The sequence below is a fragment of the Mustelus asterias genome, chromosome 2, assembly GCF_964213995.1.
Source record: "Mustelus asterias chromosome 2, sMusAst1.hap1.1, whole genome shotgun sequence".
Lineage (NCBI taxonomy): Eukaryota > Metazoa > Chordata > Chondrichthyes > Carcharhiniformes > Triakidae > Mustelus > Mustelus asterias.
In genome coordinates, this window is record NC_135802.1 from 126,734,564 (window position 1) to 126,874,209 (window position 139,646).

Consider the following 139,646-nt stretch of genomic DNA (forward strand, 5'->3'; position numbering starts at 1 on the left):
TGAATGTCAAAGGCACTATGTAAATGAAAAGTGTTTATTTTTACTGGCGAGAAACTAAAAATAGCAGCCATTGTTTTTACCATTATAGTTGCAGCATTATCCGTTAACTTCAAAAAACCCGAGGCATTGCAATGTTACCAACTAAAGAATTTTATGAATGTAGATAAAATATTTGTTTATGCAGTCCATAACTATGCCAAATTTGATCAATTCTGGGAAAAAGCATAGAGTGGGATTAGTTTTGAATTACTCTAGAAGAGATCCAACTTGAACAGGACAAGCTGAATGGTGCTTTCTTTGTTTGAAACTATTGTAATGGGAAAGAGGAAAAGTTATGTATCATTAATGTCCTATCAGCCACACTTGCAGGTAGTTTAGGCAGAGATAAGACTATACCATATGATGAATTTCTGTTCTTTACAGTCTTCAAGCATGGCTTGATTGCACTGGAGGGGGTGCAGAGGAGATTCACCAGGACGCTGCCGGGATGGAACATTTAAGTTATGAAGAGAGGTTGGGTAGATTTGGGTTGTTCTCGTTGGAGCAGAGAAGACTGAGGGGTGACCTAATCGAGGTGTAGAAGATTATGAGGGACATGGACAGAGTGGATAGGGAGCAGCTGTTCCCCTTATTTGAAGGGCCAGTCACAAGGGAACATAAATTCAAGATGAGGGACAGGACGTTTAGGGGGGATGTGAGGAAAAACGTTTTTACCCAGAGGGGAATGATGGTCTGGAATGTGCTGCCTGGGAGGATAGTAGAGGCGGGTTGCCTCACATCCTTTAAAAAATACCTGGATGAGCACTTGGCACGTCATAACATTCAAGACTATAGGCTAAGTGCTGGTAAATGGGATTAGGTGGAAGCATGTTGGTGTAGACTCAATGGGCCAAATGGCTTCTTCTGCACTGTGTGTTTCAAAATGCGAATGTGACAGCACATGAATGTGACGTAGAGTGCTCAGAGTTGGGTAACTAAAGGACTTAGCAAAAGAGACGCTCTTTTGCTTTTTGCTTTCTAACTTTCTCAATGTTCAGGAAGTAGTCTTACTCTGTTACAGGGAAAAGAGCTAGTTATTTGATGAGTATCTGGTAATTATTTTATTCCTAAGGTTCAAAATAGTCTGGTGGTGGTAATAAAATATATAAAAGCAAAAGTTAAATATATTGTTGAATAAAATAATTAAATAGTCAATTAGAATACATTAAGGTTGGCAGGACAGGTGATGTCTCACAGCTGCAGCATGTGGGAGCTCCTGGATGTCAGTTTGATCCAGGGTAAACATGTCTGCAGTAAGTTAAGCAGCTTTGGCTTAGAGTTTATGAGATGGAAGCTGAACCACAGACACTGCAATGCATCAGGGAGGGGGAAAGTTACCTCGACTCTTTGCACCAAGAGGCAGTTACACCTCCATATATAGAAACAAGAGGCAGGAGTAGGCCATTCAGCCCTTCAAGCCTGCTCCGCCATTCCTTTTGATCATAACTGATCATCAAATTCAATATCCTGCTCCCCCCCTTTCCCTCATATCCCTTGATCCCTTTAGCCCCAAAAGCTATATCTAATTTCTTCTTGAAATCAGACAACATTTTGGCCTCAACTACATTCTGTGGTAGTAAATTCCACAGTAATAAATTCCACACATTCACCAACCTCTGGGTGAAGAAAATTCTCCATCTAATTTCTAAAAGGTTTACCCCTTATCCTCAAACTATGACCCAACTTCTGGACTCTCCCACAATTGGGAACATTCTTTCTGAATCTACCCTGTCTAACGCTGTTAGAATTTTATAAGTTTCTATGAGATCCCCTCTCACGCTTTTAAACTCCAATGAATATAATCCTAACCATTTAGGTCTCTTCTCATATGACAGACCTGTCATTCCAGGAATCAGCCTGGTAAACCTTCGCTGTATTCCCTCTATAGCAAGAACATCCTTCCTCAGATAAGGACACCAAAACTGCACACAGTACTCCAGATGTGGCCTCACCCTTGCTCTAAGCAACTGAAGCAAAACATCCCTATCTCTACACTCAAATCCTCTCGCTATGAAGGCCAACATACCATTTGCCTTCTTTATTGTCTGCTGTACCTGCACGCTTGCTTTCAGCGACTGATGCACGAGGACTCCAAGGTCTCATTGAGTATCCACCTCTCTCAATTTACACCCAAGTAATAATCTGTCTTCCTATTATTGCTACCGAAGTGGATAACCTCACGTTTATCCACATTATACTGCATCTGCCATGCAGATGCACACACACTTAGCCTGTCCAAATCATGCTGAAGCATTTCTGCATCCTCCTCACAGCTCACCCTCCCACCCAACTTTGTGTCATCTGAAAATTTGGAGATAATACATTTAGTTCCCTCTTCCAAATCATTAATACATAATATGAACAGTTGGGGTCCAAGCACAGATCCCTGCGGAACCCCACTACTCACTGACTGCAAACCAGAAAAAAAACCATTTATGCCAACCCTTTGTTTCCTATTTGTTAACCAGCTTTCTATCTATCTCAAGACATTACCTGTAATCCCATGTGCTTTAACTTTAAATAACAGCCTGTTATGTGAGACCTTGTTGAAAGCCTTCTGAAAGTCTAAATAAACCACATCCAATGGTCAACTCTACTAGTTACATCCTCAAAGAATTCCAAGATTCGTCAAGCATGATTTCTCCTTGTTGAATCCATGCCGACTTCGTCTGATTCTACCACTGCCTTCCAAATGCCGAGTTATGAAATCCTTGAGAATAGACTCCAACAACTTCCCCAGTACCGATGTTAGACTCACTGGTCTATAGTTCCCAGTTTTCTCTCTCCCTCCCTTTTTGAATAGCGGGCCTACATTAGCTACGCTCCAATCTGTAGGAACTATTCCAGAGCCCAAACAATTGTGGAAAATAACCACCAATGGATCTACTATTTCCAGGGCCACTTCCTTAAGTACCATGGGATGAAGATTATCAGGACCTGGAGATTTATCCACCTTCAATCCCATCAATTTCCCCAAAACCATTTCTCTACTAATGCTGATTTCCTTCAGCTCCTCACTGAAACATGTTTCTTTCAGCACTTCTGGCACATTATGCATGTCTTCCTTTGTGAAGACTGAAGCAAAGTACAAATTTAATTCCTCAGCTATTTCTTTGTTCCCCCATTATGAATTCTCCTATTTCTGACTGTAAGGGGCCTACATTCGTTTTTGTCAATCTTTTTCTCTGTACATACCTATAGAAACTTTTACAGTCAGTTTTAATGTTCCCTATTAGCTTATTTTCATACTCTATTTTTCCCTTCTTAATCAATCCCTTGGTCCTCCTTTGCTGAATTTTAAACTGCTCCCAATCCTCAGGCCTATTGCTTTTTCTTGCCAATTTGTATGCTTCTTCCTTGAATCTGATACTATCTCTAATTTCCCTTGTAAGCCATGGTTTGGCCACAATTCCCTTACCATGCTTGCACCAAACAGGAGTAAGCAACTTCTGGAGTTCACCTATTTGTTCTTTAAATGCCTGCCATTACCTGTCCACTGTCTTTCCTTTTAGTAATGTTTCCCAGTCCATCATGGCCAATTCATGCCTCATACCATCATAGTTACCTTTATTGAGATTCAGGACCTTGGTCTCAGAATCAACTACATCATCATCCATGTTGACAAAGAATTCTACCATATTATGGTCACTCGTCCTGAAGGGTTCTGTCACAACTAGGTTGCCAACTAATCCTTTCTCATTGCACAACACCCAGTCCAAGATGGCCTGCTCCCTTGTTGGTTCCTCAACGTATTGTTCCAGAAAACCATCCATATGCACCTCAAAAACAGGGTCTTCTGATTTGGTCAGGGACAAGAGAATGTGGCTGAAAGGGGGGCAAGAAAGTGGATTCAGAGTGCAGGAGCCTCAGCCTTTATAATTGTCCAACAAGTTTGAGGTTTTTTCAGCTTGTTTGGATGAGAATGGGGCTGCAGGATGAATGAGCTAATGGACCATGGCACTTGTGAGTGCCGTGTACAGGCCCCCTAACAGCAACCACATGGAACAGTGGAACATAAAAGAAGAAATAAATTCATCTTGTCAGAAAGACATGGTGATGATCGTGGGAGACTTTAATTTACATTGTTATGGTTCAGGTTAGAAACTCCAAGGTGTTTTATGGAGCCTGCCTGAATCATAAGTTTTACATCTTGAATTTGGCTGGGATAAGCATGATATGTTCCACTTCAGGTATGATTCAAATGACCCACTAGGGAGCTTTCATCAAACAAAGTTTATTTAAGAATATAGTTAACATGTATGGAAAGAAAATTGTCCTCAACCGGGTTATTGGGTTCATGTCACACTATTTGTAACCCCCACAGTTGCCTAGACCTGCAGAGTTTCACTGGCTGTCTTGTCTGGAGACAATACACATCTTTTTAGCCTGTCTTGATGCTCTCTCCACTCACATTGTTTTGTTTCTTAAAGACTTGATTAGTTGTAAGTATTCGCATTCCAACCATTATTCGTGTAAATTGAGTTTGTGTCTTTATATGCTCTGTTTGTGAACAGAATTCCCACTCACCTGAAGAAGGGGCTTAGAGCTCCGAAAGCTTGTGTGGCTTTTGCTACCAAATAAACCTGTTGGACTTTAACCTGGTGTTGTTAAACTTCTTACTGTGGAAAGAAAATTAGCAGTAGCTTTTATCAATCGCAAACAAAAAAACAACCACTATAATGTATAACCCTTAGCAAAGACATCTAATGTGTTCCAATCAAACCAAAACCCTTGCCATAGACAAAACCCTTTAAACAGATTCAATACAGCAAAGTCCACTGTTCATGTGATAATGGAAATTGAGTCCTTTGGTTGAAGTCTGCAGTTTTCTGGATTCACTCCAAACAATTTGAAGACAAGGCAGCCTCCCAAAGCACCAGAGAGACTATGGTCCAGCCCCGACAACAACAGATTTGCACACTTCAGGAAAACAAGAGAATTTCCAAAGAAAACAAACAGGGAGAGATGAAAACACTTCTTTTTAGCTTGCTGTCCCTTCTAAAATTAAAAACTCAAACCTGCAGCTCCAAATTGAAAATGAAAAAAAAACTGTCCAAAACACATGACCGTCCTAACAATGCAGGATTGTAAAACTAACCCCAAAGTAAACACAAACAACTCCACATAAGCCACTTAAGTGGCAATAAAAGGATATTTCCAGTTAAGCCGGCAAGAATGACAGGGAACAGACGATCACGCCTCTTCTACACAGCATCTAGCAGGTGCTCCTTGGTCTGCCTCCGAAAATCTAGAAGCCGGTTTACGAGCAGCCATCTTTGTGGTGTGCCTGGCTGTGTGTCCATTCCTGCAGCTTATACACAGCTTTGGCTTATTAGGGGAGTCAAGATAAATGCATAGTGGTCCATTTTGGCAGGTCAAATGGGATGAAGGAGTACAATATAAAGGGAAAGACTCTTAGTACTGTAGAGGATCAGAAGGACCTTGGGGTCCGGGTCAATAGGACTCTAAAATCGGCCCCGCACGTGGAGGAGGTGGTTAAGAAGGCGTATGGTGTGCTGGCCTTTATAGCCCACATCGAAATTAATGAACTGCCCTGCCCAGGCATACAGGGCATCTGTGACTTGCCGCACACATCTGTGCACGGAGACCTGGGAGATAGGTCGCCACTGGAAGCCTGGAATGACCTGGAGGCATAGAAATTGAGGGCTGCCATCATCTTCACGTCCACAGGGAGCGGGGTGGCTGCCGCTCCCCCGAGGTACCAGGTGTGAGAGCACCTCACAAATGTGACGCACCGTGGTCTTGGACAAGCACAGCCGGCGATGGCACATCTCCTCCGAGAGGGCCTCAAAAGGAATTGCGGGGCCTGTACCTCCTTGGCCTCGGCACCTTCTGTGCAGCCTCTTGGGAGCCTGTTCACCTACCTCCTGGCTCTCAGCGGAGCTCCCTGCATTCCTTCCTGAGGGTCTGGCGGTGGCTCCTTTTGCGGTGGTCTCTCCAAGCCCACCACCCCCTGAGCCGCCGCTTCCTCCTCCACCCCTGCTGCCACCAACATGGCCAGCTCCAGATCAAGCAAACCGAGATCCATCTGCACAGTGGGGTTTGGAAAGAGCATAGAATGATGGATCATTATCATTGACTGCTTAGACCCAGCACCACCGCAATCCCTCACTTGGACCAGCATCCCCACTTGTGGGAGCTGGCAACCTCACACAATCCATGGTGCCATGAGTGGCCCGATTAGGGTTGTGTGAGATTCCCATCATGACAAATGCTGGTCCAAGTGAGGGATTGCAGATCATGCAGATTATGCAGGTCGGTGTGCAGACATGGGCAATACGCACCCTTGAGCCATTGCTATGTGTGCAACTGCAGTATCTGTTACAGGCATGTGTTGCTGGTCCGTGTCACAGGGCAGGGACAGACTGCAAAGCAGCACCAGATGTGTGCCCTGTGACAGCAGATTCCATGCAGCCAAGTCTGAACCTCTGCAATCCGGCCTGGAGAAGCAGCTGCTTCATCTGGTTAGGCCTCAGTCAGCACGTGGTACACTCCTCCCCCACCCTGGAACACCAGCACTTCGTAGAGTCCCTGACCACAGCCCGCAGAAAGGCAATGACACTGCAAAGTGCTGTGGAGGGGGAGGGTGAGCAGTAGCCGTCGAGGCTGCTTCCAACAGTCAGTTTCAGCGCTGCTTGGAGAGGGTGTGGCGGGGGGAGCGGGAGCCCTCGAGGCTGCTTCCCACAGTAAGCTTCAGCTCTGCTTGGAGGGGGGGTCAGGGCAGGGAGCGGGACTCCCTGACAGAACCTCACCCAGGGAGCTATGAGGAAATGGAAGTCCCTGAACCCCCCCCCCCCCTCCCCCCGACACCCCCACAGATGTCACTCGTCAATGGGCCAAAACCTGAAGACAGCAGGAGGAAGGCCACCAAGCATCTCCAGGGCCTGCCTGCAACATCCCCTGCGCTCCGCTAGCAGCACTTACCTCCTCACGCCAGTTCAAGGCTGACACGCCAGGTTGCGACTTTTAAATACCTGTTCTGATTTGAGCCAAAATTACATCACGCCAAAGAGGTGGGAGATGCAAACGTGGGCGGAGATTGCCGTGTGGATTCCGATAATGGCACGCAAAGGTGTGTAAACTCATGCTAAACAGCGGCCCGCAGATTTTCAGCAGGTTCCCAGCGGCGCCATTTTTCTCCGGCTGGGAGTTACACGCGGGTCAAAAAACTTTTGAGGAACCCGCAAAATGGCCGACACACACATCTCCCGGCCAGACCCGCCAGAAAAGTGGCGGGCCGCAATGGGAGAATCACGGCCCATTTTTTAAAAACTTTCTTAAAGGTGTACTAGCATCACAACATTTAGACTGAAAAAGACAGATGGACAAAGATGACCTAGATGAGTTCATTGAATCTTTTCAGAATAGGTTCTTAGAACAACATGTTTTGGAGCCAACCAGAGAGCAGGCTATCCTAGACCTGGTATTGTGCAATCAGACAGGATTAATTCATGAACGCATACTAAAGGCGAGAATGTATGTTGTGAGGAAGATGTAAAGCAGCCACAGAGAATTTGAACAGACTTAGTGAGTGGGGAAGAACGTGGCAGATGGAATATAATGAAAAAAATGAGGTAACCCATTGTGATAGAAAGAACAGGTCTGCAGACTATTTTCTAAATGGTAAGAGAGTAGAAGCTGTGGACATCATGAGGGACCTCGGTGTCCTTGTCCACAAGCCACTGAAGGCTAGCCTGTAGGTGCAACAAGCTATTGGAAAGGCTAATGGAATGTTAGCATTTATCGTAAGAGGATTTGAGTACAGGAGTAGTGAGGTCATGCTTCAGTTGTATAGGAGCTTGGCTAGACCACATCTGGAGTACTGTGTGCAGTTTTGGTCCCTTTACCTCAGAAAATATATTATTGCCATCGAGGGACAAAGATTCAACAAACTTGGTCTGTATTCTCTAGAATTTTGAAGAATGAGAATGATCTCATTGAAACCTACAAAATACTTAGGGTAGATGCAGGTAAGGGCTGGGATTCTCCCAAAAAAGAACTAAGTGCCCAACAGGAGGGAAAACGGGAAATGTTCCCACCTATTTTTTGGGAGTACTTAGTTTCACAAATCTCTGGCACTCTGTGCATGCGCCTGTCAGTGGGGAGATCAGCGCACATCCACTGGACCCCCATCACCGGCCTCCAGATTGCTGGCCTACCAATTGTTTCCCAATGGCCCCCCCACCGATCTCCAGCCTACCCTCCCCCCACTCCCCCCCCCCCCCCCCCCCGCACCCCCAACCGGGCCAGCCCTGACAGCTCCCCATGGCCAGCCTCAATCTCGCCCCTGCCCATTGGCCAGCCCCGATCGCCCCCCCCCCTTCATATGGAGGCTCAATCGCTTCCTCCCTCCCTATCCCACCAATTCCATTGCAGAATGCACAGCGGGGAGTGCACAGCACGTCCCCACCAGCACCACCACCAATCGGATCCCAGCAGACCCTAGCATCTTCTGGCCCCACACCCTTGGCACTGCCTGTGCAGCATCAGGGTGCCTGGTGAGCAGTGCCAGGGTACCAAGCTGGCACTACCCAAAGGGCACCCCCCTTCCCCCAACCTCCAAGGGAAGCCTCAATGGCCTCTGTTCCCACCAATGGGATGATCATGCCGGGTCCCCCTTGATGAGACCAGTTGTAATCCCTGCTGTTGGGAACCTCTCCCAGCGGGCGGGGGGAGACACTAGCGGGCCCGGAGAATACCGTTCCGGGCTCACTAATGATATTGAAATAGTGATTTTAATATTTCCGGCGTGGGGCTGATTATGTCAGAAAACATTGTCTCAGAAACTCACGATCCGCCAGATTTTGGTTGCGAGTCCCGCTACAGGCTCACCGCTGGTGTCTCCCAGCCTCCTGCGCTACTCGAACAGCGAAGCGGACCGGGAGAATCGCCCCCAAGATGCTTCTCTTGTTTGGGGAATCTAGAACCAGGGAGCATAATTTCAAAATAAATGATATGCCCTTACAACCGAGATGAGGAGCAATTTCTTTACACAGAGGGTTGTGACTCTTTGGAATTCTCTATCCCAGAGAGCTGTGGAAGCTCAGCTGTTGGACCTTTCCACGTTCCGCCCCTTCCTGCTCCGATTCCCATGGCCGGCGGGGTGGTAAAATTCCAGCCATTGCGCATGTTTAAAGCAGATATTGATAGATTTCTGTTTAACAATAATGTTAAGTGTTATGGGGATAATGACTGAACGGGCGTTGGAGTGTCCAATCGCCATGGTCATATTAAATGGCAGAGCAGGCTCGAGGAGCTGAATGGCCTACTCCTGCTCCTATATTCCTATGTGCCCTTGGTTGCAGCGACCATAATATATTATATATTTAATGACTGTGCAGCCAAATTCCCCTTGAATTCAATTTTCAAGTTTGCTGATGACACCACCATAGTGGGTCGGATCTCAAACACTGACAAGGCAGAGTACAGGAATGAGATAGAGAATCTGGTGAACTGGTGCAGCAACAATAATCTCTCCCTCAATGTCAACAAAATGAAGGAGATTGTCATCGACTTCAGGAAGCGTAAAGGAGAACATGCCCCTGTCTACATCAATGGGGATGAAGTAGAAAGGATCGAGAGCTTCAAGTTTTTAGGTGTTCAGATCACCAACAACCTGTCCTGGTCCCCCCATACTGACACTATAGTTAAGAAAACCCCACCAATGCCTCTACTTTCTCAGAAGACTAAGGAAATTTGGAATGTCAGCTACAACTCTCACCAACGTTTACAGATACACCATAGAAAGCATTCTTTCTATCACAGCTTGGTATGGCTCCTGCTCTGCCCAAGACCGCAGGAAACTACAAAAGATCGTGAATGTAGCCCAATCCATCACACAAACCAGCCTCCCATCCATTGACTCTGTCTACACTTCCCGCTGCCTCGGCAAAGCAGCCAGCATAATTAAGGACCCCACGCACCCCGGACATTCTCTCTTCCACCTTCTTCCTTCGGGAAAAAGATACAAAAGTCTGAGGTCACGTACCAACCGACTCAAGAACAGCTTCTTCCCTGCTGCTGTCAGACGTTTGAACGGACTTACCTTGCGTTAAATTGATCTTTCTCTACACCCTAGCTATAACTGTAACACTACATTCTGCACTCTCTCATTTCCTTCTCTATGAACGGTATGTTTTGTCTGTATAGCGCGCAAGAAACAATATTTTTCACTGTATGTTAATACATGTGACAATAAATCAAATCAAATCAAAGGGTTTCAAGGTTGCTTAAAGAGCTGATCACACAATTTGATGGTGATGTCATTGGGGTGTGTGTTTAAGCTGCTGTTTTACTTTCAGTTTGTATTCTAATGCAGAGCAGAGAACAGCTTTCAATAAAACCTGATCTGTGTTAGTTCGAATCTACGTGTGCAAACTAAGTCTTTTTTTCTGTTAAACCCCACAACCTCTAACAAAGTAGGAACATTACAACACGATTGAATTTTGTATTCAGTTTGAGGGAGAGAGGAGTGGGTCTGAGACAGGTGACAGGCAGCTCAGTGGTCCCTGTCCCACTGACCAGAATGGCGGGATTCCACACCAGATCCTGCATTTGGAACCTCATTAATTATACACAGATGAATTACACTCCCGGTGGCCTGGCAACTGATTCATCTCCCAACTCTCAACTGGTCAATTCAAAGGTACTATATTTAAATGCTAGTCTAGCACACTGATATCAGTCTCTCCAGTTCACCTGTCTTCGCCAGAATATGCAGGATGTCAGCAACCCAGAGGCAAAAGGCTAGCAGCCTCAAGAAGAAATCTGTTCCTTGATTCAACCAACTCCTTACCCCCCAAGCCAACACAATGCTGTCCAGATAGACATTGGTGTGTAGCACCGGGAGGGAGAGAGACCCCTGTAGTCCCCAACCCCAGGCATAGTATTGAACCCAAATGGTGACACAGGAGGGTCCATGGGCCCATGAAGACCATCTTGACCTGGAGATAGAGGCAGGAACCAGTCTGCCCTGGCAGAGTGTTGTACAATGCATCAAGAGCAACGTAGCTCTATGGCAGAAAGGCTTTGTTTCACTCAGTTTGAAGTCTCTGGTGAACTGAGGACTGCTGTGTGCATGCCCCTCTTTAGCAATCAGGTTTGACACCAGCATGATTTCCTGCTGGCGTGATGCAAGATTGACACCAGTGGGCAGCATTCATGAGATACAAATGGAACTTGCCCTGGCTACCACGCTGATGACTGACCCACTATTATCCCACCATCGGGAGAATTGCAATGTGATTTTACGCTGGCGAGTGTCCAACTTTCTGGCACTTGCCAGATTCTTCATACCCACCTGCTGCCAAACCTGCCACTGGTGGGTTGGGAGAAATTCACCCTATGTTTTTAAATAAGGGGCATTGTGAGGGCAAGGAAGCTGACCTGGTTAAAGTAAATTGACAAATTGAGGGATACATCAAAAGAGATGAATTGGAAAATATTTAAGGAGATATTTCAGAATGCACAGAATAGATATGTTCCAATGAGAAAATGTTCAAGCAATGGACCCACCATCCATGGTTAATGGAAAGGTTAAAAACTTCAAGGAAAAGCACATAATCATGCAAAGACAGGTGGCAGGTCAGAGATTGGACAGAATATAAAGAACAGCAAAGGATGACTAAAAGATTAATAAGGAGGAAGGAATTAGGGTACGAGAGAAAGCTAACTGGAAATATAAAAACAGATAGTGAGAGTTTTATAAGTATTTTAAAAAGAGAAGAGTTAACAAAGTGAGCATTGGTCCAATAGAAAGTGAGTCTGGAGAATTGATAATGAAAAACAAGGAAAAGGTAGATGAATGGCTCAGGTATTTTGCATCAGTCTTCACTATGGAGGACACAAATAACATCCCAAAAGTAGCTTTAAACCAGGAAATAGAAGGGAGGGAGGGAGGAACTCAGGAAAATTACAATCACCAAAGAAGTGGTACTGAGGAAATTGTTGGAGCTGCGATCTGAAAAGAGCTCAGCCCCTGGTGGACTTTATCCCAGGGTCTTCAAAGAATTGTCTAATGATATAGTTGATGCATTCATTTTGGTTTTCCAAAACTCCCTAGATTGGAAAAGAGCACCTGTAACTCCATTCTTCAAAAAGGGAGGGGGTCAGAAAGGAGAAAACTATCGGCCTTATATGTTATTATAAGTCTTATAGGGCTTAACATCTGTCATAGGGAAATATAAGAAGTTATTATTTTAAAAAATACCAGTGCACTTAGATAAACTCAAGATAATCAAGCAGAGTCAATATGGTTTTGTGAAAGAGAAATCCTGTTTAATCAACTTATTCTTTGACGAAGTGGCATTGCTCCAGGGATCAGTGCTGGGACTTCAACTGTTTACAACTTATATAAATAACTTGGATGAAGGCATTGAAGGGTTGCCAAATTTGCTGATGACGCAAAGATAAGTAGGAAAGTAAGTTGTCAAGACGACATAAGAATGCTACAAAAGATTAAGCAAGTGGGCAAAGATCTGGCAAATGAAATATGTTATGGGAAACTGTGAAATTGTCCATTTTGGCAGGAAGAATAAAAAAAGTACATTATGTAAATGGTGAGAAATTGCAGAGCTCTGAGATGCAGAGGGATCTGGGTGCCCGCGTTCATGAATCATTAAAAGGCTAGTAAGAAGGTACAGCAAGTAATTAGGAAAGCCAATGAATGTTATTGTTTATTGCAAGGGGAATTAATTTAAAATAGGGAGGTTATGCTTTAGTTGTACAGGGCACAGGCGAGGCCACATCTGAAATACGGGGGGGGCGATACTCCCAAAAAGCGCTGAATAGGCGGGAAAACTGTTCTAGATCATGACTGTTTTGTCAGTCCAAATTTTCACACGAATCTCCCCACTCTGTGCACTGCAGAGGTCCCAATTGTGAATCTCATTAAAAACCCAGGGGGGGCGGGGCCTATTCGTGCCAGAGTCTGACAGTTCTGGAACTCTGCACATGTGCAGTGGTCCCGATCTGTGAGTCTCCCCATTTGTTGACCAGCTCAATCGCTGGCCAGCCCGGGACTCCCGTAGTGCTACCCCTCCAGCCTCCCAACGCCACCCCCCCCCCCCCCCCCCCCCCACAGCCCGATCGCAGCCCCCACAACAATTCCCGGGCAAGCCCTGACCCCTCGTCCCAGAGCGCCCCGATGTACAGCCCAACCCCCCCCCCCACCCCCGTCAGCAGTGGCGATACCCCCACCCCACCCCCCTCACCCCAGCAGACACGCGGCACGGTAGCACAGTGGTTAGCACTGCTGCTTCACAGCTCCAGGGACCTGGGTTCGATTCCCGGCTTGGGTCACTGTCTGTGTGGAGTTTGCACATTCTCCTCGTGTCTGCGTGGGTTTCCTCTGGGTGCTCCGGCTTCCTCCCACAGTCCAAAGATGTGGGGGTTAGGTTGATTGGCCATGCTAAAATTGCCCTTAGTGTCCTGAGATGTGTAGGTTAGAGGGATTAGTGGGCAAATATGTAGGGATATGGGGTTAGGGCCTGGGTGGGATTGTGGTCGGTGCAGACACGATGGGCCGAATGGTCTCCTCCTAGAGTCAGATCCTCCGAGAGGCAGCCCCCACCACCCCCCCCCGGCAGACCACCCTCCTCCCCGGTCTGCCCCAATCGCTGCCCTCCCTCCATCCCAGACCAATCGCCATGCAGAGTGGCAACAGGATCCCCCATCCCCACCGATCACCCTAGGCCCCGCCCACAATAGGCCCTCCCTCTTGGCACTGCCTAATGCCCAGTGGGCAGTGCCAAGGTGCCTCCTGGGAATGGGTACTTTGCCCCTTGGGCAGTGCCACGGGACACAGGCAGGCACTGCCAGGGTGCTTTTGCCCAGGGGGCACCCCCCGCCACCCGACCCCCTGGGGGGGCCCCGATTGCCGTCCCTTCATTCCGGCAGGGGTCTCTCACTAGTTCCCTGAACATGGGGAGCTACCCTAAACCCCGCCGGAATGAAATACTCCTGGCAGGGTAGGAGATTCAATCGGGACCGGTAAGTTCCTGATAATGACATTTAAAATACATTTAAAATGTATTAAAAAAAGATTCAAATGACTTACTTGTCTTCCGGCCAGTTTCCAGCCTCCGACTGTTCTCTGGTTGTAGGAGATGCACATGCGTTCCCGGCGCATGCGCAAATCCCAGCATCTCCCAGCCGGACCCGCCAGAAAAGTTGTCGGTCAGGATGGGAGAATCGCCCCCGTTGTGTGCAGTATTGGTCACCTTATTTAAGGAAGGATGTAAATGCATTGCAAGCAGTTTAAAGAAGGTTTACCAGAGTAATACCTGGAATGAGAGGGCTGTCTTATGAGGAAAGGCTGGCTTGTATCCATTGGAACTTAAAAGAGGTGACTTTATTGAAACATATAAGATCCTGAGGAATCTTGACAGGGTGGATGTGAAGGGGATGTTTCCTCACGGGAGAAACTAGAATGGGGTCATTGTTTAAAAATTAGGGTGATCCATTTAAAAATTGGTTGACACAAATAATTTCTTTCAGGCGTCGTGAGTTTTTGGAGCTCTCTTCCTGAAAAGGTGGTGTAAGCAGAGTCTTTGGATATTTTTAAGGCAGAGGTGGACAGATTCTTGGTAAGCAAGGGGGTGAAAGTTATTAGGGGTAGGCGGGATGCAAGTTTGAGATTACTATCAGATCAGCCATGATCTTATTGAATGCTGAAGCAGGCTTGAGGGCTTGAATGGCTCGCTCCAGCTCCTTGTCCATATAACTGAGATTATCCAATAATTTATTGTTCCCATGTGAATGCTCTTCATTTCCCACCAGCTTTTCTTGTTTCTTTAGGTTGTACATAATTGAAGAAACTGTTCGGAGAAATTTTCTTTCATTTGTTTTTTTAAAATAAATATTTGACGCCTTATTATCAGGAACTGGCAGCTCTTAACTCAATATAAAGGCAACTTCAGGCAGTCTGGGTCATTGCATTCATTTTGCTTGAATAGTTGATCCCTGATGATTATCATGTATCTTTAATAAAAAGTGCAAAAAATGTGCATTAAGTTAGAGATGTAATAACTACAGAAAAAAATGACTCAAGGATTGCCCATTAAATGATGAACAGTGATAAATATGAGGTGCAGAAGTACAAAACATAATCTAAACAGTGAATGGATTATGGCCTTTATCTCAAGAACTTTGGAATTCAGAAGTGGGGAAATTGTGCTTCAATTGTAAGAGACTTGAACTTACCCTATCTAGAGTTTTGTGTTCAGGTTTAATCATGGAACTCCAGTGGCCTTAGATTGGGTGCGGTGTCAAATTCACCAGATTGATTTCAGGGCTTAAAGAGTTAAGGGAAGGTTGTATAAACTTGGGTTGTATTCCCTTGGGGTTAGAAGGCTGAGGGGTGACCTGATTGAAGATTTTAAAATGACTAATGGATTTGATAGAAAAAATACAGAAAAACTATTTCCTCCGGTGCAGGCATTCAGAACAAGGATATAATCTTAAAATTAGAGTTAGGAATGAAATCAGGAAGCACTTCTTCACTCAAAGGCTAGTGCAAGTGTCGTTCACTCAAAGGTCTATGGATGCGGGATCAACTGAAATTTTCAATACTGAGATTAATAAATGTTTGTTAAATAAGGGTATCAGGGAACATGGAACATAGGCAGGTAAATAAATTTAAGAAACAGATCAGGCAAAATCTAATGAGCAGCAGAGCAGGTTGCCTTTTCATGTTGTGTTTTGTCCAGATGATACAAATACTGACACTGCATAAATTATTCACTGACTTAACAGTAGTGTATAAAGCCATGCAAATTCTTCTGTGAAATCGATAATAAGTGAAAGAATTGCTGATTCCCCCCACATCATTTTTAGGCACATTCAAATAATTTTAGCACAATGAAAATTTGCTAATGCATACATGATTCTGAGGGTTGGCCTTTAACTTCCTGGCACCTTTCTTGAAAAGTATTAAGAATGTGAACTGTTTAATACTTAGGGAAAATTGTTACAATACTCCGTGAGGTCAGATAGGAGTGACTGTAAGTCACAGACAAAATACAAGGACCTATTGATCTCATTCGAATTGCAGATGAGCTTCTAAACCTCCGAGATAGACTGCTCTGCTACCAAATCCATGTACCCTTCATGAAGAAAAGGCTGAGGTCATTTCATATGGAAAATGAAGCATAGAAAATATATGGCACAGAGGGAGAACATTCATAGAATCTACAGTGCAGAAGGAGGCCATTTGGCCCATCGAGCCTGCATCGACAACAATCCCACCCAGGTTCTATCCCCATAACCCCACGTTATGGGGTTACACTCCTAATCTCCCTGACACTAAGGGGCAATTTATCATGGCCAATCAACCTAACCCGCACATCTTTGGACTGTGGGAGGAAACCGGAGCACCCGGAGGAAACCCACGCAGACACGAGGAGAATGTGCAATCTCCACACAGACAGTGACCCAAGCCGGGAATCGAACCCAGGTCCCTGGAGCTGTGAAGCAGCAGTGCTAACCACTATGCTACCATTAGCTTACACTTCTCTACATGAATTCCATTTGCCACTATTCTAACCACCCAACAATCGATTGAAATCTTCCTGCAGTCTACAGACTTCTTCCTCACTTTCAACTGACTACACATTTTTTATTCATGTCCCTTACATTTATGTTTAACTCATTGAGATATATCACAGCAAGGAACCCAATACTCAGTCCAGTGGAACCTCACAGGAAACAGCCCTGCAATCACATAAACACCCATCAACCATATTTAGCTTCCGGCCACTGAACCAATTTTGAATCCAACTTGTCATTTTCTCTTGTATCGCATGAACTTAAAATTTTCTGATCAGTCTTCCATGTTGGACTTTGGCAAAAGCCTTGCTAAAATCTATGTTCACTACATGAAATGTGTTACAGTCATTGACCCTCCTTGTTATGTCCCCAAAAAATTAAATCAAGTTTGACAGACATGATTCTCCCTTAATAAATCCATGCTGACTGTTCATGATTAATTTATGCCTCTCCAAATAACAATTTATCTGTCCCTCAGAATTTTTTTCCAAAAATATGTCCATCACCGAGGTTAGGCTAATTGAATTGTAACTACTCGGCTATCTCTCCCTCTCTTATTAAACAACAGTATTAAGTTAGCAGTCCTCCAGCAACATGTCTGTAGCCAGTATATCAGGTCATAATCACTTTGCTGTTTGTGGGAGTTTACTGTGTGCAAATTGGTTGCCTGCATTGCAACTGTGACTACACTTCAAAAGTATTTAACTGGCTGTAAAGTGCTTTGAGTTCTCTGGTGATAATGAAAGGCACTTTTTAATCCAAGTTTTTTTCTTGGCATTTGGCATTTGACATACTTTTTTGCCTTATTTCACTCTGGATGATGTTTGACCTTCAGGAGCGGGGGGTGGGGGGGGGGGGGGGGGGGGGGGGGGCAGGGGCGCTGCGGTGGCGACTCTAGATTTGTGAGTTCTACCTCAATGTACTTCAATGCAAGGAGCGTAGCAGGTAAGACAGACGAACTTAGGGCCTTAATGCTCACGAGGAATTTGGATGTGGTTGCGGTGACAGAGACTTGGTTGAAAGAGGGACAGGACTGGCAACTGAATATTCCAGGGTACAACTGTTTTAGGCGAGACAGAGGAGGGGCCAAAAGAGGTGGGGGAGTAGCAGTATTAGTTGGAGAGCATATTACAGCGGTGCAAAGGGAGGACAATTCAGAAGGGTCGTGTAACAAGTCACTGTGGGTGGAGCTCAGAAACAAGAAGGGCGCAGTCACTATGTTGGGGGTATACTACAGGCCCCCCAACAGCCCAAGGGAAGTGGAAGAATGGATATGTCAGGAGATAATGGATAGGTGCAGGAAAAATAGGGTTGTTGTAGTGGGAGACTTCAATTTCCCTGGTATAGACTAGAAACCGCGTAGGGCTGGGAGTCTGAATGGAGAGGAATTTGTAAAATGCGTACAGAAAGGTTCTTTGGAACAATATGTAGATAGCCCGACTAGAGAGGGGGCTATACTGGACCTAGTACTGGGGAATGAGCCCGGTCAGGTCTTCAAAGTTTCGGTAGGGGAACATGTGGCAAATAGTGACCACAATTCTGTTGTGTTTAGGATAGTGATGGGAAAGGATGAGTGGTGTCCCAAGGGTAAGGTGTTGGATTGGGGGAAAGCTAACTTCAGTGGGATTAGGCAGAAATTGGCAGCTCTTGATTGGGAGAGGCTGTTTGAGGGTAAATCCACATCTGGCATGTGGGAGTCTTTTAAGGAACAGTTGTTAGGGCTGCAGGATAGGCATGTGCCTGTAAAAAAGGATAGGAAGGGTAGGATTCGAGAACCGTGGATAACCAGGGAAATTGAGGGGTTGGTCAAAAAGAAAAGAGAGACGTACGTTAGGTCCAGGCAGCTAAAAATGGAGGGAGCTCTGGAGGAATACAAAGAAAGTAGGAAAGAACTCAAACGAGGAATTAGAAGGGCAAAAAGGGGGTCACGAAATGTCCTTGGCAGACAGGATTAAGGAGAATCCCAAGGCATTTTATTCATACGTTAGGAACAAAAAGGTTGTCAGGGGGAAAAAATTCGGACCTCTCAGGGACAAAAGTGGGGAATTATGCTTAGAGCCCAAAGAAGTAGGGGAGATCCTAAATGAATACTTTGCGTCGGTATTCACAAAGGAGAGGGATGTGTTGACTGGGAGTGTCTCGGAGGGAATGTAGACCCATTAGAGAAAATCTCCATTACAAGGGAGGAAGTGTTAGGTTTTTTAGGGAATATGAAGACTGACAAATCCCCAGTGTTTGATGGAATCTATCCAAGGCTGCTCAGGGAGACGAGAGATGAAATCGCTGGGCCTCTGACACAAATCTTTGTCTCGTCACTGGACACAGGTGAGGTCCCAGAGGATTGGAGGATAGCTAATGTGGTCCCGTTATTTAAGAAGGGTAGGAAGGATAACCTGGGAAATTATAGGCCGGTGAGTTTGATGTCTGTGGTAGGGAAGTTGTTGGAGAGGATTCTTAGAGATAGGATGTATGCGCATTTAGAAAGGAATAAACTCATTAACAATAGTCAGCATGGTTTTGTGAGAGGGAGGTCATGCCTCACTAACCTGGTGGAGTTTTTTGAAGAACTGACTAGAATGATTGACGAGGGAAGGGCCATGGGTGTCGTCTATATGGACTTTAGTAAAGCGTTTGACAAAGTCTCTCATGGTAGGTTGGTGCAAAAGGTTGGATCTCATGGGATAAAGGGGGAGGTGGCTAGATGGGTGGAGAACTGGCTTGGTCACAGAAGACAGAGGGTGGTAGTGGAAGGGTCTTTTTCCGGCTGGATGCCTGTGACTAGTGGTGTTCCACAGGGCTCTGTATTGGGACCTCTGCCGTTTGTGATTTATATAAACGATCTGGAAGAAGGTGTAACTGGGGTGATCAGTAAGTTTGCGGACAACACGAAAATGGCTGGACTTGCAGATAGTAAGGAACATTGTCAGAGGCTACAGAGGATATAGATAGGCTGGAAATTTGGGCAAAGAAATGGCAGATGGAGTTCAATCCAGATAAATGCGAAGTGATGCATTTTGGTAGAACTAACGTAGGGGGAGCTATACGATAAATGGCAGAACCATAAAGGGTGTAGATACGCAGAGGGACCTGGGTGTGCAAGTCCACAGATCCTTGAAGACGTCACAGGTGGAGAAGGTAGTGAAGAAGGCAAATGGCATGCTTGCCTTTAAAGGACGGGGCATAGAGTATAAAAGTTGGGGTCTGATGTTGCAGTTGTATAGAACGTTGGTTTGGCCACATTTGGAATACTGCGCCCAGTTCTGGTCGCCACACTACCAGGAGAACGTGGAGGCTTTAGAGAGAGTGCAGAGGAGGTTTACCAGGATGTTGCCTGGTATGGAAGGGCTTAGTTATGAGGAGAGATTGGGTAAACTGGGGTTGTTCTCACTGGAAAGACGGAGGATGAGGGGTGACCTAATAGAGGTGTATAAAATTATGAAAGGCATAGATAGGAAGCTTTTTCCAAGGTCGATGGTGACGTTCACGAGGGGTCATAGGTTCAAGGTGAAGGGGGGGAGGTTTAACACGGATATCAGAAGAACGTATTTTACACAGAGGGTGGTGGGGGCCTGGAATGCGCTGCCAGGCAAGGTGGTGGAGGTGGACACACTGGGAATGTTTAAGGCTTATCTAGATAGCCACATGAACGGAGTGGGAATGAAGGGATACAAAAGAATGGTCTAGTTTGGACCAGGGAGCGGCGCGGGCTTGGAGGGCCGAAGGGCCTGTTCCTGTGCTGTATTGTAATTTGTTCTTTGTACCTCTTTTCCTTTGTGGCAGCATATTTACTTTGAGTCCATTTTAGCTCTCCTTGACTGAATCTCATAGCTCTGACATTGATTTATCCTCCATCAGCTTTTTCCAGTCCAGTTTTGCTAACTTACATCTCATCTTAGTAAAATTAACCTTTCCACAATTTAAAACATTTACTCTTGGACAATCTTTATCCTTTTCAATAACTACACTAAATCTGACGATATGGTGAACCCTTTTGTTAAATGCTCTCCCTCTGATTCTCATTACACCTGCCTTAATTACCCTTAAAAATAAACCAAGAACTGCCCCTTCTCTTGTTGAGTTTCTTACATACTGGCTAAAATCTTTCTCCAAAATGTATTTTAAGAATTCTGCATCTATTGTACTTTTTACATTGAATTCATCCCAGTTAATATGAGGGTAGTTGAAATCCCCTATGATTATTATCTTTTAGCTTCTGCACTTCTCAGCAATTTGCCAATATATTTGCTCTTCCATCTCATTCCACTGCTTCATGGTCTATAATCTACTTCCAGCAGTGTGATGTGTTTTTCTTCCTCAATTCAACCCCTTTGGTCTCATTGGATGCTCCTCTAACATATCACCCTTCCTCATTGGTTTCTTTAACCAATCTCCCCTGCTATTTTATCCCCCTCTCTAGCTTGTCTGAAATCCCTATAACCAGGAATGTTGAACTGTCATTCCTGCCCTTTAAGCTGCGTTTCAGTAATAGCGATAATCTCATAATGCGTGGTGTCCTCAAACCATCTGCCTTATTCAGGGAACACTTTGCAGTAAAGGAGTTCTTGCACCAAACAAATCCTTTGTTGTCTGTTTTCTAGCCTAGCTTTTGTTTCCACAATCTTCCATACACACTTACTAATTTAGAGCTTTCTATTTCCAGTTTTGCTTCTTTTTCTACCCTCCTGCCAAACATATTTAAATTCTTTCCAATGGTGCCAGCAAATCAGCCTGCGGAGATATTGGTCCTGGCCTCATTGAGGTGCAATTTATCAGCCTGCACAGGTTTCACCTTCCCAAAATTGGTCCTAAAATACACCTAAAATTTAAAGCCCTCTTTCTGTACACACTAGCATGTGGCATTGGGAGTAATCTAAGGATTACTGTCTTTGTGGTCCAACTTTCTAATTCCTTTCCTAATTCCCTGTAAGACATCATCCCTCTTTCCATCTTTGTAATTCGTACCAATATGGACATGACTCCATAGAATGTTCTGTGGACATTCAGTGACATTCTTGACCCTGGCACCAGGGAGGCAAAAACCATCCTGGAGTCACATCTGTGAATGCAGATATACCTACCTGCTCCCCTGCTATAGAATCCCTATCACTATTATTTTCCTGATCTTACTGCTCTCTTCTAGTACAGTTGGGCACTCATGGTGCCCTGGACTTGTCTGTGGCTGTACTCTCCGAGGAACAATCGCCTCATAAGTATTCAGAACTAAATATCGACTGGAGAGGAAGATGCATTGAAGGAATTCTTGTACCAGTTGGATAGCCCTGTTTGACTGTTTGGTGGTCCCTCATTCCCGACATACCCTTCAACTGTGAGATACCCTCTCCCAGAAATGTAGCTCTCAGCCTAGCAGATACATGGCACTGATGCCAGCTACTGCTGAAGATCTGAAATCCACAACTTGAACATCTCCAACTGATGACACTTGCTGCACTGTGGTTAACCAGAACATGAGATGCATCCTGGAGTTCCCACATTGTAACTGGATTTGCACGTCATGGAACTGAAATGCTCTGTCATGTCTTGATTTATTTATTAAACTTAACAGAAATAAACTAAAGACTTATTAAAGACTTATGACAAAAACCTCAGCAGCTACTCATCAATCAGCATAGTTCCAGAGCCTATGAGACTTGGGTTTTTTTAACCTCACCTCAACAGCTGTGTTTCTTCAGGGCTTGATGAGCTTTGACTCAGAGTCATTGAGCTGGAGGATGAGCTGCCGACACTGTATCGCATCAGGGAGCGGGAAAGTTACCAGGACACTTTGTACCAGGAGGAAGTCACACTCCTCGGAAAGGGTCTTCTAATTTGTTCAGGGATGGGAGGATGTGAATGAGGCAGGTGTGGGAACACAGGCGGTAGAAATGGAGTAGCCTCAGCATTTGCAATTGTCCAACAGATTTCAGGTTCCTGCAGCTTATATGGATAGAAGTGGTGACTGCAGTGTGAATGAGAAAACTGGCCATTGCACCAGAATACAGGAAGCAGGGGGAGAATTAAAAGAAATGCAGTGGCAGTTGGGGACAGTATAGTCAGGGGATAGACACGGTTCTATGTTGCCTGCCCCGTGCCAGGATTCAGGACATCTGCTCTGGGCTAGAGGGAAATTTGGAGTGGGAGGGGGAGGATCCAGTGGTCTACTCCAAGTAGGTACCAATGACTGAGGTAGAACTAGGAAAGAGGTTCTGCTGAGGGAATGTGAACTGCGAGGGACTAAATTTAAAAGCAAAACCTCATAAGTAATAATCTCTCGATTATTACCTGAGCCACAAACAAATGACTTAGGGGAAAGTAGATTAGAGGGTTAACTGCATGGTTGAAACATTGGTGTGGGAGAAATTGATTTCAATTCATGGGGCACTGGCACCAGTACTGAAGAAAGTGGATGCTGTACCATTGGGGTGGTCTTCCATTGAACTGTGCTGGGATGACTGTTCTGATGAGTTATAAAACTAAGGCAGGTAGCAAGAGCTTTAAAATAAATAGGGCAAGGGAACAAGTTTGGGAAGATGTGATAAATTAAATAGATGAGGCAAGAGACCAAGATAGGAATAAGAGAAATGATGATCAAAACCACTGTGGCATGGCTAAAGGGGAACCTGTGGTTATGCTATGCTTAAATTTCCAAAGCACATTTGACAAAGTGTCACATGAATGGTTACTACACAAGATAGGAGAAGATTGTGTAGCGGATAACGTATTAGCATGGATAGCAGACTAGTTAGCTAACAGGAAACAGAGAGTAGGCATATATGTATCATTTACAGATTGGCAAGTTGTGGTGAGTGGAGTGCCACAAGGGTCAGTGCTGAGGCCTTAATTATTTACAGTTTATATCAATAATATGAATGAAGAGACCAGAATGTATGGTTGCCAAATGTGTTGTTTATACAAAGATAAGTAAAGATAAGATAAGTAAGTTGTGAAGTAGACATAATGAGTTTTGGTCTTATTTAAGAAAGGATACAAATGCATTAGAAGCAGTTCAGAGAAGGTTCATTTGACTGATATTTGATTGGGGGGGTAGTTATCTCAAGGAAAGGTTGGACAGTCTGGGCCTGTATCGATTGGAGTTTAGAAGATTGAGAGGGGATCTTATTGAAACACACAATACCCTGAGGGGGCTTGACAGGATGTTTCCCTTTGTGGGAAAGACTAGACTAGGGGACACAGTTTAAAAATTAGGAATCTCCCTAATGAGGAGAATTTTTTTCTTTCCGTCATGAGTCTTTGGAACTTTCTTCCTCAGAGAGCAGCAAAGGCAGGATTAGTGAATATTTTTAAGGCAGAGGTAGATAGATTCTTGATTAACAAGGGAATCAAAAGTTATCGGGGGTAGACTGAATGTGGAGTTGAGGCCACAATTAGATCAGCCATGTTCTCATAGAATGGCAGAGTGAGCTCGAAGGGTTCAATGGCCAGCTCCTAATTCATATGTTTATATGTACTCTCGTTTACAAATCAGAATTGATAGAGAAGAAAAAATGATCTGTTCTCTGTATCCTCTAGGCGAGAGACAATGTAGTTTAACCAGTGGCTGATGGATGGGTGAAGTTTTCATCTCTGGAGAGGCCTAGTTGTGACCCTCAGTTGGTGCTACATTGATCATATTATTGGGTCAAGAACAAAGAACAAAGAAAATTACAGACAGGAACAGGCCCTTCGGCCCTCCAAGCCTGCACCGACCATGCTGCCTGACTTAACTAAAACCCCTGACGCTTCCGGGGACCATATCCCTCTATTCCCATCTCATTCATGTATTTGTCAAGACGCCCCTTAAAAGTCACTACCATATCCGCTTCCACTACCTCCCCCGGCAACGGGTTCCAGGCACTCACCACTCTGTGTAAAAAATCTGCCTCGTACATCTCTTTTAAAACTTGCCCCTCGCACCTTAAATCTATGCCCCCTTGTAATTGACTCTTCCACCCTGGGAAAAATCTTCTGACTATCCACTCTGTCCATGCCTCTCATAATCTTGTAGACTTCTATCAGGTCTCCCCTCAACCTCCGTCGCTCCAGTGAGAACAAACCAAATTTCTCCAACCTCTCCTCATAGCTAATGCCCTCCATACCAGGCAACATCCTGGTAAATCTTTTCTGTACCCTCTCCAAAGCCTCCACATCCTTCTGGTAATGTGGCGACCAGAATTGAACACTATATTCCAAGTGCGGCCTAACTAAGGTTCTATAAAGCGTCAACATGACTTGCCAATTTTTAAACTCAATACCCCGGCCGATGAAGGCAAGCATCGAAGGTCCAGCAGCCTGAGGAAGAGAAGGGGTATCTGATCATACGTATTTATTTCAATTTCTGCTGTTAATTCATCTATTTTTGTTAAGAACAAAGAACAATACAGCACAGGAACAGGCCCTTCGGCCCTCCAAGCCCGCGCCGCTCCCCGGTCCAGGATTGAATCCTGAATCCAGGATCCCCGCCCAATTTTCCAGCCTATCTACATCCTAATATCCTATCCACCGAGCTGTCCCTCACAGCTACGATGCTTTGTTCATCACAACCTATTAACTCACCCCCACCCCCCCATTCCAGACCATGTGATCTCCAGGGAGAGGCGAAAACCCAGAGTGAAAACCCCAGGGCCAATATGGGGAAAAAAAAAATCTGGGAAATTCATCTCCGACCCCCTGTGGCGATCGAAACGAGTCCAGGAGATCACACTGGCCCTGATCAGAAAATGCTTCCCAACCCTATTCATTTCCACTTCTGCTTTACGAACACCATCTGAATTCCCTGCCCCCGAGACAGGTTCCCAACTATCCGCAGTCTCGCTCTGTACTGGCACCAGCAAGATGATCATAGAATGAAGCCTTGAAACGAGAAACAAAGAACAATTAGCCCGCGCCGCTCCCTGGTCCAAACTAGACCACTCTTTTGTATCCCTCCATTCCCACTCCGTTCATATAGCTGTCTAGATAAGTCTTAAACGTTCCCAGTGTGTCCGCCTCCACCACCTTGCCCGGCAACACATTCCAGGCCCCCACGACCCTCTGTGTAAAATATGTCCTTCTGATATCTGTGTTAAACCTCCCCCCCTTCACCTTGAACCTATGACCCCTCGTGAACGTCACCACCGACCCGGGGAAAAGCTTCCCACCGTTCACCCTATCTATGCCTTTCATGATTTTATACACCTCTATTAAGTCTCCCCTCATCCTCCGTCTTTCCAAGGAGAACAACCCCAGTTTCCCCAATCTCTCCTCATAACCAAGCCCCTCCATACCAGGCAACATCCTGGTAAACCTCCTCTGTACTCTCTCCAAAGCCTCCACGTCCTTCTGGTAGTGTGGCGACCAGAACTGGACGCAGTATTCTAAATGCGGCCGAACTAACGTTCTATACATCTGCAACATCAGACCCCAACTTTTATACTCTATGCCCCGTCCTATAAAGGCAAGCATGCCATATGCCTTCTTCACCACCTTCTCCACCTGTGACGTCACCTTCAAAGATCTGTGGACTTGCACACCCAGGTCCCTCTGCGTCTCTACACCCTTTATGGTTCTTCCATTTATCGTGTAGCTCCTCCCTACATTATTCCCACCAAAATGCATCACTTCGCATTTGTCAGGATTGAACTCCATCTGCCATTTCTTTGCCCAAATTTCCAGCCTATCTATATCCTTCTGTAGCCTCTGACAATGTTCCTCACTATCTGCAAGTCCTGCCAGTTTTGTGTCGTCCGCAAACTTACTGATCACCCCAGTTACTCCTTCTTCCAGATCATTTATATAAATCACAAACAGCAGAGGTCCCAGTACAGAGCCCTGCGGAACACCACTAGTCACAGGCCTCCAGCCGGAAAAGACCCTTCCACTACCACCCTCTGTCTTCTATGACCAAGCCAGTTCTCCACCCATCTAGCCACCTCCCCCTTTATCCCGTGAGTTCCACCTTTTTCACTAGCCTACCATGAGGGACTTTGTCAAACGCTTTACTAAAGTCCATATAGACAACATTCACGGCCCTTCCTTCGTCAACCATTCTGGTCACTTCTTCAAAAAACACCACCAGGTTAGTGAGGCATGACCTCCCTCTCACAAAACCATGCTGACTATCGTTAATGAGTTTATTCCTTTCTAAATGCGCATACATCCTATCTCAAAGAATCTTCTCCAACAACTTCCCCACCACGGACGTCAAGCTCACCGGCCTATAATTACCCGGGTTATCCTTCCTACCCTTCTTAAATAACGGGACCACATTAGCTATCCTCCAATCCTCTGGGACCTCACCTGCGTCCAGTGACGAGACAAAGATTTGCGTCAGAGGCCCAACGATTTCACCTCTCGTCTCCCTGAGCAGCCTTGGATAGATTCCATCAGGCCCTGGGGATTTGTCAGTCTTTATATTCTCTAACAAACCTAACACTTCCTCCTTTGTAATGGAGATTTTCTCCAACGGTTCAACACTCCCCTCCGAGACACTCCCAGTCAACACATCCCTCTCCTTTGTGAATACCGACGCAAAGTATTCATTTAGGATCTCCCCTACTTCTTTGGGCTCCAAGCATAAGTCCCCACTTTTGTCCCTGAGAGGTCCGATTTTTTCCCTAACAACCCTTTTGTTCCTAACGTATGAATAAAATGCCTTGGGATTCTCCTTAATCCTGTCTGCCAAGAACATTTTGTAACCCCTTTTTGCTCTTCTAATTCCCCGTTTGAGTACTTTCCTACTTTCTTTGTACTCCTCCAGAGCTCCCTCCGTTTTTAGCTGCTTGGACCTAACATACGCCTCTCTTTTCTTTTTGACCAGTCCCTCAATTTCCCTGGTTATCCACGGTTCTCTAATCCTACCCTTCCTATCCTTCTTTTTTACAGGCACATGCTTGTCCTGTAGCCCTAACAACTGTTCCTTAAAAGACTGCCACATACCAGATGTGGATTTACCCTCAAACAGCCTCTCCCAATCAAGAGCTGCCAATTTCTGCCTAATCCCACTAAAGTTAGCCTTCCCCCAATCCAACACCTTACCCTTGGGACACCACTCATCCTTTTCCATCACTATCCTAAAGCTAACAGAATTGTGGTCACTATTTGCCACATGTTCCCCTACCAAAACTTTGAAGACCTGACCGGGCTCATTCCCCAGTACCAGGTCCAGTATAGCCCCCTCTCTAGTCGGGCTGTCTACATATTGTTCCAACGAACCCTCCTGTACACATTTTACAAATTCCTCCCCATCCAGAGTCCCTGCCCTCAGCGATTTCCAGTCTATACCAGGGAAATTGAAGTCTCCCACTACAACAACCCTATTTTTCCTGCACCTATCCAGTATCTCCTGACATATCCATTCTTCCACTTCCCTTGGGCTGTTGGGGGGCCTGTAGTACACCCCCAACATAGTGACTGCGCCTTTCCTGTTTCTAAGCTCCACCCAGAGTGACTCGTTACACGACCCCTCTGAATTGTCCTCCCTCTGCACCGCTGTAATATGCTCTCCAACTAATACCGCTACTCCCCCACCTCTTTTGGCCCCTCCTCTGTCTCGCCTAAAACACTTGTACCCTGGAATATTCAGCTGCCAGTCCTGTCCCTCTTTCAACCAAGTCTCTGTCACCGCAACCACATCCAAATTCCTCGTGCGCATTAAGGCCCCAAGTTCGTCTGTCTTACCTGCTACGCTCCTTGCATTGAAGTATAAGCACTCCAGACCTCCAGGCTCAGTGAGGTCGTCCTCCCCCAGAGTGCTCTTCTTCTTTGCCAGCCTTGTCCCAGCCCCAAGCTCGTCCCCAGCCTCCACACTTGTAGACCTAATATTTTGATCCCCACCCCCCTGCCATACTAGTTTAAACCCCCCCGAACTGCACTAGCAAAGCTCCCAGCCAGGATATTTGTGCCCTTCCAACTTAGTTGTGACCCCTCCCTCTTGTACAGGTGCCATCCTCTCCTGAAAACTTCCCATTGATCTATGAAAATGAAGCCCTCCCTCCTGGACCAGTCCTTTAGCCAGGCATTCATTTGTACCAACTCCCTATTCTTAGCCTCACTGGCACGAGGCATTGGGAGCAGCCCAGAGATGGCCACCCTAGTGACCCTACTTTTTAACCTATTTCCCAACTCCCTGAATTAAGACATTAAGAATGGTACATGCTTTTTGATACAGAGCCTTTAGTTCTTGTTTTACTATTTTTGTAAGCTTCAGATTTATCTGCTGGTGCATTCTTAGGTTCATACAATCTGTCCCTTCCTGCATGAACACAGTGGTTTTGATCATCATTTCTCTTATTCCTATCTTGGTCTCTTGCCTCACCTATTTAATTTATCACATCTTCCCAAACTTGTTCCCTGGTCCTATTTATTTTAAAGCTCTTGCTACCTGCCTTAGTTTTATAACTCACCAGAAGTCATTCCAGCACAGTTCAATGAAAGACCACCCCAATGGCATCCACTTTCTTCAGTAGTAAATTGGTACTCATGTTCTATCTACAGTCATCCCATCTCTGTGCATGTAGATAGCAGGTAACGTCTGGGTGTGTCATTGCCCACGTGGTAAATTAGGCAGTGGGAGTTCAGGTCCATGATGTGAGAAGCTAAGAATAAGTGGGACGGTGGGTAATTTGAGCTGAAATACAATGGTCAGTGCGTATATGTTAGAGAATGATATAGTAAGTTTGACTTGAATCATTCGAATGAATGTGCTGATAATATGTAGTGTTTTTGGGCCAGGTGTGAATACAAGGACAGTGCTGTTTTTCTTCAGTGACAGGCCTGTTGGAATCTGACTGTCATATCGCTTTGAATTCACACCGAACAAGGGAGAAACATAACTCAAACAGAAATGTCAGCGGGGGAGGTCAACAGAAGAGATTATAAACAGAAAACGTTTTGTTTCTTGGGCCATTTCATGTTGGGTGCATGAAGCTTTGAAATGAATCCATTTTAGCAGGCCGTTTTGATGGTTGCTAGGTCATAGGAATAAGATTTCCAGGATCCGCTTTGTGGGCTTATATATTTTTTAAAAATTATTTAAATCTGACTGATCTGACAAAGAATTCCTTCCCTTCAGAGCTGAGAAGAGGATGCTACATTCACGGTTTTCTTGTTAAATCTCTCTTTGCTGGTTATTTTGAAGCACTACCTTTTGCCGATGTAACTCTTATTGAGCCAATGAGAGGCCGCTGTGTACAAATCATGCAAATAAAGTGGAGTTTCGCTGCCGTGTCTGTCTAACAGGAGCTGAGACTCAGACAGAGGCGAGCGCTGTATAGAGCTGCTACTTACCGAGTGAGACTACACACAACTTTCATTCTCTGCCTTAGCAATGACCTGCGTGTGAGACCTTTGAGACCCACAGCGCTGAATGCACCCTGCAAACCAAAGGGTTAGTCTGACACTTTGGGAGGATTATTAAAATGAAGCGTAAGGTAAATTTGTTTTACTTTATTTGCCAGTCGCTGCAGTTTGTTGCCGGGTGCAGCGCTGCTGGGAGCTGTGCTTGATTGAAAGTTCCAACTGCAAGGGGCTTGCCGAGTTATTTCTACAGGCTCTCTTTTCACTGCTAAATGCGAACTTTCTACACTTGAGCTGTGTCAGATTGCCGCTGTATTGGGGGGGGGGGGGGGCGGGGGCTGTTACTGGACTTTGTTTATTTCAGTCTGAAAGCGCAGTGGGCTAGAGATTGTGTAACTTCACTTTGCAGCTAAATTAACAGGAAGTCTGCTTCCTTGTAGAAAACTTACATTTTAGGGGGAAAGCTGTATGTAATGAGTGGGATTGTGTGTGTGTGGATGGTTGGGGGGGGGGGGGGTCTACAGTTTTCCCTAAGTTGATTCCAGTTGATGTGGCATTCTGTGACGGCGCTGTTTAGCTGGACATTTAGTGATCTTGCCTTTACACACTGTCCCATCCACTTCCCCAAATGAGGACAGGGAGACAGCATGATGTTGTAAAAACCCTGGACATTACAGAGCAGCCTGGTTTTAAGAAGGGGGGGGAACCAGGAATAGGCGTAGACTGGTTTGTGGCGCCTGATTGCTTTTTTTGGGACAAAATTGATGAATTCACCGAGCCGAGTATTTGCATTTTAAACCCGGGATCCTATCCGCTCACTTTTCGATCCTATTACAATCTTTGGTTTCAATACCGTCGCCGATGGGCCAACCTTTATGTTTCTATTAGCCTATTTGAATCTGCCATCGCCTTTTGTCCGCGTTTTGCTTCATTCCAAACGAGAATCACCTCTTAATTTTCAGACAAAATCCACATCCTGAAAGCCCCGTCATAATCAGATCAGCAGTCAGCCTGTTCTCCCTTTCATGAGGAAGTCCATGAATAGTTATAGTTCTGTCCCTTTCAGCTTCTGCAATCAATCTCGCCCACTCTACAACCCTTCCAAGATTTGAATATCCCTTTTAAAATAGAGATCTCACAGTCCCCCACATCTGATCTCATTAATGTCATATTATTTTAGAATTACCTCTCTCAGCTCATCTACTGCAGAGTTAGGACGCTTTCCGAATTCTTTTTTAAGTGATTTCTGTATTTCAAAAATCACTTTGGTGTCTGGGACATCATGGATGTGAATTCCATTGGCACAAAGTATTATTACAACAATCCACCGCTCAACCGCAGAATCAATGCACCCAATCCACTGAATGACAAAGGAAAAGATGGAGCTAGTCTGTCACATTGTGTTCAGGAATGAGCTTGCAGAGCTGGTAGCATTTCACTGTTGAGTGAGGGTCCCCTGCTTATGCGTGGTGCTCATTCTGGTCCTAGGAATTAGATAGTTTCCCCTCAGCTTCAGCAGTTTTACTGTGGGGAGACCTTGGGTGATGTGGCCTGCACTAACTACACTGACTAACACAATGCCAAGCTTCATTCCCTTTCGGTGCTGAATTAGGTGATTTTAGGGTAACTGTGAGGACATTATGATCAGCCTCAGGGCTCTCACACTAATCAGGGTTACTGTTCCTGATCTCTGTCTAGCTGTGTCCAGTTATTATTTGCCCTGCATAGTTCAAATAGCCAACAGTCACTTTGTCTCAATTCACCCAAATGGCCATTTCAGTATTGAGTGTTGCTGTCACCTGAGAAACTGTAGCCCAGCTTGAGGTGGAGAGGAGGTTTTGAATTCAGAGGGACTGTGTGAATAATTTAGCAGGGAGATAGGCAGCAGGTAAAGGTGACTGGTGTCAAATAGTTAAGATAAATTGGCTGAGCTGAAATCACACTGGATTTGTGCTGTGGTTTGGAAATCTTATGCAATGAGCATTTTACCCCACTCGCCTTCAGATCAGCCTGAAACCACAGATATACGGCATACAGTAAAAGTACTGGGTGTGTTGTGTTTTGCATTAAGATATTATACACACATGACAAGCACCTAACTCTGCTTGGATCCTAGCCAGTGTGTGGAAGACATTGCAGTTTGCTTTTGGTTCATATTAATTTTAAATTGGCAGCTGGATAAAAACCCTTCAGCCATTGAATTTTGAAGAGAAAAGCACCTGCAAATGGCCACAACTTTATTTACCAAAGCTGCAATACTGTTGAGCTTCTCAAATTACAACATTAATGGCTTTATAAATGGTTATATTAAAAATGATTAACCAGCAAAAAGAGTGCTACGGTGGCACCAATAAAGTTTTCCTCAATCCACACAAAGGAGGTTGGACCCAAGTCCTGGGAATGGAGACATTTATATGAATGGGACTGGCCCCAGCACTATTTATGACATTGTCTTGGTAACTGCACCCATGAGAGTCTAAGATGTATGGAACAACAATTTGTTGTGGGATTATTCCAATCTGGTTGAATGATTTTTAAAGAGTTAAAATTTGATTTTTCTATATTTCTTTCCTATATTACAACAGTGACTTCACTTCAGAAACTAATTCATTGGCTTTAAAGTGTCTGCAACATCCTGAGGTCATGAAAGATATTATAAATGCAAGATTTTCTTCATCATAATTGCTCTGTGCAGGGAACTAACTATGTCATCACTCGTCAGAAGTCCCTCCAGTTCCAGCTTTTCGTGTGATGTCAACACCACAAGGAGGGAGGGGTTAAAATGCATGGAGATCCAGGAGAACAAGATCCTGGTTCTTGTCCTCTCGGGCATCAAGATTGCAGGCCCATAGTCTCCATCATCCCCTCCAATGCAGCAACTTAAACAATGCTCACTATTTATTCTGCCTATCACCAAGAACATCCATTAAGGCCAGATGGCCTTATAAAGACTTACTCAGTTAATGGTAGGACATTGGGGAGAATTACAGAACAAAGAGATCTAGGGCTACATGTTCATAGCTCTTGAAAGTGGAGTCACAGGTGGACAGAGTGGTGAAGAAGGCATTCAGCATGCTTGGTTTCATCGGTCAGAACATTGAATACAGGAGTTGGGACGTCTTGTTGAAGTTGTACAAGACATTGGTAAGGCCACACTTGGAATACTGTGTGCAATTCTGGTCACCCTATTATAGAAAGGATATTATTAAACTAGAAAGAGTGCAGAAAAGATTTACTAGGATGCTACCGGGACTTGATGGATTGAGTTATAAGGAGAGGCTGGATAGACTGGGACTTTTTTCTCTGGAGCGTAGGAGGCTGAGGGGTGATCGTATAGAGGTCTATAAAATAATGACTGGCACAGATCAGCTAGATAGTCAATATCTGTTCCCAAAGGTAGAGGAGTCTAAAACTAGAGGGCATAGGTTTAAGGGGAAGAGATACAAAAGTGTCCAGAGGGGGAATTTTTTCTCACACAGGGTGGTGAGTGTCTGGAACAAGCTGCCAGAGGTAGTAGTAGAGGCGGGTACAATTTTGCCTTTTAAAAAGCATTTAGACAGTTACATGGGTACGATGGGTATAGAGGGATACGGGCCAAATGCGGGCAATTGGGATTAGCTGAGGGTTTTCTTTTTTTTAAAAAAAAGGGCGGTATGGACAAGTTGGGCCGAAGGACCTGTTTCCATGCTGTAAACCTCTGTGACTCTAAGTGCAGGATGTCATTTGTTAGATTATACAGACACCCTCAACCTCTGGGGCAGGTTACAACTTGTGCAAGGACACACCATTGTTTTTGTTCCAATGCTGTTGCATAGAAACTGGCTGTTTCCATGGACCGAGGCCCTCATTCGTATTACTGAGTTTACTCCAAGGTGGTTCTGTAAGTTACAGCTTTTTGACTGATAAAACTTTACACAGCCACCAAGGCAGTAATTATTTTCAAGTACTGATTGTTCACCTCTAGTTACTGTACAAAATGGTAAGAGGTCAGCTGCTTCCAGGCCTTTGCTACTATGTCTGTAATTACCAATTGCCCTTAATCCCTGAATATCTTGTCCTTGCAACTCAATCCTATTTGTGTCTATATGTTTTTATTTGCTAGTTTGCCCTCTTTTTTGAATTCTGTGGTACAGTTGATGCATTAGTAGGTCAATCCTAAGACAGGATGCCAATATCTGTTAGGATCAGCAACTTGGAATATCAGTCAATTGGTGGGGCAATGAATTTAAATTTTATACATACTGCCCATTACCCCCACCAAGGCTCTCGTTTTATTAAATGTGGTCCATGCAAGCAAAAATACTCGGATATTACTACGTATGGAGCAATTGTAGATAGTCTGGGTGGGAGTAATGATGAGAAACTCTAGCTTTCCCTTTTTATAAAAGCATTTGCCTCCACTCCTAGCCTTCTCCTCCACTAACATCAGGGAATGGAAGGTTCACATGTTCCTCTCCTCATTACAATGTGCTGGCACTCTAACAAACTGTGCGCTTTTATGTTTTAAAGTGCTTGTTGGCTGACGGATACTTTCACTCGAGAGCACTGGTGTAATATTTGACTGCATTAACAGGTGTTTAACCATGCATGCTTTTATCCAAATACACACTCGGATTACTGTGGTTATAACTAACTGCTTTTATTTCCAGAACCTCTAGAGTATTCTGTCAAATTAATAAGAAAAGCAGTACAAGAGATCTTGAAATGGACATTTTGCAATGTGCTAACTCCCATAGGGGAGCCATCTAGTGTTCAGTTAACAACATGCAAGGATCACACTAATCAGTCATTTACTGAAGTTAACAATGGGTGAAAGTTAAAATGTAGCTCTTGGACTGAGATTGCCAAAACTTCTAGAAGTGAGGAGGTAAGGGTAGATTTAACTACTTCATGTAGTGGGCTGAAAATGAGTAGAATGGACTGCACAGGAAGGCACTGTCGATCTCTAGTGTTGATGTGAAGATGCCGGCGTTGGACTGGGGTAAACAGTAAGAAGTCTCACAACACCAGGTTAAAGTCCAACAGGTTTATTTGGTAGCAAAAGCCACTAGCTTTCGGAGCGCTGCTCCTTCGTCAGGTAAGTGGGAGTTCTGTTCACAAACCGGGCACATAAAGACACAAACTCAATTTACAAAATAATGGTTGGAATGCCTGACGAAGGGGCAGCGCTCCAAAAGCTAGTGGCTTTTGCTACCAAATAAACCTGTTGGACTTTAACCTGGTGTTGTGAGACTTCTTACGATCTCTAGTGTGGCATAGTTGAATGAGGGAATGGATGACTGAAGTGTATTAAGCTTGATTTTAACTAGTTCCAAAAAGGTCAGTGTGGGGCCAGTGGAGTGACTGGCAAGCCAGGGCCATTTTAACTCCTGGTCCACAGGAAACCTTTTTATAAAATTAAATTCACCAGACACCTTTCTCAACTCTCTACTGAGTGTCTAAGATTTGCCCTTTAGTTTTTGAGACCAATCAGGTGGACTATGGGGTGTGTACTTTCTGGCCTTCAATATTTTCTGAGTTCCTCAGTATTGTATGTATTAATTTGCCAAGAAGAAAATGTGAAATGGATCAGTCTCCGAATTTTACTTATCATCAGCCATATTGATGGAAAATGTACAGCTTTTTAGGTTGCTTGTTACTTTTCTGTTATCACAGACAACAGAAGGAATGTAACCTTTTACACAGTACTGCATGAAAATTTCTACCTAACTACTTAAAGGCTTTCTAATGGTATATGTGCTGTTTAGAAACGGTGAAATATTTTTTGGGAATTTATGTTGCTCAAAAATTTAGATTTAGTTACTAGAAAACTGCTTTTCTAGAAATGATGGTGGGCTTTGACTTGTTTTAACCTCTAAAATTTCAAACATTGTTGCCACAGTAGGTCGCTGCACCTGATGGGTCTGTGATAAGATTTTATAATAGCAGTACATAGAATCCTACAGTACAGAAAGAGGCCATTCAGTCCATCGAGTCTGCACCGACAACAATCCCACCCAGGCCCCATCTCCGTAACCTCGCGTATTTACCCAGCTAATCCCCCTGACACTAAGGGGCAATTTAACATGGCCAATCACCCAACCTGCACATCTTTGGACTTTGGAAGGAAGCCCAATGCAGACAAGGGGCAAAAGTGCAAACTCCACACAGACAGAGGCCAGTTTTGAACCTGGGTCCCTGGCGCTGTAAGGCAGCAATGCTAACCATTGTGCCACCCTAGTTCTGTTGATCTTTCATAGCCCAGTATTTCTGACACTGCAATATGGAAAACCAATCCAGTTCTTGCTATGTGGGGCCAGAACAGCAACACACTAGCCTTTAGAGGTGATAATTACTAAAAAACCTCCATCCTTGCTCATGGCTGGGATAGTCCAGCGCTACTGAAAAGTGAATGGAGTTTTAGCTGGAACACTGATTTCTCCATTCTCACTTGCAGCAGGGCAGGCACAGACGAGATCGGAGAATCCTGCCCAATGAATCTTTACAAGGCACTGGTATGGCCATATTGTGTGTAATTCTGGTTCCTAATTGCAGCAAGGGTATCCAGATATTGGAACAGTGCAATCAAACTGATACCTAGCTTAAGGCATGCAGACTGAGGGGGTTGGGGTGGTTGGTGGGGATGGTGGTGTTGAGCAACTGGAGAGTTTTTATTCCGGAGATATATTAATGGCCGGGAATTTGGCAAGACCGGAAAATCCCAAAATGTTTAAGATTGCCCTGAACCAGGGAAGCAGGACTCTGAAAGAATGAAGAATGGACAGCACAGTGATTAGCACTGCTGCCTCACAGCACCAGGGACCTGGGTTCAATTCCCGCCTAGGGTCACTGTCTGTGTGGAGCCTGCACATTCTCCCCGTGCTGATGAGGTGAATTGGCCATGTTAAATTCTCCCTCAGTGTGCCCAAACAGGTTGTCGGAGTGTGGCGACTAGCGGATTTTCACAGTAACTTCATTGCAGCATTAATGTAAACCTACTTGTGACACTAATAAATAAACTTTACAGATTTTAGAATTAGCTGCTTTCCACAGTAAGGGGTGAGTGTGTAGACCAGACTGCCCCGGGAGGCAGTAGAAGGAGACAAGTTGTTGGAAAACGGGATTGGGATTTTGGGAAGTGAATGATGGAGGATATTAGTTTTTGGCATGGGCCAAATGGGCTGCAGACCCTGTACTTCCCTGAATTCCTACGAGTGCTGCCTCTAACATCGATCCAAACACTATTCTAACAATCAATCAATACTTTAATAAATATAGAACATTCTGGAGATTTACAGGAAGAACTAATAAAATGAACGGATGGGTTAAGATGTTCATCTTTCATCAGGCCAAAGACATTTCCTTTGAAGTAAAATTTTTAAATTGTATCAATTTTCCTCTTTTCCCTGCTCTCCCTGCCAACTGCTGCATGTTATCTGTTAATTAGAATTCTCCTAATTCTGGGTGCTGCACCTTGTTAGAGTTGCCCGGGGCCTTTAAGTAAGACAGGATGCTGCTGTCATTTTAAGCAACTGTTTGGCTTGAGGATTCCATCCCCTTAATGTAGACCTCGTTTCAATATAATTATTATCTTTACCTGAGAAACAATCTGCTATTGGATATTTTGGAAAGTAAACTCCCTCCACCAATTGCATTTATCTCCTCTGAAATTTGGCGGGTGATTGCCATCTTAATAGCAATGGCAGCAAACACCGACAAACTGAAACACTGCCCACGCTCCTGACCTGTTTCTACAGGCAGTGTAAATGGTGAGATCTGTAACCATGTACAACTAATCATTCTCGGTGTCAGGTTTCATGGTGACTAGGCCTGTGGCTGTCTAATGTCAGAGCAATCTAATTCCATTTGATCTCTGAAAACTGGTGCCGGCAAAGTCATTACATCATGACGAGGTTCCACTTAAGAATTACTGTGCTTTTGAGCCATAATTTAAACGAGCACCTTCAAATTAAATAATTACTGTCCCTCCCTGCAATATTTCTGCAGTACTACCTGAATGTAATGTCAAGGGCATAGATTAAATGTTTGTAGGCTGCAATAAAAATATTTTAATTTGGTTTTATGACTCAAGAGATAATGTGCAAGATTGGGGCAGTTTATTTTGGCTGGAGTTAACAAAGGGTGTGTAGGAGTTGGCATTTGGGTGGACTCTGGTTTGGAGTCAGAGATTCCATCTGGAGCTTCCTAGGATTTGTGATTTATTTATATCGTTCTGAACTTTAGTCATATGCAGATCACAAAAACTGGAAGAAATTCTACGACACTCAAATCCATCAGTGGGATTTCTGACTGGTCCACACTGCTCACAGGAAAAAGTCAGATTATAGACGGATGGGCAGAGCACTTTAACCATACCCTCAATTGGACCATCCATCATTTAAGAAGCAGTCACCGGGTTGCCATTAACTCCTCTCTTGACGAACCTCCCATGCTGTTTAAAAACGACAAATGCACTTTGACTCCTGTTCCAGGAGCTGGTGCTATCCCAGCTGAGGTCTACAAGACAAGAGCTCAATGCCGAGCGGTTTATGAAAAGGTTGAGGAACCATAAATATGGTGTTTGCAATTAGATAGCTCCAAGAGAAATGCCAAGAACAGAACGTGGGCCTGGACACCAAGGTCTTTGACACAAACAAACCGTGAAGGCCTTTGGAAGATAATAGAGAAGTTTGGCTGTCTTGAGAAATTCATCACAGTGGTTTGACAGTTCCATGACAGCATGCTCACGTTTGTCCGAGATCATGATGAGTGTTCTGACTGTGTCTCAGTTACTAATGGAAGTTAAACAGGGCTCTGTGTGTTAGCTCCAAATCCTCCATGTTTTTCTTGCCAAGCTCTCCAATGCCTTCCATGATGGTGATCCTGGCGTCAAAATCACATATCGCTTGAATGGGAAGCTACTCAATCTTGGACAACTCCGGACAAAGACCAAGGTTTCCAAGGACATACTTTGCAATTTCCTGTTTGCCGATTACCGTGAACTGGTTGCCGATTCAGAGCTGGACATGCAACTTAGAATGAACCTGTTCTGTAATGCAACAACGTTAGCCTTACGATCAGCATGAAGAAAGCTGAAGAGGTGTACAAGCTTGTTCCAGGAAAGCCTTCTCTTGAGCCAACGTTTCGGTGCAAGACCAAAACCTGTCAACTGTGGAGAAGTTTACTTATCGCGGCAGCACACTATCTCTCTCAAGCTGTCTATTAATGATGCGACACATACAGAATTGCCAAAGTAAGCATAGACTTCAGACATCTAGTATTAGTCTGGAAAAGAAGAGGAGTTATACTGAAAGTTTATAAAGCACTCTGCTCTATGCAAGCAAGACTTGTATGTGTACCAGCATTATGCCAAGAAGCTTGACTTGAGCTGCCTTCAGAAACTTCTGATCAGATCTCAAAATACCAGACACTAGAAGTGCTCACCTGGGCTGGAATGCCGTGCATCCACACCATACTGAGACACTAACAACCCAGTAAGCCAGATTGCCTGATACTCACTCACCAAAGCAACTCTTCTATGAAGTGCTTGGGGCAAATTTTCCCATTCCATCCATCAAGGGAATCATAATGGACAAGAGGCATGGAAAGGTCCATTGACCTTGGGTGGGATTTTCATGTTTTGGGGTGCATGTGGCCAGAAAATCCCGCCCCTCGAGTCTGGAGTGCCTTCTCAAGGCTGTCAAAGGAAATGCTCCAAAGATACTCTGAAGGCTTCACTTTAGAGTTTTGATATCGATTTCAAGTCCCAAGACAAGCTCATCCAGGACTGCTGCACCTGGCACAACCAAGTAGAAATAGTGTGGCTTCCTTCAAAAGCAAGCACATACCAGAAACATAGAAAATCCCAAGCCAGCAACTCATCCAAAACTTAAATAGTCTGTGGTGTCCTGTCCTACTTACAGCACCGCATTCAATGAACACGGTCATCTTTGCCTCAAAGGGTGAATAAGAATGGTTGTGATTTATATTCCTATGGTCACATTGACAACAGGAAATGATTTAATCTTCACTGTGCAAATTTAAAGTGGTTTGTGAGGGGGAGGGGGAGGATACAAAATGGTATTTCTAACCTCAGCAATTAAAGTTCTACAGCATTTAACTCTACAAGAAAACAGTTAACCTCTGCTTATTGGAAATATACTGTGACTGAGTCCCTTAAGGAGAGGATGTTGTTTGAAAATATTACAAGACAACCTTGTTTCTGATGGGCATTGAAAGACATTTATTTATGTTGCTGTGTTGCCTTGTATTAGTGGAGTTTTTATGAGAGCTCAATGATTGAAACAAAGTTTGGTGCTGTTCAATAAGTGAACAGTACGTCCACGTATTTGTCAGAAAGGTGGCTTAGGAACAATTCATTGTAATTCTGAATTTGCTGGTACTTTTATTGAGATACAGATTGGGGGAGAAAGAAGCCTTGGAGATCAGTGTGCTGTATCACGAGATTTCCCAAATGAATTAATGAGCGCAGGCTCATGTTGGGAGTAGATGACCTGTGAATTTGTCTGTGCTTCACCCACAAGAAGGGAAGGAGACTCTGAGGTTATTTATTGAACCCTGAGGTGCCCTTGTATTGCTCAGAACACATATCCACGAGCAAATCAACAGCGGCCTGGCATCAGACTGTCTCATAGTCAGGGGGTGGCTTGTGGCAGTCAGTAACCAGTCAAACTGAAATCATTCTTTCACATGCAAGTCGGGTAGTTTAATTTTTCAAAGGAAAAAAACAAATTTACTCACTAAATGATGCAAACATTCCCTGAAGCCACAATACTTCAGAATTGGAACCAAAACTTCTGTTTTTAATCTTGTTAAATTAAAAAGACAGCAAGCCTATTGGCTTAAATCTACATTAGAACACTGGACCCATTACTGCGCTTTCCAAATATAGGTACTTTACACATCACCACACTTCCAATTACCCATGTTGTTCCCACTCTCACTCCTGGCCCCACAGACATCACTTTCCAGTTAGTTTTCCTTTTCATTTCCCAGTACATCTGAGCAGAGCATGTTGCCCCTTGCAATTGCATCAATGTACTGGGATCCCAATTTGCAATGAGGTTCACTAATACAGACAGGTGTCCAGATGAAAGATCCAGTAAATATGGCAGTAAGTTCACCACAGCTGTGTTAACTCAACCAGCACCCATTTGCGTGAGTGATCAGAGTTTTAATCAACCATTGTATTTCACTAAGGAACATTTTTTAAGAAAAGTGTTGATAACATTAAGGAGGGTCAATTATGGTACAGGAACTGGGTGCAGCAGCTGCAAACACATCCTAGTCAAACATGCTATCGCCAGGGAAAGTGAACTTTAAACTGGTTCCTCCCATAGGATGGGAGAGGTCTTTGCTTTTTTTGCCAGTTCAATTAAATCACCAGGCTGAATCAGCCAAATGCTGAAGATTGTTAAACTGAGTTATAACTGTGGGCACAATTTGATGTATTTAAACCCTCATTCACTCAGAGTAGAACTTCACCAGTGTTTGGCATGGCACCGTTGTTGAAACATCAGAATATTTAACCTGTCTCTGTAACCTCCACCAGCCCTACATCCTGGAGCATTCTTGTGTTCTTCCAAATTTGGCATATTGCACACCCTTCACTTCCTACAGCCTGCTATGGTGGCCATGCCTTCAGTTGTCTTTGGCCTGAACTCTGGAATTCACATCCCAAATACAGTACCTCCTTTTATGACATTTCTTAAAACCTACCTGTTTGATCGAGCTTTTAGTCACCTGCACTAATATCATCTTACATGGCTCAAGGATCAAATTTTGTCTATTAATTCTCCTACCAAGTGCTTTGGGATGTTTCACCATGTTAAAGGTGCTATATAAATGCAGCTCTTATTATTTGTGCTCTAACAAATAATTGTAAAAAATGCCAATGGGCTGCCAATCTCAGCAACTAGCCCCTCACCTGAAAAATGTACCTGCTAAATTTTACAAGTTGTGCTTCCAAGACAGACCCTCACATACTTGGAGCAAGGCCAGGACTTTCACCCCTGCTGAAAGTCGATGGACCTTTGGCTGACCCACTGCACCCCCCAGAGCAGGTCCCATCATGGCCCAAGGATCTAGAAATCTCCCATGTCATTTCCCAGTGTACACTCTTGCTAGGTCATAGCATACACTGAGACTATACATTCACAAAAAAGTATCTGTTGATTTTTGCTTAAAAAGAGTAAATAGATTTTATACCACAACTGTTAAGTACCCCAGTGGAGAAAAGTAAGGGAGCTAATAAACATTTGTTTAAAGCCATCAAAGCCTTTTCTACTTGCTCTGCTGTTGGGACTCTCCCTGTGTACTCCCAAGAGAACTGGTTAGTCTGAATTTAATTACTAGATAACAATGAGCACAACCTACTGCCTGAGGTTAGACAAAATGCTTGTCTTTGATGTCACTTCTGAGGGGGTGTTTTAAATACATCATTTTCAACTAGCCCACGCTGAAAAGTTTGCCAGCGGGAAAGTTTACATGAAATGCAATGATGTAGTTCCGGTTTCTGGAAAATTAGTCATAGATGATGAGAGATTTCTGGAAAAGATTGTGATCAGAGATGGAATTAAACTGGAAAACTGTATCAGAAAAATGAGCATGTAAAACCATCAACCAGTGGGATTTTCCAGTCCTTCCTGTTGGCAGGATCTACAATCCAAGCAAAGGCAAACCCCCCCCCCCCGGATGTGGTTGCAGTGACGGAGACTTGGTTAAAAGGACAGGACTGGCAGCTGAATATTCCGGGGTATAAGTGTTTTAGGCGAGACAGAGAAGGGGCGAGGAGAGGTGGGGGAGTCGCAATGCTGGTTAGGGAGCATATTACAAAGGGTGGACAATTTGGAAGGGTCAGGTAACGAGTCACTGTGGGTGGAGCTCAGAAACAGGAAGGGCGCAGTCACTATGCTGGGGATATACTACAGGACTTCCAACAGCCCACAGGAAGTTGAGGAACGGATATGTAAGGAGATTCTGGACAAGTGCAGAAAAAATAGGGTAGTTGTAGTGGGAGACTTTAATTTCCCTCACATAGACTGGAAATCGCTTAGGGCTGGGGGCCTGGACGGGGAAGAATTTATAAAATGCGTGCAGGAAGGTTCTTTGGAACAATATGTTGACAGTCCAACTAGAGAGGGGGCTACACTGGACCTAGTACTGGGGAATGAGCCCGGTCAGGTCATCAAAGTTTCAGTAGGGGAACATGTGGCAAATAGTGACCACAATTCTGTAAACTTTAGGATAGTAATAGAAAAAGATGAGTGTTGTCCTATGGGTAAGGTGCTGAATTGGGGGAAGGCTAACTACAGCCGGATTAGGCAGGATTTGGTGGCTGTTGATTGGGAGAGGCTGTTCAAGGGTAAATCCACATCTGGCATGTGGGAGTCTGTTAAGGAGCAGTTGATAGGACTGCAGGACAGGCATGTGTCTGTAAAGAGGAAGGATAGGAAAGGTAGGATTCGGGAGCCGTGGATAACCAGTGAAATTCTGAGTCCAATCAAGAAGAAAAAAGAGGCATACATGAGGTCCAGGCAGCTAAAAACAGATGGAGCACTGGAGGAATACAGAGAAAGTAGAAAAGAACTTAAACAGGGAGTTAGAAGAGCAAAAAGGGGTCACGAAATGTCCTTGGCAGACAGGATTAAGGAGAATCCTAAGGCATTTTATACATACGTTAGGAACAAGAGGGTTGTTAGGGAAAGATTCGGACCTCTCCAGGACAAAGGAGGGGAATTATGCTTAGAACCAAAGGAAGTAGGAGAGATCCCAAACGAATACTTTGCATCAGTATTCACAAAGGAGAGGGACATGTTGACAGGTAGTGTCTCAGAGAGATGTGTTGACCCGTTAGAAAAAATCTCAATTACAAGGGAGGAAGTGTTAGGTTTTTTAGGAAACATTAAGACAGACAAATCCCCAGGGCCGGATGGCATCTATCCTAGACTCCTCAGGGAGGCGAGAGATGCAATTGCTGGGCCTCTAACAGAAATCTTTGTCTCTTCACTCGACACAGGTGAGGTCCCAGAGGATTGGAGGATAGCAAATGTGGTCCCGTTATTTAAGAAGGGTAGCAAGGATAACCCAGGTAATTATAGGCCGGTGAGCTTGACGTCTGTGGTAGGGAAATTGTTGGAGAAGATTCTTAGAGATAGGATATATGCGCATTTAGAACTGAATAATCTCATTAGCGATAGACAGCATGGTTTTGTACGAGGGAGGTCATGCCTCCCAAATTTGGTTGAGTTTTTTGAGGAGGTGACAAAAACGATTGACGAGGGAAGGGCCGTGGATGTCGTCTATATGGATTTTAGTAAAGCGTTTGACAAAGTCCCTTATGGCAGGCTGGTGCAAAAGGTGAGCTAGCTAGATGGGTGGAGAACTGGCTTAGCCATAGAAGTCATGATGTGGAGATGCCGGCGTTGGACTGGGGTAAACACAGTAAGAAGTTTAACAACACCAGGTTAAAGTCCAACAGGTTTATTTGGTAGCAAAAGCCACACAAGCTTTCGGAGCTCTTAGCCCCTTCTTCAGGTGAGTGGGAATTCTGTTCACAAACAGAGCTTATAAAGACACAAACTCAATTTACATGAATAATGGTTGGAATGCGGATACTTACAACTAATCAAGTCTTTAAGAAACAAAACAATGGGAGTGGAGAGAGCATCAAGACGGGCTAAAAAGATGTGTATTGTCTCCAGACAAGACAGCCAGTGAAACTCTGCAGGTCCACGCAACTGTGGGAGTTACAAATAGTGTGACATGAACCCAATATCCCGGTTGAGGCCGTCCTCGTGTGTGCGGAACTTGGCTATCAGTTTCTGCTCAGCGACTCTGCGCTGTCGTGTGTCGCGAAGGCCGCCTTGGAGAACGCTTACCCGAATATCAGAGGCCGAATGCCCGTGACCGCTGAAGTGCTCCCCAACAGGAAGAGAACAGTCTTGCCTGGTGATTGTCGAGCGGTGTTCATTCATCCGTTGTCGTAGCGTCTGCATAGTTTCCCCAATGTACCATGCCTCGGGACATCCTTTCTTGCAGCGTATCAGGTAGACAACGTTGGCCAAAATTGCAAGAGTATGTACCTGGTGGATGGTGTTCTCACGTGAGATGATGGCATCTGTGTCGATGATCCGGCACGTCTTGCAGAGGTTGCTGTGGCAGGGTTGTGTGGTGTCATGGTCACTGTTCTCCTGAAGGCTGGGTAGTTTGCTGCGGACAATGGTCTGTTTGAGGTTGTGCGGTTGTTTGAAGGCAAGAAGTGGGGGTGTGGGGATGGCCTTGGCGAGATGTTCGTCTTCATCAATGACATGTTGAAGGCTCCGGAGGAGATGCCGTAGCTTCTCCGCTCCGGGGAAGTACTGGACAACGAAGGGTACTCTGTCCACTGTGTCCCGTATTTGTCTTCTGAGGAGGTCGGTGCAGTTTTTCGCTGTGGCGCGTTGGAACTGTTGATCAATGAGTCTAGCGCCATATCCTGTTCTTATGAGGGCATCTTTCAGCGTCTGGAGGTGTCTGTTGCGATCCTCCTCATCCGAGCAGATCCTGTGTATACGGAGGGCTTGTCCATAGGGATGGCTTCTTTAACGTGTTTAGGGTGGAAGCTGGAGAAGTGGAGCATCGTGAGGTTATCCGTGGGCTTGCGGTACAGTGAGGTGCTGAGGTGACCGTCCTTAATGGAGATGCGTGTGTCCAAGAATGCAACTGATTCCGGAGAGTAGTCTATGGTGAGCCTGATGGTGGGATGGAACTTGTTGATGTCATCATAGAGTTGTTTCAGTGATTGTTCACCATGAGTCCAAAGGAAGAAAATGTCATCGATGTATCTAGTGTATAGCATCGGTTGAAGGTCCCGTGCGGTGAAGAAGTCTTGTTCGAACCTGTGCATGAAGATGTTGGCATATTGAGGTGCGAATTTTGTCCCCATGGCTGTTCCGTGTGTCTGGATGAAGAACTGGTTGTTGAAGGTGAAGATATTGTGGTCCAGGATGAAGCGGATGAGATGTAAAATTGCATCTGGAAACTGGCAGTTGGTGGCGCTGAGCACTGAGGCCGTTGCAGCAATGCCACCGTCATGGGGGATGCTGGTGTAGAGTGCCGAGACATCCATTGTGACGAGGAGCGCTCCTGGTTCAACTGCTCCATGTGTGCCGAGTTTCTGTAGGAAGTCCGTCGTGTCGCGACAAAAGCTGGGGGTTCTTTGTACAATGGGTTTCAGGATGCCCTCGACATAGCCAGAGAGGTTCTCGCACAGGGTCCCATTGCCCGATACGATGGGACGGCCGGGTGTGTTTGCCTTGTGTATCTTCGGGAGGCAGTAGAGATCTCCAACGCGGGGAGTACGTGGGATGAGAGCACGGAGGGTGTTCTGAAGGTCCGAATCAAAGGTCTTGATCAGAGTGTTGAGTTGACGGGTGTGTTCTTTGGTCGGATCTGCAGGTAACTGTCTGTAGTGTTCCTCGTTGTTGAGTTATCGGTACACTTCTTTGCAGTAATCCGTTCTGTTCAGTATGACGATGGCCCCTCCTTTGTCTCCTGGTTTGATGACAATGTTGCGGTTGGTCTTGAGAGCGTGGATGGCTTAACGTTGTGCTTGGGTGATGTTCGGGGCTGTCTTGTGAGTGCGGCTGATGAATTTGGTGTTGACGCACCTCCTGACGGCTTGGGCATACATGTCAAGTCGAGGGCAGCGGCCGCTCGACAATCACCAGGCAAGACTGTTCTCTTCCTGTTGGGGAGCACTTCAGCGGTCACGGGCATTCGGCCTCTGATATTCGGGTAAGCGTTCTCCAAGGCGGCCTTCGCGACACACGACAGCGCAGAGTCGCTGAGCAGAAACTGATAGCCAAGTTCCGCACACACGAGGACGGCCTCAACCGGGATATTGGGTTCATGTCACACTATTTGTAACTCCCACAGTTGCGTGGACCTGCAGAGTTTCACTGGCTGTCTTGTCTGGAGACAATACACATCTTTTTAGCCTGTCTTGATGCTCTCTCCACTCCCATTGTTTTGTTTCTTAAAGACTTGATTAGTTGTAAGTATTCGCATTCCAACCATTATTCATGTAAATTGAGTTTGTGTCTTTATAAGCTCTGTTTGTGAACAGAATTCCCACTCACCTGAAGAAGGGGCTAAGAGCTCCGAAAGCTTGTGTGGCTTTTGCTACCAAATAAACCTGTTGGACTTTAACCTGGTGTTGTTAAACTTCTTACTGTGTTAGCCATAGAAGACAGAGGGTAACAGTGGAGGGGTCTTTTTCCGGTTGGAGGTCTGTGACTAGTGGTGTTCCGCAGGGCTCTGTACTGGGACCTCTGCTGTTTGTGATATATATAAATGATTTGGAGGAAGATGTAACTGGTGTGATCAGTAAGTTTGTGGACGACACAAAGATTGCTGGAGTTGCGGATAGTGATGAACATTGTCAGAGAATACAGCAGGATATAGATAGGCTGGAACATTGTGCGGAGAAATGGCAGATGGAATTTAATCCAGATAAATGCGAAGTGATGCATTTTGGTAGATCTAATGTAAGGGGGAGCTATACAATAAATGGCAGAACCATCAGGAGTATAGACACACAGAGGGACCTGGGTGTACAAGTCCACAGATCCTTAAAGGTGGCAGCACAGGTGGAGAGGGTGGTCAAGAAGGCATTTGGCATGCTTGCCTTTATTGGACGGGGCATAGAATATAAAAGTTGGCATATGATGTTGCAGCTGTATAGAACGATGGTTGGGCCACATTTGGAATATTGCGTCCAGTTCTGGTCGCCACACTACCAGAAGGATGTGGAGGCTTTGGAGAGAGTACAGAAAAGGTTTACCAGGATGTTGCCTGGTATGGAGGGTCTTAGCTATGAGGAGAGATTGGGTAACCTGGGGTTGTTGTCCCTGGAAAGACGGAGGATGAGGGCGACCTAATAGAGGCGTATAAAATTATGAAGGGCATAGATAGGGTGAACAGTGGGAAGCTTTTTCCCAGGTCGGAGGTGACGAACATAAGGGGTCACGGGTTCAAGGTGAGGGGAGCAAGGTTCAACACACATGTCAGGGGGACGTATTTTACACAGAGGCTGGTGGGGGCCTGGAATGCACTGCCAAGCAAGGTGATTGAGGCGGACACGCTGGGGTCGTTTAAGACTTATCTAGATAGCCACATGAACAGACTGGGAATAGAGGGATATAAACAAATGGTCTAGTTGGGCACATGAGCGGCGCAGGCTTGCAGGGCCGAAGGGCCTGTTCCTGTGCTGTATTGTTCTTTGTTCTAGCCATGGGGAGGGTCTGGAAAATCCCAGCCAATATATTTTTATGCACCAGCCATTAACTAATTATCAATGACTTCTCATTCATTCCTGCATCACAGAAGTAAAAGTGAAAATTAAGATTTTAAAGAAAACCCTTATTTTGAAATTGGCAGTACAGATGGTGACCTGTGCCATGGATTGAAACAAAAGTAGAAACATACAAAATGATGCATGTTAGCATACAGTGTGTCTTGTGTACTGTACCTCTGCATCTGTGTCTTTCTTTGACTTGGAGGCCAGTTTTTTCAGGCTGGGTTTGGGTGGCACAGTGGTTAGCACTGCTGCCTCAAGCGCCAAGGACCCGGGTTCAATTTCAGCCTCTGGTCACTGTCTGTGTGGAGTATACACATTCTCCCCATGTCTGCGTGGGTTTCCTCCGGGTGCTCTGGTTTCCTCCCACAGTCCAAATATGTGTGGGTTAGGTTGATTGGCCATGCTACATTGACCCTGATGTCAGGAGGATTAACAGGGTAAATATGTGGGGTTACAGGAATAGGGCCTGGATGGGATTGTGGATGGCACAGACTCAATGGGTCGAATGGCCTCCATCTGTATTGTAAGGATTCTATGCAGGGGCAAGGTGGAGCCTGGGATATTTTAACACACAGGCCTCACTACCATTTCATGATGTGAGCTCCCAATCAAAGCCAGCGGGAATGACGTGGAAAATCATGAGGTCGGGCCCCAGCACAGAATCGGTGTGAGGCAGGATAAACGTGATAGCAAGGAGCAAAGATTGGCAATAAGCATGGGCAGGGATCAGCCCACACAGGAGTGTCCAAAGTATCCAACCTGAGCCCTCCTTCTGAACTCCACACACGTACATTTTTCTAATGTACTTTGGCCTGTTCACACCACTTCCTGGATCCTTCCAAAGTTCCTGTTTTGGGATTGATCGCGTGACCCTCCCAAATATGGAATTTAACAATGTTAGCAGGCTGCTCCATCTTTCCAATGTAAAATAGACCTGTGCCTGCCATGCCAATACTCCTGTTCTTCTCTGGTCAGTTATGATAGTGGGGAATGTGACACAATTCCCTTGTGCCATCTTAACTCCATTTCCACATTGTTCCTCTTGTGGAGAAAAAGCAGTAGATTTTAACTACTTATCTGCTTCCCTTTCTGTGTCTTGGTATCTGTCTGACTGCAGTTATGAATGAGATATACATTATTTATTTGAATGCCATCACCTTTCATCTCTTTCACAGTGCTTCATTCTGCAATAGACTCAAAGCCTGTCACACCTTGTCTTACAGGCCATAAGATAATGCATGCAGAGAGGTTAAATTAAATATTTGGCTTTAAGTAAGTATAGGGCTACACCGTGGATAGCACTGCTGCCTCACAGCGCCAGGGATCCGGGTTCAGTTCCCGGCTTGGGTCACTGTCTGTGCGGAGTCTGCACATTTTCCCTGTGTCTGCGAGGTTTCCTCCGGGTGCTTCGGTTTCCTCCCACAGAACGAAAGACATGCTGGTTAGGTGCATTGGCCATGCTAAATTCTCCCTCCGTGTACCCAAGCAGGCAATTAGGGGATTTTCACAGTAACTTCATTGCAGTGTTAATGTAAGCCTACATGTGACTAAGAAATAAACTTTTAACTTTATCTTCGAAACTATACAAATTTGATTCACATCTTGTCCTTTCTACCTTTAAGACCTGATTACAACTGTAACATAAGACGGAGAACAAAAAGCTCCTTCACTCCTGGCAATTGGGACCAGAAGTGAATCGAGTTTCAAATTAAAACATTGAGCTGGCATGGAGGGTATTTTTCACATTAAGACATGTTGTGGGAGTATAGAATATTGGGAATATGATGAGTAGGTTAGGTGGATGTGTGGGGTTACAGGAGCGGGGGAGATGGGCCTGGGTGGGATGCTCTTTTGGGAAGTTGGTGGACTCAGTGGGCTGAACTGTACTGTAGGGATTCTATGAATATCACTTTACGTGCCTATTCTTTTAGTTTCCAATGTGTTTTCATGCTCTTGTACTAAAATCCACAAGAGTACATGTAGAAGGGAAGCACATCAGTAATTTGGAATTGCATCATTTTCTGACATTTATTGTACAATTAGAAAAAAATTATTTATATTTTTCATCTATTTCAGGATGTCCCGAAGTATTTTACACACAAGGAGGTACTTTTGAACTGTAGTCACTGTTGTAGGAAATGAGGTAGCCAGTTTGCACATTGTGTATGCCTTTTGACACATGTTTTGTGATGTAATTGTATATGATATCTACAGTTGTTGCATCTGATCCAGCCAGTAAGTATATCTTGCTGTTTAAAGGATCTGTGTGTTGAGCCTTTAAGGTTGGATTCCAGTGCCTAGCATTTGTAGGCCAGGACCTAGCCTTCCCGCAGTTAATTCACTCTCCGATGACATGACAGCAAACGTAGTGTTTTTATGTCGAGCCAGTGCTGCCTGGTTACCGAAGTGTTGAGTTTTGCAAAAGCCAGGACCTCATGAAACTGGTGATCCAGAAGAACGGCTTATCAAAGGTCTGGCCAGCATCCAGCTTTAGAGAGCTGGCAGTTTTATAATAGGCTTGTGCAAAACCAGTACTAGAGAAGCCAGTGACACTGGCTGAACAAAAGGTCTGGAACTAACAGTCACAATCCTGGGAGGCAATAAGTGATGGAGGAATCTCAAAATAAGACTTCACATTTCTCCCAAGAAAATAATTAGTAGAATGTGTATCATTTTTAAAACCCTATTCTGTGTAGAATTTCCTAACTGCAAAACTTGCAGCCTTTCCACATTGCAAGTTTCTCATTCACAGTTGGCCACCCAAAGCAGACAGCAGCCCGGGGCTTACCCTTGGTTAAAGATGTATATTAGTGTATGTCTTTTGGTAACTTCATTTACTGTTAAAAAAGCTTATTATTACATAAGTTTTACTTTATAATAAACCAACTGTTTGAAACTTCTACAGCCCAGGTACAAAATTTAAAGTTTGTTTATTTATTGTCACAAGTAGGCTTACATAACACTGCAATGAAGTTACTGTGAAAATCCCCTAGTTGCCACACTCCAGCGCCTGTTTGCCTGTACACTTAGGGAGAATTTAAAATGACCAATGCACCTAACCAGCACGTCTTTCGGACTGTGGGAGGAAATCGGAGCATCCGGAGGAAACCCACACAGACACGGGGAGAACGTGCAGACTCTGCACAGACAGTGACCCAAGCTGGGAATTGAACCCAGTCCCTGGCGCTGTTATGCAGTAGTGCTAACCAGTGTGCCACCATGCCGCCTAAAAGTGCATTAACTCAGACATACCAACAGCTTGTCAAATCCATTGTGCACTGCTATTCAATGACGTAGTTCTACAAAGTTGTGCCTATGACTTTTTTTATATTTCAATACTTAGAAAAAAAATCTCTCTGGAAAAACATGCCAGTTTTCTCTCCAGATCTTACCACACTGCCACAAAAAAACGCCATCATGTAGTGGAGGGAGGGGGGCTCAACACACCAGCAAAGCCGACTGCACTTGAATGAACAATGACTGCCCCCAGCCCACCACTGAGGCCTCGGAGGCTCCACCATGCACGCACACCCCAGCCCCCCATTTCTACCCCAAACCCCTGATCAGAGTTGGGATTCTAGGATTCAATAACACAGTTCAAAACCAATATAAAGGAGTAAATAAATTATTTCATTATGAAAATACCAAAAGGATGTTGAGTTGAAGCAGTGATTTGTTCTTGCAGCTGAGAGGCTTGTCACATGCTCTCAGAGGAAGTTTTCTCCGTGGTTTAGTTGGTAAATAGAGCATGAAAATATAATCCCATAGCTGATGTCCAGTCAGTGCTGAGTCAGTTAATCAGTGAGGGCATTATGCAAAGGGAAGTGAAGAGGTCGTTCAGAGTTTGGCCTGAGGTGGAATTTAAGAAAGTTGAAAGGAGCACAGTGAAACTCCGTGAAGGAGTTCTGAAGAGTTACAGCAAGATGAGGTGAAGACTGCCACCAATGGTGAGAAGAATGGGGCTAAGAGGAAGCATCAAAAGACCAAAAGGTTTGGGGAGAAGGAATTTTAGGCTGGATCTGAAGGGAGGTCAAAAAAAGAATTGGGGTGGAAGTAACCATGAGTGCAACACCTCAGAGGGGGTAAAATATGGAACTTTTCTAGTGACGAACATTGGTCATAGAGTCATAGGCCGGAGAACTCCGGCCTTCATACTGGTGTGATTCTCTGGTCACGCCGGCAACGCATCCCCTCCCGCAGGTTTCCCTGTGGTGTCGGGTGACATAAATGGGAAATGCCATTGACAACGGTGGGACTAGAGAATCCCACTGCCAGTCCTTGTGTACCACCTCCCACTGCCAAGATGCACACAGCTGGGAAGCAAAAGAGTCATAGGGCCCGATTTTACCATTGCGTCGCGCCCGTTTTTGGGCGTGAAGACGTGGTAAAGTCAGGTGTAAGGCCATTAACGCGATCCGCGCCCACGCAGATGGCCACTTTACCGAAACCCGGAAATGGCGGCGATTCGATTTGCGCCCAAAACGGGCGCAACGGCGATTTAAATGCATTTGCATGCATTTAAATTGAATTAATGAACTGCCCGCCCAACTTTATCGGCATTTCCCCCTTTACCACCGCGTTTGCCAATCCGGAACCGCGCCGTAATGGACCTGCTAAATAAAAGTCTGAATCGGGCACTCCAGCTGCTGAAGAGTGCCTTCAGTGCTTCTAACGGCTCTCTGAATTCGATCAGTGGTGGAGGGGGAAGAGGGAGGCGGGTCAGATCATTCTCTGGTGGGGGAGAGGGGAGTGAGGCAAGATCGTTGTCTGTTTGGGGGGGGCGGGGAGGAGGTGGGTCAGATGTATCTCTGGTGGGGGGGGCGGGGGGGAGGACTAATCGTTGCCTGATGGTGGGGGGGGGGGGGGGGCTGATCGTTGGTTGGTGGGGAGGGAGGAGGAGGCAGGTCAGATGTTCATCTGGGGGGGGGGGGTGAGTGAGGCCAGACCATGCTCTTTGGAGGGGGGGAGTGAGGCCAGATCGTTGTCTAAGGTGGGGGGTGGGAGGAGGGAGGCCCGATCGCTCACTGGTTGGGGGGGGGGGGGGCAGATGGATCTCTGGGGGGGGGCAGGAGAGTCCGCTGCCACTCTGCGGGCAATCGATGGGGGGGGGCAGGGGTGGCGATCGGTCTGGGTAGCGGGGGGGTGATGTGTGTGGTAGTGGGGGGGTGGATAAGGGGGACAGTGATGTGTGTGTGCGCCATCGCTCCAGTTTTTTGCTCCCGGGCCGCTTTCTGCGGCCCGGGAGCGATCTGACACGGGCGCGCTTTTTCAAATTTTTTTCCAACTGCACATGCGCAGTTCAGAGCTCTGATCGATTCGGCCGTGCTAAGCCCCGCCCACCGCGAATGGGGCTGGAGATGTTTTTTTCAGGCTGAGTGCGATCTGCATACGCCCAGATTCAGCACATAGAATGAAAATGGTAAAATCGGACCCATACAGTGCAGAAAAGGCCCTACCACCCATTGGGTCTGCACTGACTACCACTAAGTCAAGCTAATCAGTGCTAATCACGCTGGTTAGATCATCAGGGATAATGTTGTACTGACAATCTCTGCTATCACACTCAGCATTAGCTTGGCTAAAGCGAAAACCAGCCATGCTGACCATGCCAGAGACACACAGGTGCCTGGAGGCCTCGGCATTGAAAGCCAAGGCTGGGCATTTCCCTTGCCAAGTGGGAACACAAAGTGTGCTATGACAAGGGGGTAATGCTCCTCCATTGGGGGAGGGGCGTTCCCTTGTTTATGGTGGTGGGGGAAGAGCCACCATGACTGGTGGGGGAGGGGGGGATGCGAGGGAAGACCCTTGATGACTGACTGACTGGCTCAAAGGAAGTTGCCTTGATGGGGGTAGGAGTGTTGGTCCCGATCTCCACAGGAAGGGAGGGGGGGGAGGGGCACATTCAGTGTAACTTTGAGATCAGGGCCCCCTCTTTTTTAAAATAGGCACTGCAACCACATAATCCCGGCTTTGCTGGTGAGCCTAGGATCAGCCCCCCCAGCTGACTTGTGTTTCCCTTGCCAGCACTTTGAAATTGCACAGAGTGCCATTAGATCAGGTGAGAAAAGGAAGCTGGTAAGTTTCACACAGCTTTTCCTGCTTGATCCAACACTGCAACTTTGGCAAAATTGCACCCTCTGTTTGAGCTTGTATAAGGGGTTTCCAATGAGGTAATAGTTATCAGTTGGGAAAACCCTACAGGAAATTCCAATCCCACTTGGAGTTGCTAATGAAGCAGTTATACATCATGTACTTGACGAGGAAGGGTTTATCAGCAAGGCCAGACAGAAAAACAAAAGCCCTGATTTCCATCAGTTATGCAAGAAACAATTTAGACCAAACGTGAGTTGTTTTATTTCCCTTTTGGGGTATCTACGCACTTATATTGTTGTTTTGTGGCATCTTCTCTACAACCGGTATTTTCTTTATCATCTTGAAAGGAATTAATGAAAGAAAAAGATTTGAGCCAGTTCTGGTCACCTCACTATAGGAAGGATGTGGAAGCGCTGGAAGGAGTGCAGAGGAGATTTACCAGGATGCTGCCTGGTTTGGAGGGTAGGTCATATGAGGAAAGGTTGAGGGAGCTAGGGCTATTCTCTCTGGAGCGGAGGAGGCTGAGGGGAGACTTAATAGAGGTGTATAAAATGATGAAGGGGATAGATAGAGTGAACGTTCAAAGACTATTTCCTCGGGTGGATGGAGCTATTACAAGGGGGCATAACTATAGGGTTCGTGGTGGGAGATACAGGACGGATATCAGAGGTAGGTTCTTTACGCAGAGAGTGGTTGGGGTGTGGAATGGACTGCCTGCAGTGATAGTGGAGTCAGACACTTTAGAAACATTTAAGCGGTTATTGGATAGGCACATGGAGCACACCAGGATGATAGGGAGTGGGATAGCTTGATCTTGGTTTCAGATAAAGCTCGGCACAACATCGTGGGCCGAAGGGCCTGTTCTGTGCTGTACTGTTCTATGTTCTATGTTCTATTTGCACCTTTCAGATCTCGGAGTGCTTTAGGGCCAATAAATACTTTGGAAGCCATTGTTGTAATGTGGGAAACTCAGCAGCTAATTTGTGCACAGCAAGCTCCCACAAACAGCTATGTGATAATGACCAGATAATCTGTTTCTGTGATACTGATTGAGGGATAAATATTGACCAGGGCACTGGGCGTGTGGGGCCGGTGATAGGGCACATAAGTCCCCTCTGCTCTTCAAAGTAATGTCGAATCCTTTTACATACCTGAAAGTGCAGATGGAGCCTTGGTTTAATACCTCATCTGAAAAATGACACCTCTGACAATGCAACACTCCCTCAATACTGCCCTGCGAGGGTCCCCTCAATACTGCCGTGGTGTGTCAGCCTTGATTTTCATGCTTGGGTCCTGAAGTGAAGCTTGAACCCGATCTGTCTGCCTCACAGGTGACAGTGCTACCAATGAAGCTACAACTGACACGCGCTGAACTGCACTCTGTGTGGGCAGAACTATAAGTATTCTAATCGGACTTGTTTAACTGGGAGCTCATGTGTTAACCACAAATGAATGTTAAATAATGTGAGGCAGTCCTGTTGTTTTGACTCTCTTCTGACCTCTGACTTTTTCTCTTAAACATGTGCTTGTGGCTTGTTTAGAAGAAAGCAGTCTGTTATATTTAGTTGGAATGTAACTTTTTTGCTTATTTCCTTCTTAGTTATTCTAAAGCAATAATCACTACATTCAGTTAATAGACGCTTGTTGCTCAGTACTTCCTTGTTTAATGTACCTTTCACAGTGACTACAAATTTATTTGTTGCATATGTGGTTGAGAATTGAAGTCCCTGACCACAGGTGTTTATTGATGACAGTACCCCAATGCTACTAGGTCAAGCAAACAAGTGTTTGCATATCTTTTAGCAGCCACACAGTGTTAGTCTGTAGACAAACATCCGAAGATGAGTCAGAACTTCAAAGCTCAGCACTGGCAAAACTAAAGCTATTTCTCTCCCACTGTCTCCACCAGAAACTGAACATTCAAAATCCAACTCCCACCCCTCATCACTCAAGCTCCATCTGCTAGTTGGCCCCGAGCTGAGCTTCAAGCCCATGTCCAATCCATCACCAAGATGTCTTGGTCACTTGTGCTTTTGTAGCCATCATGTATGTTGAGGGTCTTGATGTAGGGATCTGTCTTTATGCTCAGCAAGATATTTGATTTATTATTGTCACATGTATTGGGATACAGTGAAAAGTATTGTTTATTGCACACTATACAAATTAAACACACCATTCATAGAGTACATAGGGGAGAAGGAAAGAAGAGGGTGCAGAATGTAGTGTTACAGTCAGAACTAGGTTGCATAGAAAGATCAGTTTAATATATGGTAGGTCCATTCAAAGTATGATGGCAGCAGCTGGTTTGTGTGATGGACTGGGCTACGTTCACAACTCTTTGTAGTTTCTTGCAGTCTTGGTCAGAGCTAGAGCCATACCAAGCTGTGATACAACCAAAAACGATGCATTCAGTGGTGTACCTGTGAAAATTGGTGATATTGAGAATGATGAGAGTTCTGGTTGAATACGATTCCTTGAAGTTTATTACCAGCGACAATTATATACAGCTCTGCTCAGGCCTTGATCTAGCCTGTTACATTTACATACATTGACGTATACATGAAGTGTTACTGATACTGTCACAGACAGCAGTGAGCATCAGCAGTGAAAATCACAGGTAATGGTGAACATCTAAGATGGAGGCTGCAGCTTTTATCCTCCAACCTTGCACACAGTGATGTGATAGTGATGTCACGATGCAGTTTCTTAAAGCTACATGTCATCTGCACTGTCAGACGTACAATATCACAGCAAAGATTACTGACTAAAATATTATACACCTCCATCCCAATGTGCTCACATTCCAGCTTAACACATTCCACACCCTCCTTGCTGAACTCTGAACCTCCATTTTGCATAAATTTCACATTCGAGATTCTACTACTTCACCCCATCCAATAGAAAATCCTGGCGAGAGGTGAGGGTTGGAAGCATTTTGTTTTTTTATTTAAGCACAGAGGCAAGCCCTACACCCAGACCACCTCTGCACCCAGCACCCTGTGCATTTATTCCAAGGTCGCCCACCTCAACTTTATTTCCGCTCAACTCATCCGGTCAAAAATCTGACCCTCAGGCTGTCATTTTTTAAAAGGTTGGGAATGTCGAACCAGGAAACTTCACAACTTGGAGAATCTAACCCATGGATGAAATCTGGGCCAGATGGTTCATAACTTGTGTACAAAGCTTATTCCTAACACATTCCATGGACTTTAGAGACTAAAGCCCATTTTTTCACTAAGTCTGAAAGGCTCTGCACTGTAACCAAAATGGGTGGGGCCAGAGCAGTCCCTTTCCTGAATCTGTCAGCCACCATTTTCCTGTCATTCAGCCAACTTTGTATTCAGGCTGTCACTACTCCTTTTTATTCAACAGGCTTTAACCTTGCTGACAAGTGTCATGTGACACTTTATCAAGCAGAGGTTGCGGGCGGCACGGTAGCACAGTGGTTAGCACTGCTGCTTCACAGCTCCAGGGTCCTGGGTTCGATTCCCGGCTCGGGTCACTGTCTGTGTGGAGTTTGCACATTCTCCTCGTGTCTGCGTGGGTTTCCTCCGGGTGCTCCGGTTTCCTCCCACAGTCCAAAGATGTGCGGGTTAGGTTGATTGGCCAGGTTAAAAATTGCCCCTTAGAATCCTGGGATGCGCAGGTTAGAGGGTTTAGCGGGTAAATATGTGGGGGTAGGGCCTGGGTGGGATTGTGGTCGGTGCAGACTCGATGGGCCGAATGGCCTCCTTCTGCACTGTAGGGTTTCTATGATTTCTATGATTCTATATTTTAGAAGTCGTGTGCACCATATCAAGCACATTACTCTCTCCTAAAAAGCAAGTTAGTTAAACATGATTTGTATTTAACAAATGCATGCTGGATTTTCTTAATTAACTCACATTTGATCCAGGAGTGTTAATTTTGTCCTGAATTGAAGTTTCTAAAAGCTTTCCCACCACCAAGGTTAAACTGACTGGCTTGTATTTGTTGAGTTTATCCTTAAATCCTTTTTTTTTTGAACATCAGTTTATTTTTTTGCAAGCCTCCAATCTTCTGGCAGGCACAACCCCTGTATCTAAAGAGGTTTGGAAGATTTTAGTCTTGAACTGTTATCATAAACTTGTGTGCCTCCCTGTTTCCAAATGTTTTTAGCTGACGATCAATATCCCCCACATATGAATCAAACACAATTATTTCTAAAATAAACCTCTGCACACTTGCTCCTGTGCGTTTTACTTGGTCCCCGTCTGATGCCTTGATAGTTCTCCTCCCTTTTCTACCAGATGCACACGCTCAACATCTTCATTCATTAAAGCCAAACAAATGGAAAGAAGATCCAAACAACATCATGACAGGAACACATGGAAATTTGACAGATTCTACTGCAGTTGTACTATCTCAATTAAATCAGACCCTGTATGCTTCTATTTTATTCGTAGCTCAAGAGGTATGTTTTCATGCTGATAGTTGCCAAAACTTCAACTACATCATACTCCTTTTACATTACATGACATCCACATCACTTCACAACCAGTATGAAATATGTGGCATATTGACTGAGGTTAACCACTTATCTTGGACAATATATTTAATACAGTTCACCTGTAGCATTTATTTGTCTCCTTCTGTGGAAAGAATCAGCTGTTGGGGGATCTTGCAGTATCTCGGTTTACTGGCCATTAGCGGTAATTGTTGCTTTGCTATTTAACCATAGGGACATAAAATTGAATCCATCCTGACCTGTTGTCCTGTCATGAGGTTGCAGTGGAATCTTGTGGAGACTATGGGACCTTGCCAGCCAACTGGAGAGCCCCATGTCATTTTCTTTGGGAAGCCCCATCATTTCTTGACTTGTTCCACAAAGGGACTTGACAAGCTAATGGTGGGCATTCCTCCAGGGAGGTCAGAGCGCCAATCCAGAGGCTGGTAGCTCTATTTAATGGCAGTCAGTGCCACTGGTGACCTGGTGGCTGTTGCCGGTACGACACACACCCGAGGCTTAAGATTATCATTGCATTCCAAACCAGAGATGGGAAGTGGACTGTGGGGGGGGGGTAGCAAGGGTGGTGGGATGACTTTCAGCGGACTCCCCTTCCCTATGATAGGCCCCTTGATTAGCCACTGAATACCTTTTGAACAAGGATCCTCTTGAACAAGGTCCCATAGCTTTCCCAGCTCCAACTTCTGCTAATGATATTGCCAGTGATACTGCAGTCCTGTCACTAACCTGTGCTTCCTGCACTGGTAGCTCCCCACTGGCATCACACAATTGCCCCTGTTTAACTCAATGGGGCTACAGTGATGTAATGTTTACCTCATTAGATCATTGTGTCAACTGAAAACATCCTCCTCCGATCATTAAGCTGAGAATTCCCTCTATAACATTTCTCAATAATATCATGCAGAATTCAAGGATTAGAATACTTTTCTCTGCCTTTGAAAAATCTGGATGACACCTTGGTCAACTGACAGCTCTTTGTAGAATCCCGTATATAGCCATGAGCATAATCTTTCCCACCAATCTAGGCAAACAATTTCAAGTTGTTTCCGTGCCAATCTCTAGTCCTTTCTAAGCCAAAATGCAGTTCTGCATGAAATGACACTAATAGTAGCATAATTCCCTGATGACAGAGTTGTCATCCAATATTTTAGATGCTAATCCCCCATTGTAACGATAGGGAGTGCTCTGAATTAATTTCTTGAGATAACATCCAATTAGTCTGCTTTGCACAGCAGGCCTCTATCATCAACAATGTAAGCGTTTTCCATTGGGGTTATTCCTACCAATATTTGCGTAAACAATACGATGCAACAGATCAAGCAGAATACAAAATGGCAACATAATTGGAAAACCATTATTACAAATCCATTTTATTGCAGCACTTCAGTTTTGGTTTTCCAGAAGACAGTAAAGCCACTAATTTTCCATAGACATGTTGACACATTTTTCTACTAATTCTGACTTGGTCAATTAATGATGATATGAGCTATGGAATGCAAGGGACACTTGGGATCAGGTTACTAACAATAAGTGACGCACGCACACACACACACACCCACACTTTGTTAAAGCTAAATTAAAAGTTCCTTGTTGATTCTGTGATTTTTTTTTAAAGTGATTCCCTCATCTTACAAAAATGCATTGTTTCCAACCACCATTCACAGCCTTATGCCTTGATGTAAATTTGAATATTAGGGCTGAATTTACAACTGCATTTTACCATGAGGTGCAACACCAGTACTGTGTAGTCATAACATTTGGCCCAGTTGTGAATATTAGGGACTGGCAGAAATTGTCATATCATTGTGAAAAGTTTGAATTTAAAAACCTGGCCTGCACGGTGCCTGTCCTGCAGTTAAAAAAAACTTGAGACAATTCACTTCTCCTTCACAAGTATGTGAACTCAGAAGGATTGTCATAAAATTACATTGCAGTTGTACATATGGAAGCAAAGCAAGCTGACCTCACTCACCGATGAACTTTGCAGTCCTCATATGTAGCTTTTCAACCGGACCAACCAATAGCACCCAGGTTAATGGTTTGGCCACTTTTGAGAAGATAGCCAGCTCTTGTGCTTCTCTAAGTTATTTTGACAGTTTCCCAGGTTTTAAACCTTTTTGACTAGCTGGCACAGCATGTCCAAGAGCTGTTGTCTCCTCCTTCTCTGCCGAACAGAAAACTGACCTCTTCCTGAGAGGAATTTGGCTTTTCTCCTCAAGAATTTTGTGTTCCTCTTTGCATCTTTGCCTGCTCTCTCTTTGTGTCTGCATCTATGCGCTGATTTCCTTCACCCTCCCGTTCCTCTGCTTGTAGTTTTCCTTTGTCTGTAGCCCCATGACTTCTGGTCTTGACTTCCTTCCTGTTGATACTGCTTCCAGACCAAGAATCACCATGTTACATGGACCAAAGTTTCTTAGTATCCAAGAAAATTACAATTGATCCATTTGCAATTGATACAAAGTATTAAAAGCCATTTTCAAACATTCTTCAAACGTTTCACCTTTCCATTTATTGACTGATCTTGCCTCTTTTGTCAGAATGTTAGAGTTCAAGTTCTACTCCAGGCACTCAGCACGTAATTTAGGCCAGTGCTCATGTTCAATATTGAGTGGGTGCCACAATGTCGGAGGGGTTATCTTTCAGGAGAGATTTTAAACTGAGGATCCATCCACTCCTGCTAGTCAAAGCAGAGCTGAAGAGATCACCACATGCCCTGACCAACACTTATCCCGCAATCTACTCCACCAAATAATTATTTGGCTGCTTGTGAAATTTGCTGGACATAAATGAGTTGTCATGTTTGCCTGTGCAACCACAGTGAGTACATCTCCAAATATTAATTGGCTGTGAACTACTTTGGAATATGAGATTAAGTAGCAAGAAAGAAAGAATTCACCTTTATCAGCCATTGATAATTTGCTGTAAAGGAGTTTTTAAAAAGAAAACAAAAAGCAAGTTGACCGTGGCGGAGTTTGAACACAATCTTTCTCTCCCTACATTGTGTAGCAGGCAATGATCCCTTCCTCTCAATGTTAAAACCCTTTGACCATTGTAACCTCTACCTAGATGCATATATTGTTCTCATCATCTTGTCAGCATACCACAGCAAGAATAAAGTTGGCCAAATGGTAGCGTTTCCCAGGAAACTGACAAAGCCATCTTTTGTTAGTGTCAGGACAGTAGGTTTTGACCCGTGAAGTTCTCTTGTTTGTTTATAGGGTGTAGGGCGACATTAGAAACTGTTAAAAGGCATGACGGTGAGAAGGATTTAGGGGGTCAAGCATCATGCGCAGTGACGTCAGCCTGTCCTTTGCTCTCCCTAAGTCTTGAGGTAGCAGTTTCTCCCTTTAGACCCTTTATTCAGAGCACTAAATTGGCAGGTCCTTTGCAGTTTTGTGGACTGAGTGATCTCTTTGTGAAATGCCAAATCAAGATGTGCGGAGGATAAAGTAAGTGCAGCAAGTTGTAAAGGCACTTGGTGACTTGTACACAGATCTCAGGCTGCAGAACAACATTAACAGCTCAAAATCTGAAAGAAATGTGATTGTGTTGTGGAATTAACGTGATACAAGGCTAAGTTTCATAAAAGGGAAGTGAAAAGGGATCCATTAAGTCTGAAGCCTCATAATAGAACACTTTCCCAAAAAGAAATATGTTTCTGTGCTCCTGCTCTTGATTTGCTGAACAGACAAGTAGTTGTAGTCAGTAATACAGTAAGTTTCTCTTGATTCACAGTTAAACTGAAATAATGCCAAAAATGCCTGTTTTTTTCCATTTTGCTGAAGATGCTGGGAATGTTTTCTTAAGCATGAAAAGCTTAATAGGAGTTGTTAATTAAATTACTTCAGACAACCTAATGACATTTTTGGCATAGTTAATTTTCTTCCTTTAATGAAATTATTTAGTTATTTGCACAATGTCACGCTCACGCACAACATGGAGTTGAGAGGTCAGGTAACCATTTCTTTCTTGCCAATACTCATGAAACTACGAAACCCCCTAGATAATCTTTATGTCTAGATAAGTATTGACAATGTCACTGAAATGAAAAAGGCTCCTCTGGATGTTTCTTTTGAGAAGTTCTTAAAATGCAAATAACCCTTCCCATGGTTAATTCCTCCAATTTTTTTGAAAAACTGATTTCATAATACTGTTTGAATCAAGAGAATGGGTAAGAATAGGCGATGTTCGGACCCCATTGTTTAATAATGGTTTAGTCATCAGAAATTATTGTGAGGACAATGGGAAAAGACGCTCTGGTCATATGATAGAATACAGTAAGAAGTTTAACAACACCAGGTTAAAGTCCAACAGGTTTATTTGGTAGCAAAAGCCACACAAGCTTTCGAGGCTCTGAGCCCCTTCTTCAGGTGAGTGGGAATTCTGTTCACAAACAGAACTTATAAGACAGACTCAATTTACATGAATAATGGTTGGAATGCGAATACTTACAACTAATCCAGTCTTTAAGAAACAAAACAATGGGAGTGGAGAGAGCATCAAGACAGGCTAAAAAGATGTGTATTGTCTCCAGACAAGACAGCCAGTGAAACTCTGTGGACTTTAACCTGGTGTTGTTAAACTTCTTACTGTGTTTACCCCAGTCCAACGCCGGCATCTCCACATATGATAGAAACCAGGGATGGGAAGTTCCTGTCCTGCCTACCGCGAAATCATTGTGGATGGGACAGAAAATTTAACAGACCAGCAAAACGTGCAGTGACTTCTGCTGGCAATTAAATCCCACCCTGGGTTTCTGATTAAGAGAATTAATAAGGCAGCATTTTTGGAGCAGGCAGCGAAGGAACATCTAGACCAGTGAAGGAACAAGACCCTGCCTAAGAAATGCCAGTAGGCAGAGATTAGGGTTGATCTTAATCTCTCTAAATGAGCAACCAGACCTGGCTTTCACTACAGGGCTTCAGTATTGCACCTTAACTGCAATGGAACAAGAGAAATCTACAGCGAGCAATAAACAACAGCAAATGTACTTTCCTAGTATCATACAAACACAACCTCAATTTGGTTGACTCCAGACTCCTCTTCAGTGAACCAAAAAAAGGACTACCGGCCTACATTGTTCCAAGTCTTTTACCCATCATTTATAACACTTGTGGGTTAAAACACATTTTTAACATGTGGGCGCGATTTTACAGCCGCGCTCGCCCTGAAACCGGAAAATCTCACCCAAAGGTCAACGGACCTTTCCATGGTCTGCCTCTCACCCATCACGGGGACAGTAAAATTCGCACCACTTAGCTGAGAGGTTGGAAAAATGGGGAACCATCCTTATCCGCTCTCCTGTGTAACAACTGCAAGCAATTTTCATTGCATTTAGAGTAGAGATCTAACACTTCTCCAGGATGAATTAGTGAGATTCCCTCTTTGGAGTATGTCGCTCTACATTGTTGCCTCATTCTCCAATTCCAAATTGAGGTTGTGTTTAACCTGTACTGAAGCTATTTCATGCTGAAGATGTTCTTGTTGTGGAAATGCACCCTTGGGTTTATTTTGACTTTTTAAACCTTTTTGAAGAGTTACAGAGCAACTGTTGTACTTGTAGCAACTAAGAATATCAAACAAGGCACAGCTATGTTGGATAGATTTTTGCAATTTGAATGTCTGTAATCCAAAGCTTATTCTTGGAAGATACCCAGCAAATAGATACTTTTGCTTTCCTATGAGTTAAATAATTTACAAGGAATCTGGATTAAATGCTAAAATGGACATCTGCATAGAAAGAAAGACCTATTTACATAGAACATAGAACAGTACAGCACAGAACCGGCCCTTCGGCCCACGATGTTGTGCCGAGCTTTGTCTGAAACCCAGATCAAGCTATTTCCTCCCTATCATCCCGAAGTACTCCATGTGCCTATCCAATAGCTTCTTAAATGTTCCTAAAGTTTCTGACTCCACTATCCCTGCAGGCAGTCCATTCCACACCCCAACCACTCTCAGAGTAAAAAACCTACCTCGGACATCCTTCCTATATCTCCCACCATGAACCCTATAATTATGCCCCCGAGTTACCGCTCCATTCACCCGAGGAAATAGTCTTTGAACGTTCACTCTATCTATCCCTCTCATCATCTTATAAACCTCTATCAAGTCTCCTCTCAACCTCCTCCGCTCCAAAGAGAAAAGTCCAAGTTCCCTCGACCTTTCCTCATAAGACCTACCCTCCAAACCAGGCAGCATCCTGGTAAATCTCCTTTGCACTCTTTCCAGTGTCTCCACATCCTTCTTATAGTGAGGTGACCAGAACTGCACACAATATTCCAAATGTGGTCTCACCAAGGTCCTGTACAGTTGCAGCATAACCCCACAGCTCTTAAACTCAAACCACCCTGTTAATGAACGCCAACACACTATAGGCCTTCTTCACGGCTCTATCCACTTGAGTGGCAACCTTCAGAGATCTATGGATATGAACCCCAAGATCTCTCTGTTCCTCCACATTCTTCAGAACCCTACCTTTGACCCTGTAATCCACATTTAAATTTGTCCTACCAAAATGAATCACCTCGCATTTGTCAGGGTTAAACTCCATTTGCCATTTTTCAGCCCAGCTCTGCATCCTATCTATATCTCTTTGCAGCCTACAACAGCTCTCCACCTCATCCACTACTCCACCAATCTTGGTGTCATCAGCAAATTTACTGATCCACCCTTCAGCCCCCTCCTCCAAGTCATTTATAAAAATTACAAATAGCAGAGGACCAAGCACTGATCCCTGTGGCACTCTGCTGGTAACCGGTTTCCAGTCCGAAAATTTTCCATCCACCACCACCCTCTGTCTTCTGTTAGATAGCCAGTTACCTATCCAATCGGCCAAACTTCCCTCTATCCCACACATCCTTACTTTCTTCATAAGCCGACTGTGGGGGACTTTATCAAACGCCTTACTAAAATCCATGTATATGACATCAACTGCACTACCTTCATCAACACACTTAATTACCTCCTCAAAAAATTCTATCAAATTTGTGAGGCAAGACTTGCCCTTCACAAATCCGTGCTGACTATCCCGGATTAAGCTGCATCTTTCTAAATGGTCGTAAATCCTATCCCTAAGGACCTTTTCCATCAACTTACCGACCACCGAAGTAAGACTAACCGGCCTATAATTACCAGGGTCATTTCTATTCCCTTTCTTAAACAGAGGAACCACATTCGCCACTCTCCAGTCCTCCAGCACCACCCCCGTGGACAGTGAGGACGCAAAGATCAAAGCCAAAGGCTCTGCTATCTCATCCCTTGCCTCCCAAAGAATCCTAGGATATATTTCATCAGGCCCAGGGGACTTATCAACTTTCAGTTTGTTCAAAGTTGCTAGTACATCTTCCCTCCGAACATCTACTTCCTCCTGCCTATCAGCCTGTGACACCCTCTCTTCCTCAAAAACATGGCCCCTCTCCTTGGTGAACACCGAAGAAAAGTATTCATTCATCACCTCTCCTATCTCTTCTGACTCCATGCACAAATTCCCACTGCCATCCTTGACCGGCCCCAGCCTCACCCTGGTCATTCTTTTATTCCTCACATAAGAGTAAAAAGCCTTGGGGTTTTCCTTGATCCGACCCGCCAAGGACTTCTCATGCCACCTCCTAGCTCTCCTAAGCCCCTTTTTCAGCTCATTTCTTGCTAACTTGTAACCCTCCATCGAGCCAACTGAACCTTGTTTTCTCAACCCAACATACGCTTCCTTCTTCCTCTTGACAAGACATTCCACCTCTTTTGTGAACCATGGTTCCCTTACTCGGCCATTTCCTCTCTGTCTGGCAGGGACATACCTATCAAGGACACACAGTATTTGTTCCTTGAAAAAGTTCCACTTATCATTAGTGCCTTTGCCTGACAATTTTTGTTCCCATCCTATGCTTCCTAATTCCCGCCTGATTGCATCATAATTACTTCTTCCCAATTGTAAACTATGCCCTGCCATATGGCCCTCTCCCTCTCCATTGCAATAACAAAAGACACCGAATTGTGGTCACTATCTCCAAAGTGCTCTCCCACAACCAAATCCAACACTTGGCCCGGTTCATTTCCCATTACCAAATCCAATGTGGCCCCACCTCTTGTCGGCTTATCCACATATTGTGTCAGGAACCCCTCCTGCACACACTGCACAAAACTGCCCCATCCGAACTATTCGACCTATAAAGGTTCCAATCAATATTTGGAAGGTTAAAGTCCCCAATGACAACTACCCTGTGACCTCCACACCTATCCATAATCTGCTTAGCAATTTCTTGCTCCACATCTCTATTACTATTTGGGGGCCTATAGTAAACTCCTAACAACGTGACCGCTCCTTTCCTATTCCTAACCTCAGCCCATATTACCTCTGTAGGCAGATCCCCTTCGAAATGCCTTTCTGCAGCCGTTACACTCTCCTTGATTAACAGTGCCACTCCTCCACCTCTTTTACCAGCTACCCTACACTTACTGAAACATCTATACCCCGGAACTTCCAATAACTATTCCTGTCCTTGTTCTACCCATGTCTCCGTAATGGCCACAACATCGTGGTCCCAAGTGCCAATCCACGCCCCAAGTTCACCTACCTTATTTCGGATGCTCCTTACATTGAAGTAGACACACTTCAACCCACCTTCTTGTCTGCTGGTACCCACCTTTGACCATGATACCCTTCCCAGTACCTCACTACACTCTCTGACCTCCGGACTACAACTCCTTTTCCCATCCCCCTGACAAATTAGTTTAAACCCCCCCGAAGAGCTGTAGCAAATTTCCCTCCCAGGATATTGGTGCCCCTCTGGTTCAGGTGCACCCCGTCCTGTTGGTACAGGTCCCACCTTCCCCAGAAAGTGTTCCAATTATCCACATAGCTGAAACCCTCCCTCCTACACCATCCCTGCATCCATGTGTTTAACTGCACTCTCTCCCTGTTCCTCAACTCGCTATCCCGTGGCACCGGCAACATACCAGAGATGACAACCTGTTTTGTCCTGGCTCTCGGCTTCCACCCAAGCTCCCTGAATTCCTGTTTTAAATCCCCGTCCCCTCTCTTACCTATGTCTTTGGTGCCGACGTGCACCACGACTTGTGACTGTTCCCCCTCCCCCTTTAGAATCCTGAAGACACGGTCGGAGATGTCACGGACCCTGGCATCCGGGAGGCAACATACCATCCGTGAGTCTCTCTTGTTGCCACAGAACCTCCTATCTATCCCTCTAACAAATGAGTCCCCAATAACTATAGCTCTACCGCTCTCCCCCTTTCCCTTCTGAGCCACAGGGACGGACTCAGCGCTGGCGATCTGGTCACTGCGGCTTACCACTGGTAGGTCGCCCCCCTCACCTGTATTTATATAGTACCTCACTACATCTGTGTTTTAGGGTCAATTAAATGGTTTTTGAAGTTTAGTCACTATTGTAATATAGGAGACTCCACAATCAATGTGCACACACTATCCTGCAAATAGCAATGTGATAATGGTTGGCATTGGGTGAGAAATCAATATTAGCCAGGAAACCAGGAAGAGTTCAGAAAGATGGGGAATAATCAATATAAATGTCAATTTAAGCTCCTATAATGGTCTGGCAGGTTTATTCGCTGAGCATAGGTGCGTCATACATGCATGTAGGTATTGTTTTCTCCAGGTGCTATAAGGCAGCCAGTGCAAAGCATTGCTACACTGGGGTGCAGAACTGTAACGACAGTATGCATAGAATCATGTTGCACAGAAGGTGACCCTTTTGCCTGTCTTGTTTGTGCTGTCTCTCTCCAACACCTGCAAATTTCTATTTAAGTATCTATTCAGTTCCCTTTTGAAACTACCAATTGAATCTGCTTCCACCACTCTTCCAGGTCACAATAAATTGCTTCATCAGAAAACATTCTCCTCTATTTCCCAGGACCTCCCCATAGGAAGGATGTGATTGCACTAGAAAGGGTGCAGAGGAGATTCACCAGGATGTTGTCGGGGCTGGAGCATTTCAGCTATGGAGAGAGACTGATTCGGCTGAGGTTGTTTACCTTGCAGCAGAGAAGGCTGAAGGGGGTCCTGATTGCGGTGTACTAAATTATAAGGGCCATGGATAGGAAGGAACATTTCCCCTTTAGTAGAGGGATCTATAATTAACAGGCAGAAGATTTAGAGGGGATTGAGAAAAAACCTTTTCACCCAGAGGGTGGTGATAATCTGGAACTCACAGCCTGAAAGGGTGGCAGAGGCAGGAACCCACACAAATTCAGGAAGCATTTAGATGAACACTTGAAATGTCATAGCATACAAGGCTATGTACCAAGTGCTGGAAATGGGATTAAAATAGGCGCTTGACGGCTGGTGCAGACAAGATGGGATGAAAGGCCTCCATTTGTGCTGTAAAACTCTGATTTATTTTAATTGTCTTAAATCAATGTCTTCTGTTACCGACGCTTCTGCTAATGGAAGCAATTTCTACGTGCTTCCATAAATCTGAATGATTGTTCCCACCTCTAACTGCGGTTGTGTCCAGAAATACACTATGCCTGAAGGGCAGTTTCTGTTTTAACATGTAACAACGTCCTGCACAAATATGGAACCACCTGGACGTCCAAGGGCGAGACCATCAGGGTTTGGGGAGCATCATGTGACTCATTGTTTGGACAGTCGCTTCTGAGACTTTTATACATTTGACGATTTGCCATACCTTCCTTGTTCCTGCCTCTAATGGTTTGTTTCTTTTTTCCCTAGAATCTTATGGCCAAAGCTTTATATGACAACGCACCAGAATCTCCGGAGGAGTTGTCTTTTCGCAAAGGCGATATACTGACGGTGATTGAACAGAACACTGGTGGGTTAGAAGGATGGTGGCTTTGCTCACTGCATGGACGACAGGGCATTGCACCTGGCAACCGTCTCAAACTTCTTGTTGGACCTATTTATGACAGCTCCCAAAATGAACCCTCTCCCTCTGTGGCAACACAGCAGTCACTCCAGCAAGGCATCTATCAAGTACCCCCAAGCATGCAAGGCTCTCCTGGCTGTGGAAGTTCTTTTCGAGATCCTATCTACCAAGTTCCCCCATCACATTTAAGTCAGAACATATATCAAGTGCCTCCCACTGCATCAGGCCAAGCTGCACAAGGTCATGAGATCTATCAGGTGCCACCATCTATTCAGAGAAGTACTTGGGGGGCTGACGGTGCCCCTCCTATAAGTAAGGTAGGTTTCTCTTACTCATTTTGAGTTGCTTCATAATACAGGATTCTCAGTTTTATTAATTTCCATGCTGGCACAAAGGAGCATAAAGTATGTTTCTGGTTCCTACTCTGACAATCTCTGCCAGTCTGCCATATTGTTGGGCAGGGTCCCCTCACCCCATTTTGCACCAGTTTTCTTCTTCCTTTCGGCAGAAAGCATTTGGGGTGGTTTTCAACTAACCAACAGGGTATAAAACTGGCATTCCCATTTAAAGAAATTGCAGTATTTTCATTTTCACTGATTTTTGGGTAGAAAATCTATCCCATTGGGTAATAGATAGGTAAGCTAGCAGTGGCTGTCCCAGCATTCCGTGTCGGAAAACAATCCAGCTGAAGGGAATGTTTCAGTCAATCCTGTCCTTGCCCAGTGGCATTATTGACCATATCTTTCAGCAAGGGTCCCTGGGCAATGATGAATAGAGGAATCCTAGCTGATTTCCTTCTCTTTAAAGCAGAGCGCAAAGTAAAGCACAGTATCTCCCGAGTTTCGTGTGGTGAGGATTAATTGAACAACATTCCTGGTTCACTGGGCAAGCTGCCTGAACCAATAGGGAATTATTTTGGGCTACTGACTGCACTAAATTAGAACATAGAACATAGAACATTACAGCACAGAACAGGCCCTTCGGCCCACGATGTTGTGCCGACCTTCACCAAGATCAAGCTATCCCACTCCCTACCATCCTGGTGTGCTCCATGTGCCTAATTATTCCACACAAACTTGCAGCCAGTGAACAAGTACACCTATTCTTGGTTTAACAACGCATTGGTGATGTGTTAATGATAAGCCATAGGTTGTTCCGGACAAATGTGAGGTAATGCATTTTGGAAGATCTAATACAAATAGAAAATATACAGTAAATGGCAGAACCCTTAAGAGTATTGATAGGCAAAGGGATCTGGGTGTACAGGTACACAGGTCACTGAAAGTGGCAATGCAGGTGGAGAAGGTAGTCAAAAAGGCATACGGCGTGCTTGCCTTCATCAGCCGGGGCATTGAGTTTAAAAATTGGCAAGTCATGTTGCAGCTTTATAGAACCTTAGTGAGGCCGCACTTGGAATATAGTGTTCAATTCTGGTCGCCACACTACCAGAAGGATGTGGAGGCTTTGGAGAGGGTACAGAAAAGATTTACCAGGATATTGCCTGGTATGGAGGGCATCAGCTATGAGGAGAGGTTGGAGAAACTTGGTTTGTTCTCACTGGAGCGACAGAGGTTGAGGGGCGACCTGATAGAAGTCTACAAGATTATGAGAGGCATGGACAGAGTGGATAGTCAGAAGCTTTTTTCCAGGGTGGAAGAGTCAATCACTAAGGGGCACAGATTTAAGGTGTGAGGGGCAAGGTTTAAAGGAGATGTACGAGGCAGATTTTTTACATAGAGAGTGGCGGGTGCCTGGAACTCGTTGCCAGGGGAGGTAGTGGAAGCAGATTCGATAGTGACTTTTAAAGGACGTCTTGACAAATACATGAATGGGATGGGAATAGAGGGATATGGCCCCCGAAAGGATAGGGGGTTTTAGTTAAGTCGGGCAGCAAGGTTTGGAGGGCCGAAGGGCCTGTTCCTGTGCTGTAATTTTCTTTTTTCTTTGTTCTTTGTTATTAAAAGGCGGTGCAACATGGGCTTTATTTGATGGCATTCACCACAAGCTCATTGATGTAGTGCGTACAAACCATGTTAATATTTAACTGATGTACAACTTTAGTGCTTTCTTTACTTGAGTCCTCAACAATGCTAAATACAGTATCAAAGGGAAGAGAAGGATTGAGATTACAACAGGTGGTTTATGTGTAGAGGAGCACCAGCACAGGTTAGATGTGCTGAATGATTGACTTATTTCTGCACTTCAGTATTCTGTGACTATTTGATGCCAGGATGAGCAGTCAGTGCAGAATCACCCAATATAGGGAAGAAGAAACGGAGGCTTCTGCATGTCAATTTGAAAATTTCTTAAATGAAAATTATTAGCTGAAAATTGTAAGCCATTTTGTTAATAGTAAAATACTGCAGATGTTGGAAATCTAAAATAATTTTTTGTCCACAACATAAGTAGTTACATCGATCGAAAGCAAAGCTCATCGTACATCTGTGATATGTTTCTATCTGCAGCACAAACTTCCTGTAAGCATTTTAGTTTCCTCCTGTTACAGTTCAATTGCCACATTTCTACCATCACACTTTGTTCAAAATAGAACTGCAGCATATCAGGACTGAATGTATAAATCAGAATGAGGAAAGGGGGTGGATAAATCAGCAGTCCCAACATTGTTTGGTTCCTGGCATAAAACCTCATTATTATAAAATAGCTACTCTCTGTGAGCAACACCAAATGGAAGTTGCGAGTATCCAATAAAGGATTCTCAGAGAGCAGATGATACATGCAAACCTTTACTTATTTACTAAACCAAATAATATATTGGCACATATATGCAACCATAACTGTTCCTTTATTAATTCTAAAGGTGTTCACCAGTGCCGTTAGTTGCTGTCCAACAGTGTACTTTCACTGATAATAACCTACATGGTGCTCGAGTATAACTACGATAAACTTGCTATTGTTGAAGAATATTCTATGCAAAGTGAGATTGCCTTGCATTAGAGTGGAGTCTTGTATATAATCATGAAAAAACGAATTACTAGCCACAATGTAGTGGTGTTCACACTGATGTTAATGATGAAAGTTGGATATGGAACATCACCAATCAGGGAATTGCAGAGATCTCCATGGATAGTAATTTGGTATAAACCCCATGAGGAGCAGCAGCAGCTCTGTCTGGTCAGCTCTGGGACATTAAGAACAAAGAACAAGAACAAAGAACAATACAGCACAGGAACAGGCCCTTCGGCCCTCCAAGCCCGCGCCGCTCCCCGGTCCAGGATTGAATCCTGAATCCAGGATCCCCGCCCAATTTTCCAGCCTATCTACATACCAATATCCTATCCACCGAGCTGTCCCTCACAGCTACGATGCTTTGTTCATTACAACCTATTAACTCACCCCCATCCCCCCATTCCAGACCATGTGATCTCCAGGGAGAGGCGAAAACCCAGAGTGAAAACCCCAGGGCCAATATGGGGAAAAAAAAATCTGGGAAATTCCTCTCCGACCCCCTGAGGCGATCGAAACGAGTCCAGGAGATCACACTGGCCCTGATCGGAAAATGCTTCCCAACCCTAGTCATTTCCACTTCCACGAACACCATATGAATTCCCTGCCCCCGAGACAGGTTCCCAACTATCCGCAGTCTCGCTCTGTACTGGCACCAGCAAGATGATCATAGAATGAAGCCTTGAAACGAGAAACAAGGAACAATTAGCCCGCGCCGCTCCCTGGTCCAAACTAGACCACTCTTTTTTGTATCCCTCCATTCCCACTCCGTTCATATAGCTGTCTAGATAAGTCTTAAACGTTCCCAGTGTGTCCGCCTCCACCACCTTGCCCGGCAACACATTCCAGGCCCCCACGACCCTCTGTGTAAAATATGTCCTTCTGATATCTGTGTTAAACCTCCCCCCGCCTTCACCTTGAACCTATGACCCCTCGTGAACGTCACCACCGACCCGGGGAAAAGCTTCCCACCGTTCACCCTATCTATGCCTTTCATGATTTTATACACCTCTATTAAGTCTCCCCTCATCCTCCGTCTTTCCAAGGAGAACAACCCCAGTTTCCCCAATCTCTCCTCATAACCAAGCCCCTCCATACCAGGCAACATCCTGGTAAACCTCCTCTGTACTCTCTCCAAAGCCTCCACGTCCTTCTGGTAGTGTGGCGACCAGAACTGGACGCAGTATTCCAAATGCGGCCGAACCAACGTTCTATACATCTGCAACATCAGACCCCAACTCTTATACTCTATGCCCCGTCCTATAAAGGCAAGCATGCCATATGCCTTCTTCACCACCTTCTCCACCTGTGACGTCACCTTCAAAGATCTGTGGACTTGCACATCCAGGTCCCTCTGCGTCTCTACACCCTTTATGGTTCTTCCATTTATCGTGTAGCTCCTCCCTACATTATTCCCACCAAAATGCATCACTTCGCATTTATCAGGATTGAACTCCATCTGCCATTTCCTTGCCCAAATTTCCAGCCTATCTATATCCTTCTGTAGTCTCTGACAATGTTCCTCACTATCTGCAAGTCCTGCCAGTTTTGTGTCGTCCGCAAACTTACTGATCACCCCAGTTACTCCTTCTTCCAGATCATTTATATAAATCACAAACAGCAGAGGTCCCAATACAGAGCCCTGCGGTTTACTGGATTATCCACATGTAAACCAATGTCAGCCTTAATCTTGGAAGAGAGCTGGAAACAAAGGGATAAATAGCAGGAGAACATTGAATAACGGGACGTTCTGAAGTCCATTTGAGTAGACATGTGTCAGCCCAGATTAGGTACTCAGTGTTTTGAAGGTTTGGAGATACAACCTTCAGATGGTGAGGGTGCTATTGCTGAGCAAAGCTGCCATGTAGGATGAGGGTCTCCTCTCGCATCAGTCTGACTTCAGACCCCAGGCTCAGTGAACAGACGGTATGCTAATTGGACCACCCAGCCAGTTTTGCTCTTCGTGATTCTGTTTACTGTAACTTTTATTTTTAGTATTTCACAGAAGTATTACTGAATCCCGTTCAAATCTTTATTTACAGTGAAATGATTGCGCAGTTTGGAGCAGCTTCACAGCTGTTATGCTTCTGGAGCAGTCTGGCTCACTTTAGGCAAATGGTGAAATGTTGGGTAACTAAAAGCAGCAGAGTTTGGGCGTGGAGAGTAGTGACAGAATGTTTAATTTACAGACAACACCATGTCAGATTGCAGCATCTGTGTTTTGAGTCACATAAGGCAGAAGAAATTTGACCAGTCTGATGTGGAGAAGAACTACCTATTAAAGTAGTGGTGTGATTTGTATTGAAGCTGAGCAGACAGCAAGAGGACTGATCAGGAAATGCTTGGCTGGAAAGTAGCAGTTTCCATTTTCATTGCAGTTTATATTGGCAGAAAGGTCAGACATTTCCCTTTTAGGGCCCACCTCTACTTCTCAATTTATCCCCTGGAGCCCATGCTGGTAAATAGCTCCTGCTAAAGCTCAGCGAAAGGGTCCAACACCTTCCAGTTATTAACCAGGTACAGGATGCTGAACTTCATATCCAGTTAGACTTTTCGTGCGGTGCTGCAGTAGTGAGTGTACATGTCTGTTAGTCCAAATGTTTTTTGTTTTTATCCCCCTTATCTCTTTGTCACTTTTTAAATAAAAACAGACTCCAATTGAATGATACCTTTATGATCAAAAAAGCTTCTGCTGTCCAGTTGCACACTCCCAATGCCAAGTATTATCCACTGTGGCCTCATGGTGGGAAACCTCACACATGCAGCCTACAATTCGATGTTAAATTGTGGGTGCATCCATGCAGTTTGCTGTGCTTTCCCAATGGGCAAGGTTCTATGTAATCAGGAAGCCTGCTTCAATATCACTGTCATAGGCTTAGGCAAAGGAAAATCTTGGAAAAATATTGAACCAATAACTCTTGTTCCCAGTCTCAGCTGTGACTAAGTGGACAGTACTTTTGCATCTTCAGCCCAGGAATTTGAGCTCATAATCTTGCTGACACTAAGAGTAGCACTAAGAGAGCATAAGGTGGTGTCTTTCAGATGAAATGATAAACCAAGGGGATTCTCTGTTCTCTCAGGGGTCATAAAGGATGGCACAGTGGTTAGCACTGCTGCCATACAGCGCCAGGGACCTGGGTTTGATTCTTAGCTTGAATCACTGACTGTACAGAGTCTGCATATTCTCCCCGTGTCTGCGTGGGTTTCCTCTGGGTGCTCCAGTTTCTTCCCACACTCCAAAGATGTGAGGGTTTTGTGGATTGGTTATGCTAAGTTGCCCCTTGGTGTCAGGGGGACTAGCAGGATAAATATGTGGGGGTAACAGGGATAGGGTCTGGGTGGGATTGTTGTCAGTACAGGCTTGATGGGCTGAATGGCCTCCTTCTGCACTATAGGGATTCTGTGATAAAAAATTTCATGGCACTATTTTAAAGAAGGCCCAGTATCCTGGCCAGCACATACTACTCGAACAATATCTAAAAATGCACAATCTGATATTTTCTCATTGCTGCTTGTGAGACGTGGCTGTGCGTAAATTGGCTGCTGTGTTCCTACATTATAGTCAGATAGTGGTGGGCTAACCCCAATTATGGACCTCTATAAGATCACCCCAAGTCTCCTACGCTCCAGAGGAAAAAGTCCCAGTCTATCCAGCCTCTCCTATCAAGTCCTGGTAGCATCCGAGTAAATCTTTTCTTCACTCTTGGTTAATAATATCCTTTCTATAATAGGGTGACAAGAACTGTACACAATATTCCAAGTGTGGAATTTCAGGAGGGATCCTCAGATTAAATTCTTCGGTGGAGGAATTCATGGAGTCTTTGATATGAATGAGAATCAATTACATCAGAAAATCTCTTTTCACATTCTTATCTCTCTCCGGCATCTCGCCAGAAAGGATTGAATTGGATTTTGTGATAATCCTCATGAGGTTCATGGGGAATCACTGATTAATCTCCCTGTGGGCCTTGTCAAGTATGAGTTCCTCTGGTAACAGGCAATGGCCTGCCCACTTGAGCCTTTGATAAGGTAGGTAGTATGAAGGGCCAAAGATCCACTGAGCTGCACTGGCAGCAGACTAAAGGAAACCTGTAATGAATCTGGAAGCCCAACTGGGAAGGAACATAGTTTCGTACAGAATACAAAGTAAATGACTGCTGTGATATACACACACTGGTCCCTGCATGAGACTACTGTTGAACCTACTTTATCAAAGGCTCAAGTGGGCAGGTCATTGCCTGTATGGGATATGGGCCAAACGTGGGCAATTGGGACTAGGTCTATGGTTTAAAAAAAGGGGTGGCATGGACAATTTGGGCCGAAGGGCTGTAAACCTCTATGACTGAAAACCGGAAAAGTCCGTCATTATAAAGCATTTTGAAATCCTGAAGTTGTGAAAAGCACGATATAAATGCAAGTGTTCTTTTATTAATTGTTGCTATGGAGCAAGTGAAATCTTGTGCAGAGACAGAACTACAATTTTGGAAATAAGATATAATGGGTGCTGTGCAACAGCCAATGAATGCCATAGTCTGATTACTAATAGCTGCTCAGCTTCCAATCAAAGTTGTCAGGCAAAGACTGGGCATCCCTGCGTGAAAGGGAGGGACGATAAGTTAGAACCTGTGTTTTGATAGAAACGTTTTAAAAATTTGTTCATCAGTTGTGAGTTTCACTGACAAGCTGGCATTTATTGCCATCTCTACACTTTGAGAAGATGGTAGTATGCTGCCTTCCTGAATCTGCAGCTTTTGTAATGTAGGTAGACCCACAATGCTTCTGGAGGAAGTTCAGGACATGAACTGGAGATGATGAAGAAACAGTGACTTATTTCCTAGTTATTTGACTTTGAGGGGAAATTGAACGTGGTGGTGTTCCATTGCGCCTACTGCCCATGTCTTTCCATGTCTTTAGTATCCAACCGGTGGTGGCAGTGATGGAATCCTCTCTCAGCACCAGAGAATTGAGCTAGTACTTTCATACACATCTTCTATCCAAAGATGTGTAGGTTAGGTGGATTAGCCATGGTAAATGTGCAGGGTTAGGGGGCTAGGGCTGGGGTGGGCCTGAATAAGATGCTTTTTGTGGAGAGTTGAAGACTCAGTGGGCTGAATGGCCTCCTTCTGCACTGTAGGGATTCTATAGTTCTGTGGTACACCATAAAACTTTACAGTTTTGGAAAATGTTTTCTCTTCCTCAAACTCCGATGTGTACAGGAATGATTTATGATGTTCACTGCCACACCTCAACAGGTTGAAAAAACATCCCCAAGTTTAACAAACGTCATCACTACCCCTCCTTCTTAAGTGCATTTGTCAATCAACAACTTTGGAGCATTGAGGGCAGGATTTTATGCCCTCACTTGTTTCGAAACCGTAAACTCCCGCCCAAGGTCAACGGACTTTTCCATGCTCCACCCCTCGCCCACTCCGATTCCTGTGGCGGGCAGCCTGGTAAAATTCTAGCCTCTGTTTTTATTAATTAAGCCTACACTGCAGCTACAATTTATTTTTCTGGATGCTCTTATAATCTGAATACAAACTTGTTGAAACTAATTTGCACTTAATTGCTACAATTGTTTATTTGTTGGGCTGTACAAAATGTTCCCAAAACACATCTTCTTTCTCCTCACACTTTGTCTCCTGCTTTACATAGTGCCTGGGTTGTTTCCACCATAGGCTGTTGGGAACCACTAGTTGGGCCATTTCCTGACAATGCATTCCCGACTATTAAAAGTCAGGGAACTCCCACTAGGTTTTGATATCTGGGAGTTGAGGTCGGGCTGGAGTCAGGAACAGAAGCAGGCCCGAGGTGGCAGTGTAGGCATGTGGGTGGTGAGGCGGGCTATTTAGGCCTACCTCAGTTCGCTGGGATATCATCCCAGTCATGCACATGGTTAATAAGCACCTTTTTTGCCGTGACCTCTTACCTATTCGTGTACCCACCCCCCCGCCCCGCCAAGCCTCTTCCATTCCACCTCCATTACCCCTATGGCCACCATACATTCTCCATACACATTCTTCCAGTATCCACCATATACAGAACCAGTGGGCCACATAATAACAACTGGCAAGTCTTTGAAATGCACAGGAAAGTGATAAAATGAGCAAACAGACTTTGAAAATCTCTTGAGAAAAGAACTATTCCTCTAGTAACCCTATGTCAATCGATGACAAAAGCTTTAATCTTCTTGACATCTGCAAATCTTACCCAAATAAACAAATAGGCATTGAAAATTCACCTTAAAGAAAGAAAAACATATTACAACTTCAACAAAGTATCAATCAAGCAAAATTCACACTCCCTTCATAACTGTGTAGGCATTGCCTACAAGGCTGAATTCGTTAAACAATTCTGGACTCCAGCCAAGTATTCACAACGAGGCAGAGGGGAAACCAATACCTGGTCACCTGTGCCACCTGTTTCTGAGATGGCCTCATTATGAATGCTTGGTTAAGTTCCAAGATTGTCTACTGCAATGTCTGCGGGCTGAGTGGGTATGGAGGGTGCAGGGGGCATTAAAGAGACATGTGATAATGTAAACTGTATGAAAGGCACATGGGGGTGGAGGGGGCATGGTTGTATGGAAGGTACATTGGGGATGTGAGGGGTCATGAGGGATCTGAGAGGACATCGGCAAGCCCTTTTAAACTTGCCTGTCAAAAGGTTCCCAACTCCTCAGCAGTTTTCCCCCATGGTTTACAAACTGACTTGTTTGAAGAGTTCCCACAGCCTTCAGGAACCCGACCCCCTCTGGGGAAAATACCAGGGGAAGGGAAATGTGAATTTCCAGCAGTGCTTTAAATTATGAACCCAGTGTAACTTTTAAGGTCCCAACCCACCACATTTCCCAACTCATGGAAAATGGCAGGCTCAGGAATGGCCTGGCCCTGCATGCATCATGACGAGAGCTTGCTCAGTTTCAGGAGGGGGAAAATCCAGCCCCTGTGTTATTTGTGGGAATGTCATTAGTCTGTCAGTAAGAAGTCTCACAACACCAGGTTAAAGTCCAACAGGTTTATTTGGTAGCAAATACCATAAGCTTTCGGAGTCAGATGGAGTGGTCTCTGTGACGAAGGAGCATTGCTCCGAAAGCTTATGGTATTTGCTACCAAATAAACCTGTTGGACTTTAACCTGGTGTTGTGAGACTTCTTACTGTGCTTACCCCAGTCCAACGTCGGCATCTCCACATCATTAGTCTGTCACACAGCCCTTACCAGGAGGATTGCCTGGATAGAATGAGGAGCAGAGTAAACTTTCCATATTCCTATCTGACACAAGTACCCCACTTGACATCAATCCATTGTTCAAGGGCTACAGCTCTGGGAATGAAATTGGCCCACTTTAGTAGCAAAAATGGCAGATTGTGAATTGGCAACCCCTTATGCTCAAGTTTTTACGATGCATTTGACTTTGAAAATATTGCCAAGATTTCTAGCCAAGAAAATGTCAAATCTCCAAAAAATGTTTGAACAGTTGTTATGTTGATCTTCAATGGAAAGTAGATCAGACACAATGAAAAACCAATTCACTAAGAGGCCATTTCATGCTGCTGGCAGAAACCAATTTGATCTCCCTGATGTCCTGGTCACCTAGGTGATCTGTACCATACATTATATAAAATTATTATAGACAGCAGCCTTTAGTGATATTTGAGGAAGTGTTTCTGAATGCTGCAATCAATGATGCCCTTCTCGCCATACATTTTATACAAAAATATGTATGATTTATCTTTCTGTAACTAAGCTACAGCTTCGGAACTTCTTCCGACTCTCATTACTGATGTTCACAGCAGGAAAGTGGAGCTACAGCTGCCTCAATCTATAACCTGTAACCTTAATTAGGGTAAGGAGTGGTGGTGCACTCTGTAGAAAGAAAGAACATGTATTCCTATAGCACCTTCCATGACTTGCACACAGCAAGGTCTCACTAGCAACAATGAGATAAATTTCCAGGTGTTTTAGTGGTGTTGAGTGAGGAATAAACGTTGCCAAGACAACTTTCTTGCTGTTCTTTGAACAGTGCCGCAAGAGCTTTTATACCCATCTAACAGAGCATTGGGACCTTGTTTATTGTCTTATCAGAAAGGAAGACTCCCTGCCAAAGCTGCATTACTGCATAGATGGCTTTGTAGATTATCACTGGAATTTTCCCATCCTGTCTGCCATGGGAATTGTAGTGGGCAGGACACGGACCTTGCAAAGATCCATTGACCTCTGGCGGGATTTTCCGATCTTGAGGTGAGCACGACTGTAAAATCCCACCCTATGTGCTCAACTCTCAGAAGTGGGGCTTGAGCCCATCACTTTTCTGGCTTATTATGTCACTACTTAGCCAAGGCTGACTCTTGACACTTCTCTTTGTACTCCAGGATTGAGCAATGTTCAGAGGCCTACTTGGATGTACACTCTGTAGACTTAAGGTGAAAACACAATAATGTCAGGACACTTAATTCAGACCAAAATAAATCATCCTCTTTATTCACAGGGTTTATAACATTCAAAGAATTGTGTGACAGTGCTTGATTTATGTAATGCTTTAAACCATGTTGAAAATCATTTTAAAATTTCAAGCTTTCCGTGAACTGTTCAGAATCTTTGAATGCAAATTTTGAACAGAATGTGGGTAACTTTAGCTTCAAGGATTTGTTCCACAATGTGGAAATTGGGTGGTTAACACGGAATTTGTACCATTTGTATCATTCAGTCGCCAAGCCGAGGAAGCACTTTTTGATTAAATTAGCAATTATGTTATTTATTAATCAATATTACCACTTGGAGAAGGAATAGCTAGTTAGGTGTTAGCCATTGTATCTCTGCATGTTTCACATGCATTGGATATTTCAAAGATGTGAGGGAATTTATGATGCTTTTAATTTATTAGTAATGTGAAGGTAAATTCCTGATAGGAAACCATTGAAGGAAACATACACTCCAGTATTGCAGCATTGATTTTTTGAGCTATACTCTGTTCAAGTATAGCTACTTATTGGAGTGCAGTGACACTCAGGTCAGTACTCAACATGCCCTCTAATTCTTTGTGTTGGAGTGCGCAGGTGATGTATTTAAGTACCCAGCCCCTTTTTTAAAAAAAGAAATCTACATGGCTCTGCACATGCAGCAACTTTAAGACACTGACTTGTGTGTGGCCTGCACATGTTCTTTCAGGTCACTGTGTAGCAGCACAGCTTACCTATAATTACTCTTCTCCAGGAAAGTAGTTGGCCCAGATAGCTGCCTATAAAAATGCGGATTTCCATTAGCCGTATTTTAGTATTGTCCTTCGCCAGCAAAGAAAACCTCTCTTTTGTTAAGAAAAATGTTTCTAAAGTCCATTTTAAGTTTACAGCATCACCTGAAGTTTTATCTGACACATGTAAGAGAGAAATTATATTTAATGTAGACCAGCTTCTGTCCCAGAAAACCAGAACAATTTGGAAGAACTGGCTAGATTTGGGTCTGGTTATCATCCACATCATTCTTTTTACTAGTACCTGTTAATTCAGCTTTCAAATAAAAACTGATGGGAGATTTTGAATTTGAAATGTGGATTGAGGATTTGCAATGGTGCAATTACTGTGACAAATTAATGACTACAGACTCCATAATGACAAGGCACACAGCCCTCACAATGTCTGGAGGCAGGAAAGAATGGTCAGACTTTAGAAAAAGCGCAGAGTGTATAATTATTCCAGTCATTAATTGAAGAGTTGTTACTAAACTATGCACTCCTCAACAAGTTGGGGCATTACAGGAAAAGTGAATTTTGTGGTCTGCACTGTACATTAATCCAATCATAATCTGGATTTTACTCTTGTTAACTGTTTAAAGTTGATTGTTAATGGAATGCAACAAAAGTGTGGTTAAATGCTAACAGTTATTAATAGTGCATTCTGAAAGTAATTTGAGTCCATTGTGCGTAGAGGTTTCTGATATTGTAATGTGATAAGGTGCAGTATAAATAAATGTAAGCATTGATGCTTGCTATAGACTTAATGTGATTTTTCAGGGATCTTTAACATAGTTTAGGAATATGTTCAAATATTGCATAGAAATGTATAGAAGTCATTTTTATTTCCTGTTACAGACTTAAACCCCTGGAAGATCTGTGATATGAGTTTGGTTTTGACTTCCTGTTTATAACAAGTTACCAGAATTCAAGGGTGGTGCCAGAATAAGATAACATTTACAGTAATAAAAATTGAGCTGAAAAATTACAGTTATCAACATTTCTAGACAACTCAATAGCTGTATCAAAGTTCAAAAAATGTGTCTTACACATAAACGGAATGACCCAGCTGCCCAGTTTACCAGACATGGTTTAATTAGCAAATCTCCTCATTTTTTTCTGTTGTTCTCATCACTTCGTAGCCTTCAAATCACTACGTTTTTCTCCCACTGAGATCTTTCTGTATGTCCATCCCTTTGTTTGGATGTGAGAGCCAGCAGAACAAAACATTCGGATAGCAAAAATATGTGATTACAAAAAAATTGTAGGTGAAATCTCCCCCCCCCCCCACCGTGGCAAGATTGGGGTGGTGTGCGCGTGTGCAGCTGGCGAGTTAGAACTCTGAGACCTTCCTGCCTCCACTCCGATTAAAGTTTGCTTAATTAATGCCTACTTAAGGACCTCATCCTGCCGCAACTGGTATTAATGCAGGGATGCCGGTGTTGGACTGGGGTGAACACAGTAAGAAGTCTCACAACACCAGGTTAAAGTCCAACCAGTTTATTTGGTAGCACAGGTTTTCGGAGTGTCGCTCCTTCTTCTAATGCAGGGAGCATGGCAAGCAAACCAATGTGGGGTTGTTTTGCGGGGTCCTGGACAGGATCCCTCGTTCAGTGCCTAAGCAAGGTCCCCAATATTGGGAAGCTGCTGACCTCCTTCCTCTGCCTGCCCAGTGGGGTGCGATTCCATAGAGCTTCTATTCGGTCATTAGCAGGTAGGTCTTCTGACTCCAGGGTCCTTGACATGGTGGGAAGATGCTGGATTGGAACATAAACATTAGCATGGGCTGAATGGTTTGTGTGTTTGCCATACATCTTGTGTAATCCTTTGTAAAACACCTGATGAAGGGGCAGCGCTCCGAAAGCTCGTGCTACCAAATAAACCTGTTGGACTTTAACCTGGTGTTGTGAGATTACTTATAGTTTGATCAAACTGAGCAGACTTGAAATAAAAAAACAGAAAATGCTGGAAACATTAGCAGATCTGGCAGCACCTGTTCAGGTGGAGTCAAGAGTGTTAATGTTTCAGTTCTGTCAGAACTCCAACAAAGGCATCTGAAGTGGGTTGGTGGAGTGGGGGGAGGGAAGGGAGATTCTCAGAGTGGGTATGTCCCCTGCATCTTGAAGTAAGATCTGTTCCACCAACATTGGAGTGCAAAAGAGAACAAACACCAGAAGGCCCCCAAGGCCATCCTCTTTTCTTAGTTTTTTGAGGAAGTGACAAAAACAGTTGACGAAGGAAGGGCTGTTCATGTCGTCTATGTGGATTTCAGTAAGGCATTTGACAAAGTCCCACATGGCAGGTTGGTTAGAAAGGTTAAGGCTCATGGGATACAAGGAGAAGTGGCTAGATGGATGGAGAACTGGCTTGGCCTTAGGAGACAGAGGGTAGCGGTCGAAGGGTCTTTTTCCAGCTGGAGGTCTGTGACCAGTGGTGTTTCGCAGGGCTCTGTACTGGGACCTCTGCTATTTGTGATATATATAAATGATTTGGAAGAAGGTGTAACTGGTGTTATCAGCAAGTTTGCGGATGACACGAAAATGGCTGGACTTGCGGATAGCGAAGAGCATTGTCGGGCAATACAGCAGGATATAGATAGGCTGGAAAATTGGGCGGAGAGGTGGCAGATGGAATTTAATCCAGATAAATGCGAAGTGATATATTTTGGAAGAAATAATGTAGGGAGGAGTTATACAATAAATGGCAGAGCCATCAAGAGTATAGAAACACAGAGGGACCTAGGTGTGCAAGTCCACAAATCCTTGAAGGTGGCAGCACAGGTGGAGAAGGTGGTGAAGAAGGCATATGGTATGCTTGCCTTTATACCCCGCCCTATAGAGTATAAAAGCTGGAGTCTGATGATGCAGCTGTATAGAACGCTGGTTAGGCCACATTTGGAGTACTGCGTCCAGTTCTAGTTGCCGCACTACCAGAAGGACGTGGAGGCGTTAGAGAGAGTGCAGAGAAGGTTTACCAGGATGTTGCCTGGTATGGAGGGTCTTAGCTATAAGGAGGGATTGGGTAAACTGGGGTTGTTCTCCCTGGAAAGACGGAGAATGAGGGGAGATCTAATAGAGGTGTACAAGATTATGAAGGGGATAGGTAGGGTGAACGGTGAGAAGCTTTTTCCCAGATCAGAAGTGACGATCACGAGGGGTCACGGGCTCAAGGTGAGAGGGGCGAAGTATAACTCCGATATTAGAGGGATGTTTTTTACACAGAGGGTGGTGGGGGCCTGGAATGCGCTGCCAAGTAGGGTGGTGGAGGCAGACACGCTGACATCGTTTAAGACTTACCTGGATAGTCACATGAGCAGCCTGGGAATGGAGGGATACAAACGATTGGTCTAGTTGGACCAAGGAGCGGCACAGGCTTGGAGGGCCGAAGGGCCTGTTTCCTGTGCTGTACTGTTCTTTGTTCTTTGTTCTTTAGTGGGTGGGTTGAGGCTGGGTAAAAACAAAGATCTGCATTTTTCCTACCACAGGTTTTGACTGCCCACTTGTGTCAGATCTCTTTGTTGGGACATCCATTGTTAATAACTATTTGAAAGTGGGAATGCCTCTGCACTCCTCATTATAACATGTTTGTTTAGTAGGGGCATTGACCCAGTTACATCCACTGGAAAACTTCTGTAATTTTGAAAGTCCGGGCATGGGTGCGGAGTCCTGATGACCGGCTTCTGTCCAGTGTTTGCTCTTCCCCCTGTCTCAGTGATGTCCACTCTCCAAGCGCAGGGTAGTGGAAAGTCTATCTTTGTATTTTTTTTAGCATTTTTAAAAGAAAGTGTATAGCCAGAGAGACATTATCGAACATTCTTCAGCATCTGTCTTTAAAATGCATTGCCTCTGGTGGGAGTTGGAATGAACAAGTGGAGTCTTGTGAATCATTTGCTACAGGCTGCAGATTGATATTCCTGTTTTACCACAGCCACACTTTTGGCACGAGTTTCAGCAGAATCTGTCCCTGGCAGCCATGTCACAACAAGTTTGTGTTTTCAAGATCTTTGCACCTCCGTCATGGGTGATGTCTTTTCAACCTAACATCTGGCATGGCAGAGTTTGAATGGATTAAAACAGTGCTGTCTTTCAACACAGTCCTTCCAGGTTACTAAATAGATGAGCTCAGGTTGTTCCACGTAGGTGGTGCTTACATCAACAATATTCCCGTCGCCCTCCCAGGTCTGCCGCAGTTCTTTCTACACATCATGGAAAATAAAAAGCTAGATAAGCTCATGGGGAAGAAGGGACTAGATGGTTACAATGGTAGATTAGATGAGAAATGGTGGGAGATTGCTGGATTGGAGCATAAACATTAGCATGGGCTGAATAGTTTGTGTGTCTGCCATACAGAGTGAGACTGCGGATAGTTGGGAACCTGTCTCGGGGGCAGGGAATTCATATGGTGTTCGTGGAAGTGGAAATGACTAGGGTTGGGAAGCATTTTCCGATCGGGGCCATTGTGATCTCCTGGACTCGTTTCGATCGCCTCAGGGGGTCGGAGAGGAATTTCCCAGATTTTTTTTCCCCATATTGGCCCTGGGGTTTTTCACTCTGGGTTTTCGCCTCTCCCTGGAGATCACATGGTCTGGAATGGGGGAGTGGGGGTAAGTTAATAGGTTGTAATGAACAAAGCATCGTAGCTGTGAGGGACAGCTCGGTGGATAGGATATTGGTATGTAGATAGGCTGGAAAATTGGACGGGGATCCTGGATTCAGGATTCAATCCTGGACCGGGGAGCGGCGCGGGCTTGGGGGGGCCGAAGGGCCTGTTCCTGTGCTGTATTGTTCTTTGTTCTTTGTACATCTTGTGTACGGCAGATACACAATCCTGTGTAAAACATAATGATAGGAGTTCTGTTTCAGCCTTTTTTAAAACTCCGAACTGGTCTCAAACTCCCTTGGAATTTAGTCTGCAATATTTGTTTGAGAGAGGACAACAAAGATTTTGCTTTTAGTTGCAACCCAATTTTTGCCTATAGTTAAGGTGGGCTCTGCAACACTGGCAGCCATAAAACTTCAGTTAGGTATTTATGGAGAATACTATCAAGGAAAAATTGGACCGTCAACAGGTTGAATGTTAGGATAACTTGTTAATTGTCGTGCCCGGGAAGCTCTGGGTGCAGGGTGCAGATTCCTCAATTGAGGGTAGGAAAATGCCAGTCAGAGTTTGCATGTTGTATTACAAGCACTGACCAGAGAACATCAATTTATCTATCCTGCCCAATCCATTCCCCACACTTCCCCATACACACTTTTTTTAAGGCCATTTTATTAGCATTCAGTTTGAGCCCAAGTATCTGTCCTGCTAAACTAGTTATTATCTCACTTGTTTTAGATCCATAAAATGGGCACAATGCTGGTAAGCTTAGTCCCCCCCCATTCCTAGTGTGGAACTCAACACAAAATCATGGAACCATAGAATTCCTCCAGTACAGAAGGAGACCATTCAGCCCATTGAGTCTGTACTGACTCTCTCAGAGAGCATCTTACCCAGGCCCACCCTCACTGCCCTATCCTCGTAACCCTGCACATTTACCATGGTCAGTCCACCAAACCTACACACCTTTTGACACTAAGGGGCAATTTAACATGGCCAATCCACCTAACATCTTTGGACTGTGGGAAGAAACCGGGGCACCCAGAGGAAATCCATGCAGACGCTGGGAGAACATGCAAACTCACACACAGTCACCCAAGGCAGCATTTGAACCCAGGACCCTGGTGCTGTGAGGCAGCAGTGCTAACCACTATGCCACCATGCCACCCCAAATCTACAACCTTCTGACTCAAAAACCAAATTGCTACGAACAAAGTCAAACTGCCATGTCAGTAATGCAGAATGAATTCTTCATAAACGTTTTCAAGTGACTTTTGAATTCATCATAAAGTTGGCAACTGGTGACAGGAGGAGGCACAGTATGAATGGTTGTAGGATTGACTCTGCAGTAGGATGGATAGGAATGCAGAGCTTTGGTCGTTTTTTGATGTGTTGAAAATTGAGTTGCTGAGGACACAAAATAACAAAGGAAAGCCTCTGTTCCACATTTGTCTTTTAAATGTCTGCAGTATACTCTGTGCTGAAAAAGACGGATATTTGGTGAACCACTGAATTTCAGCTTGGCAGCCAGGCCTGGGATTCCCATTTCAGCTTTTATTTTCTCCTCTGAGAAGCACCTGCTTCTGTCTTTAATTGGTGTAACCATAAGCTGGGGTGAAAGGTCAGTAGATCTGTGGTGATCTGATTTTTGTTTATGGCCCTTGTCCCCGTGTCCTTTAGAAGTGCACAAAGAATCGAAGGGCGGAGAAAACTGATTTGTTTCAACAACCCATTTGGATTCTATTCTCATTTTTTTCTTTCCCGTTCCCACGTTTGGAATTTGGGCTTTCAAATGCCAGCTGGTTAACACACTTGCCACGCAGAATGACTAGTTTTTCTTCTTTGCTTGTGTGTTTGTTGCTTTTTTGACCTTCAACTATTTTTAGCACAATGAAGTGTAGTTATTATTCTTCTCTAATTATATATCACATGTGAATTAAAATAGAGACAACAGTAAACATTCGGGTACATTAAACCTTCTGGCTGTTTCCACATACTTAATGAACCAAAACATGCTTTGTAAACACAGGATAGAAGTTCTTCTAAATATTTATTCAGTTGATTGGTGTAAAAAATAAAAGTACTGGTTTTGAAAGACATTACTTTAGTGTGACAGATTAATTATTATAATCTTTTATCATTTCTCTTTGAAGATCACTTTCTTGTCTGTGAGCTGGCCATAACCCCTTGCTTTTAACTGGAAAAAAATAGAAATGTAGTCAAACTAAAGCAGTGTAAAACCATCTGGGCACCACCTTAAAAGGAAACTGCCCCATCTGCTGAATCAATATTGACTTTCCTGGGAAGAAGATGGCTCCTCGCAGTTCCACCCCACCATGTCAGTTTTCACATGTAGATTGGTAGCTTTCACTGAAATGGCGTCTCTTTCTACGTGCCTCAGCATCTCGCTCTGTCCATGCATCACTTTGTTCACATTGATCTGTCATGGCCTCTTTCATACTTTATTTATGTCTCAACTTGATTGGCCTTGCTCTGGAGAATTTTAACACTTTATTTTTGAAGTGACCTTTCTAAATAGCAGTGTCTTTGTTCATGGCATGATTTTCCACTTTTCCTGCTGTCTCAAGAGAGCTGTTTTAACATTTTTCATACATTAAGTCTATTCTTTCCTTCTCTCTGCAGTGGGAATAGCTCCGAATATGTTGTCCTAAGGCAGGCTGGCTAAGAGAATTTTTGGGCCCTCCATCTGTTTCAAGCAGATGGCACCAATGAATAAGAAAACTGTGGAGTGAAAAAGTTCCCCCAAACAGATGGCCTGAGCTCTGTGTCATTTTCTAAAAGGGTTAGCAGGGTTTCAGTCATTTACTTGGAAAATGAATGCCACCACACCCATATTTTGTCAAGAAAAATGTGTGGTTACCCTGTGCTGAAAGAAGTATGATCAACAAATTGCTGTACTATTCTGTTGTACAGGGCAGACTGAGCAACAGACTGGGGCACAGGGTGCAGACTGAGCCATGGACCAGGGCACTGGGCATAGACTGAGCTATGGACTAAGGCACAGACTGGGGCACAGGGCACGGATGGGGCCATGGACTGGGGCACGGACGGGGCCATGGACTGGAGCAGAGGGCACAGACTGGGGCACAGGCACAAACTGAGCTATGCATTAACATACATTATAGATTCTTTAAGATTTTATTTGTTTGGGCATTTAGAGCAATTTCCTTCTGTAACCACAAGATAGCTAATAACAAGTTTTCAACTGCAATATTTATTATGTGTTCAGTCCCTAAACCCAGATGATGAAACAAGATTATTTTCCATCATCAGCTTGGATTGGATTCAGAAGGTGATGTACTAATCCACTGTACCACCCACACACCTCAATAAATTACTACCCCCTTATTGGAGTTGCAAATTTTAAAAAACTATGTAAATTGGGCAGGCTGCCCACTGGGAACACAAGCCTCTGCTCTCACCGTGCAATTATCTATATATACCCTAATAAAAGTGGACAGATAGCTCACTGTTAATCATCTAGTAAGACTTAGCCCGTTGGGTGAGCTGTACTACATTTCCATGCTTAACTAACTCTCGTCAGACTTGTGATTTAAGGATGGATAAGAGGATGATTAGCTTCCTGAAACTTACCTTTTTCTTTATAACTGTCTCCAAAACACTGATCTATTGTACCAAAATGCTTCAGATTAGGATCTTTATATCTCTGAGGGTCAGTGACAACTTCTGTTGTAACTTGTCTTTGCTTTGAGGACGTGGTATCTCTGTCATTGGCTGACGGGATACTATGTGTTTCAATTGATAAAAATCAGGTGCATCTTTGTTTCCTATATTAGTCTTCCCAGATAGTGACAAACATGTCAAATCAGTCCTTCCATGAGGAGAAAATTGTTCCTTTTCACATGTAGGGTCTCCCATTGACATTATTAAAAATCCAGGTGTAACCTGAGATAAGTTAGCAACAGAAGAATTAGTGATAAACATTATTGACTGAACTTTGGCCCGATAACGTAATGATCTGTAATAGGCGGAAGTGGCTGAACAGCTCCAGTAGTAAAGGGCTACATTCTTTATTGAGACTGAAGTTCAAATTCTAGTCTCAGCTGAAATTTGAACCCAGTTAACCCAATTGGTGAGATAACTTCTGGCTAGCTGTTCAGGAGATTTATCACTGCAAATCTGGATACTGCACCAGCCCAGATTGTACTCATTTTGAGTTTCTCCATATGCTTTGTATAAGTGCCTGTAGAAAGAAGTTATTTGAAAGTTTATTAGTAATTTACTTTTTGTTTTATTTTCCTACAGGTTGTGACTCCTATCAGATGTGGACAGGGCTACATTTATGACTCTCCATCAAGACAGCAACAACGAGTTTATGATATCCCACCAGTTCGCCATCAAGGGGTATGTAATAATGCAGAGCAACAGTCCATTCAGCCCAATTAGCCTGTACTAGTATTCATACTCCAAATTTCTTTCTTTCTATTCCATCCATCTCATCTCAACCTTTCAGCATTTCTATTTGCTTGTTTCTCACATACTTGTTTAATTTCCCTTTGAAAACATTTACTTTCTTGTGGCAGTTCCACATTTGAACCACTCTCAGATAAGAAAATTCTCCTCATTTTCTTTTTGGATTTATTAGTAGCTATCCTAATTTTTAGATTCTCCCACATGTGGAAACATTCTTTCTAAATCTATCCTATTTTAATAGTCTATAATGAATCTCCTCTAAGTCTTTTATATTGAAAAATTGTCTCAATCTTTTCCAATACCTGTAATCTCTCTGTTCTGGTACTAATCCTTGTAAGTTTATTTGCACTTTCTAAAGTATTTCTATGTCCTTTATATAATACGGACACTGTGCACTGTACTGTTCAGTTAGGCCTGGCCAGGATCCCATACTGGTTCAGTGAAACTTTGTTACTTTTGAATGCCACATGCCTAGAAATAAATCTCCATGTTGTGAGTATGTTTATATGCTTTCCTGACATACATTGCTGCTTTTAATGATTTTTTTTCCATCTGTACTCCTAGATCCCTTTACTCTTGTACTTATATTTTAGTTTATATTATATTATTATACTTGTATTATAGTTTCTTATATTTAGTTTCTTATTATTTATGGTGGAGACGATTTTGATCCAGGGACAGTGAAAACTTAGAATGGCAATATAATTCCAAGTGTGGCTTGGAAGGGAACTTGCAGATGGTGGTGTTCACATGTGTCTGCTACACTTGTCCTTCTTGGTGGTAGAGGTTGTGGGTTTGGAAAGTGTTGTTGAAGGAGCCTTGGTGAGTTCCTGCAGTGCATCTTGTAAATGGCTGCCAATGTGCATCGTTGGTGGAGGGAGTGAATGTTTGTGCTTGATGTGCCAATCAAGTGGCCTGCTTTGTCCCGGATGGTGTCGAGTTTCTTGATTGTTGTTGGAGCTGAACTCGCCCAGTCAAGTGGAGACTATTCCATCACATTCCTAACTTGTGCTTTGTGTTTGATGAACAGGCTTTGGGGAGTTGGGAAGTGAGTTACTTGCCTTTGACTTGCTCTTGTAGCTACAGTATTTATATTTTGATTTGGTTTTGAGTTGATTTATTATTGTCACATGTATTAACATACAGTGAAAAGTATTGTTTCTTGCGCGTTATACAGACAAAACATGCCGTTCATAGAGAAGGAAATGAGAGAATGCAGAATGTAGTGTTACAGTCATAGCTAGGGTGTAGAGAAAGATCAGCTTAATGCAAGGTAAGTCCATTCAAAAGTCTGACAGCAGCAGGGAAAAAGCTGTTCTTGAGTTGGTTAGTACGTGACCTCAGACTTTTGTATCCATTTCCCGAAGGAAGAAGGTGGAAGAGGGAATGTTCGGGGTGCGTGGGGTCCTTAATTATGCTGGCTGCTTTGTCGAGGCAGCGGGAAGTGTAGACAGAGTCAATGGATGGGATGCTGGTTTGCATGATGGATTGGGCTACATTCACGACCTTTTGTAGTTTCTTGCAGTCTTGGGCAGAACAGGAGCTATACCAGGCTATGATACAACCAGAAAGAATGCTTTCTATGGTGCATCTGTAAAAGTTGCTGAGAGTCATAGCTGAGAGACATGCCAAATTTCCTTAGTCTTCTCAGAAAGTAGAGGCATTGGTGGGCTTTCTTACTATAGTGTCGGCATGGGGGGACCAGGACAGGTTGTTGGTGATCTGGACATGGCTAGTCCAATTCCATTTCTGGCCAATGGTAACCCCCCAGGATGTTGATGGTGGAGAATTAAGCAATGGTAATGAAATTGAATGTCAAGGAAAGGTGTTGGATTCACTCTTGTTAGAGACAGCCATTGCTTGGCATTTATGTGGTGTGAATGTTACTTGCCACTATCAAACTAAGTCTGAATGTTGTCCAGGTCTCATTACATATGGACACGGATTGTTTCAGTATCTGAGTCATCATGAATGGGGCTGAACATTGTGCAATTATTAGCAAACATCCCCACTCTGATCTTTATGATAAGGAAGGTCCAGTGGCGTGTGACTAGTGGCGTGCCGCAGGGATCGGTGCTGGGGCCTCAACTATTTACCATATACATCGATGATCTGGAGGAGGGGACCGAGTGTAGGGTAACAAAGTTTGCGGATGACACTAAGATGGGTGGGAAAGCAAATTGCGTGGAAGACAGAGTCTGCAGAGAGATTTGGATAGGTTAAGTGAGTGGGCGAGGATCTGGCAGATGGAGCATAACGTTGGTAAGTGTGAGGTTACCCACTTTGGAAGGAATAATAGGAAAAGGGATTATTATTTAAACGGTGAAAAATTACAACATGCTACTGTGCAGAGGGACCTGGGAGTCCTTGTGATTGAATCACAAAAACACAGTTTGCAGGTGCAGCAGGTGGTCAAGAAGGCAAATGGAATGTTGGCCTTTATTGCTAAAGGGATGGAGTATAAAAGCAGGGAGATCATGCTGCAACTGTACAAATCTCTCTGCAGACTGTGTCTTCTACGCAATTTGCTTTCCCACCCATCTTGGTGTCATCCGCAAACTTTGTTACCCTACACTCGGTCCCCTCCAGCTGGTGAGGCCGCACCTAGAGTACTGTGTACAGTTTTGGTCACCTTATTTAAGAAAGGATGTATTGGCTTCGGAGGGGGTGCAGAGAAGGTTCACTAGGTTGATTCCAGAGATGAGGGGGTTGGCTTGTGAGGAGAGATTGAGCAGACTGGGCCTGTACTCTTTGCAGTTTAGAAGGTTGAGGGGAGATCTTGTAGAGACATATAAGATAATGAAGGGGCTAGACAGGATAGAAACATCGAGATTGTTTCCACTTACAATGGAAACAAGAACTAGGAGGCATAGCCTCAAAATATGGGGGAGTCAATTTAGAACAGAGTTGAGGAGGAACTTCTTCTCCCAGAGGGTAGTGAATCTTTGGAATTCTCTGCCCAATGAAACGGTAGAGGCTACCTCATTAAATGTGTTTAAGTCACAGATAGATAGGTTTTTAGCCAATAAGGGAATTAAGGGTTATGGGGAGCGGGTGGGTAAGTGGAACTGAACCCACTATCAGATCAGCCATGATCCTATTGAATGGCGGAGCTGTATCCCTTAATGCCATTGGTATCCAGAGGTTTTATCGATTTCTGTCTTGAACATGCCCTTCTTTGTGTCAACAGCAATCTTGGGTACCACACATTTGATCCCTTCATCCAAGTCATTGATATAGACTATAAGTAGTTGAGGCTGCAGCACTGATCCCTGTGGCATTCCACTAGTTACAATTTACCAACCAGAAAGTTACCCATTTATCCCTACTCTGCTTCCTATGAACCAGAGTGATGGAAAGCAAAATCAAAGAAAAATCTGAGAGAAAAAAATTTCAAAATCCTAGCAGTTTCAAGTCTATTAATATTTAGATCATGTTTGGCATATGTTCTGACCAACCCTAATTTGTCTTTAACAGCTATATGACATCCCTCCTACAATGCTAAAAGGAGCCATGCATCAGACACAACTGGAAGAAATTAGAGCCAAAGGATTGTATGACATCCCAGCTAGTATGGGGAAGGAGAAGCAAAGTGTATGTATTTGCTGCACATCCACACACACAAACACGGTTTTGGTTTTAAAACTGAAAACTTTTTTTAATATCAAGAGTTCAAAATAAGTTGGTGGCCAGAATCCAATGATCCCTTAATGCTCTACAATAGATCCCCGATTGTGAAAAATTAATATTGTTTGCAATCCTTTGAGCATGGATTTGCTGTTCACAAATAATCATTGTTTTAACCATTTTACTCATTGTATGAATAGCGAGTTGAGGCTAATACAACTGACAGGATGGTTCAGAAGTTCACACTTAATTATTCAGTAAGGATTGGCTTCTCCGTTCTATCAAAAAGAATGTCAGTAATGGTGATAAATAATATTATCAAGTTCTGTATCAAAAAATGTGTTGAATTATTTTTGCAATTTATTTTTAGGTTTATGATATTCCACCCACTTCTTTCAAGGAGGCAGTTGGCAGTCATGACAGAGAAGCTACATATGACTTCCCACCACCGATGAGACACTTCACAGATCCACTTTTGAGTCAAAAATCTGAAGGGTTATATGACATCCCTCCAACTACTGTAAAGCCAACTTTAAAACTGAACACAATCCATCCAGGAGGTGGGATCAATTCTCTGAAACAGTCTATTTATGATGTCCCACCAACAGTAGTTAATTCAGAGTTGGTTTCAAAAAAACAGTGCATTTATGATATCCCACCAGCCCACCAACAGTCCCCACAAAAAGACGTCTATGATATTCCTCGAGGCTTTCAAAACTTTGATCGAGCTACACCAGCAGCAGAGAATGCAATATATGACGTTCCACCACAGGTTTCGCAAGATTTGAAGGTGGTACAGGATGTGACTGATGGAATGAACCGTTTGTCCTTCTCTAGCACAGGTAGCACACGGAGTAACATGTCTACATCTTCAACCACATCAAAGGAGTCTTCTATTTCAGCCTCACCATTGCCAGAGAAGAAGTTACTGCTAGACCTAGACTCTGCTTTTGAAAGACTGGCTCAACTGCAACATAATGTGGATACATCAATAAAGGAGCTTGTAGCTTTTGTCATTCCTAACTGGAGATCTTATGAAATAATGGAAAAAAACCTCAATGGAATACATGCCAATGTTGACAAAGTAAGGCACTCATTACTGGGATTCTTTGGATTTGCCCAAGGAGCTGTCGCAAATGCGTCACGTTTATCAGATAACAGTCTTCACAATAAACTAAGAAAGCAACTGCAGCGTTTGGATGACTCTTACCAGATTTTGCTCCAAACCAGCCAGGCACTAGATAATAATAACTGGTCCTTGAACATCTTGGTGGTAAACAGGTCTCATAATAAATGCGATGACTTAGACCGTTTTGTTATGGTGACAAAGACTATACCAGACGATGTTAAGCAGTTAGCATCGTCTATCAGCACAAATGCAGAACTTTTATTCAAACAAGGTGTTGGAATTACAAACCTAGAAACTGTCCATGAAATAAACCAGGTGACTGTTGGCGACAACAGTACTACAAACTGTAATCAGCCCCATTCACAAGGAGATAAGACATTGATTCAGATAAAGCCTTTGCATAGCCCACCACAGTTGGACCACCAGGATCATATTAAAAGCAAAGAAACCATAGATAAAAGTTGGATGGAAGACTACGATTATGTCCATTTGCAGGTTTGTACTAGTTCTCACCTTTTGAATTGAACTGAGCCTGTTGTCTGGATGGATTGCATCCTTATATTTTAAGAGAATCTAGGAAAGAGATAACAGAAGCATTTCTAATAATTCATTACAAGAAGGCAAGGTGCCAGAGGACTGGTGGATAGCTAATGTAATTCCCATTTTTAAGAAGGGAAATTGAACATGCCCAGGCAATTACAGACCAGTCAACTTCGCATTGGTAGTAGGAAAAATAATGGAATTCCTTCTAAAGAAGAAAATAGAAGAACATCTAGAAAAGAAAGATGTAAGAATGAATAGTCAGCATGAATTTCAATGGGGAAAATTTTCTTTGACCACCTTTGGTAAGATGCCCAACCAAAGACAAATGAATAAGGCCAGAGAATGTGGAGTCAGGAAACCAATGGCAGAATGGAGTGATAGTCCGCTTCAAGACAGAAAGCAGAGAGGGGAACAAAGGGTAGTTGTTCAGAGTGGCAGAAGGTGAGAAGTGGTGTTGCACAAACTTCAGTGCTGGGACCACTGCTGTTCACAATTTCTTCACATTTGGATTTTAGAATCAGAAGCACAGTTTTTAGATGACACCAAATTGTGGGGGGATGATTAACACTGAGGAGAACAGCAACAAATTCCAGGAAGATGTTAATAAACTTGCAAATGGGCAATTAATTTGCAAATTATGTTCCACAAGGATGAATGTGAGGTTGTACATTTTGATAGGAAGAATAGGGACATCACTTATTACTTGCAATGTGCAATCTAGGTCAGGTAAAGGAATAATGGGACATTGCAATATAAATATACCAATCACTAAAATTTGGACAAGATGTTAACGCCATTTAAAACATCAAGTAGGCTTTATTTCTCAAAGGATAGAATTAAAGAGGGGAAAGGCTATGCTAAACCTGTATTGAACCTTGGTTCGGCCATATTTAAAGCACTCACTATATTATAAAAAGGATATGGAGGCACTGGAGATGGTACAGAGATGATTTACAAGGATGATAGCAGAAATGCATAGGTGTACCAGTCAGGAAAGGATGAAAATGCTAGGGATGAAATTTTCCCATTTTTTTGACAGAGGTGCGGCGGGTGGGAAAAACCGCATTAAAGCCACCGGCCCCAACAGTGGCTTTCTCTGCAGTATTGTCAGGGAAGTAGTTGAAAACTGTTGAGGGGGCGGGCCCACTGATTGAGTCTGCCCTGCCAGCAACTTAACCACTTAAAGATCAGGGCACCCTTTTTTAAAGGACGCTCAACACAAAAAATTAAAATGAAAAACCCCACCTCCGGCAACAACTCCCCACAGAGCACTGGCCCCGGCACTAACTGGGCATCATGATACTAAGAGGTAATTTAGCATGGCCAATCCACCTAACACGCACACCTTTGGACTGTGGGAGGAAACTGAAGCGCCCGGAGGAAACCCACACAGACTGGGGAGAATGTGCACACAGACAGGAATCGAATCTGGGTGCCTGGCGCTGTGAGGCAGTAGTGCTAACTGCTCTGCCATGGGGTTATCACTAATGGGGTTCTGAATGTTGAATATCGGGATGCCCATGACCTGATTGGTGGGGGAGTGGGGACAATTGCAATGGGAAATCCTGCAGACATGACTTGTGTTTTAGGCCTCTCGTGAGATTTTCCGCTCCCGTCTGCCTAAATCGGAGCAGATAATCACCCCCCAGTGTCTCTCGTCTTGAAAGAAGGAGGCTACAGGGTGACCTAATTGAGCGATTGATAATGATCAAAGGTTTTGTTAGCTTTAATGGGGTGCATGCAGAGATAATGGTCGGAAATCTCCAGCCATTCACACACTGCCAGCATGGATGGAGAATTTGATGCTCAGCTAAATCTCCATTCACTACAGCAGGACCAGAGAATCCCATTGGCATGAACAGCCAGAGAACTCTGCCCACTTGCAGGGAAATACTTGTACAGGCCATCAATTTAAGATGGCCAACATGAAATCTAATGGCGTATTCGGAAGAAATGTCTTAATCCAAAGGATAGTTGTTCAGAGGGGCAAAGGATGGGAAGTGAGTTACACGAGCTTCAGTGCTGGTGTGTGCGTGATTGTATGTGCGCGTGGGTGTTTTTACAAAATAACTTGTTCATATTTGATGATTTTGCATTTTGAAATATTAAGGGGAAAGATGAATTCGAGAGGCAACAAAGGGAACTCCTGGAAAAAGAAAATATTGTCAAACAGAACAAAGTGCAGCTGGAGCAACATCAAGTATGTTTTATTGTGTGTGAATGTTTTCTTCAGTTAATAACCTGAAAGATTTTATGTCAACGAGAATTTTAACTCCCTTTGAACATTCTACAAATGCTTATGTGAAGGTTTAATCAAATTGATTAACAGTGACTGCCATTTAACATATTTATTTTAAATACATATTTGGCGAAGTACTCTGGCCTCCCCTCAACATGTTTCTCAGCAGCGGATGATGGCGTACCGTTCACTGATGGAGGGATCCTCTGGTCCTGCCACTGTCAATGGGATTTTCCATTGAAGTCACCCGACGCCGCTGGGAAACCCGCGGCCTGGGGTGTGCCGCCGGCGGATCAGAGAATCCCTCCGGTGTGAACGGCAGAAGAATTCCGGCCATTGACTTTGACAAGATACTAACATGAATATATAAAATTCATGATATATATGACAGCAAAATGTGGAAATGCTAATGTTCCATAGTCTCTCAATTCTGCATTAACCCATCAGGTGAAACTCTTAAGTAATTTTGGAAGGTATTCTCTTCTCCTTATTAAATTTGACCTTCTGTCCTCGTCACTCATTTCCTACCTCCAGTAAAAAGTGAGGGGCAATGTTGGTTGCAAATGAGATTCTGACTTGTGTTGCCTAGCAATAATCAAGTTTTACAATCACAGGACCATAAATCTTGCTACTCTGAAAGCATTTAGTAGTGAACATTTTTCAGTATTGCTGTTGTAAGTTATATTGTCCTTTTAATGCTGTTAGTGGCTGCCTTGGCCTGTAGAGAAATGTGATGAATATTTTCCCTTCTCGGCTGAAATATAAGAGACAGTTCTATGATCTGGCACTCCTTGTAATTTTCACAGAATGGAAAAATATTCTGTCATTATTTTTAACACGTCAGTATTTTTCCTTGTCCTGACTTTTTCTTTGGTTCAGTAGAAGTGATTATATCTAATTGTGGTCTCTGGCTTCCAGCTGGAAGGGGTATTTTAGTTTTGATGTGATTACACATCTAGAGGGTTTGGGAGGCGGGTGGAACAAGTTTATTGTTGCAATTCTGGGTTTGGATGAATATTTTTCAGTTGTGGAGTTTGGGAATTACAAACTTTGGGAGCAGGACAAATAGTTATGTTCACATTGGTTTTAATTGAATATTTTTAAAACTGATTTTACTTTTCTGTTTCAGTTAAACCAGTTCCAAGAACTGGAGAAAGAAGTCACAAAGCCTGTGGAAAATGACCTCTCAAACTGGAAAGCACCACAGCACATTCCTCAAAAGAACAGCAGTCTCACTTCTCAAGATAAGCAGCTTCTCTTCTTCTACTCTGAGCAGTGTGAGACTCATTTTGTAACACTTCTGAATGCCATTGATGCTTTCTTCAGTTCTATCAGCGGTGGACAACCACCCAGAATCTTTGTGGCTCACAGCAAATTCATTATCCTCAGCGCTCACAAACTTGTATTTATAGGGGACACGTTATCAAGACAAGCTATGGCTCAGGATGTTCGGAATAAAGTATTAAACTATAGCAATCTGCTTTGTGAACTTCTTAAAAGCATTGTCATGGCAACCAAGACAGCTGCCTTACAATATCCCAGCATAGCAGCAGTGCAGGAGATGGTGGACAAGGTCACGGAATTATCCTATCACTCTCATCAGTTTAAAGTCCTGCTGCTGCAATTGGCATCTTTATGAAGAGACATTATTGTTAAATTCTGAATAACAAAAGCTATTCTTTAAAGAAACAATATATTGTATTAAAAGAACATGCTCATTGAATGTTCTGTTTTTATGTAGAATGGTTTTTATATCACTGTGTATTTTTGCTATATTTTCATGCTCAGTGCTTCACTGAAACAATTTTCATTCTTCAGATGCATATGATGCTCGTGTATCTAGATTTTAATGTTCTCTAAATTACTCTGAATCATACTGTGCACCTAGTATAATCACACTTTAAGTCATAAACTAATTGTTAACTATTTAACACTGCACTGTGAAGTACCTTTTGTATCATGTGCATTTTTAGCAACTTCACATTTCAGTAGCAGTCAAACCTGAAGTTGTGGTTTTGTTTATAACTGTACATATTTATTGGAGCATTAAAATGAATGAATGCAGAGAAAAAAATCATCACTAAAAGGGATTTTCTCCTGTATCAGATAAGTGAGGCGGTGATTTTAATGGAGTTAGTTAATCTGAAGATTGTTTTGATTCTTCTGTTCTTCAGAATTGACAGTGTTGGTTATTCATTAAACCAGTAACGATGTACAGGATTGATTCCACAATGCTGTGCTCCAGCGGGGAGCTGACTTCACAGAGAGCACATTGAAGATGCATAGTGATTGTTTCATGCCAGTCAAAATCGATTGAAAGAAACTCATGGCTGCATAGTTACAGGCTCCCTGTAAGTGTGACTCCCCACTGGTAATCATCAATTATTTATAATTTACATGTTCATGCTGTCACCAGAGGAGTCTTTTGAAAATGTGGGAGTCTTGTCCACACTTTTACTATCAATATACGAGAGAAAGTGCTTAGTTGAGAACAACATTGATGTTGAGAAGCAATGCGAAATCCCAATCATTCTGCATAATATCATGCAGAAGAAAAGTTATTTTCTACTATATCTTTGAATATTTAACCTGTAATGTCCATTTTTTTTTCCTGTTTTAACCATCCTTGCTATATTCCCTTATTCTATCCTAACATTGTTAGATCAAACTGCATTCACTACTTGGGGCACCCTACAAATATCTGTGCAAATTATCAAGTGAGTGACGATTCCAAATGTTGAACAGGAGTCAGTGAGTACAGTTTAACATGGAGGTGTCCAAAAATGCTGCCCCTGCACCCGGGAAGCCTAGGGACTCGCTTCTTATTTATGCTGAAATTTCTTATTTGTTGGTTTGTCCTATTTGAATGTTGTAGCCACCAGTTTGGAAAGTGCAGTTCTTAACATTTTTGCCTTTATTGATGATTAAATCCTAAATTGGAGCATATGGACTTTTTTAGGACCTACTACTTTGTGATATTTGCAAGCTAAATGAATCAAATTGATGGACACCCGTATGACCCACAGAACAAAGATTGGACATCTTTACATTCATACACGGAAAATGGGTTTCCATGGTGGAATCATGCAGGGATTGCCACTATCTGGCTCCATTTGATTATCTGAATATCAATGGTCTTGTGTGGACAAGACTCCCACATTTCCAATGGTCTTCTGCCCATAAATCAATCTTCCCCAACTGATTGCATTCTTTTTTGTCATATTAATTTTCAGGATGTGGACTGTTGTTTTTTTTTCCCATACCTAGTTACCTTTGAGAAGGAGTGGTAAACTGCCTTCTTGAACCGATACCATCTGCGTGGTACTTCCACAGCCTCATTGGGTAGTTCCAGGTTGTTAGACCATAAGATATAGGAGCAGAATTAGACCATTCAGCCCCTCGAGTCTGCTCTGTCATTCAATCATGGCTGATAGGTTTCTCAACTCCATTTGCCTGCCTTTTCCCCGTAACCGATGATCCCCTTACCAATCAAGAACCCATCTATCTCTGTCTTAAAAACCATTCAATGACCTGGCCTGCACAGCCTTCTGTGGCAATGAATTCTTTGGATTCGCTACCCTTTGGCTGAAGAAATTCCTCCTTATCTCGGTTGCCTTTACTCTGAGGCTGTGCCCCCAGATCCTAGACTCTCCTACTAATGGAAACATCCTTCCCATGTCCACTCTATCCAGGCCTTTCAGTATTCTGTAAGTTTCAATGAGATTCTCCCCCATCCTTCTAGACTCCATCGAGTACAGACCCAGAGTGCTAAAATGCTCTTCATATGTCAAGCTTTTCATTCCTGGGATCATTCTTGTGAACCTCCTCTGAATCCTCGCTTGTAAAGTGATACAACTGATGGCAGATATAATCCATTTGTTGTGAAATGTGTCATGTTATATTAAGGTACATAAGATAATGTGCAGGAAATCTGTGTGTAACTGACTACATATAGAGAAAAAAAAGCCATGTCAAAATCCACGGAGAGCCATTTATTACGATCATTAAGTTTATAGAATTTTGATTTATTCACAGCAGATTGCATTTATGAATTAAAACATGGTTCCATTCATATTTTTAATGTCTTATACTTGTGTGGTTATATGACAACTGAAATCCATAAGGAGAATGTGCAGTAAGAAGGTAAAAGTTTAGACTCTCTTGTCATTTGTGTTTAACATTGCCAGAACTGGAAATGTACTTAAACTTTTCTGAATGTTACATCGAGCATTCAGTCACATTATTCTGTAAAAAAAAATTAAATCTATCTACTGAAAAAGATTAAATGTTTTTGATATGGTTTTAGAAAATGGTTGTTTTATTCTTCACAACCTACTCATTCATCAAGATGGGAAGTAAAAATAAATTGCAATAGTTAATCCCAATTTTTTAATTAAATAGAATGTGGTGAGTAACTTCTGAGTGCCCACTGGCACTGCCTACCATGAAAATATCAGGAGCACACTGATGCTTCTCCAAGGTTCCCTGCCAGTGGATGAAGCGGCCCTTAGCTAGGGTGCACTTGGGAAAATTACTTCTCCCCACCCCACCCCGCCCACCTCATCCCCTTCCACCCAAATCCAACCATCGTCTTGTACTTTTTATATGTTGCTTCTCATTAGATTGAGTGAAAAGGGCAATAGTCTGATGTTTACTTTTAAAATCAAAGCTGAGAACAATGAAACAGACATGACAATGTGGCCATAGACTCTGCTAACGCTTCAACTGATTTGAATGAGTAGACTTTTCAAGCAAATCTCCCCTGTAACCCAATATGAAAGGAAACCTTAAAAAATGTGTTATTTCATCCAAAATGAAGATCTTTGTTTGTTGTTGAGCCTACATTATGAATGAGTACAAGGCTACTTCTCATCAGGAATAGTGCCAGAAGACTGGAGGATAGCAAATGTTGTCCCCTTGTTCATGAAAGGGAGTAGAGACAACCCTGGTAATTATAGACTGGTGAGCCTTACTTCTGTTGTGGGCAAAGTTTTGGAAAGGATTATAAGAGATAGAATTTATAATCATCTAGAAAGGAACAATTTGATTAGGGTTAGTCAATACGGTTTTGTGAAAGGTAGGTCGTGCCTCACAGACGTTATTGAGTTCTTTGAGAAAGCGACCAAAGAGATGGATGAGGATAAAGCAGTTGATGTGGTGTATATGGATTTCAGGAAAGTGTTTGATAAGGTTCCCCACGGTAGGCTATTGCAGAAAATACAGAGGCATGGGATTGAGGGTGATTTTGCGGTTTGGATCAGAAATTGGTTAGCTGTAAGAAGAGGGCGGTGGTTGATGGGAAATGTTCATCCTGGAGTTCAATTACTAGTGGTGTACCGCAAGGATCTGTTTTGGGGCCACTGCTGTTTGTCATTTTTATAAATGACCTGGATGAGGGCGTAGAAGGATGGAGTTGTGGGCAATGCGGAAGGATGTTGCAGGTTACAGAGGGACATAGATAAGCTGCAGAGCTGGGCTGAGAGGTGGCAAATGGAGTTTAATGCAGAAAAGTGTGAGGTGATTCACTTTGGAAGGAGTAACAAGAATACAGAGTACTGGGCTAATGGTAAGATACTTGGTAGTGTGGATGAGCAGAGAGATTTCGGTGTCCATGTGCATAGATCCCTCAAAGTTGGCACCCAGGTTGATAGGGTTGTTAAGAAGGCGTACAGTGTGTTAGTTTTTATTGGTAGAGGGATTGAGTTTCGAAGCCATGATGTCATGTTGCAGCTGTACAAAACTCTGGTGCAGCCGCACTTGGAGTATTGCGTACAGTTCTGGTCGCCGCATTATAGGAAAGATGTGGAAGCATTGGAAAGGGTGCAGAGGAGATTTACCAGGATGTTGCCTGGTACGGTGAGAAGGTCTTATGAGGAAAGGCTGAGTGACTTGAAGTTAGAGAGAAGAAGGTTAAGAGGTGATCAGAGGATTAGATAGGGTGGACAGTGTAAGCCTTTTTCCTCGGATGGTGATAGCTAGCACGAGGGGACATAGCTTTAAATTGAGGGGTGATAGATATAGGACAGATGTCAGAGGTAGGTTCTTTACTCAGAGAGTAGTAAGGGTGTGGAATGTCCTGCCTGCAACAGTACAAAGAACAATACAGCACAGGAACAGGCCCTTCGGCCCTCCAAGCCCGTACCGCTCCCTGGTCCAAACTAGACCATTCTTTTGTATCCCTCCATTCCCACTCCGTTCATATGGCTATCTAGATAAGTCTTAAACGTTCCCAGTGTCCCCGCCTCCATCACCTTGCCTGGCAGCGCATTCCAGGCCCCCACCACCCTCTGTGTAAAATATGTCCTGCTGATATCTGTGTTAAACCTCCCCCCCCCCCCCCTTCACCTTGAACCTATGACCCCTCGTGAACGTCACCACCAACCTGGGGAAAAGCTTCCCACCATTCACCCTATCTATGCCTTTCATAATTTTATACACCTCTATTAAGTCTCCCCTCATCCTCTGTCTTTCCAGGGAGAACAACCCCAGTTTACCCAATCTCTCCTCATAACTAAGCCCCTCCATACCAGGCAACATCCTGGTAAACCTCCTCTGTACTCTCTCCAAAGCCTCCACGTCCTTCTGGTAGTGTGGCGACCAGAACTGGACGCAGTATTCCAAATGCGGCCGAACCAACGTTCTGTACATCTGCAACATCAGACCCCAACTTTTATACTCTATGCCCCGTCCTATATATGGACTCATCAACATTAAGGGCATTTAAAGGTCATTGGATAAACATATGGATGATATTGGAATAGTGTAGGTTAGATGGCCTTTAGATTGGTTTCACAGGTCGGCGCAACATCGAGGGCCGAAGGGCCTGTACTGCGCTGTAATGCTCTAGGTGCCTTTTTTTGGGAAGACCATTTGAGAGACGTAACCACACTCAGGTTGCCGTGACAGTGACAGTGACTGGGCAGGTATTGGAGTACAGCCAGCACAAGTCGATGCCCTCAGGAACAGAGGAAGCACTAATCTGTCAATAAGGCTGCAATGATACCCAGTACTTTATTGGTACCTCAGTGTTATAACAATATAACCTACACTAATCCATAACTATACTATGATTTTGTATTGTTAAAGCATAATCTGCCTATACTTTAGCATACACAATCTTTATATTAACTCATTATGTATTTGAATCTGTACCATGCTTTGTATTATAGCAAAACCTGTCATAGTCCAAATCCATACTGTGCTATAATCTGCACAATATTCCATTCCAAGGCATAAACCACACCATGTAATATTCACTATAATGATTAAATAATATGTAAAATAATCTTTGATACTGTAAAATAATTTATAACCTATACTCTAATCCATAACCTCCAGAATCTATATTTACTACATAATCTGTCCTGTAATTTATATTTTACCATAATTTAAATTGATACCAGCATCAGTTGTAAATGCGCCTAGTTTGGGGGCGTTTAAGAGATCCGTAGATAGAACATAGAACATAGAACATTACAGCGCAGAACAGGCCCTTCGGCCCACGATGTTGCACCGACCAGTTAAAAAAAAACTGTGACCCTCCAACCTAAACCAATTTCTTTTCGTCCATGAACCTATCTACGGATCTCTTAAACGCCCCCAAACTAGGCGCATTTACTACTGATGCTGGCAGGGCATTCCAATCCCTCACCACCCTCTGGGTAAAGAACCTACCCCTGACATCGGTTCTATAACTACCCCCCCTCAATTTAAAGCCATGCCCCCTCGTGCTGGATTTCTCCATCAGAGGAAAAAGGCTATCACTATCCACCCTATCTAAACCTCTAATCATCTTATATGTTTCAATAAGATCCCCTCTTAGCCGCCGCCTTTCCAGCGAAAACAATCCCAAATCCCTCAGCCTCTCCTCATAGGATCTCCCCTCCATACCAGGCAACATCCTGGTAAACCTCCTCTGCACCCTCTCCAAAGCCTCCACATCCTTCCTGTAATGTGGGGACCAGAACTGCACACAGTACTCCAAGTGCGGCCGCACCAGAGTTGTGTACAGTTGCAACATAACGCTACGACTCCTAAATTCAATCCCCCTACCAATAAACGCCAAGACACCATATGCCTTCTTAACAACCTTATCTACTTGATTCCCAACTTTCAGGGATCTATGCACACATACACCTAGATCCCTCTGCTCCTCCACACTATTCAAAGTCCTCCCGTTAGCCCTATACTCAACACATCTGTTATTCCTACCAAAGTGAATTACCTCACACTTCTCCGCATTAAACTCCATCCGCCACCTCTCGGCCCAACTTTGCAACCTGTCTAAGTCTTCCTGCAAACTACGACACCCTTCCTCACTGTCTACCACACCACCGACTTTGGTGTCATCAGCAAATTTGCTAATCCACCCAACTATACCCTCATCCAGATCATTAATAAATATTACAAACAGCAGTGGCCCCAAAACAGATCCCTGAGGTACACCACTTGTAACCGCACTCCATGATGAATATTTACTATCAACCACCACCCTCTGTTTCCTATCCGCTAGCCAATTCCTGATCCAATTTCCTAGATCACCCCCAATCCCATACATCTGCATTTTCTGCAGAAGCCTACCATGGTGAACCTTATCAAACGCCTTACTAAAATCCATATATACCACGTCCACTGCCTTGCCCCCATCCACCTCCTTGGTCACTTTCTCAAAAAACTCAATAAGGTTAGTAAGGCACGACCTACCTGCCACAAAACCATGCTGACTATCACCTATCAATTCATTACTCTCCAAATAACTATAAATCCTATCCCTTATAATTTTTTCCAACATCTTGCCGACAACAGAAGTGAGACTCACCGGTCTATAATTCCCGGGGAAGTCTCTGTTCCCCTTCTTAAACAATGGGACAACATTCGCTAACCTCCAATCTTCTGGTACTATACCAGAGGCCAACGACGACCTGAAGATCAGAGCCAGAGGCTCTGCAATCACTTCTCTTGCCTCCCAGAGAATCCTTGGATAAATCCCATCCGGACCAGGGGATTTATCTATTTTCAGACCCTCCAGAATATCCTGCACATCCTCCTTATCAACTGTAATACTGTCTATTCTACTCCCTTGCAACCCAGTGTCCTCCTCAGCTATATTCATGTCCCCTTGCGTGAACACCGAAGAGAAATATTGGTTCAATGCTTCACCAATCTCCTCCGGTTCCACACATAACTTCCCTCTGCCATCTATAACTGGCCCTAAACTTGCCCTAACCAACCTTCTGTTCTTGACATACCTATAGAACGCCTTAGGATTCTCTTTAACCCTATCCGCCAAAGTCTTCTCATGTCCCCTTTTAGCCCTTCTAAGCTCGCTCTTCAACTCCCTCTTAGCCAATCTAAAGCTTTCTAGTGCACTACCCGAGTGCTCACGTCTCATCCGAACATAAGCCTCCTTTTTCTTTTTAACCAACAAAGAAACTTTTTTGGTGCACCACGGTTCCCTAGCCCTACCAATTCCTCCTTGCCTGACAGGGACATACCTATCACAGACTCGCAGTAGCTGCTCCTTGAAAAAACTCCACATGTCGGACGTTCCCAGTCCCTGTAATCTCCTAGTCCAACCTATGTTTCCTAATTCTCTCCTAATAGCCTCATAATTACCCTTCCCCCAGCTAAAACCACTGGCCCGAGGTTCATGCCTATCCCTTTCCATCACTAAGGTGAACGTAACCGAATTGTGGTCACTATCACCAAAATGCACACCAACTTCCAAGTCTAGCACCTGGTCTGGCTCATTTCCCAGCACCAGATCCAATATAGCCTCACCTCTAGTTGGCCTGTCTACATACTGAGTCAAAAAACCTTCCTGCACGCTTTGAACAAAAACTGACCCCTCTAACGAGCTAGAGCTATAACAATTCCAGTCAATATTAGTCAAGTTAAAATCCCCCATAACAATTGCCCTATTACTTTCACTCCTAAGCAGGATTGACTCCGCAATCCTTTCCTCAACCTCTCTAGAACTTTTAGGAGGTCTATAAAAGACTCCCAACAGGGTGACCTCTCCTCTCCTATTTCTAATCTCCGCCCATACTACCTCAACAGATAAGTCCTCATCAAACCTCCTCTCTGACACTGTGATACAATCTCTGACCAATAATGCTACCCCTCCCCCTCTTCTACCTCCTTCCCTACTTCGACTAAAACATTTTGATAGGTTCATGGACGAAAAGAAATTGGTTTAGGTTGGAGGGTCACAGTTTTTTTTTTTAACTGGTCGGTGCAACATCGTGGGCCGAAGGGCCTGTTCTGCGCTGTAATGTTCTATGTTCTATATACTGCCCATAGTCCATGTTTTGTACCATTAATCACAACCTGAACCAGACGACCTACTATTCCAATAGGCTGTACTAAAGTCTTTAGTCCGAGCCTATAGTAAATTGACTATAGTACAGTGTGAATCATGCATTATTCCCTAAATTTAAACCATAATTTAAATGACTATTATCCATACTTTTTATATATAATCTACCAAAATCCATACTACACTACATAAAACTGCTCCATAAATCAAACTGCTCCAAAAAAAAATTCTAGATATCTTTAAACACAGTATCACAATACATTATTTGCGTAATAATCAGTGCAATAATCCTTACTGTTTACCATGTAACAACTATACTAATAATCTGAAAAGAGAAAAAAGACAGAAACAGCTGTGAGGGCAAATTTGATAACATTCAAGGGAGTGGTTATTTTGTTTGAGTTGAAATGTGGGCACTCCCTCATGTGGGACAGTGTGATGTGTTCATTATTTTGTACTACTACACTGATGAGTTGTACTGATCAAATTAAATGAGGCTGGTCACAACTGGTGCTCTCCATGTTGATGAGTTGTAAAATAAAGCATCTTAACTATTCCTATCTGAATTTATCTTACTAGGTGTTTTCTAGGTCTTCAAGAAAGTGAAGGAACAATTGGGGCATATACAAAGGTCATGAATATCCAATTTCAATCACAAAGAGATATCAGCTGGAATTTTGTTGCCCTGATGCGGGTGCCAATGGTGGAACCAGAAATGGATAGCATTGCCACTGACAGTGGGAATGGCTGGCACACCATGATTTGCTGGAAGCCAGCCAATAAATGTAATAGAGACAGGGAGCGCAGCCAATTATGTGACTGAGTTTGGAAGGAAGTCCATGAATTCACCATCAGCTGATGGGATCAGAGATCTGAATGCTATTTTTAAACAGCATCGGGACCTGCAGTGTCGACAGGCCAGCTGCATGGGTATTGCAGAGGCAGAGAAATTTCACTCCTAAACGGATCTCCGGACTCAACCTTCTCTTAATGAGCTGAAACTCAACATCATCCTCCAGACATCCAGCTTCAGCTTCTGATCTTCAGCCCATTGCCCAGAACACCAGCCTCATCTGCATCCTGATCTGTGATAGGCATTGAGAAGGAAATGACCATGTCTCAGAGCAGACAAATGGTGGCCCCATGGTTCAATGATATCTCCCTGCAGGTTCTTCTCAGGGCTGCCCAGAAATGGCAGCCAGATACACTTCCTCACCAACTGCGTCAGGAGAACCTCCCACCTGACCAAGGATGTCTGGAGGGATGTTGCAATGAAGGTACCATCCATGGGGTCAATGGAAGCAGCTAGGTCCAATGTAGTGTCATACACAGTACAGACTTGATGATATTATGAATTTTTAAAGCTATATTTTAAAAATAAATTATACACAAAAAGACTGCAAAAAGATGGGTGCCCAAGTTTCACCTGACTTCTTTTGTGGATTGAATAATGTCTCTGTCTCCAAAGGACTCTTGTTAACTCATTGTCTTTTTTTAGAAGATATTTAAAAGGGTAACTTAAATAGAATGGGCCATGACTGTCTCAAAACTCTCAAAAGTATGAAAGGCTGAAGCACAGGATGTGTATTAACCTAAACCACTTCCTTGTTTAGATGAAGGATTTTGAACTTGTAATGGTCACATGATTAAGGCACCCATATTTGCTACCTATGCTTTTATAAATAACAGCAGAAACTATTTAGATCGGAAACACCATGTGAGACACTATCTGAAAAGCCATTGAACCAGCTGTATGCCAACTATGCAACCAAGGTAAAACAGCTAAACCTTGAAAGTAGACGAAAGATTCTTCTCCAAACTGCTCCACCTGCAAGTTTACCTGATAGGGAGCTGTTACCCTCACAATTCAATTACAAGAAGTCTCATAGATTACTAAGATTTTTCTGCTTTACAAGACCTCCACTCCAGCTAAAGTATCAATTCATCTAAGAATTTGCATACCTGCGATGAAAGAAAAAATAGTATCAGAAATTAATATTTTTTTTCATCTGCATTTAATCTTTGCGTGTACAAATAAAGTGTGTGAGATGTTGCACTTAAACCTCTGGCAATTCTGCAAAATAAATAATGCTTGTTTTCAAATTTGCAAAAGCTTGCTGCTAGAAATTATTTAAATTGGGACAAGTCACTCTGAGGGTAACAAAACATTAAGCTCACACATAAAAACACTTTGAAAACAGACAATAAAAAAAATGTAAATGCTGTCCGTGACAGTAGAAAAAGCGTCAAGAACTACCTGGACTACCAGGCTGAATATAATTGAATAGTTAGAACGATGTGGCTCTTATGAGGGCAACAAGCAATGGGTCTCAGGAACAGCAGACCAACCAAGTGTAAGCCTCAGAAGCAGGTGCATGCAATGACCTGGAGGCATATGGGAAAGAGGTTACAGGCTGTTGCTTCCATCATTGTACAAGTGCCATGAGAGTGGAAGTATGAAAAGGACAACTGGGAGGCCCCACCATCTGAGAGAGGAATGTGTACTGATAATTAGGTTAGTTGACCATTGAGTGAGATTTATTTTCTCCTTATTTCTGCAGAGTGTAGGAATGTGGCAAATGGCCTGAGTGAGGTGGGGAGGGGGTAGTGAAAGAAAGGTTTATATACTTATTTTTATTTTTTCGGCTTCTAAACCTTGCTTTCCAATTTGTTTCAGCCCCCCACCCCCCAACATCACTAGAGCCATCTGCCACATCCCACTCTACAACTTTGTTCTGCTGTTTACGATCTCTTAATGGACACTATTAACACCATTCCTCGCCTTCATCTTCACCATTTACTTTCCTTTTGTCTTTTTGTCTATGCCATCACTGTCAATTACAGCCACCTCCCCTCCCTCCCTTACAGTATAAATCTCCTATTTTCCTTGTCTTCAGCTCTGACGAAAGGCCATCCTGATTTGAAACGTTGGTTCTATTCTCTCTTCACAGATGCTGTCAGACCTGCAGAAATTTTCCAGCATTTTCTGTTTTGTTCCAGATTCCAGTCTCCGCAGTATTTTGCCTTTACAGATAAAGCCTGCCCATAGCCTGCTGTGTACACTCATGTCTATAGTGGAGACGTACCCACCCTTAGCGGATCTTAAAAGATTATTAAGCCACTTTTGACATTGCCTCCGTGTTCTTGGGATGACTCCAGTGCTGCTGACCTCTGTGGCTTTCTCCAGCCAAGCTGCTCTGGTCATACAAGGAGACCTTCTCTTTCCAATGGCATGCTTTAGTACCTCCTGCCTTTTATTCACAGTCTGGAGGCCAGCTCACAGGGAGTATTCATTGAACTTTGCAGTAGCCCTGGGCCTTCTCCCCTTCCTATCACCTCATTCTGTTCTCTCAGCCTCTATGGATGGAGAAAAATAGTTATCAGTCTGCTGCTCCATATTTCCTAATTTTCATCATGCATTCCATGACTGTTTCTCTCCTGTCAAATGTCCTTCACTGATCTTCTGTGAAAATTGTCAAAATGGTTTGAAAATTCAAACACATCTGTGTCAATAATTACAAATCCATTTTTGCAAAATTTTTGCAATTCACAAAGATCTTCTGCCTTCCAGATCACTCCAACCCATTGTACACCTGACATAGTCCTATGCCAAGTTCACGTTAGTAGCCGTGACATCCTTTCGGGTCACAGCTTACCAGCTGGAACCTGGACATTCCACCCTCAAACCCCATTGGTCACCTTCCTGCTAGAAACCCACCAGCCGAAAGCAGGTTGGAAGATTGGGATTTATACGGTGAGTGGTTTTATACGGTGTTCTGGAACTACAGGGTGGGAGTCAGCAAGCCACCCACTGCTACAAAGCATATTATTCATAGAATCTCTGACAGTGCAGAGGGAGGCCATTCGGCCCATCAAGTGCGCACTGACACCAACAGAGTCTCTTATCCAGGCCCACCCACCGCTCCCATCCCCGTAACGCCACATATTGACCCCACTAATCCCCCTAATTTTTGGACAATAAGGGGCAATTTTAACATGGCCAATTCACCTAACCTGCACATCTTTGGACTGTGGGAGGAAACCGGAGCACCCAGAGATAACCCAGACAGACACGGGGAGAATGTGCAAACTCCACACAGCCAGATACCCAAGGCTGGAATCAAACCCAAGGGTTGTGAGGCAGCAGTGCTAATTACTGTGCCACCATGCTGCCAATGAACATTAGGAGGTGTAGACAAAATCACCCATTCTCTCCTAAATGAAAAACAGGTTCACAGCCCATTGAGTGTCCCAGCTGGGGCCTTCTTAAAATGTGGTTTTCACCCGAGTTACAGCTATACTGTCAGTCCTAGATGTTGTAAGACTCTCAGTTCAGGATATGGCACACTTCTTGGCTGCAGCGCACTCGAAAGTCAGCTTGCAAACTGTGAAGCTACCAACACTAATATGAGTATGAAAAGCTTTATTTCAACAGACCAACACTAGCATCAGCGTGGGAGTATTCATCATAAATCTGCAAGCCAAGGGGTAGATTTGTGGATTGTGGGGAATTCCAAATGAATTATGGAGAAAGGTGTTTTATCACAGACTGATAGAGTCTTCATTTTACGGTTCACTTATAAACGCCTTTCAGCAAATTAAGAACAGATAAGAGTTAGGAAGAGATTTTACATTATGTTGCTATGGTTATCCTTTGTGGAGTTTTCCATTTCAGTGCCCCAGGTTTAAAATTAATGGATGGAAAATCAGGGACAAGGAGTGTGCAATTTCTCAACATTTGGAAAATATTTTCTTAGTTACCTGAGTGAGTCATAGATAATTTGCAGGTCAGTCTAGCTAAGATAATTGATCTCATATTTTATAGATGAACCATCTGCGTTTGAAGTGGACAGGAAGTGAATCATTTTTAAGTACCAAGTAAGACAAATATAAATAAGTTGGGAGTCAAAATATTAGTGCTATGTTTATGTATGTTACAACCATTGTGTAGAGGTGGTTTCAAGAAGGTTTGTTCAATTACATTGATGCCTGACAAAGACTGTTTTGGCATGCTCTTTCTTGCAGAATCTGAGGATTCTGAAGATGTATCAGGCAACTCATTTCGCCCAAGAACTAGCCTTATCTTGTCTTCTTTGTGGCTTATGAAACCCTCATTGTGGCCATTCCTCAGTGGTATCTCACAAGTGGCTGCACAGCACTGCATCCTGCTGGTCACTGATGCCACCTTTGCCAAAGCTGGACGCACATTCCTTTACTAACAGGTACAGCCCTGCTACGACAGAGGCAGTGGCTTTCATCTTCATCTGTGGAGCGCAGGTACAGGGCAAGATCAGTTGCACCCATGTGGTTATCAAGACACTGAGTGACTGGCCAGTGAGATCCATCAACAGGAAAGGCTTCGCTAACTCAACATTCAGCTGGTCTATGATCACAACCAAAGCTTCCTCCATTTGTGTACCCCATTGTTTTTCTGGCAGCTACAATGATTCCTTCATCCCCCCACTAGTCAAGGCTGTCGATGATCTTCACTCCAACTCCGAAAGTGCATCGATAGGGGACAAGGGTAATCCCTTGAAGGGATGATGACTCACTCCATTATAGGAGGCTCATAGAGATGAAATGGTCAATGCAGGATTCGGACAAATGGACTGTTGAGCTTCTGAAGGTGTGGTTTTGAGATCTGGACTGGTTGGGTAGTGTTTCCTTGTAAGGGCCTAGGCCATTGTAGTGGTCAGCCACTCTCTTCCAAAGAAGTGAGGTCTGGAAGGAGACAGTTCATTCAGGGATGAGCAAGAGGAGAAAAAAGCAGAGGGAGATGGTGAACAGAGAGCTGCCACTGCTGCACAATAAGGTGATCTCCCTCCTCTCCCTCATGGTCTCCAGCATTAGATCCAGCTCTGCATCGATAAAATAAGGGCCTGCCTCTCCGGGTGTCAGGTCTCCAGTTCCCCTGTGACTTCTCACTTCCCTCTGGTGTAATGAGAAGGATTTAGCATAAATTGCCAATCTCTCCCTCTGGACGACCAAAAGCTGCAGTGATGGCTGCTGTAGGAAGATGAACTAAGTCCCACACTTCATCTGACCTACCTCCATTCCCACCCTCACTGCCTCTAAGTGAACAGGAAACCTGTCCCCAAAACAATTAAGGGCCCCATGAAAATGCCACCAGAAGTGGGTTTCTGACCAACAAACACACCCCACCCCGTTTCCACCCTCCATCATGAAAATTCAGCCCCAGGTCCCTGTTGAGTAACTGTTTAGTGCACACTGGCCCTCACTGAGATGAAAGCAGGGAGCATACTCGTCATTAGGGGCGGCACGGTAGCACAGTGGTTAGCACTGCTGCTTCACAGCGCCAGGGACCTGGGTTCGATTCCCCGCTTGGGTCACTGTCTGTGTGGAGTTTGCACATTCTCCTCGTGTCTGCGTGGGTTTCCTCCGGGTGCTCCGGTTTCCTCCCACAGTCCAAAGATGTGCGGGTTAGGTCGATTGGCCATGCTAAAATTGCCCTTAGTGTCCTGGGATGCGTAGATTAGAGGGATTAGTGGGTAAAATATGTAGGGATATGGGGGTAGGGCCTGGGTGGGATTGTGGTCGGTGCAGACTCGATAGGCCGAATGGCCTCTTTCTGTGCTGTAGGGTTTCTATGATTTCTATTACTCTAGGTGCAGTTCCAATTCCTTCCAGCAGGCCTACTTCTGTGAATGTGGGTTGCTGCTGGCTGGTTCAACATATGGCAGGCTTTATGGTGAGCACAACCATCGCATGATGATTAGCCATGAAATTTAAAAATTGATAAAATTATAAGAAAATGAGGGTGTAAAAATAATATAAAATATTTCTGTCAGAGGAAAGTTCTGACCAAAAGGTGAAAGTAATTAAACATTTTGGGCCTGATTTTCACTGAGGCTACCCAACCCTGGAGGCCTTTTAAAAATGGTGGGTGGGACCTGGATCTGGAAATCCCACTACTTCCTGCAGATCCCAATTTTGCCATTAGGAGGAATGGGGTTGGTTATGAATCGCACAGGCAGGAAACACAAACTCAGCAAGACCATTTGAAATTTGTGTTAAGTTCAAACAGACTGCATTTTTGCTGTCCCAGGGCCTTGATATATTGTGGAACCACAATCTAATGGAAGAAGCGTAAATGCTCTTGAAGAGTGGATAAGGTCTGTTTAAGGGACATAATCTGAACTGATTTGAATCCCTAGCCCTTTAAAAACAGGAAAACTACAGGCTTGCTTCATAAAAGATAAAATAATGGAAATCATATGAAGAGGTAAATAGAAGAAACACTTGTCTGAATACTTTTGATGAGGTCTCATATGGAAGGCTCCCAATTAAAAAGACAGCCATGTGAAATGCAGAATAGAACATGGTACTGATTTAATTTAAAAGAAATGTCCACATGAGTGGAATGAACCATGAAATCACTGTTAATCTGGTTCACTAATATCCTTTAGGGAAGGAAATGTGCTGTCCTTACCTGGTCTGGTGTACATGTGACTCCAATCACACAGTAATGTGGTTGACTCTTAAATGCTATCTGAACAAAGGCAATTAGGGATGGGCAATAAATACAGGCCTAACCAGCGATGTCTACATCCCATGAATGAATAAAGAAAAGTCTGGTGGTGTGTCAGAGAATGGAGCTACAGTGCTGTGGTAGTTTGCAATCATGGCCGTGATTCTCCCAAATAAACTCTAAAACCTGAATGTTTCCCTCTGGTATTAGCAGTGCTCAGCAGACCCCATTCGTTCAATGCTAATGAACCAATTAGACCCTCAACGAGAATCTCGCTGATTTTCCGGTTCCAGTAGTGCCTGATCCACTGGAGTCGGGAATCAGCACTCAGGCCTAACAAGCGGGAGCAACATTCAAGCATCCCTGCCTTTGGCCATGAGCACAGTAAGAGATTTAACAACACCAGGTTAAAGTCCAACAGGTTTATTTGGTAGCAAATACCATTAGCTTTCAGAGCGCTGCTCCTTCGTCAGTCCAACACCGGCATCTCCACATTTTGGCCATGAGCCTCAGGCCCTTCCTGTGACTGCCTCTTCCTCTGAGCCTTAATGACGTTTAATGCCTGGGGTGATTGCTGGATTATCGAGCATGATGGAGAGTTGATAGGGGGATCAAGGTTAGCACGACCATGAGAGGGCACAGCTGCCCTCTGGGGCAAGTAAGGATGCCTGGTGGAACCTCCTACCATCTTTTTCCAAGCAAGTGGCCAGACTCCAAAGAGCTGGACACTCACACTATGACGTGGCACATAAGGATCAAATGGTGGGACACTATTCTGCAATTACACCCCACCACCCCCAAACCTCGTCCAAAACATCCAGTCCTTTCCAGGACATAGAGAGTTGGCATTACAACCCTGTACCATTCAGGGATTTGCTGGCCATCCCTTGGTCTGAAAAGCTACAGCCCTCACAATCCCTCCCACACACATGAGGAACCAATGGATTCAACATTGGGTGTTTGCGATACTCTCTGTGGCCCTTCGCCAGAGTTTCTCTGGGAGTTCAAGGAGGGTGGTGGGGTCCTTGTGCCTTTTTATCAAAGCTGTGACAGTTGTTTGTGTGGTGCAGATGTTAATTCTGTGCAGGCAGATCTCCTTCTGAGAATCTGATATGGTGCCACAGAGTGAAGAATTGTGTCACCAAGAGGTGTTCCTTTGATGAAACCTTTACAGTGCTGAGTGATAGAGCCAATGTTTACAATAAGAGACTTGTCAGAAAGCTCTTGTGATCTCCAGGAAGGGCTGAGATGATCTATGCTATCCAATGGAATAAGGATGAAGCCAGAGTGACCAGGTGCCAGGCAGAGGGAGAACACATAAACATTCACTGATTGTGTCAAAAATTAGGTTTTTGATGTGACATGGACTGTCTGCCAACACATCTTTACATTGCTACTGGGGATCTGATCCTTGTGTGCAATAACCTTGCAATTTCTCTGCCATGGGGCTATCAATGAAAGGAGTTCCAAGAGATGTTCCAACAGTTTTGGCTGACTCAGGTTTGAAATGGAGAGATTCCTAGTGAGACTAACATTTCCTATGGGTGAAAGTGGTTCAGGGAGGGATACCAACAGCTGGGGGTCGTGAAATGACCAAGGGCTAGGATAGATTGTGAGTGGATTGTTGAGATAACCATACAGGTTTCCAGATGGCCAGGGCGCATGGCATTATCACTGAACATGATACCTCACAGGACACAATGAGGGGTGAACACTTTTACTGTTCAGGTGCCTGAAATTGACAGCTAGTTTCAACACAACATGAACCATTCAGCCAAGTTACCCCCATCCTGGGATAGGGGTAATCCCCTGAGGTCATCCATGTCCTCGAGCACAAACCTCCTTTCTCCAGTTGAGAGTACAATCCCCCCCATATACTGTGGAAGAGTTAATAAAAATGTACTTAGTTCATCACTCCCCCTCAGAATTCATGGCACCAGGGCCCCGTTTTTCAACAGCAGCACCAAATTACACCCACGTGACTTCCAGCTGGGGAGGCAGTGCATTAAGGAATCCACTGGGTTGAGCTTCCAGCCTGCTAATGATGTTACAATCATCAGTTTTGCGTAATCAACAGGTTCCTGCCCGGTCTAGGTGGGAACCTGATCAGGGGCAGTACGGCGGGCTGGGTGAATGCCTACAGGTTTAATGCCCGTCGGGAATCCCGTTTTAGTCTGGCACCTCAGGGACATCGGGGATTCCTGCTGAAATAACTCCTCCGAGGCCAGTGTCCCTTCACCAAATTTAGATTTATTTATGTCGTAAGCAACACTCAGACAGGCATTTCCTCATACAGAGTATAAACTCAAAGTGCCAGTAACCCTGACGCTCCACATTATGTACACCTGCCGAGCTCCCTGATTGGACAAGCCATTATTGCCTTAATCAGGGAGCTCGTATTCTAAGAGGTCCACATCGTGAGCCTCGTTCACGTTACATCCACTAGGGGCAAACGGGGCTGGTGAATCCCCGTCGCCCCACCCACCCCCATAGCTTCCCAACTGAGTGTGTGATTTTCTGTGTGCAAATTTGTGGGATGAGTTTACAGTTGCTGCATTTTATATATTTCCACCATTCTGGTAGTTGTGAAAGTGGTAAAGGCATTGTCCTCATACAAGATTCACAATGTGACCCATTCACCTAAAATGTTGGGTCCACAGTTCTAAGAAGTCTGCTGCAAGGCAGCAATCAGAACGAAGCTTCTGTCCTGTCATTCTTTGGAAATCAGAGCTGCTGTGTGGGTTGCCACTGAATTCCTGTGGGTGCAGACATTGGATACAATATAATCAACTTATCAAATATAAAAACACCCTGTGCACACAGCCTCTGACTAATTGCTCAGGCAGCTCATTTACTGTAAAAATTGCTGATGGACATCAACAGATCAAATAACATGTGGGCTGCACAGTTAGAGTTGGTGTTGAGGCACTGTCAGCAGCACACAGCTCGAATGCAAATCTGCTTTTTTTACTGAATGATATAAAAATGTTTTTTGATACAAGTAGAGAACAGGTTAATAATTGGAGAATAAAATCCTCTATTGATTTGAGGAATAGATTTATACAATTTACATAAAAAGAATGTACATGTTTACATTTTGCAGACAGATGGTAGTATGTTTACTATTCATTCCAAAGGATATTCACATGATCCAATCCCCATCACCGGCTGAATACCCAAGATACGATAGTTTTTGAGGAAGGCAGCAAAAGGGGTCTACAATTCAAAATGGTCACTGGGTTCAAATCAATTCTATCTCTATCATCTTATTATAAATTCATCACAATACCTTACGGACTAATCCTGTTAACGCATGTTCAATGCCTTGCTTTTGCACAGCAAAGTCAGTGTTCCCTCTTCCTGCCATGTTGAAGGAAGGGATTTGAGACTGGGCGAGTTTTGGCGCAGTGGGTAAAGGCGTCCTGTTGATTGTTAATGAACTAATATTGCTTCCTGGATGACCTTTCTTCCAAATAGCAAAATATCACATTCAAGTGCACTTGTGGTGTTGACTGTTCCCATTGTAACTCTCCAAGTGCACGGCATAAGGGAAACTGCCTAGTTAACCCTCGCATGCTGCAATTAACACAGCAGTGGTGCTGTAACACCTCAATTTTGCAACTGTAGTTCTTCAGGCTGTATTGCAGAGCAATTTGTATGTTACAACCAACTCTATGGGTGGGATCTTGTAATTTACTAATTATTTTAGGGGTTGTGGGTTTTAACAAAAAGAAAAGAACGTAGTTTGCATATGTAGATTCAAACTAACATACAACAAGTTTATTGAAAGAGATTTTCTTTGCACAGAGTACAAACTGAAAGTAAAACAGAAGTCTCTGCAAACAAGCTAATGACGTCACCATCAAACCATATGATTAGCAGCCGTGTCAGACTCAATAATTATATGGAGTGACAGGCAATCTGATTGCCCTTTCTGGGTGCAAAGCCATTTTCACTGGCAAAACAGGGCTGGAAAGGTAGCAATGCAATTCATGCCCTGCACAAATCGGATTTTTTCGCCACTTATGCTATTTCCCAGCTTGCCACGCTGATTGATGGATGCGGCGAGCTGATAAGATCGCGCCTTTAACTTGTGTAAATAAGCATTGGACCAGTGGCAAAATAGGTCTAAGGAAAAAAGCTGCCAATCAAGCAGTGTTTTCCTTTGTGTCTGTATATATTTAAGTGGTTGCATGATTGCTATAACAGCCAGTCACGTGATTTGATGGTGCTGTCATTGGTGTGTTGCACAGCCTCCTGTTTAGTTTCATTTTCTACTCTGTACAGGCAACAACTGCAATAATAAATCTGTTATTTTGAACCTACCTGTGCAAACCACATATTTTTATTTTCGTTTAAAACCCACAACCCCTAACAAAGTTAGAATATTACAGTGTGTACCAGTTTCAACAAGTTAATGGAGATCTAGGCTCCAGTCTCCATCCCAGTCAACCAGCAGGGGCCCACCAAGTGAAGGGTAGTCATCTGATGCAATGCTCCTCGATCATATACAGAACAATATCTCAGCCCATTGATCATGTGAGCTGGGTGATGTTTTCAACAAGAAGCTCCCCTCACTTGCAGGATTCCAACATGTCCACCTGCTGCTCAATCTAGTTGTAAGACAGCTGCCTCTGTTTCTCCAGCCAAAAGGAATGCAGCAACACTGGTACCATGTGACAGCTTAAATCAGGTTGAAGGTGGCTGAAAATGCACAGAAGCAAGCTCAAAAATAAAATGGAAATCCACCAAGTGAAATACTGCTCTGAAGAAGACTCGAAAAGTTAACTCTGTTTCTCTCTCACAGATGCTGGCAGACCAACTGAATTTTTCCAGCATTTTCTGTTTTTATTTAAGCAAAATAGTGTCATCGGCATCCCTTTAATTTGTGCTTTCTGTCACATCAATCAAGCTGAAGCAAATCGCTGGAGGTTTTACTCAGCAGGTTGACTACTCAGCAAGGCTTCTATCCTAATTACAACCCCAACTGTTATGCATTCATGAGGCACTTACCAGCTTCCAGCAGGCACCTTAGCCACCTAAATGAAGTGACCAGTTGAAAGGAAGGGTGGTGCAATTATAGCAGCAATACGGCAGCAAGTCAAATCAATTGATTGCACCTCCATCTCTATTTCTGCCAGATATACTGGGTTAAAATTTACCCTTATGACTGCATTATGTGTATCATCTGCAGCAAGGATTGTCAACTCTCGTTGGATGTATTCCTGTAGGTTTCATCACATGACCTCCTACCTCCAACTGCTCAGTCCAGTAAAGCTTTATCATCTACAATATTTTTATAACTAATAAAAATGTATTCAAAGAAAATGACAAACACAATTTGTTTTAAACTACCTTGATGATGTTTTGTCCCAGAGATGGTTAGGAGATTAGTTTTTATAATACCTAGAGACTACAAGGCAGGTATTTCAGATAATACTACTAAAGGCATCAAAACCTAGTTTGCTTTAATAAAAGTACCTGACACTTCTCTCGTTCCCAGGCTTTCTTAACATTGTCCAATCCTAATCTATTGTTGTCCCTTCTTCAGCCTTATGTTGTTCTTTGGAGTCATTGTCTTCACCTGATCAGTTCGATAGCCAGAGGTTATGGGCAATAACAATATTGGATCTGTGGAAAGATTGGCCGAGTTTCTTTTTATAAGCTGGCCATTCTCAATGAAAGGCAATTTTCTTTCCTGTAACCTGGACGTCAAGCACTATTAACTGCTGTTTATAGTCAGCCAGACTCAATACAAAGGTCAAGTGGTTCATTCGCAGTTGTTGCTAAGATCAGCACAATTTCATCTCACCTTTCACTGAATGGTTTTGTCTACTTTAATACACTAGATGGCAAGACAGCTACTATTTTTGTGGCTCATTTTATGGAGAATGACTCCCCTGCTGACTCTATTTATTGATGTGGAGATGCCGGCGTTGGACTGGGGTAAACACAGTAAGAGTTTTAACAACACCAGGTTAAAGTCCAACAGGTTTATTTGGTAGCAAATGCCATTAGCTTTCGGAGCGCAGTACAGTGAGGTGCTGAGGTGACCGTCCTTAATGGAGATGCGTGTGTCCAAGAATGCAACCGATTCCGGAGAGTAGTCCATGGTGAGTCTGATGGTGGGATGGAACTTGTTGATGTCATCATATAGTTGTTTCAGTGATTGTTCACCATGACTCCAAAGGAAGAAAATATCATCAATGTATCTAGTGTATAGCATTGGTTGAAGGTCCCCCACGATGATGGCATTGCTGCAACGGCCTCAGTACTCAATGCCGTCAACTGCCAGTTTCCAGATGCAATTTTACAACTCATCCGCTTCATCCTGGACCACAATGTCTTCACCTTCAACAACCAGTTCTTCATCCAGACACACGGAACAGCCATGGGGACCAAATTCGCACCTCAATATGCCAACATCTTCATGCACAGGTTCGAACAAGACTTCTTCACCACACAGGACCTTCAACCGATGCTATACACTAGATACATCGATGATATTTTCTTCCTTTGGAGTCATGGTGAGTAATCACTGAAACAACTATATGATGACATCAACAAGTTCCATCCCACCATCAGACTCACCATGGACTAGTCTCCGGAATCAGTTGCATTCTTGGACACACGCATCTCCATTAAGGACGGTCACCTCAGCACCTCACTGTACCGCAAGCCCACGGATAACCTCACGATGCTCCACTTCTCCAGCTTCCACCCTAAACACGTTAAAGAAGCCATCCCCTATGGACAAGCCCTCCGAATACACAGGATCTGCTTGGATGAGGAGGATCGCTACAGACACCTCCAGACACTGAAAGATGCCCTCATAAGAACAGGATATGGCGCTCGACTCATCGATCAACAGTTCCGACGCGCCACAGCGAAGAACCGCACCGAACTCCTCAGAAGAGAAACACGGGACATGGTGGACAGAGTACCCTTCGTCGTCCAGTACTTCCCTGGAGCAGAGAAGCTATGGCATCTCCGGAGCCTTCAACATGTCATTGATGAAGATGAACATCTCGTCAAGGCCATCCCCACACCCCCACTTCTTGCCTTCAAACAACCAAGCAACCTCAAACAGACCATTGTCCGCAGCAAACTACCCAGCCTTCAGGAGAACAGTGACCACGACACCACACAACCCTGCCACAGCAACCTCTGCAAGACGTGCCGGATCATCGACACAGATGCCATCATCTCACGTGAGAACACCATCTACCAGGTACACGGTACCTACTCTTGCAACTCGGCCAACGTTGTCTACCTGATACGCTGCAGGAAAGGATGTCCCGAGGCATGGTACATTGGGGAAACCATGCAGACGCTATGACAACGGATGAATGAACACCGCTCAACAATCACCAGGCAAGACTGTTCTCTTCCTGTGGGGGAGCACTTCAGCAGTCACGGGCATTCAGCCTTGGATCTTCAGGTAAGCGTTCTCCAAGGCTGCCTTCACGACACACGACAGTGCAGAGTCGCTGAGCAGAAACTGATAGCCAAGTTCCGCACACATGAGGACGGCCTAAACCGGGATGTTGGATTTATGTCACATTATCAGTAACCCCCACAGCTTGCCTCCTGGGCTTGCAGAATCTCACTGGCTGTCCTGTCTGGAGACAATACACATCTCTTTAACCTGTGTTTAATGCTCCCTCCACCCACATTGTCTGTACCTTTAAGACCTGGCTGGCTTTAGGGATTCGCATTCTAATCAGTATTCTGTAACTTGATTTTGTGTCTGTGCCCTGTTTGAGAGCACATTTTCACTCCATCTGACGAAGGAGCAGCGCTCCGAAAGCTTATGGTATTTGCTACCAAATAAACCTGTTGGACTTTAACCTGGTGTTGTGAGACTTCTTACTGTGTTCACCCCAGTGCCACGCCGGCATCTCCACATCATGACTGTAGGAGGAAACCAGAGCATCCGGTGGAAACCCATGCAGACACGGGGAGAATGTGCAAACTCCACACAGACACTCACCCGATGCCGGATTTGAACCCGGGTGCCTGGTGCTGTGAGGCAGCAGTGTTAACCACTATGCCACCCTGCTACCCATATGAATATGAAAGGATAGAACTAACTAGGAATCATTATACTGCTGTGGGAATTGGCCTGCTTGGAAATCCGTTGAGTTACCCAAAACAAAACTAGAAATGCTGGGAATGCACAAAAAGTCAGTCAACATTTGTGGAAAAAATAGACAGGCTCTGGGTTTAGGTACTGTCCCTTCTTCAAAGCTGATAAGTGGGAGACAGATTACTGTAATCAGAAAAAAGAGGAAGTGGGAAAATATGCACAATACAAAACAAACAAACCTGATGAGGAACAATGAGAGGAAATTTTAGACTGGGGGCATCTCAATCAAATACTGGACAGAAGCATTAATATGTTAAAGAACAATACATTTGTAAATAGCTAGGAAAGTGGGATGACTGGAGATATGTGAGGAAAGTGGGAATAGAAAAACGTGATCGTCAACCATGAAATGAAAATGGGGATCTGGAATAAAATTAAAATAAGTTTGAAAATGAGGACAGAAAGAGAAGCCTGATTTTTTTATTCAGCTGTGGGATGTAGGTGCTGTATTTATTGCCCATCCCTAATTGACCTTAAGAAAGTGGTGGTGAGTCACCTTCTCGAACTGATGCAATCCACGTGGTGTGGGTAATCATGAAGTGCTGTTAGGTAGGGAGTTGCCTGGTTTTGATCCAGCCACAAGCTGGAAAGCACCACAGCACATTCGTCAATAAAGCAACAGTCACAGTTCTCAAGGTAGGCAGCTCATCTTCTACCCTGAACAGTGTGCAAAGTCAGCAGGACTGGCTGGGAAGCATGCCAGGTTGCTGAGGGGAGTAAGGGTGGAAATTGCAGAGGTAATGGCCATAATCATCCAATCCTCCTTGATACAAGGGTAGTGTCAAATAATTGGAGGCTTGCAAATGTTACACCCTTGTTCAAACAATAAGTGTGAAATAAGCGCATCAACTCAAGAGCAGTTTAACCTCAGTGATGGGAAAGCTTTTACAAATGGTAATCAGGGTCAATTTTAACAGACACTTGGAAATGTGTGGATTAATTAAGGAAAGCCAGCACAGATGTGTTAAAGGCAAGACATGTCCAACAAACTTGCAACGGAATCTTACCAGAGAATGGCAGTATTTTGTGCCGATGGTGCCAGTGTGTTTTCAGGCTTAACCTTACAGCTCATTAGTATTAACTCCCATTGCCATGAGTTTCATGTCACGCCATGTCTTGCCAGCAGCATAACGACTTAACTGCTGTAGGCACTGGGGAGCTCCATATAATTGGCTCCCCAGCACTTGTTCCACAATGACTGCAGGGAATGGCAAGCAAGAAGCGACCACCACACTTTATGGAGGGGGCACTGACCAGACAGTGCGTGGGGCTCGTCAGAGTGGCGCAGAGGCGGGAAGCCTGAACCCAACAGGAGACAGACGTCCAGCAGGGTGACCACCCCTGCCTGGGATGCAGTGACAGCCCTGGTGAATGTGAGCGCACTGCAGAAGGGAACTGGGCAGCAATGTCGGAAGAAGATGAATGATCTTCTTCACTCAGCTAGGGTGAGTGAACTACCTCCAGTCTCCCACTGGAACCCCTCGCACTCCCAACCCCTTCTCTCACTCAGCCACCTTAGCCTCTGCCAACACCAGACACCAGGTCCCCCCTCCCGGCCTCACTCACCATGTTCCCCAGTAGCTGCAAGCTCCTCACACTCCGGCTCCCACCCAAGCTCCACGCCTGCCACATCTCATCACCATTTTAAACGTCCACACTCCCACCTTCGCTCTCCCTGTCTGCGTTATTGCAGGACAAACTGGAAACACAACAGGAGTCACCGGGCACAGCCAGCCAAAGTGATGAAGTGATGCCCAAATTGCAAACCCTCACATGCTTTGAGGAGCGTCCCCGCGAGCTGGCAGGGGAGGAGAAAGAGCGTGTCTGCGCTGCTGGTGAAGTTCAGGCAGCAAAGAAACGTGAGAATCTTCAACACAAATGATGTCATTCCTCAAGTCTCAAGTGAGTAATCAATGTTCCCTCTGTATCCCCTGTAATGCACTTATGCAATGTCCCTTCTCTTGCAGGCCAACCACCTGAACAGGCCAGACCATCCTAGCTCTCCCTGGACCCACTGGACTCCAGCAGTGCAGAGTGGGACTTTTCCAATCCCACCATGGAAGATGCGTCACAGTTGTCACCCACACCCAGCAATGGACAGGCTTCTGGGTCACTCACTGGGAGCACCTCAAAGCTTAGGATTCACAGCAGGCAGAGGCTGGGATGGCCCAGGGAACCGGCACTCAGAGGGATGCTGGAGCCCAGGACTCTGCTGAGCCCCTAGCCATAGATGCGCCCCGAGGCCTGGTCATTCCACAGCTGCTGGAGCAGCAAAGGCAAAGTCGTGAAACTCAGGAAGTTTGGAGTGCAAAGCTGATTGGAGAAGTCCCATTGACTTCCATCTGAGGAGATGATGCCGTCACAGCAGCGCACGAAGGCCAACGCTGCAAGAGTGGTGTCCGATGTGGAGACCTTGGTGCAGAATGTGCACTCCATGGCAGGAGATGTCCGCACCATGCCTGAGGGTGTGAGTTCCATGGAGCAGGCCTTTGACTGCATGCTGCAGGCACTGGTGGGAATCCACAAGTGTCTGCGCTAGAGAATGGTGGGGCTTCTGGATCTCACTCCAGTTGCCCCTTCATCCCATGGAGGAGCACAGAGGCTGCTGAGATCCTGAAGGGAAGAGGATATACAGGAGTACTGCGCGGGGTCCTTCAGCCAGAGGACCCTGGGAGTCTCCAGCCATCTGACTGTGACCCTCACTGTGACCAGCATATCTCCAGCCCCTAACACCAAAGAGGGCAGCAGTCCAACATCTGTGCACGCTGCCCAAGAGGAGGCCTGGCCCGTTAAGGTCCTGGCCTCCCTGGAGATGCCCACTAAAGTTAAAAGGTAAAAGGGTATGGTAGCAGGCCACCTCAACCTCAGCTATGCATCCTGGGGATACACCTACCATAGTGGGAGGGTCAGGAAGATTAAGAAACCATAGGCACTTAGTCACAGGAGTGAATATAGACACTTTAGCACCAAGCTACCATACTATTATGATTGTTTGTTATTAAATGTCATTTTGTTCACCCACAGAGCCGCCACCCTGTCTATTCATGCCATCGAACTTGGGAAAGCACTGCACTCACGCGGAGCCTCATCCCTGTGGAGTGTGAGGATGGGAGTGCTATGTCCTTGCCACCCTTTTGCCAGCCCCCACTAAGGAAGGGCCCTCCCTCAGCTGCGATATTGACAGGAACCCAGCAAGGAGGATATGGGAAGCACTGCCTGCATACCAGCCTTCACAATCCCTTTAAAGATATGGAGGGAAGATAAGGCCTGCAAGTGACCCCTCCCGACCCCCTTCCCCGAAATTGTGATTCTGGAACCTTCCACCTCCGAGATGAACATGTCCGTGTCCTCCTACGTCCTCTTTGGTGCTCCATAAGCAACGCACACTATGGAGGATGCTGGCTGCCTGAGCGCTCACCTCCAAAATCCTCCTTGGAGGTGAAGGCATCAGGTTCATGCTTCTGTAGACCAGTGATGAGCACTGCTGCCTCAGAGTCAAGGACCCGGGTTGAATTCTGGCCTCGGGTCACTGTCTGTGTGGAGTTTGCACGTTCTCCGTGTCAGCGTGGGTTTCCTCCGGGTGCTCCGGTTTCCTCCCACAGTCCAAAGGTGTGTGAGTTAGGTGGATTGACCATGCAAAATTGCCCCTTAGTGTCAGGGGGATTAGCAGGGTAAATACATGAGATTACGGCGGTAGGGCCTGGGTGGGATTGTTGTCGGGGCAGGCTTGATGGGCCAAATGGCCTCTTTCTGCACTGTAGGGATGCCATGATTATATGTTGTAAATGGAGATGGTGTGTGTGCGTGTGCTCAATATCCAGAGAGAATGCTCACAAATGACATGCTATTTATTAGAATGAGTTTTCTGCAGTCCCGCAGGACCCCTGACCATTAACACAGGGGGCCCGATTTTATCATCGCGTTGCGCCCGTTTTCCGGCGCGAAAACTTGGTAAAGTCGGGCGTGAGGTGAGTAGCGCGATCCGGGCCCGCCTCCGCTTCAGTTTTCCGCCTCCTTTTACCAAGGCCTGAAAATGGCTGCAATCGGGACCGCGCCAGAAACGGACGCGACGGCCAATTAAGTTGACTTAATGGGCTGCACGCCCAACTTTACCGGCACTTCCCCCATTACCACTACATTCGCCCATCCAGAATCAGCGCAAAACAGACATGCTCCACAAAAGCCCGATTCGGGTGCTCCATCAGTGAGGGTTAGTGAGGAGGTAAGTGCCTAGCTTCCGACGGCTTTCTGCTTAAGATCGGTGGTGGGGGGGCGGGGGAAGGGGGGTCCCTGCTGCCACTCTCCCTGAGATCAGTTGGGGGGAGGGGGGGGGGGAGGGTCCCCTGCCACTCTGCCTGAGATCAGTGGGAGGGAAGGGGGAGGGTGGATCACTCTGCCTGAGATTTTTGGAGGAGGGGGGTGGCGGAGATCCACCGCCACTCTGTTTGAGATGGATGGGGGGGGTGGTCCCTGCTGCTACTCTGCCTGAGATCGGTGGGACGGAAGAGGGGGGAGGGGCCCGCGATCCGTCTGGGTGGGAGTTAAGGGGGATAAGGGGGTCAGTAATGTTGGGGGGTGTGGGTCAATGTCTGCAGAGGCCAGGGGGAGGCCCGGGAGGGATGTGGCGGGGAGCAGCATTCTATCTTTTTTTTGCACATGTGCAGTTGGAGGCGCCGATCAGAGCTGCAGCGTTTTGGGCACGTTTAGCCCCACCCACAGTGCAGCGCGACTCGGAATCGCTGATATTTTTGCAAGCAGAGTGTATATGGGGGCGCCTGAGAACGGGTCTAAAAGTCGGATCTGAAACACTCCCAGTTTCAAGTCCGCCCAGCACTTCGAATCAAAATGGTTAAATAGGGCCCAGAGTGTCTTGGGTGGACTTGTTAGCAAGTGAAGAAGAGTGAGGAAAAACATGCAATTTCCTTGAAATGTCTGCAGAATATCTAACTGTTTTAAGAATGTTTGCAAAGGACTTTTAAGAGTTTGCATCAATTGTAAAGGGACCAATTGTAATTTTCTTGGATAATAAGAAATACTGGTTCATGGTCACAACGCGACCCTTGATCTGGAAACAGTATCAAAAGGAAGGAAGGAAGAAGCCTTGCGGCTGGCAGACTGAAGGAGAACTGCAGAGGAGCTGAACAGTGAAGGTGATCAGCAGGTAGATTCAGTCACAAAGGGAAGGTTGACAGAGACAGAAAGAGAAACACAGAATTTTTGTGAGGGGAAGCCAGCAAATCTCTGCAAAACAGTTGGTTTTCTGTTTGGTAGTGGAAAGAAAAATAAAATTCCAGAAACTCTTGGGGAAACGATGTACGAGCGAGGTAAAAGGGACTGAATGCTAAAAGAGCAGTAGGGATAACGCACAGCAAAAGGGCTGAGAGTTTGCATGAGAAGTGGCCAGATTGTGAACCATTGCATAACTGGTTGAAAAAATAATTCTGCAAAGATGCACGACCCCAAGGGAGTGAGTGTTCATAGAAATGTATCTTTTTGATAACGATCGTACTTGTGAAATGTGGAGGTGAAAGCTGTTGTTGGATAGGACTCCTGACCTAGCCCGCATGAAGTATGAACAGCAAATTGTGGAACTGCAGCTTCATAGTGCCATATGTGTGTGGAGAGTGAGGCAAATTCTTGTGATCGTGTACGACATATCTTCGATGTAACGACTATTTGAAATTAAATTTGCCTTTTAATTTGAAATATCATTTTCCTGTATGTTTAAATTGTATTATGTCATGCCCAGAAACTTTAAACATAGAAATATAGACGATAGAAGCAGGAGGAGGCCATTTTGCCCTTCAAGCCTGCTCCGTCATTCATTACGATCATGGCTGATCATCCCACTCAGTAGCCTAATCCTGCTTTTTCCACATAACCTTTGATCCCATTCGCCCCAAGTACTATATCCAGCTACCTCTTGAATACAAAGAACAAAGAAAATTACAGCACAGGAACAGGCCCTTCGGCCCTCCAAGCCTGCACCAACCATGCTGCCCGACTTAACTAAAAACCCCTACCCTTCCAGGGACCATATCCCTCTATTCCCATCTTATTCATGTAACCACCATATCCGCTTCCACTACCTCCCCCGGCAACGAGTTCCAGGCACCCACCACCCTCTGAGTAGAAAATCTGCCTCGTACATTTCCTTTGAACCTTGCCCCTCGCACCTTAAAGCTGGGCCCCCTAGTAATTGACTCTTCCACCCTGGGAAAAAGCTTCTGACTATCCACTCTGACCATGCCTCTCATAATCTTGTAGACTTCTATCAGGTCGCCCCTCAACCTCCGTCGTTCCAGTGAGAACAAACCAAGATTCTCCAACCTCTCCTCATAGCTAATGCCCTCCATACCAGACAACATCCTGGTAAATTTTTTCTGTACCCTCTCCAAAGCCTCCACATCCTTCTGAAAGTGTGGCGACCAGAATTGAACACTATATTCCAAGTGCGGCCTAACTAAGGTTCAATAAAGCTACAACATGACTTGCCAATTTTTAAACTCAATACCCCGGCCGATGAAGGCAAGCATGCCGTATGCCCTCCTGACTACCTTCTCCACCGGCATTGCCACTTTCAGTGACCTGTGTACCTGTACACCCAGATCCCTTTGCCTATCAATACTCCTAAGGGTTCTGCCATTTACTGTATATTTCCTATCTGTATTAAACCTTCCAAAATGCATTACTTCACATTTGTCCGGATTAAACTCCATCTGCCATCTCTCCGCCCAAGTCTCCAACCGATCTATATCCTGCTGTATCCTCTGATGGTCCTCATCGGCTATCCACAATTCCACCAACCTTTGTGCCGTCTGCAAACTTACTAATCAAACCAGTTACATTTTCCTCCAAATCATTTATATATATATTACAAACAGCAAAGATCCTAGCACTGATCCCTGAGGAATGCCACTTGTCACAGCGAATGTTTTGGCATCAACTACTTCCTGTGGTAATGAATTCCACAGGCTCACCATGCTTTGGGTTATAATTGGTCCCTTTACAATTTATGCAAACATGGACTGTATTAAGAATAGAATTTTCTGGAACTACCTTTTTTTTTTAAATGGACAGAGCTAAAGGTGATGTGACTTTTATAATTTCTGATTCAGAATAACCTCAAACCTCCAGAAAGTTCCTAATTGAACGATCAGTCCCACCAAGGTGGGTTCCCCTGTGGCGGAAACGGCGAGTCTTTCAATGTCCATTGGCCTCAGCAGGAGGGGCCAGAGAATCTCACCCTATATTTTAAAAAAAATCATATTCAACTTGCTTGCAATGCCATAAAAAATTTAATTATTTAAAGTATCAGTGCTGATACGGTGTTACTGAAATACTTTTATGAGCGTGTAAAGTACATTAGTCATGAGCTCCAAAGATCTTTTGCACAAGTGTAACTTGCGTAACATATTACTAATCCTGCATTGTTCAGTTTACAGCATGGACGTGTTCTGAAATGTGTTTTAGCATCTGTTGCATAACGAAAGCCATTAAATGATAATTAACTTGTTTATTTCTTCTTCAAATAGCAACATATTGCTGAATATATTGCTTAACTTCTCCCCACCCAGTACAAATCCTGGCTTTAGGCTCCTGCTCAAACATTCCTTCCCGTTATTCTACAGATTTAATGTCATCTTGTATATTTTTGAATTTAAACAAGGCTTAAATGAACTTAAATTGCAGTTGTGGCACTTTGTAAAAAATAGCAACCAAATGTTTGTTTTGCAGTGAATTAATTTAAATGAAAAACCACTGCAAGTTCCATTGTTCCTGCCTCTGAAAGTGCAGCAACTTTAAATCGAAAGTGGTGAGTTTTACGTCTGTGCAGAACACATTTTTAGGATTCTTTTTTGTGTTACCTTAAAACTTTGTAAAACATTGTAAACATCTCATAGAAAGCCAGATTATACTGAGCTATTAGCACCACCTGGTGGATTGCTGTGATAAGCCTTTCAACAAAACCGCACATCAACAATTAACAACATTCATTACCATTCAGTGCAGCACAATAATAATCCAGTAACAAACTGCAACTCAATAACACAGTCCGTGTTGTTCAATAATTCAGTATACTATTCAAAATTCCAATAATAAATTGCATTTCTGTGATAGTTAAGCAAAATATTGCTAATGATAAATTCAAAAATAAAATGCTATTCAAATATTCAGCAACATAAATTCAATACTTACATAAAAGGTTCCATGATTCATTGCCCACAATTCAGTCTGCTTTTGTTGATACAGTTACCAGATGGCCTCGGTATAAATGACTGACTGACAGCTCCAAAAATGGCGATGAAAGAAATGTTTGTACAGATGGGGAGGGGGGGGGGGGTAAAAATTTGGTTAACTGACATCTCTATTATCTTTTAATAGTTTGCTATTTCCTTTAAGAGTTTTTTCACTGTCTGTGTGTTTGTTTACACAGGATTAGGAGGTCTGAAGTGAATAAAAGCTTCTGACATTTATACTATGAATGGCTACGATTGATCAACACTTTTAAGTGGTTGTGGACTGATTTTTCTCAAAGCCTCTGCTATTGAGTCATTTTCAAGATTCTTTCAAAGACTTGCCAACGGCTGCTGACTGGTTTTATATGTAGTGGATACTGGAGAGTGGTATTGGGAACCACAGGGGCCATAGAAGAGAAATAGGGATATTGAAGACATAGGAGTTATGGAGGCATGGGAAGAGCATGGGAGATATGAGGGGGCATGAAGAGACCATTGGGGTTTACGAGAGGATATGGATAGGGTAGGTCTGAAGGGATATGGGAGATATGAGAGCATGGAGTGGGTATGATGGGGCAAATGGACATGTGGATGGTGGGCTGGGCCTGAAATTTATTACAACCCAGCCAATATTCCAGTAAATCAGAGAAGAATCAGAGAAACCCTACAGTGCAGAAAGAGTTAAAATATGGTGGGCTGGGCTCTCCTGAGCAGAAGTGGTCTTACAGAGTTGGGAATTTTCCAATACCCATCTCCTTCACAAAAATACAACCCTCAGTTTGAGAATGAGAAATGTAAGTCTAAAACTAGTGTATTAAACTTAAATACAGTGAATTAGAAGGGGATTAAGACAGAGTTGGCTAAATTGGACTAGAAAAATAGATGAAAAGGTAAGACGGTAGAGAGGCAGTGACAGACATTTAAGGAGATATTTCATACATTCCGATGAAGATATATTCCATTGAGAAAGAAAGACTCCATGAAAAGGAAGCACCCACCCTTAGTTAATTAAGGAATTTAAGGATGGTATCATAGGTTCATGGAATCCCTATACTGCAGAAGGAGGTCATTCGATCCGTCAAGTCTGCACTAACTCTCCGACAGAGCATCTTACCCAGGCCCACCCCCTGGCCTATTCCCATAATCCCACGCATTCACCCCACTAATCCCCCTAACCTACACATCTTGGGACACTAAGGGGCAATTTAGCAATGCAAATCCACCTAACTTGCACATCTTTGGAAACTTTGGAAGTCCAATTGGAAAAAAGGCACACTTTGCTGCAAAGATTAATGGTAAGTCATAAGATTAAGAAAATTTTAGAAACCAGCAAAGGATGACTAAGAAATAATAAAGACGGAGAAATTAGAGTACGAGAGTAAATTATCAAGAAATATAACAGATAGTATAAGATAAGATAGTATAAGATATCATGAGTAGTTAAAGTAAAAATGAGTCCCTTAGAAGATGAAAATTAGTCCCTTAGAAGGGCGGCACGGTAGCACAGTGGTTAGCACTGCTGCTTCACAGCTCCAGGGACCTGGGTTCGATTCCCGGCTTGGGTCACTGTCTGTGTGGAGTTTGCACATTCTCCTCGTGTCTGCGTGGGTTTCCTCCGGGTGCTCCAGTTTCCTCCCACAGTCCAAAGATGTGCGGGTTAGGTTGATTGGCCATGCTAAAAATTGCCCTTAGTGTCCTGAGATGTGTAGGTTAGAGGGATTAGTAAATATATAGGCATATGGGGGTAGTGCCTGGTGGGATGGTGGTTGGTGCAGACTCGATGGGCCGAATGGCCTCTTTCTGTACTGCAGGGTTTCTATAATGAGACTGGGGAATTAATAATGGGAAACAAAGAAATGGCAGAGATTTTGAACAAGTATTTTGAATCTGTCTTCACAGTGGAAGACGCACGAGAAGTAGAAAATTAAGAGACGCACAAGAAGTAGAAAATTAAGAGACGCACAAGAAGTAGAAAATTAAGAGACAGTTGGGAGTGAGGATCTTAGAATCACAATCACTGGAGAAAACTTCGAGGAAACCCAATGAGACTAAAGGTTGACAGTGCCCTTAACCTGATGGCCTGCATCCTAGAGTCTTAAAAAAATGATACAAAGATAGCTAGGAAAGCAAAATAAGGATACAAAAAGTTTGCAAAATGATATAAATGGGTTTATCATCATGTGTTCTCTTCCAAAAGGCAGATCCTTGGCTTATAGTAGTCTTTCCATGTCTTTATTCTGTGCCAGTTTGCATTCGTCAATAACTTTCTTCAATTTTCAACCCATCCAACTTTGATATTTTCTTCCTTTTTCTTCTGCTTTTTCCTTGAAATCTTCCCTCCGTAACTTCTTTTACAAGTCAATTTCCATGTGTTCTACCACAATCTCTGTCTGCTCCTAATTATGTTCAGCAAATTCCTTTCCACATTCACACTTCCCAAATTTAACCATTTTTTACTTTTTCTGATCCTTTTCTTTCTCCCCCAAACTCACATTTTAAAGCTATTTACCAAGTTGGTCATCTCTTTCCATAAGGTTCAAGTCTCATATCTATACAAAACAACACTCCAAATCAAACTCTAACTCATCTCGACTCCCCAAAGCCTGTCCACACTACAAGGCACAAGTGAGGAGTGTGATGGAATACTCTCTACTCTACTTGTTTAGATGAGTGCAGCTTCAACAACACTCAAAGAACAAAGAACAATACAGCACAGGAACAGGCCCTTCGACCCTCCAAGCCCGTGCCGCTCCCTGGTCCAAACTAGACCATTCTTTTGTATCCCTCCATTCCCACTCAAGAAGCTTGGCACAATACAGGACAAAGCAGCCCACTTGATTGACATCCCATCCACAAATATTCACTCTCTTCACCACCGATGAACAATGGCAGCAATGTGTACCATTTGCAAGATGCACTGCAAAAATTCATCAACATTCCTTAGACAACATCTTTCAAACCCATGATCACTACCATCTAGAAGGACAAGGGCAGCAGACACAAGAACACCACCACCTGGGAGTTCCCCTCCAAGTCACTCACTGATTGACTTGGAAATATATCGCTGTTCTTTCACTATTGCTGGATCAAAATCATGGAACTCCCCTCCCTAACAGCTCTGTTGGTGTACCTACACCACAGGTTCAAAAAGGAGCTCATCACCACCTTCTCAAGGACAATTTGGGATGGGCAATAATTGCAGGCCTAGCCAGCAATGCCCATATTCCAAAAAACTGATTTCGGGATATGCATACGCATTGACCAAGTGCTGGATTGTGGGATTAGTGTAGTATTTTGAAAACCTGATGGGCCAAAGGGCCCCTTCTGTACTGTGTGACTCTATAGTCGGTATTTTATGGCCTCACTTGGGCGAGGATATAAAATCCCGCCCGAGGCCAATGGAGATTTCCGTTCTGGAAACCTCGCCCATCTCGGTATCAGGGCGGGTAAGGTGCTAGAGTTTCGGTCTATGACTTTGGATGTTGACTATGTGAAAACTTGATGGGCCAAAGGGCCTCTTCTGTACTGTGTGACTCTATGACCAATGTTGACTTCCATTCCAAAATTTCAGCAGTCTGTTGGTTGTGTCATCCTTATTCTGTGCTTGCTACATATGCTTTGTCATCTTCAAATCTAACTGATATTATTCAGCATTCCCCACTCCAATCTTAGCACCAGATTGTGTCTTCAAAAGCTTCTTTGATCATTGTTTCCACAAAAACATTTAAGAGGACTGGTGATAGACAAAACACTTGTCAAATTCCTCTTCCAGTTACACCTGGTTCCAACTCCTCATTGGCTACATATGGTGCCACAGTGATTAGCACTGCTGCCTGCCAGGGACATGGGTTTGATTCCTGGCTTGGGTCACTGTCTGTGCGGAGTCTGTGCGTTCTCCCAGTGTCTCCGGGTGCTCCGGTTTCCTCCCACAGTCCAAAAGACATGCTGGTTAAGTGCATTGGCCATGCTAAATTCTCTGTGTACCCAAACAGGCATCGGAGTGTGGCAACTAGGGGATGTTCACAGTAATTTCATTGCAGTGTTAATGTAAGCGTACTTATGACACTAATAAATAAACTTTAAAACTTTTTTTAAAAACGCTCACTGTTGCTGTTTGCCCCCTGTACAGATTTCTGATGAGTGGTCTATTTCTCCAGTCTACTCAATGTCTTTCAACACCATCCAGTCAACATGATCAAATGCTTTTTCAAAATCTACAAACATATAATTCCTGTGCAAATTCTAAACCATATTCCCTCATTAATCTTATAATGCTGATTGCTTCTCTCCCTCCCTGGAATCCAAACTGCATCCAATGTAATTCTGAGCTTTCCCACCCACTCATTTTTTTATACAATTCCCAATACTTCAACTCATGAACAATCAGGTTAATTGTTCAAAAGTCAGAACATTGACAGTGCTTCTTTCTTAGGGTGATCATTATTGTCTCCATCTAGCCATTCTCCTGATAAGCAAATAACTTTAGCAGCCTAGTAGACATTGACGTTAAGATCTTTCTCATGTTTTTAATTAATTCTGCAGATATCTATTTCAGCTACTTTTCCAGTTTTATCTCATTTATTGCTGCGCTTATATCATTCTCTCGTAGTCCAATGAAATTGATGTGATGTTTTTACTCTTCTGGTTCAATTATTTTAGGCTTTTCATTTTTTGCATATAGTTCTTCATTATGCCGTTTTCATCTTTTTCTACCACATTGTATATGTGGTAGAAAGCTCAAAATCTTTGAAATTCCATCAGCTGCCAACATGTTTGTTCAAACACAAGATCACCAATCACTCAAGTAGGACTGGTAAACTATTTTGCGCTCTTTATTCAAAGATTACAGTAGGATATACATGTTGCTGGAGGGCCCTTGCTAATACAAACACATTCCAACTACTGCAGCATATGACAATGACCTGATATCCTGACAGATGATATATACAAATTATGGACATAAAACAGACACTGAAATGTTTACCAGATCTTCACCTCCCTTTATACATTCAACATTGGGTGCCTCGTGGATGACTGCAGAGACTGGTCATCTGCCAGTAGGACAGTCCGCCAACCCTGATATCAGCCTAGTGAACCTCCACTGCACTCCCTCTATGGTAAGTATATCATTTTTTAGATGGGGAGACCAAAACCTCCAGGTGTGGTCTCACTAAGACCCTGTATAACTACAGTCAGATATCACCTCCTCTGAATCTAAATGGTATTGCAATGAAGGCCAATATATCATTTACCTTTCTAATGTTTTGCTGCACCCGCCTCTCCACTTTCATTGGACTGGTGTACAATGACACCCAGATCCCTTTGTACATCCAGACTTCCTAATATGTCTCCATTTATAAATACTCTTCCTTTCTTTTTTCACACCAAAGTGTATAACTTCACATTAAGCCATGTTGCACTGCATCTGCCATGTGTTTGCCCACTCACTCAACTTGCCTAGATCACCTTGAAGCTTCCTTGCATACTCCTCACAACTCTGCCCAGTTTAGTGTCATCAGCAAACTTGGAAATGTTACATTTGGTTCCCTCATCCAGGAAAGGATAAAAGGCCCAGAAAATGTTGGTAAGGTGAGAAGTTAGGAATTTTGCTGTGAGTTGTTTTAAATTGTAGAGATCTTTTCTGGCATTAATTTGGCGTTTAGGAGAACTGTGATTTTTAGACATTTGCAGAGGCTTTCTACAGAATAACCCCTTGATACAAAAACTTGTGCAACCTTGTGGACAAATGGAGAATATGTACTCCGCTGGAGGGACCTACTCAGAAGAGGAGAAGAGGACTAGAAGGGTCACACTCAACATGAATTCCTCCAACATTGAGATCATGGCAAGCAGGGATCTCTGGCAGATCTTCACACACATCCTGCTGGCCATCCAGCATCTACTACCTGATGGAGAACTCCACAAGCTCATAATCTGCCTCAGGCTTAAAATTATCCCTCTAACCAACAGCGACATTGGAACTCTCGGTCTCAAGTGAGTGTGATTTGCCTTCACCACTGTGTGCTACCACCTGCTCCAATATGCATATGTCCACTGACATGCCTATATCTGCACTGGTGCTTGCACAAAGGGAGGATGTGATGTGGGTGCATCTGGGTCCTTCTGGGGTTGTGATGACGTTCTCTTTGAGGAACAGCATTACAAGGTGAGTGTGCATGTATCTGGTTGCTTCTCAGAATGGACACCTGGCTGAGCAAAGACTTCTGAATGGACAAGCAACAGGAATAAGTGAACTTCACGTCAGTCTTAAAACCACAGTGTGAACCGCCTGGGCACCAAGGCCAAGGGTGGCCGGGGCACCATTACCGTGAGCAGCTAGAGCACTGACACCAGGAATGGCAGGAGCACCAACACGGGAGTAGCTGGAGGTCTCCAGGTAAGGATTGCATGGCAATTGCTTGGGAGGTTCAAACTTCCATTAGGTAAGTACATTAAAATTACAAACTTTGGATGGTTCCAACCGTCTTACAGCAACAGTTACCCAGATAAAGTTAGAAGAATTAAAACCATTTCTAAGTTCTGGGTATGTATAGAACTGATCCCCTGCAATCACTATATGGAACACCCCACAGCCTTCCAAACCCTCTCGGGACTCCAGACTACCTCCAAGGGACCCCCTGACTGCCCTCCCCTTCCCCGATCACCCCTCCCTACTGACCACACCACACTGATTACCCGATCCTCCCAACTAGGCAAGAAAGGAATGATTTCATTTTCAGCTAAGTAAGGAGCGGAGGGGCAATCTGACTCCATTACCACTCCACGGCAATTACAGACCATCATATCAAGTATCATGACCAAAAGACAGAGTGGATCACTGTACTAAACCAAGGCTCAAACTTGAACCTAGTTAACCTGCTCAGGGATCCAATGGAAGGATGCACACACATGATGAACAATAAAGGGAACATCCAACAAATTTCATAATGTTGATATACAAAGTGTCAAGTGAGTTAAACATGGTTTGCCCTTAAAAAATCAGTGTTGGGTT

At 44.1% G+C, this 139,646-nt stretch overlaps 1 protein-coding gene across 2 annotated transcripts; it reads left to right on the forward strand.

Annotated features, from left to right (window-relative positions):
- Positions 1–29,811: 29,811 nt before the first annotated feature.
- nedd9 (neural precursor cell expressed, developmentally down-regulated 9) lies at positions 29,812–102,744 on the forward strand. 2 transcript variants are annotated; one of them, XM_078241095.1, is made up of 7 exons: positions 29,812–30,008; positions 69,502–69,972; positions 90,733–90,831; positions 94,378–94,494; positions 94,898–96,151; positions 98,310–98,399; positions 99,568–102,744. In XM_078241095.1, the coding sequence occupies exons 1-7, from the start codon at positions 29,997–29,999 to the stop codon at positions 100,075–100,077; spliced, it is 2,553 nt and encodes an 850-aa protein (XP_078097221.1). In that variant the 5' UTR covers positions 29,812–29,996; the 3' UTR covers positions 100,078–102,744. The 2 variants fall into 2 exon arrangements, with proteins under 2 accessions (XP_078097221.1, XP_078097213.1); XM_078241087.1 differs by having other exon boundaries at positions 29,825–29,965.
- Positions 102,745–139,646: the final 36,902 nt, after the last annotated feature.

Excerpts from the sequence above, each read along its gene's own strand:
- nedd9 (XM_078241087.1), top strand. The coding sequence starts at position 29,945 with ATGCACCCTGCAAACCAAAGG. Across the intron at positions 29,966-69,501 it reads TGCACCCTGCAAACCAAAGG|AATCTTATGGCCAAAGCTTT; the intron begins GTTAGTCTGACA and ends TTTTTTCCCTAG. Across the intron at positions 98,400-99,567 it reads TGCAGCTGGAGCAACATCAA|TTAAACCAGTTCCAAGAACT; the intron begins GTATGTTTTATT and ends TTTCTGTTTCAG.